Below are 144,179 nucleotides of genomic sequence, written 5' to 3' on the forward strand. Positions count from 1 at the left end.
GCATGGCTTAGGAAACAGGGGACATGGACTATGGGGACAGAAAAGCATGGCTCAAGGGTAACAGAGGTGATGACTACAAAGCCATTTTGGGTGAAGAAGGATGCTTCAGGATAGGTGTGACTGCAGGTGTAGACTGTGTGGGTACCAGCAGTGGTACCTGCATGCTTTAGGACAGGGTCAGCAGGGCACTAGATCCCGCAGGGTGGTGAAAGGAGTGGGGGGTTGGCAGAGGACCATATTTGCTTCCAGTAGCTTCTACAGGGGGCCACATGGTGCTGGGTAGCTCTCAGGGAATTCTGGCAATGGCAAATAATGGCTTAGTATAAAAATGTTGATAGCAAAGTCTGGGGATTGACCAGGCAGGGAAGCAGTGGAAGGACCCTGAGAAAAGGTCTCTATTTGTGGTTGTTGCTGGTCTGATTTCCCTCCCTGCAGGAAGGCTTGGCTTTCCCTCTGAGCCTGAGGTTTTCTTGGATGTTAAGACTTTGGCACTTAGGGTTAACTCAGGACCAGGAAAGCAGACACTGGCTGCTAGTGATCAGTGGGATAATCTGATCTTGTGCATCTCTTTGTTCAGTCAGGAGGGGACAGTAACATTTTGCCCAATAGAACTTTAATCATGGGCAAGCTATTTTCCATGGAAGATTTTTTCTTTAGGATCTTTCTAGCCCATAGGATCTTGAGAAGAGCTCTGTAAAGGGACTAGGGATCCCACCTACTGGACTCACTTTTCTTCCTTGAACCCTTTGGGAGCAGGGAGACTTCTTAAGTCCTCCCACGAGAAACACCCTTAAAAAATGAAGGCGTCTCTTCTACCTCATCCCTACCAGTGTGAACTCCTTGTCGCCAAGTTCTCTCAGTGAAAGAAAAAGAGAGAGAGAGGGTGGAGGAGAGGATTTAGCTATTCTGGGCAGCATCCAGGAAGAAGCAATTCCACCGATGTTGCCCAACACTGCTCTCCAAGTGAGAATCAAGGGCCAACTCGGCAGACCCCTGGCCATCTTGAGCCTTTCCAAACATCCTGTTTATGCAGAGAGGGGTTTGGAAAAGTAAAAGCAGTCAGGACCAGTTCCATCCAATAGGCAAGGAGGGGAGATTCTTAAGGGAGCTGCCAAAGTGCCTGAGGGAGGGTGGCTGTGATTGGGTTGAGCCTCTTTGGGCAAATAGACCAGTTGGCTGGTCCCTCCCAGAATGCAACATGTTAGAATAAACAGGCAACAGTTCTGAAATCCCACTTGCTCTGGCCCTAGGCAGGAGTGGTCTGGCAAATCCAGTAGTGGAGAGACATCACCCCAGACAGGCTTTGAATAAGCGCACCCAGTCAAAAGTTTGCAAGAGTCTTGTCTGTCTCCAACCCATTCTTAGATCATTCGGGCTCCAGACAAGATCAAAAGGTTCCTGCTCTTCTTGGCCAAAAGCCTGAGCAAGAGAGAGAGAGAGAGGGAGAGAAATTTGTAGGAATCTTTTCATTATGGGCTCCTGGTTACTGGAATTTGAAAATCTGGCTGAGAACACTTATTCCAGGCCAACTGTTGGCACTAATGTTATAACAAGGATCAACTTCTACCCCCACTCCCTGCCCCCTTTCAAGTCAAATATAGGAAAACTCCATTTGGCAGTTATTTTCCCTGAAATAGCAACAAGAAGAGAAACAAATATCCCAAGTTTTCTTTTTATTTATTTATTTATTTAGATTTTACTTATTTATTTGAGAGAGATCACAAGCAGGCAGAGAGGCAGGCAGAGAGAGAGAAGGGGAAGCAGGCTCCCTGCCGAGCAGAGAGCCCTATGCGGGGCTCGATCCCAGGACCCCGAGATCATGACCTGAGCTGAAGGCAGAGGCTTTGACCCACTGAGCCATCCAGGCGCCCCCTTATTTTAAAGAAAATTTATAGCGAATCAGGCATTCCTTTACAATGTTATTTTAATAAGTAATAACTTTGATTCTGCCATCACACTACTGGTGTTGGTGATTATAAATGCCAACTTCTAGACTGAGCGTGCAGGTCAGTTCTAAGCCACAGTTGGGAATTAAAAAACAACAACAACAACAGCGTATTAGAGGACAGCCAGAGAGAGAGAGAGAGTTTAAGTACATCTGTGAGTCAGAGACTAGAAAGCCAAATTAAATAAGCTCCCTGCAGGGATGGCTCCGGGGGCAGGGTTTGGTTTACCTTGAGACTGGGTGTTTCTTCTCTCCCATCATGAGGGCACCTTATAATACAGTGTTTTTCTTTGGAGAGTGAGTGTCCTCATAGAAGGCAAACCTTTGTTTCTTCTCTTTCAGATACACATTGTCCTGCCTCCTACTGCAGGGGTCAGAAAAAAGGGAGAAAGGTCAATTTGAATCCCTTTCTGTTGTTGCCTTTTGGGACTTTGTATTCTCATGCATGACCTAGACATACCAAGGGTATGTAAACGACAATGCCTTTTTTGAGTTTTATGTTTTTTTCCATTTTACCTGTCTTTCAGTCCTAACTTTCATTTCCATGTATCTGATACTTGACTGTATAAACTTGAATGGCACAGAAAGGGGAGCAGAAGCTCAGGAATCAGGGACAGGCTAATAGGTATGGACAGGGTATGTGGAGAAGGTGCTCAGTTCATGCCTCACGATTAGGAGTCTTCCTCACAAGTGTGGGATTTGAGGAGGTGAGTGAAGTGGACTCTCACTGGTTGAGAAGCCAGAGACTGTCTGAAGGACATGACCACAGGCAAACAAAGGACTGGGAGCAAAGGGAGCCAACAATGAGTTTGCTTGAATGAAATGAAAGAACAAGGAGATGAGGCAAGACCTGGGAGAGAGCTGGGCCTTCAGGGAGCACAGGGGCTGACAGACATATCTTTCCTGCCATCTTCTCCCTAAGGAATATATGGAGAAACAAATGAATAACTAATACTCATGTTTTATTTTTCATTGTAAATGTTCCAAAGCACATAAAGACATAAATAATAAACAAATAGTGTGTATCATCTCACCACATTTTGAGGTGATAATTATAAATTTGTCTTTATTTCCTTTTCATCTTTCTTCTTTGGATCTGTATGTCTGAACACTTTTATACATTTTAGAAAACAAGAACCATATCTGATATACAGCTGGGGCTTGATTTTTTTAATTTAATATTCTACAGAATATTTTTTGTGCTCAAGAGCAATTTATAATTTAGTAATGACTATGAAAATTACAGTGATAATGTGGGAGAGCTTTTACTTACAATGTAAGCATGTTGTTTATTGGGTTCCAAAGTACTCCAAAGGTATTTTGATATATTCCTGTCTGGGGTTAACAGTCTGCTTTCTGATCAGACACCACACAAGGATTGCACATTTCTTGCCAACAGTCTTCAGGTGGTATGTAAATATGACTGGTCTCCTTTTTCTCTTAAGCTTAGTGTGATACTTCTGGCTTCATTCATTTGGCTTTCTCGCAGCCTCCCCATGTCAGCTTTGCCACGTGGTCAAACTTCTGTTTGGGAGGCTTTATAAATCCTAAAAGTTCTAGTTCAGAAAAAGCTCTAATAAACCACGCATTGTTAACTTCATTGCTTTCTTCTGAGGTTATAGAATTTGCATCCATTTTTTTTCAGCAGCTGTCAAAACTGTTGCAAAAGCTTCTGACCAGTCCACTACGCTGATTAGCCTGCTACACTGTAGGGGCAGTTTATATGCCAAGCAGATGTCTGGGGCAACATTTGGAATGCAGGCTTCTTCATTTTTCAGTGCCTCATTCTTGAGATAATAATAAGGATGGTTGAGCTCAGCATGGAGGGTGGTTCTTGGAGCAGCGTTCAGATGTTCACGCAGGGTGTGGGCAGTGCTGAAGTACACCACCTTGTGCAGAGGCTGAGTCTCTGGAGGCAGAAGGCATTCTCTCTTTCTGTATACAGACATCTAACATTTTTCATGGATTTAGAGAAGTCATCAGCTGAGAGGAAGAAGTTTCTAGCACAGGCTTTAGGAGATAACTCTAAAATAATGGTGTCAGTGAATCTCTTTCAGGTTCAGGTTTTGTGTGGAGCAGAGCACTCCCTCAGCTTACTAGCCCAGTGGAGGGGGCTGCTGCTCTAAGAAGGAAAAGGGCAGAGGGAGGACTATTGGAAGGAAGAGTTCTGTTCTCCCAGGTGCATTGGGAGGGAGCCTGCAAATCTGGAGCAGTCCTGTAGTGCACCAGCCAGTACTTCCCAACCTAGGGGAATGCTCATTACAGTTATCACTTATTGAGCATCTACTATGTGTGGGGCAATGGAACTGTGCAAATGCTATCTGTCATCCTCCAAACAATCGGACAAAATCGTTATTACACATACTTTCCATGAGAGGAAACTAAGTCTCTCAGAATTTGATTTATCTATCCATGGTCACAAGACAGCTAACTGAGCAAATGAGGGCTCTGACTTGGGTTTCCAAGAGGGTAGAAGAATAGAAAATTATAGACTTTGAAATATGCAGAAAACATGGATTTGAATCACTTTTGTTAATATAAAACTTTCTCTTAGACTAAAAAAAGTAATGCATATTTATTGAAGAAAACTTGCTATGAATCTCTCTCTTTTCTCTAGTACCTTGATTTGGTAAGTCTCTGTTATCTGATTTCTCCTGCCAGGATTTTACATTAATTCATCCAACAAACAGTTTCTTTTCAGTGGCCATGTATTAGTCACTGTTAAGGGGAGTGAAAAAAAGATTGGGTAAGTTTTAGCCTCTGCCTTTAGGAAATAGTGCAATGGGACTAGGCAACCACATGTAGCCTAACTGGGACATCTGTAATGATGATTACCATAGAGACCTGACACAAGGGCTCGGGAAATTCAGCTGTGAAAGAGGATTAAACCTGCCTGGTGAGGGTAAGACGAGGCTTCAGAATGAAGGTGGTTATTCTCTCCCTGAGCCTTATTTCATCTGTTAAATTGGGCAAGAGTGACTTCTGGTCCTGGCATTCTGTAATTCTCATCTCCTTTTCCTAGGTGGATTTGTCACCAAGGACAGCTCTTTTCCATATGTAAGAATCTCTAGTTTCCCAGGGCGGCCTGATCTGGAGCCCAAAGTGAACGGCTGCCTTCAGAGGTCTCTTCTGGAGTGTGGCAAGTGGCCTCCTTCAGTACATACAGTTCCTTATGCTTGTTTGGCTCAGCTACAAATTCGGGTTCTATTTCCTTCCTACTTTTAGCTCCCTCCCTCTTTCAATGCCTTCTAGTCTTTTAGAGGCAGGTTGTGATGTGTTCCCCCTTTCTCCACCCTCAAATTTCCTGGAAGGGGAGACCCAAAGTCAGAATTTGTTCTGATTCAGCTCTGCATCCCTCTAGGACTTAATGCTTTGCCCAGAGAAGACGTTCAATTAATGTGCATGAATGCGTAACAGTCTTTTCTTTTGGAAGTTTTTTGCCTTCAGGTTAAGAGTACCTGTATTTATCTTCTCCAGTTTGTGGAACAAATTACCACAAACAGTGGCTTAAAACAACAAAAAAATGTTATCGTACAGTTCTGGAGATCATAACTTGGGTTTCACTGGGTTATACTCAAGGTATTGGCAGGGCTGTGATTCTTTCTGAAAGTTCTAGAGCAAATCTATTCTTGTTTGTTCATTTGGTTTATTTTGTTTCCATTTTTGTCTTTCCCAGCTTCTAGGGTCTGCCCTGTATTCCTTGGCTTGTGGCCCTCTTCCATCTTGAAAGTCAGTGGTGGCTAGTCAAACTCCGCTCACATCCCATCGCTTGGACACTGACAGTTCTTCACCCCTTTTCTAACTTTTAAGGGGGTGCTGTGATTACATTGGGCCCATCTGGCTAACCCAGGATCATCTCCTATCTTGAGGTCTGTTGATTAGCAACCTCAATACCTCTTTACCATGTAAGGTAACATAGTCACAGGCCACAGGGATTAGGATGGGGAGACCTTTGGGGGGATCATCACTCTGTTTACTATGGTGCCAAGTGACTTTTTTCCCCCCCCAAGATTCTGCTTATTTAATCATCAACCCATGCACTTACCTACTTAGTGTTTGTTGAGCTCTTACTATGTCCCATGTGTTTTGCTAGGTGCTGGGAAGTCAAAGGTGCATAGTACATAGTCAAAAGTTGGAGGCAGGAATGAACAATTGATGCAGGTATGCAAAAAGGACTGGGGTACAGAGGAGGGGTATTAATCTCAGAGTGGATAAAGAGATGACACCTGACCTTTTTTTTATGATTTTATTTATTTATTTGAAAAAGCGAGAGAGAGGGAGAGACAGAGAGAGAACACAGCAGGTGGGAGGGGCAGAGGGCAAGAAAGAGGAGAATCAGACACCACACTGAGCTGGAAGCCCAACATGGGACTTGATCCCAGGACCCAGAGATCATGACCTGAGCCGAAGGCAGATGCTTAACCGGCTGAGACACCCAGGTGCCCTGGTTTTCCTTTTTCTAATGTGAATTTAATGCATTCATTTTCTACTTTTGTTGTCAGACTTCCTAGGCTAACCTTATAGCCTTCTGTTGGCTAAGGCTGTTTTGAGGTCCTCAAAGATGACTTTGCAGCATCTCTTCCTGTACTAGGCCCAGGACCTGGCCCTGAGTACCTCCATGCTTTTAGGCTCTTTCTCCTAGTCATCTGCATGAAGGTCCTAATTACGACAGCATCAGTGAATGCTGAATGCATTTGTAGAAAATGATCACTTGTCTCAGCAGATTTGTTGCTTCTTTGAAGGTAGTAGCAGAAGCAATTATGCAGCAGCTGTGGTACAGTGACAAAAGCACTGGTTTTAGTCAGAAAAGCTGACTATGAATGTCAGCTCTGCCATTTAACAGGCATTTGGCTTTGGAGAAGTCACATAAATTCATTATGTCTCAACTCCATAATCTACAGGATGGAGGATGTTTCAGTCAGGCTATAATTGATGTAACCAAAAGTTTGGCAGTTTAACCCAACACAGGCTATGCCTTACTTGTCCTACAGTCCAACATGGTTGTTCCTGCCCAGGTGGCTCTTCCCCATAGCTCTTCTCTAACTATTCCTCCATTTTATGGCTTCCTGAACCCCCTCCACCCAGCAGTCACAGAGTTCTCCCCTTTTGGGCCAAAAGATAGGGAATGGAGAGAGAGTATTAAGGTTTGTGCAGTCTTATGGTCCAGGCCCGGAAATGACCACATCTGCTTTGCCCACATTCCGTTGGGCAGAACCCAGTCACATGGCTGCATCCAATTAACAGCAGGGAAAGCTGGGAAATATAGTCCAGCTGTGTGTCTAGTAGTAAAAGGAAATGGTTTGGTTTACCAAATACCTGGTCAGCCTTTCTAACTCTACCACCATAACAGTACAGTTGTTTCTAGAATTGAGTTAGATTAAGTAAGTGCTGGTGCTGAGAGCATTACCACGTACAGGGTAAATATGGAATGCAGGTTTCATGCCCTGCAAAGGGTGCCTGGGAGAACAGACGCTTCAGGAAGGAAATGTAAATTGTGGGTTGTGAGAGCAGTCCTCCTTTGTGGTTTCCTTTAGAGTGTATCAGGAAACAATATTCAGTAAGAAATAGTCCATTAGAATCAGTAAAACAAAAAAAAAATACTTAAACAAAATAGTCCATTAGCTCTGGCATCCTTAGGAAAGAGCTCTTTGACAGACAGAGTGATACTTCCCGGCTTCTGAGAGAAGCAGTGTCCCTAGCCATCCTCATTTGCCTTTGTTGCTTCTTTTCCAACTAATTGTCCCCCTCCCACCATCCTCTCATTAAGGATTATAATGGGGGCCAAATCAGGAGTGATAGGCGGGGAGGAGGATTAAATCAGGCAAGATAATTTAGAGGAATACATAAGGCAATATAGGCCATCTAAAGTAGAATTAAATAGAATTTGGCCTGAAAGAGAGGTCCAGACTAATTCAAACATCTGTGCAACTAAGTGTGCAAATCAATTGAACAGAGAGTAGAGAGAATGTTGATGTAAATGTTTTGTAATGAAGTAAGACTTTGTTGACTCCTTATGTTAGCATCTTTATGCCTTTTCAATCCATTTCTCCTCCCCCATCTGGTGACGGAAACTTAATTAGGAATAGAAGAAATTCTACCTCCCTCCCTGCAGTTTTGTAGAACAAGTATTTTTTTTTTAAAGACATAATTAGAAGAGTATTCCTTCTCTCTTTCACCAGTTCAAGCCCTACCTTGGAAAAAAACAGCAAGAAGAAACTATTTACTGATGTGTGCTGCTTTTAGAGCCCTCCCAGGGGACAGATACATCTCCATTAAGTGTCCAGTTGTTGAGAGCTGCAGTAGGCTCAGTAATGAACTCTGAGATCTGCAGACTGGGAGCTGGCTGGGAGGGGGCTCTAATGGCAACTTGGAAAACAAGTCCCTCTATGAAGATGTCTAAGAATGGGTCATTAGAAGAAAGCTGCTGAGCCATGTGTGTGAGGACTGAGGGGCAAGCTGCAGAGGGTGATGAATAGGGATCATTTGAAAGAAAAGACGTGACAAGTTAAAGGGAAATAATGATTATGGCTCAGAACTCAGAGCTTTTATCCTGCTATGAGCTATTCTTGCTCTGCTTGGGGGAGGGAGGGCTGCAGGCTTCTTCTGCTTCAGGGAAGCATGAAAGGGAAGAAAGACCTGGTTTTAGGGTATAGGGGAGGACAAGAAGAGGGGAGGGAAGGGTTCAGCTCAAGAGGTAGAAAAAAGGTGGAAGAGGAGAGGTTGAAGAAGGAGCCCAGCAGGAAGTGTGGAGAACCAAAATTCAGGATTCTAGTCCTAGAGTCCTCAGGGTCCCTGTTTCAGAAAATAGAGGAATGAGGACCAATGCATAATGGTCTCACCATCAGAGTGGAGAAGAACTCCATGGTTGCCCTTCTCTTTAACTAGTTTTGTTTTTCTTTGTGGTGGGTTTCCTTATGAAAAGGGGTTGCAATGTGTGATTTTAAAAACCTGGGTTTGAATTCTCGCCCTACCATTTGTTAGCCAGGTGACCTTGGGGAAGTTTGTTAACTTCTCTGAGTTTCAGGGAAGGGTGAAGATTAAAAGAATAATACATATAAAATAAACACAGCATCTGGTACAGAATTTGTTTATCAAAAGTTGACTAATACTGTAAGAAATGCGTAGTTTGGTCAAGGAAATGACTGGAAATTTGGGAAGGCATTCCAGACAGTGTGATAGAGTTGTTCTCATGCAAACAAAAAACTGAAAGCTGTTTTCATAGGATTTGCGCCCATTTGGAGACAGAAGATGTGGTTTCCAGTCACAGTGCCACCATTAACAAGCTGTGGGCCTTGCAGGTAGCGTCAGGAAGCTGTTCAGGACTCGGGTTCTCATTTTATTTTATTTTACTTTTATTTATTTTTAATTTTTTAAAAGATTTTATTTATTTATTTGAGAACAAGAGAAAGAGAGAAAGAACAAGCAGGTGGAGGAGCAGAAGGAGAGGAAGAAGCAGACTCCCCTACTGAGGGAGGACCCTGATGCGGGACTCAATCCCAGGATTCTGGGATCATGACCTGAGCCGAAGGCAGATGCTTAATTGGCTGAGCCACCCAGGGGACCCTCAGGTTCTCAGTTTAAAAAATAGGGATACTACTAAGTGCTTGATCTGCCTCACAGGGGTCTCCTGGGGGTCTCTAAGGCAAACTGGAGCACCTCGTGCAAGGCAAAAATCTGGGCAAACACGAGGGGTCACTAAAGGTGAGTAACTGGTACACTGAGCAGGGTGGTGATCCCTGGACGTGGGAAGCTGGGATGATTAGGGAGAGAGAAGAGGAAGTGGTGAGGGAGGAGAGAGTAGAAGAGAAGGTGCTAAGAAGCTGACAGACAGTAGACAGAGGGACCAAGATTACCATCAGGCTGGTTAGAGGATCAGGGTTATAACCAGGAAGAACCAAATCCAGGTACAAGAAAAGGTAGGACTTCTGTGAAAGACTGTTTTGTATTAGGAATTAGGTACATGGGCTGAAAGCCATAGGGGTTGAAAGTGTAAAATAAAGATAATAAATTACATTATTGAGTTACTTATTATTTATTTGGCAAACCTTGAGTACCCACTATGTGCCAGGCAAGGTTTTAGATGCTGGGGATACAGACATCAGTGAACAAAATAGATGAGAATCCCTGTCTTCATGGAGCTGATTGGAGCTGATGACCTAAGCAGGAAAATAGATACATTTTTAAGAAAAAATATATAAACTGGGACAAGTGGATGTCCACAGTTAGACCCTAACCTCACATCACATGCAAACGTTAGTCAAAATGGATCAAGGACCAAAGTGCGAGAGCCAAAACTATAAACCCTTAGAAGAAAACATAGACATAATGTTTGGGATCTTGGACGTGGCATGGAGTCTTAGGTATAACACCAAAAGCAGAAGCAACAACAAGATAGATTAATTTGAATTATCAAATTAAAAACTTTCGCTTCAAATTACACCATCAAGAAAGCAAAAAGACAACTCATATATTTTTTGTAAGCCTGCTCTGAAAAAATAAAATCTATTCAATAATAGAAAAACTCACAAGAAGGGAGAAAATACTGCAAACCATATATCTGATTAGAGACTTGTATCTGGAATATATAAAGAATTCTTTAAAAGTGGACAAAGGATCTGAATAGACCTTTCTCCAAAGATGCTACACAAATGGCCAATATGCACATGAAAAGATGCTCAACGGGAGGGAAATGCAAATCAAAACCACAATGAGATACCACTTCACACTCACTTGGATGGCTACAGTTAAAAAACAAACAAGAAAGCCAAACAAAGAAAAACCTTAGAAAATACCCACCGTTGGTGAGGATATAGAGAAATTTGAATACTCACTTCCTGCTGGTGCAGGTGGGAATATAAAGTGGGGCAGCCATTTTGGAAAATAGTTGGGGGATTCCTCAGAAAGTTAAATACCGAGTTACCATGTGACCCAAAGATTCCACTGCTAGGTTTATACCCTAAGGAAATGAGAACATGTTCACAAAAAAAAAAAAAAAAAAATTTGCGTATGAATGTTCGTAGCATTATTCATAATAGCCAAAAGGTAGAAACAACCCAACTTTCCATCAGCTGGTGAATGGATAAACAGAGTGTGATATATCCTTGTGATGGTATCTTATTTGGCCACTAAAAGGACTGGAGTCCTAACACAGTCTGCGACATAGATGAACCTTGAATGCATTATGCTAAGGAAAAGAAACCAGTCATTAAAGGCCGTATATAATACGATTTCATTTATGGGAAATGTTTAGAACAAGCAAATATAAAGAAAGAAGGTGGGTTAGTGGTTGCTGTGAGCTGGTGGGAAATGAAGGGGGACTTTGGGGAAGGCTTTGGAGGTGATAACTAAAGGGGTTTCTTAAACGAAAAATGGATTGTGATGATGGTTTGCACAACTCTGCACAGACCATAACCCAATGAATTGTACATTCTAAATGGGTGAATTGTATGGCATGTGAACTATATTTCAATACAGCTGTTATAAAGAAACAAATGTATGTTGTGCCAGATGGCGATAAGCTCTCTGCAGAATACATGGGATGTGGTCAGGAAAGACCTTCTCCCAGAGAGAAATGAGGAAGGAGGAAGGAGGCTCTGCAAATATATCAGGGGAAGAATGTTTCAGGCTGAAGGAACAAATGCAAGACAGGAAGACACAGAGCTTGCCACGTTCCAAAACGGTGAGGAGCCTGTGTGGCTGAGGTTGAGTGAGGGAGAGGAGCTAAGTCTCAGAGGTAGGCACTAGCACCTTCCAGATGACATAGATCCTACACACTGAGGTTGGGAGTTCAGATTTTATACTTGGTGTGAATGAGAACCTATTGGAGTCTTTAAAGCAAGGAAAAGACACCCATGGATTTACATTTTTAAATTACTCTGGCTGGGGGTGGAGAACAGTCTGCAGGCTGGTTGGGGGTGAGTAGAACACCAGCTCTCTAGGGGGAAGAAAGGCCCTGGTTTGTTAATGTTTGCTAATTTCTCTGGTGTAAATGTTCCCACGGTGTCCCATTTTAAACTAGCATCAGTTTGACAACAGGCTGGAAAAATTCCTGAAAATACAGTAGTCAGCTCTGATGAGGCAGTTTGAGCTCCAGCACACCCCTGGCAGGAGGAGACCAATGGAGAGACTTCTAGAGCTGTAAAGTGGTGAGAAAAAGTAATCAGATTTGGAGCACATTTTTAAAGCTTCCTCCTATTATGAACAAGGGTAAGTGGCATTCTTGCTAGGTCTCCTTTGATTCTGATAGAAGCTCAGGGCCACCTTTAGCCCATAGAGGACATTTGTGCAGATTAGAAAAAGACACCCCTTCCTCTGTTCTTGGCAGCCACAGCAGGGTATGTGGTGTAGTGTGTAGAACGGAGGTTTGGCCTCAGCTGCTCTCATACCAGCTGCCCTGTGCAGGGCACAACCTTACAATTTATAACACAGCATCCCTTTTACAGTGTTGACAAAGATGTTATTACATGACTACCCCCCCCCTTTCAAAGACTCTATTTATTTTGAGAGAGAGAGAGAGAGAGAGCACAAGCAGAAGGAGAGGCAGAGGGAGAGGGAGAAGCAGGCTCCCTACTGAGCAGGGAGCCTGACACCACTGGGCTTGGGGCTCAATCCCAGGACTCAGGGATCATGATCTGAGCCAAAGGCAGACGCTTACCTGACTGAGCAGTTAGACAGACACCCCATGACTCCCTTTTTATAGATGAGAAATTGGTAGTTCAAGTTAGTTAAGTAACTTCCCTAAAAGTGGAAGAGATGGGATTTGCACCTAGGGTCTTAAAGTCTGACATTCCAAAGTGAATCAGTACACCTGGGCTGTCATGTAGCCAGATTATAAGGGCAAGGAGGTGAAAGGGAGAGAAAGAACAGAAAACCTAAGGTTGTAGATTTCTCTGGCAAAATTTTATCCCTGGAGTTATAGCAACCCAAGGTAAAGAGAAAGGAATCACAGTTACTAAATTTCAACTTTATGTATAAAGTACTCCAGTTATCTTAACATTAATTTGGAAAGAGGAGAGATTTTGGCTTCATTTTAAAAAGGAGAACAGAAAACACTGAGGCTCAGAGAGGTTAAGAAATATGCTTAGGATAACACAGTTGGTGAATGGCATCTGGGGCAATGGCTTGTGCTCTTTCCATATCCTCTTTCAGGAGCTTGAGCTCTACCAGCAAGCAAAGGAGCCCTATGCTTTCAGTGTATCCACCCTTCCTCTGAAGATAATAGGCACATCTCTGGATAGGGAGCAAGTTGGTCACTTCCTAAAATATTTTAGGAACCTGGTATCAAGCCAGTATGGAGATCAGATTTTCATTCATTCAACACATGGTGAATGTCTGTTATTTACTAGCCATTGCAGTTGGGTACTGGGACTGCAGTGATGAATAAACATTGTCGCTGACCTTGTACATTCTTCTGCCCTCCTCTCTATGTTCTCATTTACAATTTGAGGCACCAATCCCCTTTATGTACTCCCATTCTATCCATGACTGGAAGGGAAACCAGGATGCTCACATGGTTTGACATTTCTCTGAGCAGCTGTGGAAAATGGAGTTTGGACACATGGCAGCTGTCAAAAATTGAAACTCTCTTTCCTTTGCCTAAAATGTCACTTTGCCCCTTCCTCTGCCAATTCCTGAGCTGACAAAATTGGGAATGCCAACTGAAGAATTTCTAGATAGCATCGGGCCAGCCCTCCATTTGCACCCACTTATCTACTCTCCATCTCCCTATGCTTGACAAGAGAACAAGGACCTGTTTTGTCAGGATGCAGGCACTTCCCTAGAGCAGGGCCCCTTCCTGGCTTTGGGAAGGACCAGAGGATTAGGCTGGAAGGTTTTTTCCATGGAGATGGAATTCAAATTGGAACCTTATGTCTAGTTTCTCCATGCTGCAGAGAACATGGCTAAAGCATGGCCCACATCAGCCTGATATGGCATTCCGTATGCGGACTCTGATGGGCTAAGCTTCTGCTTGCTCTCTAAGTGAAAGGCTGCATGCATATTCTTTTCATGAAAGAACTCACTTCTGGGGATAAGACCGTGAAATACAATGCCTAGGTTTGTGTGTGCGTCCGCTCGTGCGTGTGTGTGTATGTGTGTAAAAAGGAAGCCACAGAGGGTTACTTCTGCATTCAGGAAAGCAGATGACTAAGTTGAGCCCTGGGCCCCCCTGAGCTCCAACATCTGACTTCCCAGGACAGAATCCATCCTAGCAGCTCAGCTGAATGACTTTCTACAGGTTACTTGACTTACAGTTAGCTATTTCTGCATAACTAAGTACCCAGATCCTAGTGATTAAAAACAAGGACTGTCATTATTATATGCCACAGTTTTCTGACTTGGGAATTCAGACGAGTCAAAGTCATACCTGCTCTATGGTGTTTGGGGTCTCAGCTGGAATGATTTGAATGACTGAGTGCTGAAACAGCTAGGGGCTGGTTGGACAGAGACAGAGAGAGAGAGCACGCGCGTGCGCGTGTGTGTATGTATATGCTTGGCTCTCTATTAGATAGGCTGTCCTTGGGGCCAGGACTCATGATTATTTTGTTCAACATTGTATATACAGAGCCTAATGCAGTACCTGGTACACAGAAGATGTCTGATAATTACTTGTGGAATAAATACACAAATACCTCTGAAGTCTCCAGCATGCGTGGCAAAAGACAGCAGGCAATGAAAAGAAATAATCAACAAAGAGCACTCTCAAGGGGCCTTCTTTTTATTCTCTCTCCATATAGAAATACTGTCCAATTCACATTAAAATAAGTGGAGAATTCTATTTATTTTGTGGTTAATACAGCTTGGGGAGTTCAGGGATCCCAGATTCTTACCTCCACTATTGTCTGGGATAATAGAAAATGCCTGCATTAATTAATTTGGGTTTTTCAGATTAATAGGTTCTGGAACTAGATGGGAGACACGGAGTACTTTGAGATTTTTAGATGACAAATCTGTTAGAAATGTCCTTTACTGTAATTTTCACCTCTCTGTATTTTGGCTGTTAGTATAATATCCTTCAGCTTCTGCCATTCATCTTTCCCTTAGATGAACACTTCCCAATATAGAATGGTACAGGAATACTTGTGAATCTGAGGGAAAATGGCACCTGGAGGGGTGAGTGTCTGCATCCTCTCCCTCCCTACCTCCCTCTCTCTCTCTCTCTCTCTGAGTCTGTGGCTGTAGATGCTGCAGCCGGTAACACATGTCCTGATCTGCATCGCCTCCAAAAAAATCAGATCCTGGGCCTGCTGGGAGGGGTGCATAAAGCCCCCTGCTCCCCCAGTGAGAAGGGTCTGGTCGGTGATGTCTGGGGTCCCAGCGGAAGACCAGAACTGGGAGAATGCACATCAAGGTGTTGTTGCTATTTGTTGTTCTTGAGGAGAATGTCGTTCTTTCCACCAGTCAGTGGGCAGAGACCCTGTGAAACAGAATTGGGAGCACATTTCCAGAATCTGAGAGTTATAGAATTAAGATTATAATTTACCTTACAATCCAGAGTCTTCCCATGCAAGAGGGGAAACTGAGGCCCAGGAAAGTGTTAGGACACAGCCTGAATGGTGAGCGTGTGGGCCCAGAAGTCAGACTCTCTGACCTCAGCTTTAGGGTTCAGGGGTCTAGATGTGACTGTCCTTTGAAGAGGGTGAATCTCCATGAAAAAGTAAGGTCATTGTTAATGTTATGGTCACATATCCTGTGGTCATCTGAAGGGGAAGCGTGAATGGAGAGGAGACAGAGTTCTTTCCAGAGCAGTGATCACTTCCCCCATCTCTCTCTTGTTCCCCTTCCCACTCCACCCTCCACACGGTGGTCTTCCTGTTCTCTAGTCTCTGGTCCCCTGCTGTTGTCCTGGCTCCAGGCCTGGGTGGAAACAATACAAATTTCAGGAAAAAAGGTGCAGAGAAGGAAGGGTGTGGGGGGCCGGTTGGAGGTGGGAGAGGCTTCGACCTGTTCAGAAGGCACGGATGGGGTGTGAGCGTTCCCCTGCCCTCCCCTCCCCTTATATCCTCTTTGGCCCCTCATTCCCGGGCTCCTGACAGTCCAGATCTCCAGGAGGAGAATGCTGGAATCCTCTCTCTCAGCCCCATCAGGCACCTTCACACGCTGTGCTCAGAGCCTGGCTGGCCTCTGTAACTTATGTCTGGGAGGAAATGAGGTCCTCCTTATACTGGGCCATTTCCAGGCTTCTTGAACCACCAAGCACTGGGAGGGAGAATGAATATTTTATAAAAGGCCATAAAACATAATCTGTTACTTTGAGTGAATTAGAGTCTGTAGTTAAAAAAAGAGAGAAGTTGCCATCAGTGGACCAGGAGCTCTGCATTATTTAGCCCCCACTATTCCATCACAGCAGCAAAGAAGGAGAACCAGAACATTAAAATCACACCCTTTGCTCCCGAGGAAGGGAAGCAGCATCCTGGAGCCCCACTCCCTACATCTTAGACTTACTTGGTAGGGGACAGTGTCCCTCTGCCTGGAGTGTGCTCAGGAGGAGGGGGCATAAATCCACCTCCCCATACGGTATCTTGCAGAGAACATTTCTAAGATCGTGGCTTCCCACCTATTTTGGGGACCTGTCTTACTCAACAGACAGCCTTCTCTAATTTCCTCTCTTACAGTAGTAGGCTTTTCCAAATTCCTGATCCTAGGGGAAAACCAAAAGTCATTTTACTTTTGTTTGGATGCACAGTGATTTAACGCCCTTTGCCTTAAGTACTCCATCACAAACTACAGCCTGGCCTCACCGTTCCTAACCATAAAATCCTCTAACCTGTTTTTAGAACTAATGGAACGAACATGCTACCCCCACGGACTCCACAGTCAGCAAAGTAAACCATAGACATACACTTTGGAACTACAATTTCTTTAACTGCATCAAAGATTCCAGATCAGCCTCTTCATGATCACATTCAAAGAATTTACACTTCACTCCAGTGGCAGACGAAGCAGGAAAATATTTTCTGTATCTTTCCAGAACATACCCTGACAGTGATGGCTTTTTGTTGTTGGTGGTGGTCTTTCATTACTGGGCTGGCTTCTGGTACTCCTTTCTCTCATGCTTGTTACTTGGGGTGTCTTGGCCAGCTCACCTACCCTCTGCCATCCAACCCCTTACCTTCCACACACACATACACACCCTCATGTTCACATATGCACTTATACAGGATCTGTCTTTATTCCATCAGTGCCCTGAGAAGGACAGCATTAGTGCAGATGAAGGAAGGTGCCCTGGACCTTGTTGCATTCCTTGTATTACCTGCTTAGCAACCAACCCTCTCTGCGAACGTTGCATGCTCGCTTCATCTCTTCTTTCTGATTGTTTTCTCCTCCTTCTGTTCCTTATTATCGCTCATCAACTAACACGATGATCACCTGCGACATGAAGGCTATTGTTCTAGGCCAGGGGCAAAAGATGACAGGGCTTTGTCCTTAAAGAATTGGAAACTATGAGAACATATGCACCTCTTTGATCTTCTGCTTCATCCTAAGAGAGTTGTGATGTAACCCATGGGGTAGGGAAATCCCAATGAATGGGGAATTCAGAGATCTGGATTCCAACCATGGTAGCTGTAAGACCACAGAAAAGTCATGGAGTCCTTCTAAGGTTCAATTCTGTCATTAGTAAATTAAGGCTCTTGAGTGAGATGAGGTTCACTGTCATTCCTAAAGCTTGGTTCCTATGATTTAATTTTCTCAAATCATGCTCTACAGTACACGAGTCTCTCAAAATGTAGGGTTTGGTAAAAAATGAGGTTCTACGGCTGAATCTATTTGAAACACACTAAATAATGTTAAGGAATGTATCAGAGGCTTCAATATTCCATGTCTATTGTGAACCTCTCTGAGATGGTTAAAGTATCAGATTCCCAAACTCATTTAACTGGGAGGTGTGAGTGTATATAAATATCTATTAACATGATGCAAAAGTAGAATTGTATAGAACACAGTTTGGGAATGAAAAGTGGGATGCCTACAATATGAGCTCTGGACCCGAGGCTGCTTACACATGCAGCCTGCTCTAGTACCCACTAATCCTGCCACCTGGGGGATTATTTAACTTCTCCATGCTCCAGTTTTCTTGTTTGTCTAAGAAAATTAGGGAAAGCTCCTACCTCATGGCCCTTAGAAAAGTGGTTGGAAAATAGTAAGCATTCAGCAAGTGCTTATAATTAGCTATGGCTCTCTACTGAATCTTTATTAAAAAGCTGATCAGCAAAGAGTGCTTACATTTTATTGTGAAGACTGACTCAGCCACAGTCTGTGGTCCTGTTTGAGATGTCGGTTAGGATGCCAGAACTAGACAGCATGCTGCTACCTCAGGGATGTAGAGTGGGGTCAGGAAATGGGCAAGGAAAAGCAAAAATTCAGAGGAACTCAATACAAACACTGGGGAAAATCCCTACAGAATGATATGGCAGGGGTAGAAGTACGCAGCAATAAGAACAAAAACGTTAACCAGAGTGATGCTTTGGTAATGAATTTCATGATTCATGTTGGATTTTGTTTCTGTTAGCCATAGAAAACGGAACATTGATTACCTTCGTTGTATGTATGTTCCAAGCAGGAAAGCAAGGAGGTATATAGGTGAGGAGAGGTTATGCTGTGGTGACAAACATCTCGTAAGTCTCAGTGGATTATGATAAAGTGTTACTTATTGCTCAGACTGGGGTGCTTGAGTTGTGCTCTATTCCTTCTGGATCATGAGCTTGTGGAGCAGCTGCCTTCTCGTGTGCTCTGGATCCTCAGGGTGAGGAGAGCCCCTCCGGCGAGTAAGTGCTGCAGGCCAGATGGAACACATCTCCTAAGTAAGTCATCAGCTGGACTTTGGCACATGACCCCAGCACCTCATTACATGAGCCAGGAAGGACACAATCCTACTGTGCACTGGAAATATTTGGTAAACAGTAACAATGATGCCCATCAATGGCCCTTCTGATCATGAAATGTCCAGCTACCATAGGCAAAATGGCTTACTCATTCCCTAAGGGAGATGACCCAAAAGTCACCCAAAGCCTTATCTATTCCCATCATGAACCTGCAATTTTAAGATCTCTAGTGGGATGTAGTCCTTTTCATGTTAGGGAGTGACGTGTTCTGGTTTCTACATCAGTTAGCGTTGTGGCTCCTCCTAATTCAGAGACTTAGGGAACCCAAAAGACAAGTTATGTTTCCCTCTTTCACAATACAATAGACAATAGTTAATCTGAAACAGGATAACTTGAATAAATAGTCCCATTCAGAAAGGGACAGAGAGGAGAAGCTGAGAAATCTCTGCTTTGTAGTGATTCTGAAACCCTGCTAAGTACAATGAGGTCCTTGTTTGGCTGCTGTTCTCTGCCTCTGAACTGCTTCTTGGGAACGTTCCTTGTTCTCTGTTATCTTTGTTGGTCATATCTGAGATGGCATTGCTGCTGATACTTTCCTTGGTGACTCAGTAGCTTTGTTAGCCAGCTTCTTGACCATAAAAATTTAGGGGCAAAAGGTCGTTTCAGGTCTTGAATAGTAATGAATGGTTTAGTCCTGGTCATGGTGCCTTTGAGTATGACTATCTTAAAATTATCTTGGGTTTTTCCCTATCTGTTCCAGGCAGCTCTGTCTGTCAATAGCCAATAACCACACCCATGGTTCTTCTTCTTCTTCTTCTTTTTTAAAATATTTTATTTACTTTTTAAAAAAACATTTTATTTATTTATATGACAGACAGAGATCACAAGTAGGCAGAGAGAGGGGGAAGCAGGTTCCCTGCTGAGCAGAGAGCCCGATGCGGGGCTCGATCCCAGGACCCCGAGATCATAACCTGAGCCGAAGGCAGAGGCTTAACCCATTAACCCAGGCACCCCACCCATGGTTCTTCTTGAGAAGAACCTAACTGGATAATTTGAGTTTATCAGCTTTCTGTAGGAAGTTACACTTCTAGTCTCTCTCTCTCTCTCTCTCTCTCTCTCTGTCTCTCCTCTGCCCTCCCTTTCTAAGCCACTTTGTCCAATTAAAATGATTTTTTGTGGTGGCCGTAGGGAAGTCACAGCTATAATTAGTTTTCCTCTAAAATACCTTATTCCATTCAGAGGCATTAACAATGGGCATGACTGCCCTTTGCTTGATTTGTTCCATAAAGCAAACCTGAGCCCTAATGAGCCTTTTTTGCACAGAGGTCTTTCAAGTTTTGTTTACTTTCCTGGGGGAGATGAAAAGCAGTGCCCTCTGCCAGTCCTCAAAATCCCCACATTTCTGGACGGTCTCTGGTCCATTCCGCCTCTGCTTTCTAAAAGGCCAATTCTTTTCTGAGCTCATCAGTACCTTGTGCTATGTTGTCGATGTAGCTTGCACTAGTCATTATACAATATTAACAATCCGTTTTCAAATTTCCTCCTAGACAGGCAAATTTTTAGGTACTTTATCTGCCTTCTAAACTGCCGCAGGCAACAATTTTCAAATATTTTGCCATTTGTACCATGAGCTGCCTGTGAAATTTCTTTACTGTCCATCATCTGGCCCCAGTCCAATGCCACAAATTTCAGGGTTTGGGTTATAGCAGCTCTTCATTTCTGGGTTGTACTGTTGAACTGGTTTGGACAGACTAGCTTCTGCCATGGTAACAGATCCAACCCCATGCATCAGAAGATTCGAACAACAAAGGATTGTTCCTCACTCACACTACATTTCTATGGCTTTGGTGGACTCAGTGTCCCCTCACTCTGGAGCCCACATCAGTCTGTCAGAACAGCCACCATCTTGAGCACTGGCTATTATGGCTGAGGTAAAGAGGGTTCTGGAGGCTTTCTTTACATTCAATGTAATGTTTTAGTCTAGAAGTGACACATATCACTTCTGTATACAAATCCTTCCTCAAAACTATTGTCTGGTCTAACCACAAGGGAGCTGGAGAGCACGACCTCCCATTCCTGGAAGGTAGAGAACTGGAGACATCTGGAAAACAACACTGGTGATTTATCTCAGTAGTGGACTGGCACAAAGAAGCAGGCTGCAAACGTGTGATCCTAACAAGCTCTCTCGGGATCCTCTCTGAACGATAAGGAGTTCTTTATAGATTTATTTCTTGGCATGGGTAGTCATTTCCTAAGGCTGTCGATTTGCATGGCACAGATGTCTAATGCATTCCTTTTCCCATACACAGCTTCACTCAAGCAAAAGCTGTTAGATTGTCCTCTAGTGGGTTCTGAAGTGTCATCATCACCATCACCATTTTATAGTCATTATCACTATCACCATAGTCATCATCGTCATCAAAATTCTAAGTAGCTAAATATAAATGATGCTTGTCTGCAGAATACGTATTTGTATGTGTCCCTCCCATAGTCCGCTCTGGTCCCAGAGAATGCCTGGGAGGTGCAAAATGGCAATGATGCTTTCAAAGACTAAATTAATAGAAGGGGACTTTAGGTCTAAGAGTTGATAACTCTGTCAAGTGTGAAAAGGGGGCACAAAACAGTTTGTAAGACTAGTGGGTGCTACTGGCAGGAAATTAAGCCTCAAATATCAAGATAAGTGACTCCTTCCTTCCTTCTTTCCTCCCTCCCTCTCTCCCTCCCTCCCTCCTCTCTCTCTCTTCTTCTTTCTTTCTATCTTTCTTTCTTTCTTTCTTTCTTTTCTTTTCTTTTTCCTCTTTCTTTCTCTCTCTTTCCTTCTTCCTTTTCTTTCTTAGATTTTATTTATTTACCTGACAGAGAGAGAGAGAGAGAGCAGGAACACAAACAAGGGGAGTGGGAGAGGGAGAAGCAGGCTTCCCACAAAGCCCAGAGCCTGATGTGGGGCTTGATTCCAGGACCCCAGGACCATGACCTGAGCTGAAGGGAGATGCTTAATGACTGAGCCATGCAGGCGCCCAGTGATTTCTTTTTAAGTCTTAGATGACCAAATTTGTGTGTGCTTGTGTGTGTGTGTGTGTGTGTGTGTGTGTGTGTGTGTGTGTGTGTAGAGGGAAGGGAACAAAAGGAATGTAGCAAAGATTGTCTGCAAAGTATAGAATTATCCAATCATCTATTATTCTCCCCATTTCCCCCAAAATTCAAAGCTTCCTTCCTTCATCTTCCCAGCGGGAAAATTAGGGGAAGGTTAAGAGGAGTAAAATTGACCCAGGAAGGAGGCAGTGTCGTATGGGACATTGTTTTCTGGCCAGAGGCACTTCCACAATAGCCATCCTGAGGAATGGAAGGATTGGGGCTGTGAGCCTTGTCCAGAGGTGAGAGAGTAAGATGAGAGACACCGTGTCTAATGCATCACACCCCTGCCCCCAACCGTCTCCATATGGTTTGTCTTCCACAGTGAAAATCCAAAGAAAGGCGTGATTCTTCTCAGAGAGGGTGTGTGTATACTTGTGCACTCAAGTAGGAACTGAGGGTATTGGCCACTTACCATTCTTTCCTCCCACCGGAGCCTGTGGGTGATATGATAAGGCAGATAAAAAGCCCATCCTGAGATTATTCAGAGAAACAGGGCCCAGTCTATGCCCCCTGTCCTTTCTCCAGAGGAACACTACAAGGATCCTACTGCTGGGGTGATGACAAGCACACACATACATATGCGTGTGCACACACACACATACAAAGTAAAATATGTAATAAAAGAAGCCTGGAAAATAGAAGAGAATGCTAATTTACATACCAGGGATGAGTACATTTTAACTCTAGGCGGAGATATTAATATAAATGGTTGTCAAATTATGTGGCTTATTGTTATGTACTCATCTTGGTTAGTACATACACCCATTTTCAGGTGGTTCCTCCCTACTGACCCTTTTCTTCCCACTCTGTGCTTCTGATCTGCTGTAGATATTGTGCTCATTTGGAAGACAGGTGTGAGTCCTGAGGTCTCATCACAGTTGTTGGCTTCTGGAACAACCCTTTCTCCTGGTTCTCCTTTGACCCCACTGACTCCTCCTTGGTCTTCGTGGGGTCCTCTTCCTCCTGAACTTGAACTGTGAATTGCACTGTGCAGGACTTGGTCTTGCTTATGTTTCTCTTCATTGTCCCTATCCTGTCTCTCTAGAAGATGTTAATGCTATGAGCTTACATATTTCTAAATATTTTACATTCACAAATCACTCATTTCTTTTCCATATTCCAGGCCTGAATAAATAATCACTTCTCAATGTCTTTATTTGCATGTCTAATTTGCCTCTCCAATTTAACATTTCTAAACATGAGGTCTTGATTGATCCTAAACTGTTTATTCATTTTTTTAAAGATTTTATTTGAGAGAGAGCGAACATGAGAAAGAGAGAGAGAGGGAGAGGGAGAGGGAGCACAGGTGCGAGGAGGGGGAGAGGGAGAGGGAGAAGCAGACTCCCCACTGAGCAGGAAGCCCAACATGGGACTTGATCTAGGACTCTGGGATCATGACTGAGCAGAAGGAAGATGCTCAACCAAATGAGCAACCCAGGCACCTCTGAACCTAACCTATTTAATTCCTTATATTCCTTTCTTAATAAATGCCCCCCCCCCGCCCAAATCCCAAACCTGGCATTCCTTCATTGTTTCTCATGCTCTATCCATCACCAGTTCCTGCCGATTCTATCTCCTAAATACTGCTCCCCTCACCCTCACCTCATCCCCACACTATCCCTACTTGCTTTACTTTTGGTCCAGTCCCAGTCACTATCAACCTTTTCTCAGACTACTGCAATTTCCTGGCCCATTTTCTTCCTGCCCCCTTGTAATGCATTCTCCTCACAGCCTCTGTACAAATCACATCTCCTCTCTGCTTGAGAAGCATCCAAATATTATGTCTTCTGGGACATCTTTTCCAGCCACCCTGTTCAAAGTTGAATCAAAATCAGGTCGATTTCTGACATAGCATCCCATTTATTTTCCTCAAAGCATTTACTATAATATATAAATTTCTTCTTTATTGTTTATTTTTTAAATTTCCTGTCTAGAATGTAATGTATTTACTGCACGGACATGTAAACAGATATTTTGTCTGGATCACTTCTAAACCCCTAGCACCTGCCACTATGATGGGCATCCAGCTGCTTCTCCATAAATGCTTGTTAATTACAGGAATGGTCCCAACCATCATTGCAAATATCTGAATTTAGACACAGAAACGATCTGTGCTGTCACGAAGTCGGTGCTTAGTGAATGTTGGGGGAATGTTCACCTGTCACTGGAAGTGGTGTTGCAGTGTACGGACGGGTTTGCGCCTTTTGTCTTTCTTTACCTGGGAACTGGCACTTCTGAAACTGCAATTTTACTCGCTCTTCATATATACTAGGGAAAAATGCTCTAAGTATACGGCTTTTCTAAAGCTAAGAAATGAATCTCTTTCACAAAAGAACTAAAAACAGAACTCTAATTCATGAATTTGCTAATGACTTTTCTCTCCGGGGGAAACTCCTCATGCACAGTGAGACGTCTCCTGGGGCACAGCCTCATGCATGATGTGAAGGTAACCAGGAATGTCAGCTCTGATATAGGCTGGCAGGCAGCACCAGCTAGACTTAACCCAGGGGTACTCAAATGGTAGTTCCTTTCACCATGTTAGACTGTGCACCCTTCTGGCAGAATGCAGGTTTTTTTTTTTTTTTTCCTCCATGCTTCCTGAACATTTGTTTTGAAGAGTTACTGACCTAGTTGACAGCCTTATGAATAAAAACAACAATGAAGAAAACAAACATGCAAATGAATAATTCATTATAAATTTTGAAAACAAGGACAAAAAGAATCACAAGTAAATCAATTTATAATCCAGAAAATAATTGCAGATATTTTGACAATGGCGAAAGACTATCTTCTATATTGTATCTGTTGTTGTTTCCCTTCCTTTTTACTTTTTTTTTTTGGAATGGAGCGACCTGTGTGAAGTCTAAATTGGCATAATTACACAGCCTGTAAATAGGCAAACTATGGACTGGGGACTGGGTGCACTAGCTTCCTCGCTTTTCACTGAAACATGCAAGGTGAGGGAGGGAGTGGAAACCAACAGCACAGGCAAAGAGAGGAAGCAGAAGCTGTTGCCTGGTAAGACCTCCTGAGGCAACAGCCCAGATAATGAAGATGCAGTGAGATGCTAGCCTCTTTCCCATGCATTCACTCCCCGACCCCTACCCTACACGTCTAGAAGACTTCATTTCAGCTCCCCAGCCCCTCTGGCAGTGAATGCTGCTGTGAACCACTGTGGTTTTAAAACACCCTGTGCAATACAAAGAATTCTTGCCTGTATTTTGTGGTTTGAGATTACCTTTATGTCATTATCAGCAATGAATGCTTACCAGTGAAATAAAATAAGTAAGAAGCTACACAAAACAACTTGTAGTTGTAAGCCAATTAATTCTGGCCACAGACAACCAAGAAGGGAGGAACTGGGGCACAGAGAAGCAATGTCAACCCTACCTGGAAGTGGGAGGCTGAAAAGATCAGCGCAATCCTCTTCCACCGAACTCTAACCTGTTTGATCTAATAAAGAAAAACTATATGGTTTCCAGTGAAAATGGATAGAAAACCATTCTTACCACTTCCCTCCTGGAGAGTTAGGGAAAGAGTCCCTAACAACAAACTTTGGTCCCGACGCAAATACTGCAGGTGAGTCTTCACTGTAACATTACCTAGGGGCAGAGGCCATCTTTCTCATACGGTTATGAGCTAAACAGGGCTGTGAGGGACACAACACAGGTGCAGCATCTGGAATGTGGCCAGCACATATTAGATGCTCAGTAAATGCACCCATTATTTTTCTCAACATTCTTACATACCACTTTCCACTCACCCCCTCCTCTCTTTTCTTGTCTGTGCAATAAGAAGGCATTCCTGATGAGTTCCCAGGGAGGCTGGGAGCAAAAGAACTCCAGGGTGTGCTTCCCCGCCCTATGATACCTCTGAGACACCACCATCTTCTGGTTCTTTCTTCACTGGAAGTGCTGCCTAAGTTCCCAGAACTTCCCTGGAAAACTTCTGATGGGAAAGGCAATGGGAGAGTTCCCAACCCCTTCTCTGCTATAGCTTTGCTGCTCTAGGACAGTTGCAGCCTTGCCCGCCCAGGTTCCGAAAGGGAGGTATGGATTATCTGGGGACTTACATTGGAATACTATGTAAATTGGAAGCTCTGAAAACTTCTACAAATGTTTTCTGTATTTTTTTTTTAAGTACATTAAGGAAGCTGGCAAATGGATCTTCATAAACACAGACGGACAAAATATGATTCGATATTTTCATTAGATTTCTGGATGAGTGGAGGTACAGTGCTCCGTGTTATGTGTTCCACGGTGGGGCGGGGTGTGTTTTCTCAACGGTGAAATGCCCTGCGCAGATCACCACCCATAAGCTGAAATGAGGAAAGCTGATTGCAGAGGTGGAGGGGGTGTGATATTAGGGTGCTGGTGCTTGTTTAGGGGGCCACGATTGTGAATGCGAGCAAGGGAGAGGCGTGCCAGGCGAGCGCGGGAAAGATTACTGGTGAGGCAAGTGTGTGTCTATTTCCACAGAGCCCTGGCTCGCGGCAGCCCCTGGCTGGGCGAGGGGTGTGATGTGAGAGTGGGGTGGGAGGGGGCAGCAGGCGGGGCCTGCCACGTCACTTGAGGAGTGAGTGTTGGGAAGGAAGGGCAGAGCGGAGAGCCGAGCGGCTGCAGCTGCAGCGGCTGCAGTGAAGGCTAGAGCGGTGGGGAGGTGGGTCCCCGCGCCCCGGCGCCGGGGCAGCCGCAGGGCCCTCTGCGAGGCCTGCGGCGCGACTCCCAGGGAGGAGGTGGCGGCTGTGGCGGCGGGAACGGCGACCTTGGCCAGACGGAGCTCGCGGTGCACGTAGGGCGGAGGCTGAGCCCCGCCAGGAGTCCCTGCCGAGCCGGAGGGAGGCGCATCTGGCGCTTCGCTCCCAGCGGCAGCCGGGGGGGCTTGAGCGGCCGGAGAAACGCAGTGGGAGCTGGGAAGAGCTAGCCCGTCCGGAGGGCGGACCCCCGCGTCCTGGAGCCCAGTCTCAGACACGACAGGGGGCGAAGCCACGCGTCCTTTCGGGCAGCCCGTTTCACACGCGCCAGTTTGCGGTTCCAGGTATCCCAGTAAGCTGTGGCACCCAAGCGCGGATATCTGGAGGCGCGGAGCGAAATCCTCTGCGTCCGGGTCCCCTCCCCAGACCTAGCCTTGCAGAGGCCAGGGCTCCGGGGCTCCCAGACCCAGCGGCCAGGCCAGACCGCGAGCTCGGAGGAGCGCGAGCCCCACCCTGCACCGAAGGCGCCGCTGAGAGCCGGGAAGAGGTGCCGCGCTCCAGACAGAGGTTGTGTCGTGGGCGCCGTCCTAGTGGCAGGGAGCGCACCGCGGAGGGGACATGAGGTCGGAGAAATCCCTGACGCTGGCGGCGCCGGGGGAGGTCCGTGGGCCCGAGGGGGAGCAACAGGATGCGGGAGATTTCCCGGAGGCCGGCGGGGGCGGGGGCTGCTGTAGTAGCGAGCGCCTGGTGATCAATATCTCCGGGCTGCGCTTCGAGACGCAACTGCGCACCCTGTCGCTGTTTCCCGACACGCTGCTGGGAGACCCCGGTCGCAGAGTCCGCTTCTTCGACCCCCTGAGGAACGAGTACTTCTTCGACCGCAACCGGCCCAGCTTCGACGCCATCCTCTATTACTACCAGTCCGGGGGCCGCCTGCGGAGGCCGGTCAACGTGCCCCTGGACATCTTCCTAGAGGAGATCCGCTTCTATCAGCTGGGGGATGAGGCCCTGGCGGCCTTCCGGGAGGACGAGGGCTGCCTGCCGGAAGGTGGAGAGGACGAGAAGCCACTGCCCTCCCAGCCCTTTCAGCGCCAGGTCTGGCTTCTCTTCGAGTACCCTGAGAGCTCAGGCCCCGCCAGGGGCATCGCCATCGTCTCCGTGTTGGTCATTCTTATCTCCATCGTCATCTTTTGCTTGGAGACCTTGCCCCAGTTCCGTGCAGATGGTCGAGGTGGAAGCAATGGTGTGAGCAGAGACTCCCCAATTTCCAGGGGTAGTCAAGAGGAAGATGAGGATGAAGATGATTCCTATACCTTTCATCCTGGCATACCCCCAGGGGGCATGGTGGCAGGGGGCTCCTCCTCACTAAGTACTCTTGGGGGCTCCTTCTTTACTGACCCGTTCTTTCTGGTGGAGACCCTGTGCATAGTTTGGTTCACTTTTGAGCTCCTGGTTCGCTTTTCTGCCTGTCCCAGCAAGCCAGCCTTCTTCCGCAACATCATGAACATCATTGACTTGGTGGCCATCTTCCCCTACTTCATCACCTTGGGCACTGAGCTGGTGCAGCAGCAGGAGCAGCAGTCAGCTAGTGGAGGGGGCGGCCAGAATGGACAGCAGGCCATGTCCCTGGCCATCCTCAGAGTGATCCGCCTGGTCCGGGTGTTCCGCATCTTCAAGCTGTCCCGCCACTCCAAGGGGCTACAGATCCTGGGCAAGACCTTGCAGGCCTCCATGCGGGAGCTGGGGCTGCTCATCTTCTTCCTCTTCATTGGAGTCATCCTCTTCTCCAGTGCCGTCTACTTTGCAGAGGCTGATGATGATGATTCACTCTTTCCCAGCATCCCAGATGCCTTCTGGTGGGCAGTGGTTACAATGACCACGGTAGGTTATGGAGACATGTACCCCATGACGGTGGGGGGCAAGATCGTGGGCTCGCTGTGTGCCATCGCTGGGGTCCTCACCATTGCCCTGCCTGTGCCCGTCATTGTCTCCAACTTCAACTACTTCTACCACAGGGAGACAGAGCAGGAGGAGCAAGGCCAGTATACCCATGTCACTTGTGGGCAGCCTACACCAGACCTGAAGGCAGCCGACAGTGGACTTGGCAAGCCTGAATTCTCCGAGACCACTCGGGAACGGAGACCCAGTTACCTTCCCCCTCCACATCGGGCATATGCAGAGAAAAGGATGCTCACTGAGGTCTGACTGATGCAGTCAGGGTGTGAATGGAAAGGAAGACACTGAGCAGTCTCAGGCTTCCTTCTCATTCTCCACCCCCTCACCTGAGCTCCAGCTGAATTCCTGACTCCCTCCCCTGCACCGGTCCAGATATCTGGACTGTCAACCTTGTTGCTTGATCTCTACAGCATTCAAGGTTTAACCATCTAAATGTCATTCTTGAAATTCTAACGGTGCCACCCATTCATGCCCATCTTCTGTCAAGTGGATGAGATTTCCGTCTGACCTTCCCTCATGACTCTAAACTTTCACGTCTGGGGCTGGTAATAACTCTAGGAACAGAGATGTCAGCAGGATGGAAGCCAGGCTTACCTGGGTCCTATTTCTCTCCTTGGTGTCCTTTGCTTTGGGGCATGCACCTGTCAGCTTTGGGCTACATGGTAACTAGCAGAAGCTGGAGGACAGACACAGTGTTCATCTTTCTGTTTTATTCCCGTGCCCTGTAACACCTGCTGCTCATCCTGCAGAGGACCCTTGATAAAGCCTTTAGCTGCACAGCCTCCAAATCTGTTATTTGTCTCGAATCTTGGAAGGAATTAGAGAAACTGCAATTAAACTTGGCCATTTGGAGGACATTAGAGTCAGTCCCAGACCAAAGGGGCGAGTGGATTCCTCCAGGTGTGTCCTGGCACAGTGGATATGTCAGCCTTGGGTCTACATTCAGTTCTTCCCTCCCTGACTGTCTAACTTCCAGGAAGGTTCCTTCTCAGAGCCAAATACTCTTTTTGTGCAAGTGCCTTCCTGTGCAGAGGAACTGGAAAGAGGGAACCACAAAGCCAAGAGAAATGGCTGAACAGAGTCAAGCAATTTGCCTGACCACATTATCTAAAGAGAGGTATCACTTGAGCAGACATTGTCATCTGGGGGGCGTGCAAAGAGGACCTTGTTGCAGACGGGAAATTTCTCCCCCACGCTTTCCCCCAACCCTCTCGAGCCCCCCACTCTGCTTCCTGGGAATTTGACTTAGGATTGCTGTTGAAGGTTTTCCAAAGCAAACTCTAGCTTAAACCTGCAGACAGGTAAAAGCATGCATTGGATGCTAGCGTGGGGTTCTTCCCATTTTAGAGGCAATGAAATAGGTTCAGAGTAAAGAAGAAACATCATTCCTTTGTTGACAGTCTTACTGTTAGAGGTGTTTTTTTTTTCTTTTTTTTTTTTTTTTTTTTTTTTTTTTTTTGCTGAGTCAAGCAAACATTCACCTGCTCTGCCCCTTGGAGCTGCAGCTGACCTGCTCTAACTGGTAAGGTAATGTGGCCGCGTCACCACCAGACAAGTCACCCTCTTCCAGCATGAAACTGCTGCCTTCATCCCACCTTCCCACTTCCCTTCATTTCTCTCCTGGTAACATTGTCATTTGTTTGTTGCCTTGAAAAACTGTGATGTACTGTTCTGAGCTCTTCTGGGTGCAGTTCAGAAACTGAAAGGACTGTTAACATGTTTTTAATTTTATATCTATGCTTTAAGACTCTTTGATGAAAAATTTTTTTAAATTATTTTCTCAAAGAGCAACTTAATGAGGGATGGCCTTTTGAGGGTTTTCTTGAGAGGCACCGTGGCTCCTGTGAGTGCCAGATCTAAATCTGGATTTTGCCACAGCCTGACAGGGTAACTTGGGTGCCACAGTGCCTCTTTGTGCCTCAATTTCCCAACCCATTAAATGGGAACATTAATGTCTTCCCCTCCCTACCTCATGGGGAATGTCGATGAACTCATCTGGGAAGCTGGGGATGATGCTATGCAAATGTGTGAATTTTAGTAAAGGACTTGAGTTTTTAGTTCATTAGCCTGTTTTCCCATTACCCAGAGGCAAAACCTCCCTGCAGAGTTCCTATCTTGGATCCAAAGCCCAAGAGTAGGCTATAGTGGGTGATTAGCTCCCTAAATCCCTGCTTAACCTCTTGGCCTGGGCCTCAGTCTCTCTTCTTACCCTTCAGCAAGGAGAATGCTCTTTAGACAGGTTCAGTGGGATCCTTCCAGGGCCAGAGGCAGCCTTGACTGGGAGCTTGGCTTCTCCAAACCTGAAATACAGATAAGAGGAGTCCCCGATTCGGAAATCCGTTCCGAGGCCATGAAGTTCTGGTTTTCCAAATTCCTTCCGTTACTTCTGGCTTTGGGGGGCGAAAGGAGAAGGGCCTACTCCAGAGGCAGCGGGTTGCTTTCTGCGAGGGTAAATGTTGGAACATGTACGCATGTTCATCTCTATATGTATGTATGTTCATCCTCATCACCATCCCTAATAAAACATTTCCTTTTCAAGTCAGAGCATGCCTGAAAGTAAAGGGTTTGTGGAGAGCCGGGCTCTCCAGGGACTCTGGTTGCCATAGCAACCTTCCAGACTGTTCTCTCTATCTTCTGATTTGGGCATCAAGGGAGAACAGGAGACTACATATTCCCAGCTTCTGAAATGGGAACACCTCCTACATAGAGCTTGAGGGGCTGGTGATGACCAGCCGGCTGTGTGACCTTCGGAAAATGAGGGGGAAGCAGTTCCTCAAACTTTCTCCCTAGACCTCTCTTCCCGGTTTCCCCATCCAGTCATCGAAGCTGCCTCATCTCACCCCCGAGTCTTCAGAAATTTGAATGCCAAACAACTGCCAGTTAAACCAATGTCAATATTATCTTTTGCAAAATGACAAGGGGAGACTTGGAGGGGACGGGCTCCTCAAGAGGCGGCCAGGCGAGGCCCTCCGAGAGTCCTGACAGTCACAGTCCATGAGAGTATCATGGAACTGCCATCTCCTCAGAGAGGCTCCTCCCTGCTCTCAGAGAGACTGAAAGAAATGACACTTCTTCCTCCTGGGGATTATCTAGCTCTGTTCCCAGCAATCTCATAGGTGGCTCTTCTCAAGACATCGAAGAAGCATGGAGAGGCTGTGACCTGACCTAGTTTCTGTGAAGGATTTTGCCAAGCAGTCCCTCTGACTCTGAGCCTCTTTGTGTGGAATCTGTGCCCCGAGCGTTGAGCACCCTGTGCCGCTGAGACAGCTGGAGTGGTGATTTCCCAGCTGCCAGCAAAGGCGAGGGTCAGGCCTCTGCTACACCTGATCGCCAGTAGGAGCTCCCAAATGCCTTCCTGGATCTGTCAGGCTCAGCTGAGACGTGGGATAGTCCTCCTGCCGGATCATCCCTAAGGAGAGAGGGGGACAGCTGGCCGCCTTTGCATCAGAGGTAGGTTCTGCTGTTGGGAAACTATGATCCTGGCTCAGTGCTCCAGGCCAGATTACAAGTCAGGGAGGGGAGCACATGCATCCCGGAGACCCAGGGCTTTGACGTCCTGGTCCTCAGGGACCACCTTCCTCTCCTGCGTATTTTCTGTGACTCCATGTACTTTAGTCTCCTTCCTCCGTTTCCGCTCCCTCACTGCTGGGTCCCCCACCCTTTCTAGTCACCTCCTTTTCTCTGCATGCCCCTCCCCTTCTCCTAGGTATGCTCATTTTCACTGCATTTCCCCCCTTTCTTGTCACATTTCTGGCTTTTGCCCTTCTGTTGTTTTAATCTCTTCTTCCTTCTCTATGTGTCTTTTTTTCTATCTTTCTCCCTCACTCCACCTTTTTAGTGGCAGGGAGCAGCTGTGGCACTTCTCTTGCTATCACAACTTGAACTCTAGGACAGCAGTGATCTCAAGTGTTTGTTAAGAAGGCTGTTCTCCAGCTGGAGGACACCCCTGCCCCCCGACACTTCCCTGCCAGTTCAGTGTCCTGTCCTTTCTTGCCAAGCTTGCCCCTGTGATCACAAGTTCTGAGCTTACAGAGCAAGATGAGATTGCGCTGCCTTTAGAAAAAATCTCTGCAGAAACTTCCTAATCTTCAAAAATAAAAAATAGAAGGAAACAGAAAAGTGGGGGGAGGAGGGAGGGAGAGAAAGAGAGAGAGAAAACCTCTAAGTTCCCCAACTTAAAGCTTACACAAAGGTTCAAAACAAAACAAAAGAACAATAGGAACAGTAAGCTAAACACAAAGACAAGGACTTAGGAGGGAGTAGAATTAGGAGTGGAATTAGCCTGGAAAAAGCCTTAACTCAGAAGTGGCCCTCAAGCTGCCCTTATTTCACTTGAAGCCCCTCATAGCCTCCAGCTGTCTCTCTGGCATACTGAAGGCAGGACAAAGCAAGGGCGTATCTCTCAGGGGTGCAAGGTGCCAGAACGCTCCTTGACAAGATGGATTAAAATTCTCGACCCAGTTTTTAAGGGGAATTGTGCACTCCCCTTGCTAGCGGTAATCCCTCCAGCATCAGGACAGGGGTGGGTGGGGTGGAGGGTAATGGACATTTTCTAACACATTGTGGTGATAGTTGTATAACTCTATAAATTAACCAAAAAAGTCCCTGGATTGTTGGGGGGGGGGTGGGGAGAAGTGGCATGGGGTTGATAACCTAAGTTTCACACCTCGGCTGGGAGAATAGTTTGGTTTTATAAATCTAAAAGGTTAGCATCTCTAAAGATGGACCAGTCTAAATATCCAGGATGGGATGACAGTTTTTTCCTTCTGCCACTGGGGGACACTAGAGCTTTCATGCACTTGCTCCTTGCTACTCAAATACGGTGCCAAGAACTGCCTTTTTTTTTTTTTTTTTTAATTTTGACAATCAAATCATTGTGGGATTTTTCCTCTTTGCTCAAGCAAAACAAAGGTCAAAGCCATTTTTGGTAACTGCAGAGTGTGATTAGCATGTATTGCGCTAGGGTGAGTATGCTGGACGCTATTCATTACGTAGGACGAAGGCAGTGAACTTGCCCGAGGGGTTCATACTTTGCTGGCAAAACAAAAACAAAGAGGAAAAATGTCAAAATCCCCACAAACCAACCAAAAAACCCTACCTAGGCTCTGCACCTGTAAACTCAGAATTCCTAAAGAAATTGTGCTGGAGTCAAGGTTTTATTCTGCTTTCCTCCTTCCCACCTCCTCCCTGCAGTAGCCATTAACCCTTTACAGCCTCTGTGGGGTCCGCTGTCTTTGGTGCTTTGGGCAAACAGAAGTCAGCTCACCTGGCTCAGGGTCTGTTCATCAGACAATGCTCTTTTACTCTCACTTGCCTTTTGCTCATTGGGACCCATGCTTCCCTCCCCTTGGTACTTCTCCTCACATGACACTTTCCAGTCCCGCTATTTATCATTCCTTTTCTCCCCTGCTGAGACCTTGTTTTTGGCAGTATTTCTGTCACCCGGCATCTCCACGCAAATGCCAAGATAGATTCCCAGAGAATATTGTCCTCCCGGGACAATCTGGCTGCTATGCCAGCTCTGATCGTTTTTGACTGTGTGTTACTGCCCTGGGAAGCAAAGTGGGGTCTGATTCTAGCTTGTCAAGGTCACTTAGGGAAGAAAAAGAAACCTTTCATTCTTTAAACCGTAGGATTTCCTCTCTCCGTTCTGCTTTATATGGGGCTGCCTCTGGTGGCACAGATTAGCTTCTGGCAGACCAAGGCCTAGAGCTTGGGGCTTTAGTGGGAGAGGGAACTTGCCAGATGTGGGCCACTGGGAATACAAGACAGATGGGCTCTCAGTCCTCATGTTACTGTGTCTCCCAATGAAACCCTTTCCTGTTCTGGGCTTGAGGTCCCTGTGGGATTGGAGACTGTCATGTCATGTCCCTTTGCTCTGAACCCCTAGAGAGAGGAGCTCACTCTGCCTCCCCTGCCCCTTCTCTATTCTCACCCCCTTGACACCCTAAAGAGGGGGTGAAAATCTATTTGTGACCACTTCTGAAGGACAAACAAGGTGCTGACTCCCTCATTCTCAGAACAGAGCAAAAGGGACTGTAAATAGCCTTAAGAGTACTGGTCTCATCTTGGCTGTCAACTTAACCTACTTAGGGCCCAGCCTGCGTGAGGGTTTGTAACAATTTTTTTTTTTTTTTTAAACACAACTCTAATGTCATCGTTTTTACTATGAAGAGGTTTTCCCCTGCGTCTGCCTTGGGCCTCCGCAGACGTGCTTTGCTCGCCCCTGGAAAACATCTCAGATCCTCAGGCAGCCCCCGCTGGAGGTTGCAGGGAGCACAGACAGACCCCCACTCTCTGGTGAGCGCCAAACCAACATTTCAAAAGGAAATCGCAGCCGCGCAGTCTGCTTGTGCTGCTATTTTTGACGTGCTCACTGTTCTCTCAGGGCGTGACAACCTCTGTCTCCAGGAGACAGACAAACCAGATCTTGGCAACCGAGACGCTTTGCTTTGAAAAAGGACATAGGAAGATAGTCCTGCGGCTGGGAGGGGCCGGGAACATGAGCCCTTCTTTCCCTTTCTTCCAGGAGGCTCAGCACCTGGCCGGCGGGGGCTGCAGGTCTAAGGCAGGGCACTGTCCTTGCCCAGTGAATCCTTCCTCTGCTTTGGTCCTCCCCAATGGGAGTGGTCCTAGCAAGAATGAGGACGGCACCATTCATTTAAAAAAGCCTTTAAAATGCCTTCAATGCTGTCAAACATCATGTCATCTAACAAAAAGGCTAGGAGCAACAAAAAAGACTCTGGAGCTAAGTTTCCGGGGTTCAAATCTCACCTTGGCCACTTGCCTGCTAGGTGACACGGAGCAAGTTCTAACGCTGCTCTGTGCTTCAGTTTCCCTTTCTGTAAAGAGGAGGATAATAATAGTACCAATGTCAGGGAGCTGTTTTGACGATTACATGAACTAAGATATGTACAGTGTTTATGTAACATGTAATAATAGACACGTGGTATAATATGTAACAATATATAAAAGCACTACACAAAGATTGGCTGTTATTACTATTATCCTACAACAACAAAATGAGGCTGGTGGGCTAGGCATTGTTTTCCCCTGCCAGATAAGATGGTTGAGGCTCACGGGGCATATTCAAGGGCACACAACTGATGTGTGACCCATCGTCTTCAGGGGAGACGTAATTTATAGAACTCAGTGAGGGTCCGATTAATACTAAACAAGAAGAGAGAGTGGATTTGTGGTTCCTAGATGTGTATAAGGGCTTTTATTTATATGCCAATTTGTCTCTTTGAGGGAAAACCAGCAGGTGACCTGTCTCTCCCCACCCCGCCCACCCTGTATATTGTGATGTATCTCACATAGCCATACTCTCACATAGCTATCATCTCACATAGCTATAATCTCACATAACCATACACACACACACACACACACACACACACACACACAGATTTATACACACACACACACACATACATATACACAGGTTTCCCCAGCTATCCAAAAGTAGAACATTCCTGTGAAACCTTTCATAAATCAAATGAAGTAAAGCAAAGAATTACCATTTCACAAAAGCAAAAATCCTCTTCGGATTCCTCTGGGTTTTTGAGAGCAGGTACTAACACAGGTCTTTAGTAAAAGCAAAGTGGTATTTAAAAAAAAAAATGTGTGTGGGGCACCTGGGTGGCTCAGTCATTGAGCACCTGGCTCTTGATTTTGGCTCAGGTCATGATCTCGGGGTTGTGGGATCAAGCCCTGTGTGGGACCCTGTGCTCAGTGGATTCTCTCTCTCCCTCTCCCTCTGTCCCCACCATGTGCTCTCTCTCTCCCCTCACCAAAAGAAATAAATAAGCCTTTTTAAAAAGTGGCATAAAGAGAAAACCTGTACATCTTTCTATAGACCCTTCCTTACTACCACCACTGTTCTCTTCCCTCCACATTTTAACATTCCCAGGGGATGGCACTCCTCTAGAGGCTTCCTCTCATACTTCCTCCAGTCTTCCTCCTTGGGACAAATGCAGGGTCCCATAGTTAGCCCTGAGGATAGAACACCTAAGTCAGACTCCAGGTCAGTTTCCTTATACTGCTCCAGTGGCCTTCAAAATCCCATCTCCCCTGGTCCTCGTCCTCTGTTCCTGGGCCATCTTCACTACCCACTGCCCCCACTCCCCTCCCTTTGCAGATGGTGACACCTCCCCTCACTTTGCAGGTGGTTACACCCTGTAATACATAGGAGAGCTCCAGCTTCCCTTTGCTCTTTTCAGGGGGAGGAGCCAGGAGGTCCTGGAGCTGGAAGAAGCTAGCCCCTCCTACTCCTGTGGGTCCCCATTTGCTTCCACTGTAGCTCTCACTGGAGGTCCCAAATCCCGCCCCAACGTTCTACTCACCCTGTGCTCATTCCCACAACCACTCCAGCGTGCACAGAAGACCTGGCCCAGGGCAGGGCAATGGGACTGCCTCCCCCTTCTGACTCCTTGGCTTGCTTTCCTTTGGAGGTAGCAGACTTGCACTAGAATCCCCGTTCTTAGCTGCACCTCATTCAGTCTCTCCAGTTTTGTCGTCTGCAAAGTAAGGGAGCTAATTCCGCTTGCCTCACACAGTTGTTGGGAGGCTCAAACAAACAGACACATTAAAGAGGTTAGCAGAAAATAAACTCTCAGCAGAGCAGGGCCCAGGGAGCCTCAGTGACACTGAACAGCCAGCCATGGTGGAGTGGGGCTGGAAACACCTGTCCTCACAGAGAGAGGCAGGATCCCAGCTGACTTCAGTTCTGTTCTCTGAAACAAACATTTAAATGAAATATGATATAAAAAAATAGACTCATGGTAGCTAGCTATTTTATCCAGGAGGTTCTTTGCCTGAAGGATTCACAGCAGAATCTGTTTAAATAATGGCACCTAAGATGTGATTTAATACATAGACACGTAATCTGAACATATCTTGTGAAAATAGAATGGATATACTGGTGATATTTTTTTCAACCAAGATAGAAAACTCCTCCCAGGAGCACCAGAGCATTGGGAAGGACAGTACTGAGGGTCACAGGGACAGAATGGGTAGGGGAGCCGGGAGGGGTCCTAAATGCTGCTCTTTATGAAGGAGAAGGCTGGTGCAGACAAGTGGAAAGATTAGCCTGTGATTCCAGTTAATTCAGGGCAAAGCTGGGTCTAGGACTCACAATTTCTAACTTCACCACCTGTATATATTTTTTTTTATGAAAAACAGAAACCTAAGGATTAAACTTACCAATTTCATTCATTTCCTATCCAGCCAAACTCATTAGCACAGCTTTCTAAGGGAAGTGGAATTAAGTGCTTTGTAATTTCATCTCTCTCTTCCCTGACTTTCAAAGGTACAGAGACAGCGGGCCTAGCTAGAGAAATTCTTCATCAGATAGCCAGCTCCTGGATTTGTAAGGAACAACTAAAAATTGTTACTCTAGTAGGTACCAAAGCTATTTTCACACTGGGCAAAGACAGGCTCATGTACAGGCTCTGGCCCGGGAGGCCAAGCCCTTTGCTTTTAATCTTACTAACTAAGATGTTCTATAAACTTTTAGGGTTATAGTTTTTCTGGTAAATTTAGTGACTGGGCTACAGGAAACTGCCACAAATTGGAAGTCAGGAAAGCAGGTTATTTGAGACTTCTGTATTTTAAAAAGGATAGGAGGGATGCTGAAAGTTAGCATCTTACCCAGGACTGCTGATTTCTGACACCCTGGGAAACAGAAATCAGCTTCTAGATTCTTCTCTGTACTTTGTCGTCCTGGGAGAGAAAGAAAAATCGCTGTTGGTTACAGATTCCTTTTATAAATCACAGGGCTAGTGTCAGGAAGAACAAAGTTTCTAAAAGCCATGGTGGCTGAACCGTAAATCAGGCAGTCCCCAGCTGCTTTAAGGCAAGTTGGCATTGGTGGGAAGAGGGAGAAGTCTGGCATGATGGGGAAAAGAGTTTGTGTCTCCTGTAGGACTGCTCTCAGTGTTTCAGGGTGGGGGTCACATTTACCCAGGAGCAGTGCACAGGACAACTCATGGGGGCCCCAGGCTCTCACCCACCCATACCCAGCCACACTCCAGACCTGGTACTTCCCTTCTCCTTTGGAGGTGTGTTCAGGTTTTTTTTTTTTTTTTTCTTTTGCTTAATTCTTTTTTTCTGCGCTGCAATCCTCTGGCAGATGGTTTCATATCCCTGCAGAATTCTAGATAGACACCCCAGAGCACCTAAACCAAAAACTGTGCAGGTTATTCCTGATAATAGGTCCTAAATCAGTGTCTTGTAGGTCAGCTACGATGCCGTGTTAAGAAATATTGGATATGAAAATTTTATCTCAACAAAACTGGGGAAAGACACTAGAAATACTGGGAGATTTCACATGCAGAGCTTGAGTTTTGTTTTCTTTTGAAAAATGGAAGATCTGGTGTTGTTACTACGTTTCAGCTTTTCGTCTTCAGTCGGCAGTAGCTGAGTGAGCTGCCCCCTTCCTAAGGTGTAGTGGGCTCTCTTTTGCCCAGTGTCCACTGAGGCTGGGGCTGTCATTTTTCTTGTGCCTCCAGCATTGTTTTCCTCCTAGGTGGGAAATATGACCTATGTGTGCATTTCTACCAAAGGCACTGTGCCCAGACCACTTCATCTGGTGACTCCGTGGACACTGGTGCATGGGACCTCCCTCAAAGCCTTCCTTGAATGATCTCACGGAACCTCAGTGGACTGTTGGATGGGACGGCGGTAGGTGTGGTTGTTAGGAACAGAGTGAAAGCAGAAGCGAGGGCTGGCAGCCTGTGCAGGAGGCAGTCACAACTCCAGGCGAGAGACAGAACTGGGCTGCTGCTTGGAGGGAAGGGACCTTGTAGAAATCAAGAACAGGCTAAGTTATGTTCTCTGTCCAATTAAGTGGGCAAGGAAATGTGTGATGCAGTTAAGGATTTCCATCTAAAATTATTAAAATGCAAAAAAAAAAAAAAAGCAAACCCCAGTGTTTGGGTATTTCTGACTCGAGGCCAGCTGCCTACTTTTTTTTTTTTTTTAAGATTTTATTTATTTATTTGACAGAGAGAGATCACAAGCAGGCAGAGAGGCAGGCAGAGAGAGAGGAGGAAGCAGGCTCCCCGCTGAGCAGAGAGCCCGATGCGGGGCTCGATCCCAGGACCCTGAGATCATGACCCGAGCCGAAGGCAGCGGCTTAACCCACTGAGCCACCCAGGCGCCCCCAGCCGCCTACTTCTGTGATGTCAGATAATGAGACATCACTCTGTTCGTGCAGGCTGGGACTCAGCGTTGTGAGTTGGGGGGCTCGCCGTGGGATCCTGTAGCTCTCCTGGGGGATGGTTGGCCACCAGCCAGGGGCTCTGCATCTGTGCGACACTCGAAGCCCATGGTCGTCCCCACACTCTTTCTTCCCTCTCTTCCTAGATTCTTCCCTGTCAGTTTCAGCCCTCAGTCAGACTCTGCTGGTGATGGGCTTATTGGCCAAAAGTGAGCTGACCGCAGAGCTGGAAGTGTGTCCAGGATTGGGTCCCAAGAGAAGAGCAGATTTCATGTTGGTAATCTCTTACTGGGGACACACTTCCCTTCTGAAAACCCAAATTTAAAAGGATTCCATGACCCTTCCCCTGCTCATCCCACTGACCCCCATACTTGATCTTTCTAGGAGGGCAGAAAATATTAAATCAGGTTGGGTTAAAGGAAATCCATCACGGGTCTTCCATCTTAATGACCATCTGCCTCACTTTTCCCCATAGATGTTCTGGAAAGTTCTGAAAAGGTGTTTTTGACATGCGTGCATGTGTATAAAAGTAAGAAAATCATTTTTCTGTTAAAAAAAAAACAGGTGATTTTTAACAGGCAGGGGCCCTTTCACGTTTAAATGAAATCACAGGATGTAGCTAAACTTAAAAGAAAGCATATAGTCTGTAGAAAAATGAACTTAAATTCACTTATGGCATACTTCATACAATTGTAATTCCTTTGTCCAGTGGGAGGAGAAGGTATTATGAACCAGATTGCAGGATTACCGACCAGATTTGAGAAAGAGCCTTTTTACTCACTGGAGGAACTGGGGGATATTTTTCAAATGTATATTCAAAAGTGGGAACTCTAACGAACTCTATTACAATTTTCTCTTTTTCTTGCTGTATTCAGACTGTCTCGATCATGAATTCCCACGGGTGCAGCATGGTATCTCCCACGCCTATAGCCATGTCAGGTGAGGTAGGATGGGAGAAATGAGGTCCCGGTCCTAAGTCCCTTGTGTCTCGCTATGAACTGTGCAGGAAGGGGTGATGTGCTAACCCAGGATTCAGGACCCAGTGCTACCACCCTGTCTGTGTAACTGTGTGGCCTTGGGAACACTGGGAACCTCTCTGAGCCGTGGTTCTCTCCTCTGTAAAACCATATCATTGGTAGAACATCCCTCATGGTGGCCAGTGGGGTTAAAGGAGGCAAAGCTAATTAGGAGCCTCGCAGGTCCTGACACACAGTAAGGATTCAATAAAAATGGGTTATTTTTTCTGTGATCTCTTTTTTTGGCCCATTCTAGCAGGGCACTGAGACATAGGCAGGGCCTCTAAAAATTGCCCAACCTTTAAAAACAATTAGAACCACTCAAAGCTCATGTAAATCAAGGCCTTTAGGAAATACATGTGCGATAGTTTCTCTTTCTTTGTAGATCTGGGTTTCCTGGCCTACCACTGGTCATGGTTCAGTCATGTAATTACCCAACACTTGGTTGGATGACAGGTGACTCATAGAAAGGGCCTTAATACCCTCTTAGGCAGAAAACCACCTCCCTGCTAAAACAGGCAGCAGAAGGGAAAACCCAGCAGTTCTGATAATCCATTTAGAAAGAGCATAAGCAATGAAGTGACTTATCCATGCAAAATTCTGGGAAGCAGTGACAATTTCCAACACACTTAGGAATTAACTGGGACATCGAATAATTGAGTGTGGACAGCCAGCATTTACTTGCCTGGCTTCTGGGCTTGCCTTGAGTGGGAGAAGTTGCTGTAAAGAGTCTGCACAAGGACCCAGGAAGAAGCCGAAAGGCTCAGAAATGTCATGATTATATTTGGGGTCAACATTCTTCGGAATTATAACACAAGCCAGTGGAAAATAGGACTCGGTTTACGGAGAGTGTATTTCTTAAATACAGCCTTTCAGGAATATATTTCATCTGTAAGGAAGTCAGCTGAACTCAATGATGTATAAGTAAGTAGAGAATAAGACAAAATGACATACAAAAATTGAGCAGGCAGTGGCTTCCAAAAGACAAAAAATCCATTACTCTGCCCTGCATCTGGAAAAGTCCCTCATTAGCCCAGGCCTGTTCTGAGACATCCCCATAACCAGGGGATGAGAGGGAGAGATATTCCAAAATGCAGTCTCCCTGCTATTTGTGTTGTAGGCATGTCTTCCTCCTACCTCAGTTATACATCTGCTGCTGTACTTTTAACTTCCTTTCTGCCATTTTGTACCAACTGAGAGGGATATTCAACTGACCATATTATCTAGATAACTCTTTATGCCAGAGGTCCTCAAATATGATCTGCAGGGTCCTAGTCCTACACAGCATTCCTATGGAAATGTTCCCAGCCACTACATTTCTGCTTCGTGGAGATACATGATGCATGGGAACATGAAATTAAAGGCCGTGAGAAGTCCTGCAGCAAATAAACCTATTTCACTTCTTAAACCTATTGTTAAAATTATTTTTACCATAGTATCTCCATCCCATTTGAGGGGTAACTTCTAATAACATCCCACAAAAACTATACCCCAAGGAATAAATTTTAAGAAACTCAAAGACCTCTGAAACTTCTTATGATGAATTTGAGTCCATGGAATCTCAGTCCTTAAAGGTTTTCTCCAATGGACCATTTTGTGGCCTCTTATCAACCTTCTGAAAATTCTCCACACTCTTGTTTAGTCGCACAGAGCCATACATAATCAATGTTTTGTTAAGGATCTGAATAATGTGAAAGAAGATAGCCCCTCCCCTGCTGACTTTCCAAGCCTTTTGAAATAGAAGTCTTTGAGAAAAGTAACTGTAAATTGGGTCTTATTGGTTGACTTTAGAGTTTCTATTCTATTTCTTGCAAACATCCACCCTTGAGATGCACTTCTCCAGACTGATAGCCTCCTGATGGCATTCCCTTGTGGTGTAACAGACCAAGTTCTGTGCATCTCATTAACAAAGTCAAAGATTACAATGTGCATCTCTACTTACTTTTCTAACTAAAATAGACCTTTTTGGAGCCAACATGGGGTTTGAACTCATGACCCTGAGGATCAAGACCTGAGTTGAGATCAAGAGTCAGACACCTACCCCAACTAGACCTTTTAATGAAAATATTCAAGCATGCCTTTACTAAATACCATATTTTAAAAATCTTATTCACAAGACTCAAAGAAATACTAGCAGCGAGCTCTAAGTAACCAGGATCTTCAGTCTTCTTTCCCATGCTCCTAAATATTGTTTTCAAGATATTCTCCAATGGTACTTCAGGAACTGGTACCTCCCAGTTGGACCCAGTTCCTCCAGTGCTGGGACTTAAGTCCGCTGGGCAGCTCTTTCTGGTAAGTGTTCTTTGTGCTACTAAGGGCTCTTACCTTTGACTCTGCTCACCTTAGGAAAGGCATGATGCTCGTTGTCTACTCCTCCACCCCAGCTGGCCCAGGACTAGGTTCTTTCTTCCATGGTTTCCTTTCTGTGTTTAGAGGTAAAAGGAGAGAGGATGTGGTGACTCTTAACAGCCGTTGCCTTTGTACCTGTTGCTCCTTTTCAGGACATCTTGGGCTGTGAGGAGTTCCTCCTGTGAGGATAGCCAGTTCTTTCTTTCATCTTTAAATCTTTAAATCCACCAGGAGTTTGAATAAGTGGACTGGGAAGATGGTGGTCATCACACCTAATTCTGGGTCTATCACTGACTTGCTGTGTGACCTTGAGCAGGTCACCTGCTTGGCGCTCAGCAGATGGTAGCTCTTGGTATTATTCCCTGGCCCAGTGTTTCCATCTGTAACATGAGATGGTTGGACTAGACAATTTTTGAGTTTCTGCTTGAAAATTCTGTGGATGCTTCGCTTACTCATTGAATGTACAGCTGGTTCCCTTGATAACTTGGCAAACTTTACTGCTTGGCTTTTGCCACCAGAATGATCTTTTAAAAAGAGAGCCAGAGTTACTAAATTTCAACTTAATATAGAATCATTGGATTTCCGGGCTCACCCACTCTAGTCTCTTATTTTACAGACAAAGATCAGAACTTACCACTTACAAATATATGGAGCAGGTTATAGCAAAATTTTGAAAGAGATATAATAATTTTTATGTAATACCAAGGGGGATAAATTGCTTCTCTCTGCTTTTCTCTTGCTTTTCCTCCTTCCTTTCTTCCTGCCTTCCTATTTTTCTTAGATGAGCTCTTAGTTATTAAGTGCTTCCAGATCTTTTTTATTTCACAGTTGCAAAATAAACATTTCTCGGTTTTGGCTGTGTCAAGTACCTTGGCATTATGATTGGAAAAATGCTGGGCATGGAAAGGCACTTCTATATTAAGGAGAAGCAGAGGAATGCAGACTAGCAGGGGTGTTAACTAGAATTCTCTGGGTCTCTGGATCCCCATTTGCAGAGGGAACCTGTAGAAAAGATAGAGGAAAGAAAAGGTGGTACAATTCTTTGATATCCTCAGACCAAGTAGAAGATGACTTTTTCCATTTCTGGGAAAGTGGTAGTGACCCAAGGGCAGGTGTAGGGTTCTATGTTGGCCCTACTGTGCTATGTGGTGACTGTGGATAGAAGGGTCTTGGTTGGATGGAAAGTGTTCAGCTTTGCTCTTCCAGCCCAGTCTTGAGAGCTGGAGCTGCATGTCCAGACCAAGGCTCCCACTGTGCTGGTTCCCAGTCCTGCATGGCTATACTGGTCTTGGTGCTTTTTGGTGTCTGTTCATCATCCTTATCCCATTTAGCTTCCCTCCCTATTGTTAGTGTGCCTGATGAAGCAGCAGAACCCTGGACAGGGATAGAAAGCTTATGTGGGCTCCTAATGCACTGTCTGACTTTGAACAAATTGCCTGACACATTTTATTTTCTGGCTTTTCTGCTTACTAAGGAAAATCGTACAACTCAGAAAAATATAAGGAAAAAAATAAAAGACCCCATAATCCCACAGCCAGAGACATTCCATGTTGGTCTATTTTGGGTTTTTCTTTTAGACTAGCTCTGTTTGTGTATCTATATCTCTATAGATGTCATAATTGCATTTCATTAAAGAAACTTCATGTACCTCTAATATTCTCATGCTATTATTACATAACTACCATTACATACACCATGATTTGCTAACCTACCCCCTACTGTTGGACATTCAGTTTTCTGTTCTTCTGAATGATGCTATGGTGACTATTTTTAGTATGGATATCTGTCCATATTTTAAGCATTTCCTTAGGCTTTATTCCTACAAGAGTCAAGAAGTATGAACAAACGAGCAGCTTATGTTCTAGACTCCAACTTTCTCACCTACAATAAAGCCCAGCAGAAACCCCAATAATAGCAGGAAACACTTCCCCAGCATACCATGTGCCGGCCCTGTTTCTAAGAGCTTTACATGTCCTAACTCATTTAATCTCCCTGGTGGCCCTGTGGGTAGCTTCCTGTCAGAGAAGTAGCTTGCCCAAAGTGGCGCAGCTGGTCAGGAGGGGGTAGGACTCAATCCAGGGGGTCTGGCTCACAGTCCTTGCTCTGAAATCCTCTGCTCATATGGCCTCCAAGGAAAGAACTAAACCCAGGGATCCCTGGGTCTCCTTTCCTCCTCACATTAACTGCACTATTTTATCCTACACTAGCCATGTGCCCAGGTAACGTGGCTGCCTGGTAGGAGTTCCCCAGTTCCTTGAATCTTCTTCATCTGCCCATTTGTGTGCATGATGAGGTGGGGGTCTCTGTGTGAGCGGGTGTGAGTGGGTACGTGTGTAGTGTATGTGCCTGTAGAGTTTGGGAATGGAACAGAGCCAATAGAGAAGTGTGTGAAACGGGAAAGCATGAACAATCTATTGACAAAACAATAAAACGCAGGCTATCTCTGCTATCAGTTATAGATAACATCATGGTTTCCTTTTTATCTTAAGGTTCTCAGGCTCTTTGGCTGGGAAATTTGTCATTTTATAATGGGATTGTCACCTCGGTGCAGCAGAGATGGGACTGGCTGTGGCTGTCTAGCACAAGCTCCATCCCAGGAGCACATGTCTGCACCTATTATCTGAAGGGTCCCTCCCCTCCCTGAGCTGCTACGTCTGCACTGTCCAGAGCATTGCTGCGTATGGCCATCCATCCCATAGGGAAAGAGATCATCGACAGACTCATCCCTGGAATGACATGTCCACGCTGCTTCTAGTGTTTGCTCAAGAGAGAGACTGCTGAGCCTCCTTGGGATTCTGACCTAGCAGATCTGGGAGAAGCCAGGAATCTGCCTTTATAAGATGTGTGCTCCAAGCAGTTACCTTCAGGAAGTTTGTGAAACCTTAGGCAGTGAGTCTCAACCTTCATAGGGCATCAGAACCACGGAGAAGTTTAAAAAAAAAAATACCACTTTCTGCCCCCTTGGCTGTCTTGTCCCCTCTCCCTCCCCAATTTGAATAATTGCTCTAAGATGGGGTCCAGGTGCAGCATTTTTTTTTTTAAAGCCTCTCAAGAGACTTCCATGTGCAGCTGGTGTTGGGAACTACTAGTCTAAGAAATTCTGGTGAGAATAACTTCACACTTTTACATTTAAGTGCACTTCACATTATAGACCTCTTTCACAATTGCACATCACAACAATCCACTAATGTCAGGAGAGCAGGCATTTTTATGATTGACCCTGGCCCAGAGACGTTGACCAAATGGCTGAAGGTTTCACAGCTTCTCCCTAAGTCAGCAGCAGTGCCCGGGCCAGTCCTGCCAGGCCCTCTGGGAGGAGGCAGCCTATCCTCCCCTTAAGATCTTCTAGGATCAGGTCATCTTAGCTTCCATCAGCTGCCTCCTCTAGTGTGGATGATGGGCTCTTTCTGTTCCTTCTCACCCACATCCCTCCTCTTGCAGCCGCTGCTCCGTCTCTGAGAGCATCCTTGTGAAATGTGCAGTTATGCTTTCCTTCCCTCCCAAGCTGCATCCCGCTTTATGGTTAGATAATGGCTCTGAGGGACACAAGCCCGAGGAACCTGGACAGGGCACATCACCCACAGCAGTCTGACCTCAGCCTCCAATCTAGCCCTTCCCTGCTGGTCCTCTGCAGTGAGTGCAGTGCAGGACAGGAGCAGGGAAGTCACATCCCCCAGCAGCTGCCTGGGTGTCAGTGGGATACACTCCCTTCTCCCCAGCTGGAACCTCACGTCCTGAATTCTCACAGTCACCCCCAAAGCTTCTCCCCCCTGCACCTACCCACCGTTCCATTCCACCTCCCCACCCCACCCCGACAGCCTTAAAGCCCACCTGAGTCCTTCCCGTGAGACTGCTCTGGGGGCCGGAGGCCCTTGCAGTGTTGAGTCCCCACTCCGGACATCAGGCTGGTTGGAGCTGAACAAGGTGGAGCAGGGAGAGAGGAACGTAACCAGGTAACTGCACGCTCCCCTCCACCGACCTCCACCCCGCAGCCATCTCTGGGCTCAAACTCTCCCGACTCAAACCAACCACGCTGGCTGCCCTTTCCTCTCCCTCTCCTTGTTCAAAGCTTTACCCTCGCACAGGCTGTGTCCTGGAGCGGCTCCCAGCGACTGCGGACTCTCGGTGTCAGGCTCCTGCAGCCTCCTTCCCCGAGGCTGGGTGCGGGGGCGGGGAGGAGGCGGGGCCTTGCCTCCGCGGCAGTGCGGGCCTCAGAACTGCGTGTCAGTGCCCTGGGCAGAATTCCCCTTCACCTACCTATTCAGCAGCCTTGTGACTGAGAAGCTGCCATAGTCCGCAGATTCCTGCAGCAGTCTTGTTTTTCCCACGGTTCGGGCCTGCCCACTGCGGGTTGTTGGCTGATTTGGGGGGTTGGTGTGGAAGGTCAGTCAGGGTCCTCAATGACGTTTGTACCCCCAGGACTGAAGTTCAGGAAAGGCACATGCTTTGCTGGCAGGGCTGGCCCCCTCCTCTTATTCAACAACTCTATGTGGCTTTTCTGCCCCATCGGAGGATTTGGAAGGAGGCGAGTAGGGATGGGATGGACAAGCCCTCCTTTCTCAAAGCAAGGGAAGCAGTGAAGTTTCCCATGGTAGAGAGTGACTGGTTTGGTGAATCTTCACTGCTCCTGTTGGATGTCATCAGATAGACCAGTTCTAAGAGGGTCCAAGAACCTTTCACAGTTGTCCCAGCCACCCGCAAGGCTTGAACTGCCCTGTCATCCACAAGGCTGAGCCTCCAACAGCTAAGTCAGGACCCTTGGACCCCTGGCTTTGGTGGATTGGAGGAGGGTTGAATCTGAACCAATCTGAGCCTCTTTCCCAGAAACTCTCAGTTGGGACAGATCAGTCTGGGCTAGTCTCTCTTGGAAGAGATGGAAAACCTCCCAGCCTCAGGAGCTGGAGGGGGTGTCATCTATTATACAGATTCACTTTCTTATTTTATAAATGGAAAAAATTGAGGTCCCAAGAAATCACACAATTGGGCCAAGGCCACATGGCTGTTATGGTTACTTTATTACAGAGCTGGTTTGAAGTCCAAATTGTTAACTCGCTTACTCTCTTGACTAAGTGATGCCTCTACAACTAATCTCCTATGAAAATCTGTGTTCCATTCAGATTTTGAAGAAATCCTAGTAGCCAGGCCCTGCAGGGGAGCCTTATGGGGTGCCCACAGACTTCAGCATCAGATTAACCTAGATTCGAATCCTGCCTTTCCCACTCACTAACACTGAGACTGTGGGCACAGTTCTTATTCTCTCTCTCTCTTTTTAAATAATTTTTCTTTTAGAATTTATTTATTTATATATTTGAGAGAGACAGAGAGAAAGAATGAGCAGGGGAAGAGGCAGAGGAGCAGGGAGAAGCAGATTCCTTGTTGAATAGGGAGACCCTGGCGGGGCTGTATCCCAGAACCCTGGGATCATGATCTCAGCTGAAGGCAGCCACTTAACTGAGTCACCTAGCTGTCCCCATTTCTCACTCTCTTGAGGCTGGTATTCCTCAACTGTAAAATGGGAATCATTATACTTATTTCAGAGAAATATCACGAAAGTTTTCTCATGTGGATAAGATGTGCTTAGCACGTAATCATTGTTCAATAAAAGAAAGAAGGCTTCTTGGCCAAAATACATAATAGTTCTCTCTTTCGCTATGTTCTAAATTCTGTAGCTGGCTTGTTTTCAGAATTATTTAGCACCTTCCCACTTGTATTTGGGAGAACAGGGGGCTTCCTTGTGCCTTTTCTCCAACTCCAAGGGAGGTGACTTTGCACAGAACCTGGGTATCAACCTGCTAGGCCTTGATCATTCCTCTCAGACTTGGGGCAACTTAGATGTAGAGAGAGAGAGATGGTAGACTCTGGTGATTTGAAAGAAACAGGTTCCTCTCTGTTACTTTTTTTTTTTTTTTTTAGGTTTGTGAAATCCATTCAACCTGTGATCTGATCATTATTAAAGGACTACTCTGTGACCCCCTTCCCCCACCCCAGGCTGGCAGGTGGCTCGCTGAGTAAGAGCATATGAAGAGTACAGGGCATAACTGGTAGAAAGAGACTCTTCACACCCGGTCATTTCTGAGGCCATGGGCATTGGCCTGTGGACCTCTGAGACAATGTGCCTTTTGAAACTCTTTTGAGAGTGGCTAGGGTGAACACTGGCTTATACCTCCTGACAGCTGTGCCTTGTGGCCTCACAGAAGGAACGTTTGCTGGACTTGCAATGAGAAAGCTTTCTTTCCTCCTTGTGTCATTTAAACCTTTAATCACCACATCTGAGCTTGACTCCTAGTCATCACCTCTTCCTAGAACAAATCCCATGGAACGCCCATCTCACCAGGGCCAGAGAGGATCTCACCTCCCTCCACCTCCTCTTGGATTCCCATCTCTCTGAATCCTGAATCTCCTTCAAACACCACCCAGCTCATATCCAGCTTCCTTCATGAAGTCTTCATATGGACTGACCTGCTCATTTTGTACTTAATGGAAGTTACCTTGTGTTGATATGTACATTTTCAGATTCTAATCCTTTCTACAGATACTTACAGCACCAGTCCTCAGCCCTGAAAGGGTTGACAGCCTCCTTAAAAAATATGTGTCTTGGAGCACCTAGGTGGCTCAGTTGTTTAAGCATCTGACCCTTGTTTTTGGCTCAGGTTATGATCTCAGGGTTATGAGACTGAGTCCCAGATTGGGCTCCACGCTGGGCATGGAGCCTGCTTAAGATTCTCTCTGCCCCTCCCCCCAATCATTCTCTCTCTCTCTCTATATATATATATAGATATAGATATAGATAGACATATCTATCTATATATTTGCGTATGTGTGTCTGTCTCTGTCTATCTTAAGTGCAGTTGGACTATCATTTCCTTGAAGGCAGGAGATCAATCTCATCTTTTCTTAACTCAGCAACTCCGTATCAGGGAGATATTGACTGCATCTAACCGTAGTGTTTAAAAACAAAGGGCAAAATACCAAAAGATCATTTATTATCTCTTATAACTTGGAGTCTTGAGGAGGGACAGTTCCAGGATTTTTAAGTGATTTAAGTATTGCTATGTAACAAACCACTTCAAAACTTAGGGGTTTGAAGCACCCATTATTTCTTAGCTCCCAATTCAGCAGATCAGAAATTTGAGCTGAGCCTAGCCTGGCAGTTCTTTTAGTCTTATCTGACCGATGCTTTCTTATGCCTCTGTGATCAGCTTTGTGTTGATCAGATGGTACTCCTTCTGGGGATTGGCTGGCTCTTGTCCAGGAAGCCTTACCTCCTGTCATTGGAGCTGACAGTCCTCTAGCAGGTGGCCTGGGGTCTTTCTAATGGTGGATGCAGGAGCCCAAGAGCAAGCAGACGTGTCAAAGCCACTTGAGACTAAGAGTTAGAATGGGTGCAGACATTTCTGCTGTATACTATTGGCTAAAACAATTCACTAGGCAAGTCCAGACTCAAGTAATGAAGAAATAGACTTTGCCTTTTGGTGGAAGGAACTTCAAAATCATATTGCAAAGGGAACATGAAGAGTTTGAACCATTTTTGCAATCAGCTGCCATAGCCATAGTTAGGGCTCAGAGGATTCTATTCCTTGGGACTCGCTTGTCTTTCATGTCTTTCTTACAAATGGCAGCATTTCCAAGTACCATCCCTTCACACCACAACGTCCAAAAGCAGGAAAGGACAAGCTTTTCTAAACATGAGGAAACCTCCATGTGTTTCCCACCAACCTCTCTTAGGCCACAAGCCCATCCTAATCAATTTTATTAGTGGTGGGTAAGATTACTGTTCAACATATTGTTGGGGGGGCCCAACGTCTTTGAGGCGCTTCCCTTCCAGACTCCTGAACAAAAAAGGGGCTCTGAGAGCAAAGAAGCATGGGAGAGGGGTGGCAGCTGGGCCAGGAATCAGTAGGGGGTAGAGGAAGCAAGTTACACAGTATCTTGTGCCATAGATGTTTTTCTTTCTTTCTTATTTTGGGATCTAGTTTCTTTAAACCAGCAGACCAAAACACACCCAGGACCTAGTTTTTGTTTTGTTTCTGTTGTTGTTGTTATTGTTATTTTTTCTTTTTCTTTCTTCTTTTCTTTTCTGGACAAAATGACAAGATGGAGAAACTCACCCCAAAACAAGGACTAGGGGGAAGTACTCACACCCAGGGATTGGATTTAATCAATATGGTTATAAGTAAGATGTCTGAACTAGAAATTTATTTTATTTTATTTTATTTTAAAGATTTTATTTATTTATTTGACAGACAGGCAGATCACAAGCAGGCAGAGAGGCAAGTGGTGGGAGTGGAGGTGGGGGTGGGGGCAGAGGGCTCCCCGCTGAGTAGAGAGCCCAATGCATGGCTCTATCCCAGGACCCTGAGACCATGACCTGAGCCGAAGGCAGAGGCTTAACCCACTGAGCCACCCACGTGCCCCTGAACTAGAATTTTAAAAGAATGACTATAAAGATACTAGCTGGGCTTGGGGGGGGGGGACAAAAAGCATAGACAAAATTACAGAATCCCTTATTGTAGAGATAACAAAAACAAAACTAAAATCTAGTCAGTCTGAAATAAAAATGCCATTACCGAGATGCAGTCCAGAGTGGAGGCTATAAAAAAACAGATGAACAAGTCAGAAGAGAGAATCAGTGACACAGAAGATAAAATGACGGAAAACAAGGAAGCTGAAAAGAAGAGGGATTAGATCATGAAGGTAGACTTAGGGAACTCAGCGATTCCACAAAGTGAAGTAATATCCATATTATAGGAGTCCCAGAAGATGAAGAGTGGGGAAAAAGGACAGAAGGCTTATTTGAACAAATTATAGCTGAGAACTTTCCTAATCTGGAGAAGGAAACAGGCATTCAAGTCCAGAAGGCACAGAGAACTCCCCTCAAAATCAACAAAAATAGGTCAACACCTCAACATATTATAGTGAAAATTGCAAATTACAAAGATAAAGAGAAAATCTTGAAAGCAGCATCAGATAACAGGTCCTTAATCTACAAGAATAGACACATACAGCTGGCAGCAGACCTGTCCACAGAGACCTGGCAGGACAGAAAGGGCTGGCATGACGTATTCAAGATGTTAAATGGGACAAATATGCAGCCAAGAATACTTAATACATTCGTATTAAGCCTGCATGTGTCAAGCCCTGGAGAATCAGAGGTGGGCAGCACATTAATGTTTTTAAAAAGGAAGGAGATTGTAAGAGATGGCAGACACATGTAAGCAGCTGACTGTGATAGTATGGTGAATGGCAGACACTGGGGGACAGGCTTTCTTGGTGTCCCTTACTCAACACCACTGCTTTCTGACTGAGGGAGTGAAGTGCAAAGACGAGTGTAGGAATCAAGGCACAACTTTATTATGTATCCAGAGTAGCACCCAGTTGTGTGCAAAACTCAGGGCTCTGGAGTGTCAGGCTGAATTAAAACATAGCTGAAAAAAAAAATAAAATAAAACACAACTGAAACTGCAGACAAATGATGTGGGGGAGGGTGCTCTTTATTCCTGTCTACCTTGTAACCGGAATCTGTGGCCAGCTCTCTCAGCAGTGACTTGTAGGAGGAAGGGAGAGAGCAAGACTCCAAGGTGGCCGTAAGCCCAATTTCCCAGCTGCTTTCACAGAGTGAGGGTCACATGGGTGGAGAGGAAAGTAGCCTGCTGTGACCTAAGGAGTCAGGAAGTGAAAGGTGGGCTGGTTATGAAGACTGATTTAAGGCAAAGCAACTCTGTTAACTAGTAAAATGCAGCCCAACACATGTTTTGGGCTCTAGTCTTGTAATGAGGAATGTAACCTTTCTGGGAAGCCATATGGGGAAAACCATATAGGTGCTGCTGTAGAGTCATGTAGCAGGTACTCAGGGTAAGATAGGAAGAGTAATGAATTCTTCCTGGGGAAGGTGTCCCAGGGAAGTGGACACGTCAGCGAGCCTTGTAGGAGGAGTCGGCGTTTTCGAGATCAAAGAGAAAATTCTTAATAGAAGGAATGGCTTGCTAGAGGCACAGACTCTGAGAAAGGGACGATGTGTTCAAGGAACTGGGAGTGTGGGTCACATGGGGTAAAAGGGCACAGGGGAGGCTGGAAGATAGGTTGGACTCAGACTGTGAAGAACCACGAACCTGCTAGAAGTTGGATTCATTCTGAAGGGAACGAAGGGGAGCAAGCAAGAGTTTTAAATCAGAAGCATGACACTCTCCGATCCCATTTTGAAGGGATCCCTTTGGCTGAACTGGGGGCAAGAGCAGGAAAGAGACTAGGGGTGGGGACCCAAGTCCACTCTAGCCACGACAGCCTGACACAGGTGAAATAAAAAGTAGTCGGTAAAGTGTTTGTGGCATGGAAGAAAATGTGATAAACTTTGCCCTGAAAGTGCTACTGGTAATACACACCTAATTTTTTGGGAATACATGGACACTTTTGCAGGATTTCATAGCAGAGATGCCATAACTAAAATCCGATTTTACAAATGAAAAAAAAAAAAAAAAAAAAAAAAAAAGGCAGCTTGACTTTTGGTCAATTTTATTACTGCTTTTAAATCCTCTGCCTTTAGGGGGCAGCAAACCTCTCTCAAGGACCAAACTTTGGTGTACCTTGAACGGAAGGCTCCTACAGGAATCCAGGTAGAAGAGATTATAGTCGCTTACTGAGCGTGTGTAGGGAGCTCATGGGTGGGTGGCTGAGTGTGGGCTCTGCAGTTCAGAGGTGGATTTGAAAAGAACCTTTGTATTTGGGGCTTCAGAAAATTGTGCGAGGCTTCAGAAAATTGTCCTCTGAGAGTTTCTTATTAGTGGAAAATGTGCACACATACTGGGAAGGCAAGGAACAGAAGTGGGATGGGAGTGGTTGTCATCATCCCACTGACCTCATGGGGCAGAATGTCACAAATTCCATCTCTTCTGGGCCACTGCTCTCCGCCTGACCCACTCCAGGAGCCTGAGAAGCTCTCTCCAGCCTGCTGGGAGGGGATGGTAAGGAACAGCGTCTCTTTTGTTCCTGAAACTTCCCCCGTAAAATCGTCAAGGTTGCTGGGAACTAGTCAAGGGGAGATGTTTGACAAATAGGCGTTTCCCACTTTTCAGACTCACTTGGACCATCATTATCACATTTATTGGGGCTGTACTTGAAAAGCCATCAGAGGTCCAGGAAGCAATGCAGCTGTCCTCACTTTCTGCCCCCCAAGTCTAGTGTCTACAATACTCATTGGCAACCTTGCTGTGTGATTGCCACAATGCTACTGCTTTCCCTGGGCAGCAAAGGCAGGGGCAGAGGCTCCTATGGAAGCCTGGAGGAGTGGAGGCTAGCAGACAAAGAGTTTTGGTTTGTTTCTAATTAAACCTATTTGTCAAAAGCTTTGCTAATTCTATAACCTTAAAAATCTGAAGCAAGGGGTCCAGGTGTAGATTCAGGAATTCCTTACCTGAAGTCATAGACATGTTCCTCATCATATTTTAGTGTTAATTTATCTAAGCTGGGACATCCTTCTCTTGCTAAAAGAGCCAGAGAAACACCTGGATGTAGTAGATACTTGTGATTTTTCTTCATTTGTTTGTTTGGGGTCTTAATCTGTTTGCGGTTGACCTGCTACTTGACTTTGAATAGAGCACATCACCTCTCTGTTCTACCTTCATTTCAGAATTACTATGAAAGTCACAAAACCATGATGAATTGCACACAGAATGTCACATCACAGGTAAACGTGCAGGAGTCATTTTATTTTTATGTATTTTTATGTATTTTCAGGAAACTGAAACGAGGTTTTGGAAACCTGGTGATTCCTCTGTCTCAGGCCTGCCTTTATGTAGTTCATGTCCAGCTTATACAGTTTTAGGCAGTGTCCATAAACAGTGGAAAATTTTGCAGATATTTGGTTAATTTCAACAATGGGACTGACCTTGATTAACTTGACATGACTCAAGTGAGCCAAAAACTTGCTTTCAGATCATAATCCTTGCTTGGAAATTGGAGAAAACAGTAGTAAGGCGGGGGCTTCCTGTACTCACTTTAAACTGAGGCTCTGTTTGGGCACTTTTTATATGCTTGGCTTCAAATCAGAGCTATTTGTGGGAAGTTAGGCTTTCTGGTGGTTATTTTATTCCAACCGGTAGTGAACCAATGGAAGAATTCTCTCTGTGGCATGAAACTGGAACTGAGAATTCCAAGTGAGCACTGGAAGGTTTAGTGGAAGGGCGCAGACTCAGTGTCTCAGTATACTGGCCCCATGCACCTAGCTGTGTGATTTGGGGTGCATTACTTAACCTCATAAAGACTCGGTTCCCTCATCTGTGAAATATAGAAAAGACTGTCCAGCTCAAAGGATGGGTAGTCTTATTCGTGAGATAATGTATTTTAGCTTCTCCTGAACATACTCAGTGATTAATGTAAAATATATCGATTAGTATAATTAGGCTGTAGAGCTTAGATGCTGGTGGTTCTGCAATTAATTGGGTTCAGTTAGTTTTCTTTTGGTTACAAGAGACCAAAAATCTGGCTCAAACCATCTTAATCCAAAAAAAAAAAAAAAATAGTTCGGGACCCCTGGTTCCCTGGTTGGCTCAGTTGGTTTAGCATCTGCCTGCAACTCAGGTCATGGTCCTGGTGTCCTTGGATGGAATCCTACATTGAGCTCCTTGCTCAGAGGGGAGCCTGCTTCTTCCTCTTCCTGCTACTCCCCGGCTTGTGCTCTCTCTCTCTCTCTCTCTGACAAATAAATGAATAAAATCTTAAGAAAAAATTTATCAACTCTTATAACTTCAGCTAAAATTGGGCATCAGTAGGCAGAGCTATAATAGAGCAGGTGAGGGACGCCTGGGTGGCTCAGTTGGTTAAGCGGCTGCCTTCAGCTCAGGTCATGATCCCGGCGTCCTGAGATCGAGTCCCACATCAGGCTCCTTGCTCGGCAGGAAGCCTGCTTCTCCCTCTGCCTCTGCCTACCACTCTGTCTACCTGTGCTTGCTTTCTCCCTCTCTCTCTCTGACAAAAAAAAAAAAAAAAAAAAAAAAAAAAAAAACCTATTAAAAAAAAAATAGAGCAGGTGAAACATAGCAGGGTGTAGGGGGGTAAATGATCCCTCAGTAGGACCACCAAATTTAGCAAATAAAAATACCCACATCCAGATAAATTTCATAAAAACTTCAACTGCTGAAATTATGTAATTTATTGAAAAATGCTGAATACAGGCCATTTAGGATGCCCTGAGAAAGTCAATACAGGAAGCAGGACAAAAATAATTATATAGGGGACATATTCCTCTACAGGATGCCTGGCAACCCTTCTCCTTGGGGTATTAACACCAATGAAATTCTACTCAGACCTGTAAACTGTGCCAGTAGATTCAATTCATATCAATCAAATTAACCAGACCTTTTTCTGGAAAATGCACAATAAATCTAAGGTCCATACTATGTTACTTGAAAAATGATAAAATTCCTCTAAAGAATTTGGCTTAAAAATAATAAAACCGAGCTTTAGGTACCATATAACCCAAGAATTAAGTTTTTAATCTCTCTTGATGTAATTTTGCTGTCCATGTTGGTTTCAGATGGCAGTAAGATGACTAGTAACTCCAGGCACATATTCTTCTGGGTTCTAGTCCAATAAAAAGAGTATTTCTCTTGACCTGACAAAATCCTATAATCGGATTTTCATTGGTCAGAATTCTATCTCATTCCCTTATCTGGGCAAATTATTAGGCCAAGGGAATGGCATGCTCTGATTGGACATATAAATGGACCACATGCACGCCCTTGGAGCCAAATCAATTTTATCCAAAGTATGTGGACTGAGCCTGGGGGCTGGGGATGGTTCTCTGAAGGAAAAGTGCTGCTCTGTAGCAAGAAGAAGGGATAAAATGATGTTAGGTAGAGAAAAAAGTAACTCCTTCAACCCCAAACAAAACGAACAAAAATAGCAAATATCTACCATATCCAGGTATTACTGTGGTTCTTTTAGCAAGAGAAAGATGTCATAGCTTAGATAAATCGACACTAAAATATGACAAGGTTCACGCCCATGACTTAAGGTAAGGAATTACTGAATCCACACATGAATTCTTTGCTTCAACTTTTAAAAATCCTATAATTATCAGTGCTTTTGCATACTTCTTTTTAAGAAAGCTACAAGTACATTTTAAAAATTATAATAGAATCATTGTATCATTCTGATTATTAAGATAATGTAACATGAAGAGATACGGAGCAAAGTAAATTACTAGTAACCCCACAATCCAGAGGTAACTCCCGTCAATATTTTGGTATAATTATTCCAGATGTTTTTCATGAATGTGTGGGTGAGGGATGGTGTCTTGCTACAAATATTTAAAAATAAAATCAGGGGCACCTGGGTGGCTCAGTGGGTTAAGCCTCTGCCTTCGGCTTAAGTCATGATCCCAGGGTCCTGAGATCGAGCCCCACATCAGGCTCTCTGCTCAGCAGGAAGCCTGCTTCCTCCCTCTTTCTCTGCCTGCTTCTCTGCCTACTTGTGATTTCTGTCTGTCAAAAAAATAAATAAAATCTTAAAAAAAATAAATAAAATCAAACTTAGAATTACTTAATTACTCTTTTAAATTTAACAATATGTCTGGACATCTTTTCATACTGATACAGATTTAAAAAATTACAAGTTTAAGGTCGCATACATTTGAACAAAAATACAACCGTTTAACCACCCTTACCTTAATTCCATTTTTGTGATTATGAGTAATACACTGGAGAAATATCCTTACCTGTATATTTATTATCTAGTAATTTCTTGTGACTAAATTCCTAGAAGTGGAATTGCTGTGCCGATAATTAGGTTTAAAGATTTGACATGAATTAGTAAAATACCCTCCAGAAAATCATGCCTGTACTGGTTAGGGTTGTCAGATAAAATAACTGATTTCCCAATTAATAAAATAAATAAAATAATTGATTTGCCCAATTAATTTGAATTTCAAATAAGCAGTAAATTTTTTTTAAAGATTTTATTTATTTATTTGACAGAGAGAGAGAGAGAGAGAGAGAGAGAGATATCACGTAGGCAGAGAGGCAGGCAGAGAGAGAAGGGGAAGCAGGCTCCCCGCTGAGTAGAGAGCCCAGTGCAGAGCTTGATCCCAGGACCCTGAGATCATGAACTGAGCTGAAGGCAGAGGCTTAACCCACTGAGCCACCCAGGCACCCCATCAGTGAATAATTTTTTTATATAAGAATGTCCCCAATGGGTAAACTGGGTTTTTTGCTTGTTGGTTTGTTTTCTTTTTAGCTTAAAAAAAAAATTCGAAGAGAAAAAAAAAAGAAGAATGTTCCAAATATTGCAAAATCATCTGAAATTTAAATTTAACTGTGGATCCTGTAATTTTTTTTTTAACATTTAGGGGCTATTTTAATTAAACAGCATTGCTGAGTCTACTAAAGTTCTAGGCAGTATATTAAACACTGGTAATACAAAGAAAAGCACAATAGATTTCCTTTCCTTGGAGGAGGAAAGGAGCCTGTATTTTTATTTGCTCAATCTGTCAACTCTAAGACTGGGTATAAATCTCAGTTCACAAATCCATTAGTGGCTCTGCAACCTCATTGGTAGGCTAGGAGTCCCGGGCCTCAGGTCTGGCCTTGGTGCACTCAACAGCCATTCCCTGCAAGGTCTGGCCATCTCCACGGATGCAACCATCTAGTCGTGTGTGGGTCCCTGCTTTCATTGTCAACCTCTGAGCTCAGACCTGGATGTAAAGGAGTGATCTCTGCTTCTCATATTGAATTGGCTGCTAGGGATGCTGTAAGGAAATGTCACATACTGGGTGGCTCAAACAACAGGAATTCATTTTCTTACAGTTCTGGAAGCTAGAATTCCATGACCAGGGTCCAGCAGGTTTGTTTGTGGGGAGATCTCTCTTCTGGTTTGGAGACCATGGCTTGGAGACCACTGTGCTCTCATATGACCTTTCCTCTGTTCACACACACACACAGAGTCAGCGTCTACTCCTTTTTCTAGGACACCAATCCTATGGGACCTGGGTCCCACCACTATGACCTCATTTAAGCTTACATTAATTACTTCCTTAGGAAGCCCCATCTCCAAATATAGCTATACTGGGCATTAGGGCTTCAGCATATGGGGACTGGGAGGACACAAATATTCAGTCCAAACACGTATCCTTAAAGGTGTTCTCCTCTTACTATTGCTTTCAAAGACTCTTGAGGAATTCAGACTTTGGAAAAACAAAACTGGCAACTTCTGCTTATAAATAGAATAACAAAATTTGTCATTTGGATTAAAAAACTTGAGGAAGAACTCCATTGAAAGATGTGTAACCTTTATAAATTGAATATAATTTGTCAAAGCAACATATCTTCTTCTTCCTTTTTTTAAAAAGATTTTATTTATTTATTTGACAGAGACAGAGAGCACAAGTAGGCAGAGAGGCAGGCAGAGAGAGAGGGGAAGCAGAAGCAGGTTCCCTGCTGAGCAGATAGCCCAATGCAGGGCTCTATCCCAGGACCCTGAGATCATGACCTGAGCCGAAGGCAGAGGTTTAACCCACAGAGGTTTAACCCACTGAGGTTTAACCACCCAGGCACCCCAGCAACATATCTTCTAAATACTGTTTTTTTGGCACACAAAGCCATCTTGTAGAAACATAAAAAGTGCACTCTATCTTTATCTATCTCTGTACCTATCTATCTCCTGGAAATATATTGACAACAGTAATGGTCTTAGCTTCCAGCTACTAGTTACTATGCCTTATACAACAATATTATCTTAAATCCTCACAGTGTGAGGCAGCTTCAATCCTTGTTTTCAATTATTAGATGAACAAGAGTAACTGGGCTTAGATCAGCTCTGTGGCACTCAAAAAGCAGTGTGTGTGTGTGTGTGTGTGTGTGTGTGTGTGCGCGCGCGCACACGCGCATCTTCTGTGTAGAAGGGATATGTGTGATTTTCAGTTTCTCTTTTATAGTTTTCTGCAGGCCCTTATTGCTGGAACAAGGTGAATGAGTGTCTATTTTCTAGGATCAGAGAGTTATTTCTATCTTGAAAAACTATAAGCGGTGGTTATTGAAATTAAGAGAGAAACAGAAGAAATCAGCAGCTCTGTATGAGAGTGTTCATGGCATCCAAACAGCTCTGAATATTCTAGGTGGGCTGTTGACATGATGGGTATTAAATGGTACCTTGTTTGTTGGTTTGTTTATTTTAAGATTTTATTTATTTATTTGACAGTGACAGAGATCACAAGTAGGCAGAGAGGCAGGCAGAGAGAGGAGGGGGGAGGCAGGCTCCCCGCTGAGCAGAGAACCCGATGCGGAGCTCGATCCCAGGACTCTGAGATCATGACCTGAGCTGAAGGCAGAGGCTTAACCCACTGAGCCACCCAGGCTCCTCTTAAATGGTACCTTGTTTAGTCAGCATTTCATTGGTGATTATAATGGACGCACATGCTCTTAAAGGTAATGGTGAACACCAAGCCGTGAGAGTGTCCTGACAGTTTCACTATCGTTGTCTGAAGCACAAACCCCAGCCCTCAACTCACTGCATGCTACTTTTCCACCTTTCTAGGAAGGTGTAGGGCTTTGGTGATACACCCAGAGGAGCAAGAAATTTTATCAAGCTCAAGTTTTCAAAGAATGCCAAATTCTACATCACTCACAGAAATGGCAGAAAACTTGGGGAAGAGCTGTTGAGCCAAACTTTGAAAGCAGTAATGAAGGAAGCGAGTGTGGATACAAGACTGAGACAGTTGGTGGTTCACACTGGGTCCACCAAGAAGCAGGATCATCCAAATTTCTGGTCCCAGCCTTCTCCTTCTCGTGTGGCATGGCCAAGCCCTGGGGAAGGCAGTCCATTTGGAGAGTGACCCCTGCTAGCTATTTCCAGAGACTGATTTTGGGGGCAAAGGAAGGTGTCCTTAAAAATACCTGCATGGGGGGAGCACCTGGGTGGCTCAGTTGGTTAAGCACTTACCTGGTTTCGGCTCAGGTCATGATCTTGTGGTCGTGGAATCGAGCCCCACACAAGGATCTATGCTCAGTGCAGAGTGTGCTTCAGATTCTCTCTCCCTCTCCCTCCCGCTCTCTCTCTCTCTCATAAATAAATAAAATCTTTAAAAAAAAAAAAAGAAAAAAAAATACCTGCATGGGGAAGTCTTGAGTTTAGTATTGTTCAATGATATTACATTGTAGACATGAGAAATTTAGGATTCACCATGACTATTTTAGCTTGTGTCTGATAGGAAGTCTTATTCTCTAGAAGGAACTTTAAAGAATATTTGACTTCTCATTCAATTCTGAATATGTCAAAAGAAAACAGTTGATTAATTTATACTTGTTTTAGCCAGCAAAGGGTTAAGTTAATGTTGGGTTAGCAGATAGTCTCTACTTGCACAGGAATCATAAACAAGAGGTGCTCAACATTAGATGTTCAAATTTAGACCCCCCTCCAAGTGCCCTGTCTTACGCTGGACTCGGAATTTTGTGCACTAGCTAACAATTGGTCATTTTCATGGGCCCTATCAACTGGTCAGTGTCCCCTATCTTCCCTGTGCAGTAAAGAACGTGTAATAATTTGGCTAAAGCACAAAACTTAAGTGTTAAACTTCACTGAACTGAAACAAGATAAAAATCATTAGGTTTGCCTAAAGTGCTGAATCTTTAGCTTTAATCAGATGTTTACTAGAATTCAGACAACTGAATGTGTATTGGATTGTGAAGGAAGAGAATATATTTATAGATCATAGTGAAGTGCTAGAAATGTATTATGGATGACAATATCTAAAAGCTAGGTATAAGGAAAGATTTTATAATATGTAAGCTCTCCAGGATAGACACCCATACAACACATAATCTTCTGCTCATATTACATCAATGCCCGTTTCTAGAAATTATGTGTGCAGATGAGAATTGGAAGTATAGAGAAGAGTGAGTAGCAGGACTTCAAGAAAAAAAAAAAAGTATGCAGTCTCCAAGTCCTAGTATTTTAGGATAGCGATGAGACTGATGAATAACTGTTATTCAAACCCAAGCAATGCATAGTGGTTTTTTCAGTAGTAAAAGGTGATGTTTCTATAGATTAGTACATAGGTATTGAATTCCTACCATATACTGGGGAGTGGGGATATAATGATAAAAAAAATGATTTCTTGCTTTAGTGAAGAGATTGTAAGTATGTGTGCATGCATATGTGTGTGTGTGTGTGAGGGTGTGTGTGTGTTTATGTGTGTGTGTGTGTGTTGATGGTGAGGGTGGATGCAGATACTAATCCAGTAAGCCCACATGTAAAACTGCAACTGTGACAAATGTGGCCAAGTACAGATATCCACATCCCTGTGCTCTAAGAGCTTAAAATAGGGAGATTTGACTTAATAATATTGTAGCTGATATTTGAATGATGAGCAGAATGGAAGTAGGCAAATGTTCTAGAAACAGCATTCCACGCAGGGATAACAGCATTCCAGGCAGGGATAACAGCATGTGCAAAAGTCCTGTGGTGGAAAAAAAGAAGATGAGCATGAGAGACTGGGGTGGCAAGGGAAAGGGCAAGCAAGTAAGGCAGGGGATTAAGAGCTTCATCTTAGTGGAGGAGCAGTATGACACCATGAGCATATTTAAAGCAAGTTCCAGTGGAGTGATGTGATCAGATTTGTACTTGAAAGTATCAGTCTGGCCATGGTGTAATAGGCTGGATAGACTGAATGGATATAGGGGGCTATTAAAAAATTTATGCAACATCTAGGAGGAAGATGGAGCTAGGGCAGTAGTTTTGGAGGTAGAAGGTGAATGAATTGGAGGGTCATGAAGGAGATGAGAGCTTCGGGACATGGAGATGGATTAGAGAGGAAGAGGTGGAGGAGAGGAAGAGGATGGCTTCTAGGATTAATAATATAAAAGTGTAAGGAATCCCATAGTCACTTCCTTTTGGTATCAAAATGAAATATGATTCAGGAGTGTGTAGGGGGTGAAAACAGTGAGCATATTTAGAAATCATTTGATTTTTATTCAAGTAATACATGTACATGGTTTAAAAAGCCAGATAATGCTATAAGGCTTCTGAGGAAAACCAGCGGGCCCTGAGTCCTCAGAGGTAATCACGTTCAAAGATTTTAACAGTTTGTTTCTGGTATTTACTTTTATTTTTCTCTGTAAATGCTTATATTGCTCTGTCTTGAATTCTTTTTTTTTTTTTTTATTTAACAAATATTTGTAAAGCTCCTGCTATGTGCCAATCACTGTTCCAGGCATGGATACATTAGTGAACAAATCACGGACACATGTAGTGAACAAAACACCCTGCTTTTGTAGGGCTTTCACTGCAGTGGAGAGAATAAGCAAACATTTAAATAAAATACCAGTCTAACTATCTCATTATTTAGAGGTGGTGCTCTACATAGAATGGTTATGAATAATATGGAGAAAAATAAGGATCCATGGGGGTGATGTTGGGAATGCTGAGGAAGGGAGTGTTAAATGCGAAAGGAGGAAGGGAGGACCTTACAGAGAAGACAGCATCTGAGCAAAGACCTGAAGGATGGGAGGGAGAAGCCCTGAGGATGTATAGGAAAAGGATGGTCCCAGCAAAGGGAAAACAAATGCAAAGGCCCTGAGGTAGAAGGACATACAGTGTACCTGAGGATTAGAATGGCAAAGACAACCTTTTTGCTGGAGGAAGGTGAATGAGAGGAGAACAATAGGGGTAAGATTAGAGAGGTAACATGGGCAACAGATTGTGTAGGGCCTTGTAGGCTACTCTCAGGACTTCGATTTTTTTTTCTCAGAGTGATAGGACATTTCCTCTTGCCTTTTGACACCATATGCCCACTTTCTCTGCCTCCAGCATAATTTTTTGGTTAAAGCAGTGTTTTGCATTTATATCATTATCACTCTCAAGTATTATTTTCTGCATTGCCAAGCAGTATATGATGATAATGTTCATTTAATCTCCTGTAAGCATTTTGTTAATAGCATTTTCTTCACCTGCTTAATTTTCTGTGTATCTATTTATAATTCTCTCCAAACTCCCCAACAGACGTGGAAAAACCTGTCCACTGACCATTTTCCATGTAACCAAACACATCCGGCTCTCCATCAGTTCCTTTTTTAACACTGGAGTCTTCCATTCTAGAGCCTTCCATTCTCCCATTCCAATCTTGCCTGCGGTCTCTCTGCCCAGCACAGTTTTTGTCCTGGGAATTCATTTCCCTTCTCTCTTACCATTGGGTCTCCATCTTCCTGTAGTGCATACTTTCTTCCTTCTTGCCTTGTTTCTTTTTTGTGGGGCAAATCCTCTTGTAGTGGTGGGCAGAGTTTTGAACATTTGCATACCTAGAAATGCCTTCATTCAACTCTCAGACTTGGTTAATGATCGTATGGATATAAGATTCCAGGATGTACATTATTTTTCTTCAGAATTTTGAAGACGTAGTTCCATGGTTTCAACTTTCCAATCTTGCCGTGAGAAGTCAGCGCTTTTCTGATGTCTTTGCATGTGACATTTTTCCCCTCTGGAAGTTGTTAACATCTCCCTTTTATCCCCAGTGTTTTATAGTGTCATGCTATGTACCTCATATGTGTAATTTGGGCCTCTGGTTCCTCAATAAAATAGAGGACACATTACATTTGAATTTTAGATAAGTTATGAGTTAATGTTGCAATATTTGAGGCATACTTTTGCTAAAAGTTTACTCACTGTTTATCTGAAATTCAAATTTAACTGAGTGTCCATCTTTTTTGTTTGTTTCTGTTATATCTGACAAAACTGGAACTTGGGTTTTTCAATCTAGAAACTTGTGTCTTTCAGGTTAAGGAAATTTTCATGAATTATTTATTTTTCTCTAAATTAAAATATTAGTCTAGGCTTAAAAGGGTAAGCTATTTCAACAAGTCTTAGAATCAAAATTAACAGTCTCTGCCCCCACTCCTCGCCATCCCTATGTTTTACTTTCCAGAAAAAAAATCTCTTTTTTTCTTTCTTTTTAGCTCTTTATTCTAGATTTGCATCTCTAGACTATATTTCTCAATAATGCGCTTACATTCCTTCCCTCCTTCGCACCCCCAATTTTTTAAGTCTTGGAAAAACTCGCTTCCTATTATGGATGACAAGGATTTTTCTTTATTACACCACCTATACTACTCTACACAATGTAGACACACACCTTCTCAACCTACTATGGGCATGATGTTTATCAGCTGAGTATGCTCTTTTACTTTATTAGGACAGTAAATATTATTTCTTGTTGAGCCAAGTAGTGTACTATGGTATTTCCTTTCTTCTAATTTTTATTTTCCTCCAGAGCTACTAAGTATCTTCTTTTTTCTTGCTTAATTTTCTATATACCTGTCACTATTTGATGGATACCTGTCACTATTCTCCCAAAAGGAGAATGGGGCTTACCAAACTTCTCACTAGCCATACAGACATCCTCCTATCCTCATGGAATAATATAGCATTTTAAGTTGAAAATCATCTCCATTGTCTTCTAGCTTCTAGTTTTGCTTTTGGTAGAATCTGATGCTGGCCCAGTTCCTAAATTTCATCATGCTCTGCCTTGATGTAGGTATATTTTTATCCCTTTTCATGAGTGTTTAGTGGATATTCTTGGTCTGGAAATGCCCATTTTTCGGTTCTTGAACAATTTCTTGAATTATTTCTTTGGTTATTTTCTTCTATTCTGGTTTTGTCTAGTCTGTTTTTTCAGAATTCCTATTAACTGACTTCGGATCTCCTGGCTAGTTCTTAAATTTCTTTATTCTAAGGAAGATCACTCCTGTGTGTCCTCTACTCTTACACTATACTCACAGCACTAGTGGCCACAAAATGTGTGTGTGTGTTTGTTTGGGAGGGGGAGTGGTTTAAAACCAAGCATTTAAAACCAAGATTCTGTGGTCACCCACTGAGTGTTCTGCAATTCAACTCAATTCTGACACTATCTACTTGGAGACAGATCAGATCCCATATGTAAAGTTTCAGTCCCACAAGACTGCCCTCTTCCCCACTTTACACATCAAAAGAAAGTCCAGGTTGTCACCTGTGCTTCTAAGACTTGCTATAAATTGGAGAGTCCTATAATCCCCTCTTCTGGTCAATTAACTTGGTAGAGCAGGTAACAGAACTCAGGAAAACCCTTTACTTACTAGATTACTAGCTATTTATAAAAAGATGTAACTCAGGATAGTCAGATGGAAGAGATGCACAAGGCAAGGTTGGGGAAAGGGCACAGAGCTTCATTGTCCTCTCTGAGGGTGCCATTTTCCCAGCACCTCTAAATGTTCACCAATCTGCAAGTTCTCTGGACCATGTTCTTTTGGGGTTTTGTGGAGGCTTCTTTGCATAGGCTGTGATGGATTGGCGATTGATGACCCATTTAACCTCCAGCCATTCTCTCTCCCAGGAGGTCTGTGGGTGGTGTAGAGGGAGGGGGAGGTTGGATGCAAAGTTCCAACTCTCTAATCCTGGTTGGTTCCCTTGGCAACCAGCCTCTATCCTTAGGGGCTTCCCAAAAGTTGCTGTATTCACTTAAACTCAGGTGTGGTTCAAAGGGGCTTGCTTGTAAAGGACACCCAATTTCACCTGTATGGTTCTGAAGCTATTTCAGAAACTGAGGACAAAACCCAAATATAGGGGCACCTGGGTGGCTCAGTGGTTTAAGCCTCTGCCTTCGGCTCAGGTCATGATCTCAGGGTTCTGGGATCGAGCCCCGCATTAGGCTCTCTGCTCAGCAGGGAGCCTGCTTCCCTCTCTCTCTCTGCCTGCCTCTCTGCCTACTTATGATCTCTCTCTGTCAAATAAATAAATTCTTTTTATTTTATTTTATTTTTTATAAACATATATTTTTATCCCCAGGGGTACAGGTCTGCGAATCGCCAGGTTTACACACTTCACAGCACTCACCATAGCACATACCCTCCCCAATATCCATAACCCCACCCCCCCTCTCCCAACCCTCCTCCCCCCATCAACCCTCAGTTTGTTTTGTGAGATTAAGAGTCACTTATGTTTTGTCTCCTTCCCAATCCCATCTTGTTACCAAATAAATAAATTCTTAAAAAAAACCCCAAATATAACAATATGCCCTTATTGCTCTAATCATTAAGGAAATTACATGGGATTTGGCAGCTGTAAACCAGAAACCATTGACAAAGACCAACATATATATTTATTTTTTTTTCCTTTTTAAAGATTTTACTTATTCATTTGAGAGAGAGAGAGAGAGCGAGCAAAACCAGGGGGAAAGACAGAGAGAGGGGGAGAAGCAGACTCCCTGCTGAGGTAGGACTGCCCCCCCCTGCCCCCACAACATGGGGCTCCATCCCAGGACCTGGGAATCATGACCTGAGCTGAAGGAAGATGCTTAGTCATCTTAGCCATCCAGGCACCCCCAGAATATATATTTCTTATAAATCACAGTATCACACTTACTTTACTCTTTGTCTTTGTACTTTTTCCCCTATTTTCTGAGAAATTTCCTCAACTTTATTTTCTAGACCTATTTAAGTTTTATTTCAGTTATATTAAAAAGAAATTCAGGTCAGAGGTGGAGTCACTTGCCCTTGGAACAACCTCTCCAAGAGTGGAATGCTAAACCAATCAATCTGGAATTTTCTGGTCAGCACCAAGGAGGCAATTTGTCACCTGGGTCCTCTCCATCTCCCAAAGGAAGATAAGGTAATCTGCATGAAAAGACCCCCAGCCCTTCTCCCCAGGGAAGGGACCTTGCCTGAAACAATCCTCTCCTCTCCTCTCCTCTCCTCTCCTCTCCTCTCCTCTCCTCTCCTCTCCTCTCCTCTCCTCTCCTTTCCTCTCCTCTCCTCTCCTCTCCTCTTCTTCTCTCCTCTCCTCTCTTCTCTTCTTTCCTCTCTTCTCTCTCTCCTCTTTCTTCCTCCCTTCTTCTCTCCCTCTCTCCTTTCCTTCCTTCCTTCCTTCCTTCCTTTTTTTTTTCTGATAACGTTCTTACCCCACCCCTTCATTATAAGAGCTTCGATTTTGTACTACTCAGAGCTCCCTTTCCTGCTAGGTGGGATGGTGTCTGATTCATGAATCACTTAACAAAGCCAATTAGATCTTTACATTTACTGTTTTGAATTTTTTTAAACAGCTATTATACTTTCAATTTCCTAGAATTATTTTCTCTTCTTGGATGGTTCCTCCTTTATAGCAACCTGTTCTTGTTTTGCAAATAAAATATTTATCTGAGGATTTCCAAAATTTTTGAAAAATTTTTTCTTTTTTGATTCTGGCATTTTCTGTATTCTCTGAATTTGTCTATTTTGGCCTGTTCAAGTCTTCCCTCAGGTACTTGTAATTTGAGGATAACTTTATTTTCAAGAGTGAGGTGGTAAAGGGCTATGGAGGCTCTGTGTCTGTGGGGCTTGTTGAGTGGAGAGCTCATGGCACAGTGATGTAGTGGAGACTAAGCCATTTTGTTGGGGACCTCTAGATGTCTAGAGGCATTTCCTCTTGGATTCCTTGGTTTCTCCAAGAAGAAGTTCTCCAGTTACCTTCCTGATTTTCTGGGAACAAGGCAGGAGAGGTGGCAAACTTCATAATGAGCATGTAGACACTCATGCCACATGTACTTCCTCCTACTTTCAGTATATGCCTTCTGCCTTACTTGGTACCAGCTGACCTTGAATCCCGGCCTTTCTGGTTTAGTTTCTTCTCAAGCTTCTCTTTGATGAGTATCAGGTGGGTAAGTGGCTTCATGGAACTGAGGAGGAGACCTAGATAGGTATGCCCAACTGCAACCAATTTTTAGACCTCCGCCTTGATTCTGTTTCTAAGGTATTGGGTGTTGCCAGGTCCAGAGCCTCCATGGGTTCCCGGGGATCAAATCTCCACATTTCCTTGACCCTTATCGTCAGGCACCCCCGTTTCAAATCTTGTCCCTCTCCTAAATCCAGTATTCTTCCTCCAGTGGTTTCCTGTCATTACACATTGGCTTTCACTTAGATTTGATCTGCTATCCTGACCTATCTGTCTTTGTAACTTTACCTCCCTGCCCCTTGAAAATTTCCCTCACAGTTATTTTAGTAGGGTTTCAGAAGGGGGAAAAAAAATCCCATGTTTTTAATCTGCCACTTCTAACTCAAGGTCAGATGCTTTCTCAATGATTTTTTTTAAATATATATATTAAAGCATCTTATATATATTAAAGCATCTTATGTATAAGATGCTTAGTCATCTTAGCCAATCCCAGGAACCCCCATTTTATATATATTTCTTATAAATCACAGTATATTTCTTATAAATCATAGTATCACACTCACTTGACTCTCTGTCTTTGTACTTTTTTCCTACTTTCTGTGAAATTTCCTCAATTTTATTTTCTAGAGCTATTTAAGTTTTATTTCAGTTATGTTAAAAAGAAATTCAGGTCAGAGGTGGAGTCACTTGCCCTTGGGACAACCTCTCCAAGAGTGGAATGTATATATATATATACATATATATATATATATATATATATGTATATATATATATATATATATATATATATAAACTTTATTTATTTATTTATTATTTTTACCACTTATTAGACTGTTTCTTTCACTTGGTAGCCAATCGAATTTCACAAAGAAACAGACTGTTGGCAGAGGTTTCCACACAGGCGGCACTGCTGGAAAGCATGTGGGTGCTGGTTTTGTGAGTCTGATGCCATGAGGTCAGTGACACTTAGTCATGAGATGAGTTGCTGCCCCCAGAACATCAGGCTTTCGGTATCTTTTTGCATCATGTTTGAGCTTTACTAAAATTACAGTAACTCTGTAATTATAAATAAGCTTTGGGCTTATTCCCAAATAATTGAAATTTTAAATTTTAAATCTTTTCCTTCTGCAGAAGGCTACTACACAGGCCCCATAACACCTACTGGCATGTTGGTAAGGCTTACCTTTTCCAAAACAGTTTCACCAGGTCCCTGCAGTAGCTCTCAAGCAGCTTGGGGCTGACTTGTCTGGTCGTAGTCTGTCCATGGTCACCCTTGTTCTATACATGCAGAGATAGACGTTGCAAGAAGTTGTTAGTTTGTTGGTGTTTAGCCAAAGTCTGGCCTGCTCTTGACGTGATCACAAAGATCACAGACACATGCACCTCACATTGTGAGTAGTCAGGGGACTAGTTTTCTCTGTCCAGGGCTTGGTAGAGGCAGGCCTTGAACATAGGACTGTGGGCCATGGATCTCACACGTTCCAATAGAAAACTACGTGCATGTGTGGTATAGGGCAGGCCACAAAGGCAGCAGGAAATCAGGGAAGAGAGCGATCAATCATGTTAGGATGGCCAGAGAAGCTCATGAAGATGGTGGGGCCGGGCTGGGAAGGTGGGACTGAAGAATGTGGGCAGGAGACATAAGAGCATCCCGTGGGCTGGGCAAGGGAGGAGGGAAGCAGAGGCCAGAACTCTTTCATGGAGGGAGGGCTTTGCCTGGTATAAACTGAGGGTCCAAGATAGGCCTCTGGGACCAAGGTAGATGGTGAGGGCATTAGATAGAGAGAAGGGAGCCCAGCTAAATAGATTAAATGAAGCTTCACTTTACAGGGCCTCTGAGTTGAGCATGTTGCTTGGACTTGATTCCATTCAAGTTAGAGAATTAGTGACATGGTATTTAAAGATAACTTTTGCAGGAGTGGCTTCAGGGCGGTATGCTCAGCAGTGGCTGATGGGTGGGAGGGACCCTTGTTGGGTCTCTGGGGTAGAAGGTATGGTCTGAGTGAACCAGAGAGCCCAGAAGTAGGGGCCAGGTCAGGGACCACCACTGCTATATCAGAGGTGCTGACAAAACACTAGAGAGCCGGTCCAGGTTTCTTGGTGTCATGGCTCAGGCAGCTCACTCTCATACAGCTAACTGCACTTCCTTTTGTTCTGATTCTCCTGGCAGGGAAAACACTGGCACAGTAAGGAGACTTGCACATACATTTCTGGTAGCAGCTGGACACAGAGGGCCTGGACCCCCAACTTCTCAGGAAGACGAGACCCCTCCTTGGATCATGCGGCCTGACATCTCTCCAGTGGCCTCCCACAAGCAGTCACCAGACTAAAAAATGCTGAGACCAGACCTGCCAACATTAAAGATGGGGCCCAGGATGTTGGGGTGAGGCTGTGGGGTGAAGTTGAAAGGTGGGGGTGTGCGCAAAAGAGACCAGGTATGGGGAGGTCAAGGTCAAGGGATGCCAGAAAGTGCATGGCTGTGCTACAGACCCACCCAGGAAAAGGGTGGCCATGAAGACTAACCAATAAATATATGGCAAAGTCCCAGAGGCTGTGTGTTTTGCTGAGTGAAGAAATCAACAGCTAAGTTAAGCTGACAAGTCAGGTACTCATGACAAAAGCAGGTGGGTATCCAGGATGCCAGAGCACCTGGGCAGCTTCCTGGGTGCCACCTGCAGATGATCAGAGAAGGTGCTCGAATACCTTCTGCATCCCCTGCACCCCACTGTGGACAGGGAGATGTTCTCCAAGAAGGCAACCTGTGCTCTAGGAGTTGTTAGCCTCTTCTATATACATGCCTGTGGGCAAATGTCATGGTCAGAGTTCTATTTCCCATGGTTTTCCCAGGACCCAGATAATGCTGTGTGCATGGTCTCCCAGGAGCCAGAAAGACTTCTTCCTGGTGTGTGACCCACCTTGCTCTTGTCATGGACAGTTCTTCACTCCTGGCCTTTCTCTGAGGAAGAAGAGAAAGATTACTTTGTAGAGGTGCCTCCTTTCTGCCCACTTACCTCTCTCCAGCTTCCTTCCAGGTGCTCTAGAACAGGAAATTCTACCTGGTTGTCACTCTTCTAAGTGATGAGGCTGATTTCCCCTCCCCGACTTTGCTTTCCTAATTAAGTGTGTCTGGGGTTACAGTTTGCTGTAATGCCTGGAGCCTCCCAGATATGTGCTGACTGTGGGGCTTCATTCACACTGTGGAAGTCTCTATGTCAGGGACCATATTCTTAGCCATGTGCCCACTGAATATCTAGCAGAGCACATGACACAGCATTGTCACTCATAAGATGTCTGCTGAATGAGTGAGTGAGGACATGAATGAATGAGGTGTTGACTCTGGTTAATGTATAACATTAAAACACTAACATACGAGTCATCAAGAACTCACACATTGTTTATTACAAGTGAAGAGATTGTCAAGCCGTCCTGCAGCACACACACACACACGCACACAAACACATGCACACATGTACACGTATACATCCTTTTCCTTCCTAGGCATCTCTTCTTACTAGAGAAGCCCCATAACTCTGACATTTCCTATTTACCAGAGAAGCCCCATAACTCTGACATTTCCTATTTACCAAAATACTAAAGGTCTATTTACCAACTTGTGTCTAACATCTGTTCCTTCAACCAGCAAGTGTTCCTTGAGTATCTGTGTGCCAGGACAATGAATAAAATGAGCAAGAATCCACATCCTTATGGAGGTTAGGTTCTGGTGCAGGGACGCAGGCAATGAGTATGATAAATAATTGAAATATATTGTTTGCTAGATGAGTGTAAAGGCGATGGAGGAAAATAAAGAAATGGGACTATGGAATATGGTGGGGGATGGGGGTGGAGGTCAGCTTAAAGTAGGGGAGACGGGGAAAGACTGGCCTAGAAAGTAATGTTAAGTAAAGAGTGGAGGAGGTCAAGGGGTGAACCATGAGGGTACATGGGGGAAATATTCTAGATAGAGGGGACAGCAAGTACAAAGACCCTGAGGTCAGAGCATCCCTGGCATGCTCTAGGAACATTAGGGAGGACAATGTGTCTTCCACTATGGCTGGAGGACAGTGAGCAAACAAGAGAGGAATAGGACGTGAAGCCTGAAATCGATGGGTGGCCAACTAGTCAGGGCCTCTGAGGCTCCTGGAAAGACTTTGCTTATACTTTGAGTTGGAAGGAAGTCCTTCCTCCAGGGTCCTGAGTAAAGAAGTAATAAAATTTAACGGAGTTTACAAGTTAGGAGATTGTTGGTATAGTCTGGGGGAGACCTGGTAGCAGGTTGGATCACTGTCAGTAGTGGGGGTGATGACAGAAGGAATTGGAGGGGGGGGTGGGTGTGAGAGGAAGAGAGAATCATGACTTTAGTGTTGGGGGTTTGAAGGTGTGTGGAAGAAAGGGAAGATGTGGAGGCTGTACTACCCTTTTTGGCTGTGGCTGGAGGCCCAGTGGCCCCTTCCCAGAAACTGGCTGGTAGGATGACCCTCATCTACAGAAGCAGGCTGTACACCTGTCCCCACTTCAGCTCTTCTCCAGGAAGCCAATGGGAGAGTTGCAGCTGTTGTCATTCCCGCCAGGCTCTCTTCCTTGAACCCATGTCTGGGATGAGCTGTATCTGAGCTTCCGTGAGACATTCTCAGTCTCTCAGTCCCCTCACTCCACACACCCACCCCCTGATTTTATTCATTACTTTCTGCACGTTCCTCACTCTCCCCACTCAAACAAGAGTAGAGCAGCCTACTTCTCAGCCAAATCACAGAATACTCATAGCAGACTGCCCTGGGACCAGGAGACTGCCTTGAAGTCTATGGCCACAGAGCAGTAAAGAGAGGTTGCCTACAAGGTTCTCTTTCAACTCAGACCACTCCTTGGAAAGTTGGGGACATGACTGACACTGGTCCCAGCCGAGAAATGACAGGCAAGGTGTGGTCACATCCTGGTGGAAGTCAAACCTAAATAAGAAGCAAGAGATCAAAATTCCCCGAGGCAGAGATAACGGGGAAGGAGAAGTTGGGGTGCATAAGATAGACCAGCAGAACCCCAAATCAGTCTGAAAAAAGAAGAAAAGTCATCAGGAGGCTGAGAAGACCACTATCATGGCTCCTAAGGAGGGGTCATGGAGGCCTTGCCCAGAGTAGATGGATGAAGGAGGATGGGCTTCCCTCATGTCATGAGCAGGAGGCCTAATCTCAGAGGCTACCCTCAGACTGTCCCTGTTCTGTGCCATCTGACTGTCTGTGGAACACTCCATTCTAGGGCGACCATTGTCTTTGTTTTAGGTGAGTTACTAGGCCACTTTGGGGTGCCTTTGGCCACTCTCAGGAGGATTTTGCTTGAGCTCAGAATGGCTAGCTATAGATGAGGGACCTTGGTGGGCCACAGAAGGAATGGGGTTGGATGGATCTCTGCTCATCTGCTCAAGCATGATGGTTACAAGATAGTAGAGTGGAAAGAGTTTTGGACTGAGACTCCAGGGCCCTGGAGCCAGTCCTGGCCCTGCCACTAAACTCACTATGCGATGTACATTAAGACCTTTCACCTTTTTATCCCCGAGTCCTTGGTTTCATCTGAAAAATGGAGAACTGGACCAAATAATCTCCAATATCTCATTCCACTTAGTAATTCTGAGATCTTTAACTCCATCATGTGCATGATTCTGATTCCATTTACAATGTGTGGAGGTTTTTCCCATATCACCAAGCAATTCTTCGACATCAGTGGGGAATCCTACAATTCAACTCGTTCTGGCACTACCTGGGAGGAGGCCTCATGTCCCTCAAGCTGAGGGCTCAGTCCCACATTACTGCTGCCTCTACCTCACTTGAGACCCCAGGCACAAGTCCAGGTAGTGCTTCTGACTGACCAGTTCCCACAACCCCTGCCTTGGGTTCCAGTAATTGGCTAGAGCATCTTAGGGAAGTTAGATTTACTTACCAACTCATTGGATTATTATGAAGGGATTTAACTCAGGAACAGCCAGATGAAGAGCTGTATTAGGCAAGATATGGGGTGAGGGGCATGGAGCTTCCATGCTTGCTATGGGTGGGCCACTCTGCCCAATCTCATGTGTTCGCCAACCCAGAAGCTGACTGTACGCTGTCCTTTGGGGGTTTTATGGAGGCTTTATTCCATAGGCATAATTCATTAAATCATTGGCCAATGGCAGTTGATTGAACCTCCAGCTCCTCTCTTCTCCCCAGAGGTTAGAGGGGAGGGACTAGAAGTTCCAACTTTCTAATAACATGGTTGGTTCTCCTGGCTGATAACCTCTCTCCTTAGCTGAGGTCCAGAAGTTACCTCATTAACAAAGCAGGAGACACCTTGATGCACGAGAAACAGGACGAAGATCACATATATATTTCTTATTGGAAATCATCATATGATAATGTGGACAATTGAAGGCAAACTAATTTCCAGGTACATGATAAAAAATGAAAGCCCTCTCCCCTTGCTTAGGGAGATTCATATTGATTCAATTTGCATCTATACTCAGTGGCAGTGTTACAATAGCCAGGTGACTTTGACTCTTAGTAAAATTATTCTGGTATCTGCAAGAATGTCAGGCTTATGGATCACCTATGGCATAGGGTGTTGTGAGGATGGAGTGAATTAAGATTTAAGCAGTGCCTAGAACTGTGCCTGGCCCACAGGATGCATGTCAAAGTGTTCACCATTATCATTATTATCATTCCTACTATGGGATGGGTCACACAGACATTCTTCTCCTGCTAAAGAAGAATGTGACTTGTCAATCTCATTTTCATAGAGCTCCAAACTCAAGCCAGCGAGCCTGATGGAACTCTTGGCCATGAATCTGGTTCTGTGGGCTACATGGGAGGATCCTCCATCTCTCAGCTCAGTCTCAGAACACCCAGACAGCCTGGTGGTTGCAGCAGAGTCAGTGAGATCAGGATAAGGTTGTGTCAGGTGGCCATTCTGAGAGCACAATGAGTGATGTTCATGAAAGTGCTTCGTGACCATCAGTCTCCCTCCAAACATAGGAGGTTATGAGCAATCCCGTGTCTTCCTCCTGGATGAACAATAGCCTATGAGCTCAACTCAGTCATAGAGCACCTCAGAGCCATCTCTGGCTGACCTGCACCCCACCACCCCCAGAAAGCCCCAGAGAAGTGAAAGGGGTTTGTCAATGGTGTGGCAGTGGTTGCTGGAATTCCTGCGTAAGAGGTTAGAGCTCCTGGCACTCTGGCTTCTGGAATGTTGCTGACCCTGAGGCCTATAAGCCAGAGATCAAGAGTGCTTGTCCCTGAAGCCACAGTCTCCCATGCTGGAGGTGATTAAAAACAAAACAAAATAACTTCCTCCAAAAACTGTATTTAAATAGAGTTGACATACCTGATAATCTGGCCCACACTCATCAGCTGTGAATCTCCTGCAGGTGACTTCCCCAGTTAAGATTCACAGCCAAGGGGCGCCTGGGTGGCTCAGTGGGTTAAAGCCTCTGCCTTTGGCTCAGGTCATGATCCCAGGGTCCTGGGATCAAGCCCCGCATCGGGCTCTCTGCTCTGTGGGGAGCCTGCTTCCTCCTCTCTCTCTCTGCCTGCCTCTCTGCTGACTTGTAATCTCTGTCAAATAAATAAATAAGAAGGGAGTTTTCTCCTTAAAAAAAAAAAAAAAATTCACAATTTCCATTTCTGACAACTCCACTAGAGGGAGCCACCAACCCTTTATTTCTCCCACAGGCTGAATGGGGGTGTGGGGGGTAAAGACACCCAGAGCTGTTCTTGGGTACTCATGGCACCTCCTGGTTGGAAGAGTTCATGAGGCAATATTTAGGTCATTCCACAGGGTCCCTGCATGATTAACCAAACCTGCTGTGTGAATCCGTGTAGGGCTGAGAGTCTGCATTGCCTTTCCTTGGGGGCTGCCTGGCTCTCTGCCTAGCAGTCCTGAGGAGCTCATAGTCCAGTGAAATGGGTGATGACCTGCCCCCCACCCCTCATGCTTGAGTAAGAGGAGGTGCCATGTGCAACGGTAAACATAGCTGCTCAGAGATCCTGGGCCCATGTGGTTGGAACCAGGGCTTCCAAGGCTCTCTGATCATATGGCCTTCGAAATCAAGTGGGCCTCTTCAGGGGCCCTTCGCTGGGGGTGGGAGGGGGTGGGCAAACCTCCTGGAAAAGGCAACAGAGCAAGGGGAGCAGCAGGAAATTGCTCTGGAAACTCCACACAGAGGCCTGGCATCCTGGGGACTTCTGTCCAATTTGCTCTCTGTGGAGGGAAATTAGCCATAGGGGTTAGGCAATAACATTGCAAAGAAATCAAGTGTCTTTTGAAAAAAATGATTTTTCAGTACAAATACCACTTAGTTGCAGAGATTTTCTGGAATCTCACCAGGTCAGAAATCAGGCTGAGTTATTTTGAGCTCCTACCCGGATAGGGGCCAATGTGGGCACAACCTTCCTCTTTTGGAGTCAGTTTTCAGTTCTGACCCTCAGTTCCCTCCTCTGCCAAGCAGGGGCTTGATGATATTCAAGATCTCCCCTGTAACAGACCAATGCTCAGTTTGTCTTCTTTTTTTAAAAAAAAATTATATTTATTAACATATAATATATTATTTGCCCCTGGGGTACAGGTCTTTGACTCATCAGGCTTACACATTTCACAGCACTCACCATAGCATATATTTCCCCCAATGTCCATAACCAAATCACCCTATCCCTCCCCCGCCACCCTCCAGCAACCCTCAGTTTGTTTTGTGAGATTAAGAGTTTCTTATGGTTTGTCTCGCTCCCAATCCCATCTTGTTTCATTATTTCCTTCCCTAACCTCCCCCACAACTCCTTACCCTGCCTCTCAAATTCCTCATATCAGAGAGATCATATGATAATTGTCTTTCTCTGGTTGATTTATTTTGCTCAGCATAATACCCTCTAGTTCCATCCACATCGTTGCAAATGGTAAGATTTCATTTCTTTTTGATGGCTGCATAGTATTCCTGTGTGTGTGTGTGTGTGTGTGTGTGTGTGTGTGTGTGTGTGTATCATCTGTTGATGGACACCTAGGTTCTTTCCATAGTTTGGCTATTGTGGACATTGATGCTATAAACATTCGGGTGCACGTGCTCAGTTTGTCCTCTTGCATATTTGTCACCAACTCTCTGTCTCTGTAGGTTAAACGGTGTTAAAAGTGGTTTCCCTCTTCCACAGAAGCATCTTTTATTTATTTTTATTTATTTAACTATTTTTTAGAGGGAGAGAGAGCATGCAGATTTGAGCGGAGATGGAGTGGGGGTGAGGGGCAGAGGGAGAAGGAGAAAGAGAATCTTAAGCAGGCTCCAGGCTGAGTGCAGAGCTGGACACAGGGTTACATCTCACGACCCTGAGATCATGACCTGAGCAGAAATCAAGAGTCAGATGCTCAACTGACTGAGCCACCCAGGCGCCCCTACATAAGCATCTTTAAAAAATATCAGTAACAATAACATTAGGTTGACCTCTTGGAACTAGCCAACTAATCAAAAGTGATTCTGAGCTCCTCTGTGCTTAGCAGGATCACAGCAGTAGGCTGGAGAAGTGCAAAAGCAGGGCTCAGGTTTGCATTCTCTATGTCAACAATGACTTGCTTATTTTCTGGTTTGTTTTGGTTCACCTGACTTTTAACAGGCTAGTGTCAGTTCCTCAGGGGCTCTGTGAGGTTGCCCCACATCCTAGGGCCTGGGTCCACATTCCTCTTAATTTCCAAGCACTAGTCAGTCTCTCAAAGCTGCCTCAATGGTGCAGACTTGGTTCCAAGTTGGGTTTTGGTGAAAAAGGAAGTAGATGACAGGGAAAGTGGGGGGGGTTCCTTAGAGGCAAACCTGGGAAGGGGCATTCTTTTTTTTTTTTTTTTTAAAGATTTTATTTATTTATTTGACAGAGAGAGACATCACAAGTAGGCAGAGAGGCAGGCAGAGAGAGAGAGGAGGAAGCAGGCTCCCTGCCAAGCAGAGAGTTTGATGCGGGGCTCGATCCCAGGACCCTGAGACCATGACCTGAGCCGAAGGCAGAGGCTTAACCCACTAAGTCACCCAGGTGCCCCGGAAAGGGCATTCTTTATGCCAATCAATACATCATTTCAGTCAATACAGTGTTGGAATAAGAAAAAAGTGCTTTTCAGTTTTGCTCTTGCCCAGTGCCTTAATAGTCAAGAAAGGCTTCTGGACATTAATAGGAGCAGAATACCAGGGCACGTTTGGTCTAGGTCAGTCCTCATTCTTCACTGTGGATCAGAATCACCTGGAGAACTTTTTAAAATGTGATTTCTGGGCTGCAACCCCAGGAGTTCCTGATTCAGGTCTGAGAAGGGTCCCAGGCATGCACATTTCTATTAAGCTCCCATTAATGCCAATTCTGCAGGTCTGGACACCACACTTCGAGTATCATTGGCCAGGAGCTCAGTGAGGACTCTCATTGTCATCTACATCTAGTGCAGCGAGCACAGTGCAAATAATAAGCTGGGGACTGTCGAGCTTATAGGGAGCAGTCCACGAAATAGAAGCGTGAGTAGCTACATCTCCAAGGAAACCAGGACAATCCCTTCTCCCGCTGTTAGTCAATGAGCTGCCTACTGGCTAATTACCGTGTTTGAGGGAAGCATCCAGGTTCCTGCGGGGAGCTTCTGGCCAGCAGGAGGCGCCAGGACCGCTTCTTCCCTCGCCTGAAGGTCTGAGAAGAGGAAAAGTACTGAGGACAGGGAGCAAAACCGGAGGCGCGGCACTCGTGCGAGGACACCAAAGGGGACTCGGGCTTGGCGGGAGGGGATGGGGGCGGGGATTGTTTGCTTTTCAAGTTGTTTGGTTTGCCTCCCGTTGTCTCAAAGCGCACTCACCATGACCCCGGTAGGCAAGAGGGGGCAGGTGACAGGAGATGATCACTACCCCTATTTTGTAGCCAGAGAAGAGAAGAGAAGAGACAGAAAGGGGCTTGAGCAAGGTGACAGTGTGGGAGCACCGGGCTGACTGGAGCAAAATATTTCCCACCCAGGTGTGCTGTGGAAGGGGTGCAGGTCTGAGGTGGGCTGGCCAACTCTGAGGTCCCAGTCTACCCCAGCCAAGAGCCATGGTGCTGTTCAGACTGCTCCTTGGGGTGGGGAAGGCAAAGGAATTCTTTAGGGGGAAAGAGACCAAGTAAGGCAGTACTCAAGATGAACACACAAAATGACAAATAGGATATCTACCTGCCCCGCTCTTGCAAAGACATGTGTCCAGGAGCTCTTAATATGCCCCCTCTTTGTGCCCTGTGAGCCAGTGTCATCTGGGGACTCCTGGGCTCTGAGCAGCACCGCAGGCAGGCAGGCAGCAAAGCAGACACAGTGCTCGCAGTCCAGGAGCTTGCCACAGGATGTTTCCATGGCATCCTGCCTCTGCCTCACTCAAGAAGCCCTTTTCTCCCCACTGGGTGGGTGACATTGGAGAGAGCTGAATCTCCCACAGATTATTTGGAAGGGATTATATTTCAGCCACCAAGAGCCCCTTTCTTTCCTTTCTTGGCATGAAAGTGGTTGTGTTGTGACTTTGGAGATAGATATGAGGCCAGGTAACATCAAAACAGGTAGGATCATTGGTGTACTGCATATGTATTCTGAACCCTAATTCATTTGAGGTACAAGTTTCAGTATGTGTGTAAGTGTGTACCTTTGTGTGCACATGGGACTACAAGCTCTATGGCAAATTAAGGTATCAAAACACAGGCAGTAAAATTTTAGTTTGGGAAGTTGGTGCATTATTTCCTGGATCCACCATACTTCTCCTAAGTGATCCTTCCCTTGCCTCCAGTAATTCTCTAATTAGTTTCTGAACCTTCTTCTGTCCCTGTGACCAAAACATGCAAATCCCATGTTCAGATAGAACCCCTATCCCTAGAGCTAAATGGAGAGACCAGAAACCTTTCTCCTCAGGCTGTTGCCTGATTTTTCTCCAGCTCACTGTGATGGCTTTTGGCATGAGCAAAAGAGCAGAGTCCTTCTTTTATAGGTCTACATGGAAAGCGACGTGCACGTGTGTGCGTGTGTGTAGTTCCCACCTTGACCGCACTTCCTAAAGCGTTTTGAGTAAGCAAATCCATGTCTCTATTCTGTTCTGTCCCACACAGCTCTCCTTCCTGCCAGCCACTGAAAGGGATCTTAAACAAGAGCCTATGGGGATCCTCCTCTCCCCTCCCCCACCAAATGATGTCCTGATATAAATTCTGACTTTTCTAGTGAAAATTTCCAAAAAAGGCTCTGTCCCTTGTTGGGTGCAAAAGCAGTAGCTCTTCAAGACCAAGCGTCCGCCTCAACCTTTAGCCGTTCCACAGCTCTTCGGAAGGCAGGAATTTTCAACATCAGATCCTAGCCTGGTGTACTTCTCTCCTGGAGCTTGTGGGGCAAGGTCTGCCCCCAAGTCCTCTGCACTACTCCGCACAGCCCCGCTGCTAACTGCAGCTTCCTTCTGCAGTCTTGAAGGCTGCCTGGTTGCTGGGACCAGGAAGGAGTCCAAGAACCAAAAGTCAGGGGCTGCAGAGCAGTGTGTGCTATAGATTGGCGTGCTAATCCTTTCCCTGTCCTTGTAGGACCCCCATCTTCCTTCCCTCCCTCCCTCCCTCGCAGCCTTCTCCACTGCTGTAACTGACCTGGAACATCAGAGGTAGGAAAGTCACTGCTCCAGTTGAATTTTGCTGCAGTTCCTTTTTTTCCTCCCCTAGATGCTGAGAGCTATTTTTAGCCAGGGATTTTTTTTTTCTCTTTTTTTCTTTCTTTCTTTCTTTTCTTTTCTTTCTTTCTTTTTTTTTTTTTCCAGGGGATCCACAGTCTATTTTTAAAACCCTTACGGAGGCCAAATCATTGTATGTCTCATAGGGACTTTGGTGTTAGGTGGGAGAGGCCATAGCAATGGGGGCCAGGGGTCTTCTTGAACAGAAGAGGGTGATCAGGAAAGGCCCAAGGAAGGTTGGCAAAAGCTGGATCCCAGACAAGGGGAGAAGGGCTACATTTTTGTGCTGGGGACTCACCCATGAAGACCCACTCTGCTCCTCCCTCCAATAACCCAGGGCTTTGGGCCAGAGCAGCCTGACTTGCATCCCAGCAGCTGCAATGACATTGCCCTCAAATGTGGTGTCAGTTGGTTTAATTTACCACATTTTTTTTCTCTTCTTTTGCCACATTTCTACACTCAGATCTCTCCCCCACCTCCCCTCTAGCAGCACCACCTTGTAGAGAAGGTTTTGGACAATGGATTGGGCACAATGTCAGCCTTGGGAGAGGAGGTGGGGGGCCCCGGTATGTCACAGACAGTTTGTGTGTGTACACAGACAGCTCTGTATGTGGCAGGAAGGTAGGCGGGCAGAGCCCTGGGAGTCACAGGCTCTGCAGGAGGGAGAGAAGAAAGAGGTAACTGAGGACTCACAGGTCAGAGCTGCTTCTGGGAAAGCTTGAGAGTTGGTTGGTGTTGACTTGGGCAGAGATGCTAATGAGATATGCTTTGTGTCCTTCAGAGGCTCCCGTAGACCCTGTCTTTCCTCCTTGCATTCCTGGCACTTAGCCATTTGCTCCAGGGCCCCCAGCAGGTAGGTGAAGGGGCCAGAGCTCAGAGTGCCCCTGAGAAGACCTCCATGCTCCCCACCCTCATATCTTCCCACCACTGCCTGACTGAGACAGCCGATCCCACGGTAGTCTCTTTACTTGTTATGTCGGGCTCCAGGTGAGCATGGGGTTCTGGGATGCCCCTCTTTCTGGACTCTCATTCCGTGACACTCAGGAGGCCTTTCCCTGCCACTCTATCTAAAATTGGCGTCTCCCCTCCTGGTACTCTCTAGTGCACCCTTCCCTGACTTGCTTAATTTGTAGTTTTTCACTGTGTGACTGTATATTATTGTCTCTGGTTTATTATCCATTGCCTAAGTTCCATAGGGATAGGGATATCACACTTCTTTTGTTCACAAAAAAATTCTTCGGTCCCTAGACCAATGTTGGCACATTTTAAGCACTGAATATATATTTGCTGAATGAATTAATAAGAAGAGCAAAATGTGCTGTGGGAAAATCATCCATGGGAGGGTTTCTCTCAGACCCTCCCAGTTTGCTCTCTAGGTCAGGAGAGTGTACAGGGAGGGGATGGAGAAAAATAGTGGTTCCCACCCCCAACACACAGACACACACACACACACGCACCAGTGTAGGCCCCAGAATAATAAGCCATTCAGAACCTTAGCAGGAAGAGGCCAAAGACATCATTAGATCTAAACCTCTTATTTGTGCAGAAGAGTTAACTAAAACCCAGAGAGGTGCAGTAACCTGCCTAGAGTCACACAGCCAACTAGTGGCAGAGAGTGGAACCTGGGTTCCCTATTCCCAGGTTAGAATTTCAGCAGTTTCAGTGGCCACTGACCACTCTTCACCTAGAAATGTGGGGTAAAATTTCATTCCTTCCCAGGCCAAGCAAGTAAGTGCTCTTCTGATCATGGGGAAGAATTTCCCTCAAACTTGGGGCAAACCAATCAGCAAACCAGAGTCCATGGGCTCTCAGCCAGCTGGAGGGCTCAGGCAGGCTGTGGAAAAATCTGCCTGGGATGTCGTTGCTCTTAGCAGGACCCAAACTATGAGCTGTAAAGAAACCACGTCAGCAAAGACAGATACTGTGCTTCTAGGAGGTGATCAAGAGCTGTGTCAGACTTGTCCCCAGTGGAGTCCGAGTCCCCACCAAGGGGAGTTTGTAGGGCATCAGGTAGGGGCCTGCAAAATCCATGCTTTTCACACCCGCAGTGGCCGATGTGGATGTCACCAAGCCATCAGCAGAGCAGCTGTGTGAGGACAAGTCAGTGAAGTACCTCTGATTCCAGGACAACAGTCTGTCAGTCAGCCCACTCATCAGTAACACTGATTCCCTCCTGGCCTGGAATCCCACTACCATGGAGAGACAGAGGTGTATCCCTGAGCTCAAGGACTCTGTGTCTTATGGAGAGGCAGGAAATATTTCTTCTTGTCCAACCCTCAAACCCAGGAACTATAACATATGCGAATCTGCAGGTACAGATTGAAATGATGACAACCATGTAACCAGAAAATGAGGAAACCAGGTCATAAAGCAATGGTATGAATCAGAAATACAAGTGTGTTTGTGTGTGTGTATGTGTGAGCTCTGAATATTTGCCAGTACAAGTTACACCAAAACAGACTTAGGGCAACTGAATTCATTACGTTATCATGTTTACGATGTGCCAAGTACTTTTCACACCCCTTTATGTTGCATGTCTTCATAATATGCCTCTGAGACCAGCAGGTCAAGGATTTATTGTCTGTCTATGGTTAAGAAAACAGAGGGGCAGAGAAGTTAAGTCCCAGGTCCAAAGTCTCTCCCATAGGGAAGTAGCAGAGCTGGAACTTGAAACCAACACTACCAGATGACAAATGCCGGTGGGGGGGAGCGGTTAATCAGGGCTGGCTTCAGGGAGGTGGCTCCAAGCCCGGTTTAGAGGGAGGGAACTGCCTTTCTGTCCATGGAGCATGCCAGCCTGGCCAGGGCCCACCTTTGAGGCTGGTAAGAACCCTGACACTCCAAGGAGAGTCCCGTGCAGCTGGGCTGCTCCATGGAGCCCTCCCTTGAGGCCCACTCTCTGGGACTACCTGTCTGCTCGTCCCCACCAGCACATGCGTGTTAGGGGGAATTGGGGAGACAACAGTGCTGCTGGCAGCATGAGGTGTGCAGTGAGTTCAAAGACCCTGAGAGGTGAGAGGGCTCCACAGTCAACACGGGTGTCTTAAGCTCAGAGTCCCAGAGCACCTGTGGGAGAACGGAAAACAACCCATCTTCCTGGCCACTGTCCCCCTCACTCAAGCTACTCCACTGTGCAGGGGGCTGAATAGTAGCCTCCTGAGGTATGTCTACATCCTAACCCTTGGAATCTGCGAGTGTAACTTGTTTGTGAAAAGGGTCTTTGCATATGTAATTAAGTTAAAGATCTCATGATGCAGTCATCCTGGATTATCTGCATGGGCCCTAAATCTGATGGTAAATATTCTTACCAGAGACACACAAAGGAGAGAGGAGAGGAGGAGAAATCCACGTGAAGCTGGAGGCAGAGTTGGGAGGCACCAGAAGCTGGAAGAGGCAAGAAAGGTCTCACCCTTATGGCCTTTGTAGGGATCACAGCCTTGTCAATACTTTGAGTTCAGACATCGGGCCTCCAGAAACAGGACAGGGTAAGTTTCTGTAGTTTAGCTCCTCCCCCTTCCAGACTCAGCACAGGGGCTTGATTCTCCAGACACTCTCCTTGTTAGGATCTCCTCTCTGCGTCAATCCCTGAGCTTATTCCTGTGGTGACATTTGGCATTTGGATCAAATGTCCCCTCATCTCTTTGTCTCCCCCTGGATCTCAGTCTGAGGGCAGGGACCTTTCCAATTTAAGACCTTGTTCCTCATGTCTTCATGGGTTCCAGTCCCAAGCATGTGCCTGGACACCCGGCGTGTGTCAGTGTGTGTGAGCACTTTAGGCCAGAGGTCAGACACGGCAGGTTCACTGTGGGAGAGAGACTTATTGGACGATGTGGGGTTGAGTCACGCCCTAAAAAACAAAAGGGGAAAGGAGAGTATTCCACACGGTGGGGGGGCATTGTGCGCTAATACACTGCAGCAAGGCTGACAGTTTTCCCATGTGGTGCTGGGTTGCCGGGGGTAGGAGACCTCTGCAAGACGACCAGACTGAACACCAGCTCTTAGTTTGGACCCTGGACCCTTGAATCCCTGGCACAGCCCTGAGGCATGGACGTCAGGATTGCCCTCACTCAGAGAAGAGGAAACAGAGACATGTTCCCCAGCGGTTTACCATTAATAAGAGGGGAGGGTCTGGAATGCCGACCCTGACAATCTGGGTCCAGGACTACTATGCCATTCTGTTTCCTTTGGGTGAAGGTGATGATGGTGGTGGTAGAGAGGCGGCAACATTTACAGAGCCCATTCGGTGTGCCAGATGCTACTCAAAGCTCTCCACATGTACGGACTGGATCAATCCTCACAACTGCCCTAGAGGTGGAAACGGGGGTGCATATCGTTCAGGGGAAGTGCTCAGGCAAACTGCCCTCTGTTCGTAAGTGGTGGGGTGGGTTATGGGAATAAGCACAGTCCTACTTTCCTAGGGCTGGAGACCACCCTCCATATACATCAGGTCATGGTTGGAGTCAAAAGCTTGCATTTCCCGGCCCTGCTTCCATGGGTTCTAGGAGGACACTCAGGTCCACCAAGATTCCTCCCATGTTGTTGAGCATATCCGAAGTACCTCCTGTTCTACAGAATTTGTCCTGGCAGCAAGAGCTTCGTTCCCATGGGTTTCCGTTCTTGCTATCAGTGCCCCGATCATGAGGGCCCCTCCTGATGATTTCTTCATCCTTCTCCAGCTTCTAGTGCAGCTCCATCCCTTCCTTTAAAGGGTTGCCAAAGTGACCTGCATAGCAGAGAAGACTTCACCAGCCCAGGGTGCTCTGTGCTGCCCTGCCACGGAGATTTTACTGAAACAGCTTTCACTCTTCTCCGTCTTCTCAGTCCCATTCCTACCCCCCATCCCCACCCCCTACCCCCTACCCCGGACCCTCCACCAGCCAGGATCCAGTGCTGGCCCCAGGCCTGGGAGATCTGAGGGACACACACAGGACTGTCTTCTCCCTGGTCCCCCCGGTGGAAAGTGTCCATCTAGATGGAAAGTGCCCAGTCTGTGGAGTCCCCTCATTCCCAGCACGCACGGGTTTCTTAGGACAATTGCCTGCTCTGTTAGATTCTCTTCAATAGTCCTTCAGATATGTGCACATGGGTTTGAGTATATGATGAACAAGTTTCTGTTCTCTAGCTGATGTTTTGAGATGAGTCATACGGGGAGGGACCAGCAAGCTCAGGAGTTTGAACACTATGTGCCAGGCCACAGGGGTCATTAAAGGCTATAGTACCATCGCATTAGAACACAGAGAGCATTTTCTAACTGTTCCAAGACATTCATTCTTCCTGGGTCATCCTTGCCCCCTTCAAATCTCCAGTGACAAACTGCCAGATCTCCAAGGTGCTTCTGCTGCTTTGGCAAGTTCTGGAGCGAAACTGCCCCAGCGCCCAGCTTCTGGGGGGAAGATGCACCAGCTTCCAGAAGGAGGTGCTGTCAGCAAAATGCTCTGGCTGGGCTGATAGGAGCTGTGCAGGGTGGAGAGCCCAGGCCAAGTCTCCTTTGTAAAAAATGACGCACCCTGTCTCTGTGGGTTTTCTTCTTTGTCTGCGAGGTTGTTTATCTGACCATAGTGTTGGGTTTTAAAAGGCACTGGGAAAGTCAGGACTGCTAACTCAGTCCTAGGAGTTTTCAGCGCCTGTCCTTGTCAGTATGGCAGAGATGGGGTGGAGGGCACTGACTTGTGTCCTGAGATTCTCTTGATCCAAAGAACGTCCAACTGAGGACAGAAGAACACAGAGGAATGCATGGGCAGAGACTTACTTGAAGTCCAAGATGTTGCCTGTGGGGTTAATAATGGTGATAAAAGTGATCTGATGATGATGTGTGGTGACAGTGATGATGATGATGCTATCAGCTAATGCTCCCTGAATGTGAACTCTGTATCTGGCACTGTGCTCAGCCTTTGATATGCAATGGCCCATTTAATCCTCACAGCAACCCTATGACATAGGTACTGCTATTATTCTCATTTTGCAGATGAGGAAGCTAAGTCTCAGCAAGGTTAAGTAATTTGCTTGAGGTCATGCAGCAGGTTAGTGGTGGAATTGAGCCTCCTGTGCAGGAAAGCCTGCCTCCAGAGCCCCATCTTTGAGGTAATGTCTTCTATCATGTCTTTTTAGTCCCTGGTTGCCCCACGTGCGTTCCAGATCTTTAACCCATGTAATGGGCTCCACTCTTCCCCCAAAGGTGAAGGTGCTCTTACCCAATAAAGGGGCATAGTAGAGAATAACCTGCAGAAAACAGCCAGAGTTTGTAGCCGGGGGTGGGGATGTGGGCTGGAGTGGGAGGAGAGGAACCCAGAGAGGTAGATTGGATAAGATAATCAAGGTTTTGATTATTTCTGGGAGGCAACAGGGAATCATCAAAGTTTTTGAACAGAGAAACGGCAAGATCAAATTTGAATTTTGCAGTGATTAGGGTTTGGGTGGGGCCATCTTATCCATATTCCTACAAACAACACCACCAGGAAGGCCCTTGGTTCCACCCACTTTGAGCCTGCGCCTGCCAAGAAGGTAGGAGGCAAGGGTCTTTTGCGCCATTTTTCGGAGAAAGAAGCTGAGTGTTGTAAATTCTGTACCCTTTTGGCTACTCTTAGGGCTCAGAGGTGAGGGAACATGCCATGCAACCAGTGGGTGTGGGTAAGTTTTCAACAACTGACCCTTTAAGGGGAAAACACCCTTATTTGGAGCATGTGAGTTCCCTTGGTATAAATACCCCACTGTAGCTGACTTCAGCCTACCTAGCAGTGTGTTATTAAGTGGGTTGCAGAATTCCTGAAAATGCAACAATTGGTTCTAGCAAGCTAACAGTTGAAGCTGTTGAAGCTGACTCCAACATACCTCTCATGCAACCCAGTGCCCTGCCCGGCCCGTATTCACTGAGACAAGGAGGGAACTCCATGCCAGGGCTGTTAAGAGAGGCAAAGTAACTTGGCCAGGCCAACTTGGAGACTCAGAAATGCAGCGAGGGATAGACACTGGCATCTTAGCTCCCAGGCCACGTGTTTGTGCAGACTCTGTTTAGGAGGACAACAGTTGATCTCTGCCTAGATCCCTTTCAGAAGAGATTTTACATGCAGTGGTGGCAGTTTTCCTCTGTCTTCCAGGACATGTGTCACAACCTCCTACCGGAACTGGAAAAATAATGTCATGGAGTATTTTTAACAGTGAGTACATATCCCATACAGTGATGGATGACGTTTGAGAACTCAATTCCATAAACTGTTTTCCAGTTTCCTTAGGGCCTCTATGGCCCTAGCATTCATCTGATCATTTGTTTGTCTGATATAAACTGAGGGCTCAAGCATGAAGATTATGGAAAACAGACGAGAAGCGTTGCTGGTGGGGTATTGATAAGACAGAGGTCAGAGGTCAGAGGCAGGAGCAGGCATCAGATCATGAGTCCTGGCATCCAAGATGAAAGTTAAGAAGTAATCTGTCTCTAGGGTTTTGAGACCCAACAGGAGAGACTCTCAAGTCCAGTAGGTAGGAGGGAGGTGCTCAGTGCCAGTGATCAGAGAACATGGCTCACAGAAACCTGACCTTGAAGCATGAGACTGACCCAGCCATTGGGTCTTACTCATTTCTTATTGGGACAAGAAATAATGCCAGGTAGGAAATTTCCCTAAGGTGAGGGAAGAGGAAAGAAATTAACATTTGTTGAGAGATCTTGGGATATGTCAAGGTTTGTGTGTATGAGCATGTATTTTCTCAAGTCCTAGTGGCAAGGAGAGACCTTCATGTGATAAGTGCTATTATTTCATTATCTGTTTGAGAAAACAAATGCTCAGAGAGGTTAAGTGATTTGCCCATGTTCACACAGCTGGTAAATGGCTTAGCCAGGGGGGTGGCGGGATGAGAGGGTAGCAGCTGAATACAGATTCAGAAAAATTGGCAGGCAGTTAGGATTTGATAGAAATCGACTCAGCTGGGTGTCTGCCTGCCTTTGTGGGGCAGTATGGCAGTGGATGGCTGGGGTAGCTGGGTAGAGGGCTGGGAGAAGGAGAGTGATGGTTCTGCTTTCCTCATGCCACTGGGAGAAAGGAGTTCACTGCCCTGTCCATGCGTCCTCCCTGGAGGAAGTACGCAGAATGTTTACACAAGGGCACATTTCTGGCACGCCGAGGGAGCCAAACTCTAAACGGAGACCATACCCCCAGCTTGGCAGATGCCTGAGAGTAAGGCTCTCGCTGACATGTTGATGGAGAACAGGGACTTCTTGTTTACCCAGCTCACCATCTGGATGAGCAAGGCAATGTCCAAGGAAATAGCTGTAACTAAAAGCTCAGAGACTGCCTCCCTGGCTTCCCTTGTGTGTGCTCCAGAGCGCTTTGGCCGCTTCTTGGCCAGATACGCAGTGTGGACGGTGTGCCAGGGCAGGGCAGGGGCTTGGAACCACCAGCAGATGCAGGGGTGGTGCGAAGAGGAGGTCGCAGGAGCTGGGGAAGGGGGTGACTGCAAATGTTTGGAGCAGAGAGGTTGAGATCCATTCTCCCCAGGGGATAGAAGAATGAAAAAGGCTTTTCTGTCAAAAGAGGGATTGGGATCAGATAGATGGGAGACCTTCCTAACTGGTAAGAAAAGGTGCATGGGTTAAGAAGGTCATCTGGTGAAATTCTTTTGAAATGGTAGCAGGGAAGGTTGGGGTGGAACTGGTGCTGGGTCAGGGGATGAGTAGCTGCAGACTATACCTTAGAGTTTGAGAGGCTGGTCCATCCCACTCAATGCAGCTAGGAAAACTGGGAAGATTTGAATCCTTGAACCCTTTGAGGGGTTGTAAGTATGAAAATAGTTGAACTCTTCCCTTGACCCATTCTTGCTCACAAAGGAACACAGTCCTCTAGAAGATCCAGAACTGCGAGCAAACCCCACATTGTATTCATTGGACATGGGGATACCTTTCTTATTACTTCGGCAGAGGTTAATTTGAAAAATTCCTTGCATTGGTCAAGATAGACCTATACCAAACAACAACCAAAAAACCTCAGTGGCTTGGGCATCTGGTTGGCTTGGTTGGTTGATATTCTGATTCTTGATTTCAGCTCAGATCATGATCGCAGGGTCGTGACATCAGGCCCCAGATCGAGCTCCATGCTGGGCATGGAGCCTGCTTAAGATTCTCTTTCTCCCTTGGGATGCCTGGATGGCTCAGTCAGTTAAGTGTCTGCCTTCAGCTTAGGTCGTGGTCCCAGAGCTCTGGGATTGAGTCCCACATCAGGCTCCCTGCTCAGGAGAAAGTCTGTTTCTCCCTCTGCCTGCTACTCTCCCTGTTTGTGCTTTCTCTCTCTCTCTCTTTCTTTATCTCTATCTCTATCTCTATTTCTATCTCTATCTCTGGCAAATAAATAAATAAAATCTTTTTTAAAAAAAGATTATCTCTCTCCCTCTCCCTCTGCCCGTCCCCCCACTCCTTCTCTCTCTCTCTCAGGAAAAAAAAAAAAACAAAACAAAAACCCGAAAATCTTCAGTAGCTTAGCACAATAAAGAACACAGCTCACTCACATCACAGTTCCAAATGAGTTGGTGAAAAAGGAGGGCAAGTGGGAGGAGGCTCTGTTCCATGTCATCCAGGGTCCCAAGCCCTGCCATTCCCTAGACCTTATGGTTCTCCACTGCTTGTGGCTGGAAAGCAAGGGACGGAGGGAAGAAAGAGGGAGTGGGATTACCCAGGAGATTTTTAGAGGCCTGTCCTAGCAGTGGCATACATCACACTTGTCAGTATTCCATTGCCCAGAATGAGACACATGGCCCCATCTGCCTGCAAGCAAGACTGGGAAAGGAAGTACCCAGGAGGACAGGGAAACTAGATTTGGATTTGGTGAACTCACAGCAGTGTCTCTGGCACACATTTCCCGAGATTTCTGGGAGCATCCTACGTGTTAAGAGAGTTAGTTGCAATGAGCGGTCTTTATGATTTCTCTTACAGATACTGGCTGAAATAATCACCATTTGACTAGCTCAGAACTGCTCTAAAAAAGTGGCAACGTGCCTGCGAGGGGGTTTCTCAAGCCCTGAAGCTAAGAACTCAGCCCTGCATTGCAGAGCCGCCTGTTGCTGGTGGCAGCTCTGTGCTCAGCTGTCAGAAATGGTTGCAAATCTGGGACTGCGCAGGAACTGAGCCTTTGCAGGGGGCTCCACCATGGTTCACTTCTATTTTGCTTGTTTTAGTGATGTAGGCACCAGAACTGGTGACTTTCAGGACCTGAACTGCAAGGATATATGAGTTTTGTTGGCTTCCTAGGACATTTCAGTTGGTTGGTATTTTGCAAGGTCAAGTCTAAAATTGGGGGGTTTAAGGCAACAGATCTCAATAGGCTTTGCTTCTCAATACTCCAAATTATCCAGGACATTCTGGTTTATCTAACATGGATTTTCAACACTTCTACCAAACTCTACATAGAGAAGTTTATAGATGTGAAAGAAAAATGCCTCTAGCTGCTTCTTCCATTTATGGACAGAGTGACCACTATCTTATTTTGCCCAGGACAGCTCTGGTTTGCACCTACTGTCCAGGCATAATTATTACTTGCTTTTGCTCTCTAGTGTCCCAATAAATCAAATGGTCACCTGGCTTAGAGGAGGCTCTGTCCTGATTCTGATCAGATATTTCCTTGCCAGCCAGCCTATGCCCAAGGCCTGACATCTGATGATGATGCAAGATTTGGGCTTAGTTAATAATACCTTTGTCATAGTCTTTGTTCATTTTATTAACCCTGTGACTTCCTGATATCCTTCCTGTCAGGCTTCAGAATCGTGGGCCTGTGTTAAGAGTTATTCAGTTAACAGTCAATAAAACAAAAAAATCAACATGCTTAGGAGGTTAGTAAAGCATGGATTATAAGTTACATTTTGCAGATGTGCAGTTTAGGACCATGGAGGTTAATGACATTTCCAAGGTCATATGGAAACCAAACTCTAGTTCTGACCCAAGCATCCTTATTCTAGGGCACTCTTCTTTCCTCTGTGTCAGGTATGAGGTCTCAGATGCCCTGTACCTAATGGGTGGTGCAGGCAAAATTCTACAGGAGAGCCAAAAATCAAACCCAAGAAGAATCTATGCCATCATTAATTTCTAGATATCACTATGGCTTTCTGAATGTTCTCTTCGTATGATTCGTTATCACCAAAAAGCCTTGTTTGCATGGAGTAATGTGTCTATGCCCTCACAGGCACATATCTTCCCAGCTCTAAAGGTGACCAGTCAACAAAGGCCCCCAGAGCACCTCTCTGAAGGTGAGGAATGGTATCTGTGCTGCAGGAAGGAAGCATAAGACATGAGCTCTTAATTAGTCAGAAATCGATGAGTCCAGGGCTAGTACCATTTGTTTGGAGGAATGTGACAGCAATAGTGTGTAATCTGGTAATGATTAAGGTGGACTCCAAATCTACATGTTAATCACATTGAACAATCAGGCACCAGGCTCCTGTCTCGGTTATGGTGTTCTGTTTAGTTTGGATGAGCTGTCTGTAAACTTGCAGATGTGAGCTTGGATCTGAGGCTATGCTTCCTTCAATGAGGGCCTTCTTACAAAGTTCCTAGGGAACAAACACAGAGGAGGAACTGGAGAAGCTAAAGACAGTCTAGATCCTGGGCCCAGCAATCGATATTCCTCTGGTTCTCCTGCCTGAGTTCTTTGGGGTCTTAGCGATATGGGTTTAAGCTGATTTCATGGAAACATAGACCTCTTAGAATGGTAAGGGACCTTAGAGATCATTCAACATCTTTCAAGCATGATATATATTGATGTATTTTATTTTATTATTTTTTTCTTTTAATGATTTTTATTTATCTATTTGTGAGTGTGTGTTTATGTGTGTGTGTGTGTGAGAGAGAGAGAGAGAGAGGACAAGCAGGGGCAGGGAGAGCCGCAGGCAGAGGGTGAAGCATATTTTATAACTGATGGTATAAAAGGAGATTTCAGGGAATACATGGACTTCAAAAGATGTTTATTTACTACTTGCATATTTAATTAAATGTGTCTTAGAAATAAAATAACTGTCATATCCAACCCATTAGCCCATAAATAGTATTTATTATAACAAAGTGGGTAGTAAAGAAAACAAAGTCATTGTGAAGAGAAATGTCAGTAATAAAGTGGGCATACAAATGTGTCAAAAAATGTCAAAGTGATTGCAAATGAATGAAATTTGGAAAAATCTGATCTGGTATACTCTTGTTTTATTGATTAAACTGAGACCCAAATAGAAGAAGTTGCTGATGCAGAATCAGAATCAGGAGTGTCCACAACTCCCTCCATGGATGCCACTTGCCTTGGAATGCTTCCCAGGGCCACTTCCTCCTTCCCAGGGCCACTTCCTTCACCAGTTCCACACTGGAGGCTGGTGTCTGCTCAGCATCCCCAGTCGCTAATGGGCAGAGCTCATGCAGGAGAGCTGAGCCTCTGTTCCCTCCTCCCACCAAAGGGCAGGCACTCCTCTTCCCCATTCTTCCAGAGGCACATTTCCCATCTTGTGGAGTAGGTTCCCCTCCCCCCTTTTGTGAATCTGAAGCAGGAAGACAGAATTTCCTTGGAGCCTCAGGACCCTCAGTGTTGCCTGGATGTTTTGGGAAAAACAAATCAAATTCATTCTGCCTGCTCACTTAATGAGGAACAGTGTGTGGAGGCAGAACTAACTCACTAGAGAGAGTTAACTAACTTTTAAGAGTAAATCTCCAGCTTCAGCAGGGCTTGGGGGCAAGCCCGTTGTTTCATGAGATCCTCTGCCTTAATCCTGGTCACCAGGAATTAAGGCCTGGGTGACAATCTCTCAAGCATCCGCTGGAGGAAGGCACTTATCAGTCACGCAGTGGTTTACATTGTTTCCCTGGGCTTAGACCTTCTCTTTCTGTTCTGAGGAGCAGCAACCCCACCTACATGGAGCTATAAATATCAGGAGGCGGAAGAACTGTGTGCTCCCCAGCTTTAGATCCAGGCCACTACGCACTGACGGCACTTGTACTCCCTAGGCTGGCAGGAGCCTGCAGAGCTCATGCTGTCCACTCTCTGTCTCCAGATGCAAACCAGGGGGCTCCAACTTACTTTCATGAACATCCAGACTTCTCTTTAATACTACTTGTTTCCATCTGGATATTTGGATATATGTGTTATGTGGACAGACTAGCATTCCAGAACTCAAGACCATGGAAGACCTTGGTGAAGGAGAATGAACCAGGGAAAGAACAGACCGATGTGATGGCAAGAATACTAAAATTTAATGATAGACCAAGGTTGCAAATAAAAGGGATGGAAGAGAAAGCCAGGGTGGCCATATTAATGGCAGCCAAAAAAGACCTCAGAGGAAGGTATTTTTGGAGATAAAGAGTCATTCTTTAATTACTAAAGGAATAATTCATGAGGAATATATAATAACTCTGAGCTGAATTACACCTAACAATTCAAATTCAAACTATACAATGCAACCATTGTCAGAATTATAAGGAAGGACTGGCAAATACATTTATAGTGGGAGATCTTAATGCCTTTATAAAAACTAACAGATCAAGTGGGTAAAAAAAAATGACATACAGAAGGTTTGAGCAACATGATTGGCAACCTTCGCCCAATGTACATAACTAAAATCTTATACTCCAAATTGGAAAATTCAGTCCTTTCAAACATAAGATAATGGACAACTTTACTACTATTTTCACTTTCATTTAAATAGAATGACTTTGTCTTTTTTTTAGAAAGAAAGAGAGCAGATAGTATGAGCAGGGGGTGGAGGGGAAGGGGCAAAGGGAGAGGGCGAGAGAGAGTCTTAAGCAGGCTCCACACCCAGCTTGAAGTCACAACCCTGAGATCAGGACCTGAGCCAAAATCAAGAGTCAGATGCTTAACTGACTGAACCACCCAGATACCCCTGACTTTGTCTCTTAACTTACTACTTCCTTATAGTAAACAACATTCATACCCAAACCAAACTACTGTCAAGTTTGAGGTGGTAGTTATTACATTTTTTTAAAGATTTTATTTATTTATTTGACAGACAGAGATCACAAGCAGGCAGAGAGGCAGGCAGAGAGAGAGAGGAGGAAGCAGGCTCCCCGCTGGGCAGAGAGCCCGATGCGGGGCTCGATCCCAGGACCCTGGGATCATGACCTGAGCCGAAGGCAGCGGCTTTAACCCACTGAGCCACCCAGGTGCCCTAGTTATTACATTTTTAAAGACACATTTTATTAGGTATCTAAGTAGTACACATTATTTATTTATTTCTTTTTATTTTTTATTTTTTTTAAGATTTTACTTATTTATTTGACAGAGAGAGATCATAAGTAGACAGAGAGGCAGGCAGAGAGAGAGGGAGGGAAGCAGGCTCCCTGCTGAGCAGAGAGCCCAGGACCCTGAGATCATGATCTGAGCCGAAGGCAGTGGCTTAACCCACTGAGCCACCCAGGCGCCTGATTTATTTATTATTTTTAAAAATTATTTTATTTATTTATTTGAGAGAAAGAAAGCATGAGATGGGGGAGGGTCAGAGGGAGAAGCAGACTCCCCAACGAGCAGGGATTCCCCATGTGGGACTCTAGGATCATGACTTGAGGCTAAAGCAAATGCTTAGCCGACTGAGCCACCCAGGTACCCAGTAGTACATATTTTTTTAAAACTCATGTACCCCACAATCTCCTTGTGCACTACTAGTGATGTATGGAAGACATAAAGAAAGATAAAATTTATGAAGTAAGAGTCTAACTCAAGTTATGAAAGAGGAGTGGGATAATCTCATGGAAATAGAAAAAAGAAAACAAAGAGAAGAGTAAAATGAATGAAATAAAAAAAATAGAAAGAATCAACTAAAAAAGCTGATTCTTAGGAAAAAGTAACAAAACCAATCCTTAGGCAATATTGATCAAATAGAAGAATACACAAAAACAAAATAATAAAAATTAAGGTGGAGAAGGAATCACATTTAGGGTATAGGTTTTAAAATCATGACCTAGGGGCGCCTGGGTGGCTCAGTGGGTTAAAGCCGCTGCCTTCGGCTCAGGTCATGATCCCAGGTCCTGGGTTCGAGCCCCACATCGGGCTTTCTGCTCAGCAGGGAGCCTGCTTCCTCCTCTCTCTCTGCCTGCCTCTCTGCTTACTTGTGATTTCTCTCTGTCAAATAAATAAATAAAATCTTTAAAAAAATAAAAAAAATAAAATCATGACCTAACTATAATGAATTTTATGCTGATATATTTGGAAACTTAGACAAAATATAGCTTATCAAAGCTGAGTGGATAGAAAAGTAAGTAACAAGAATAGGTTTAAAGTCATTAAGGAAATTGCATCAGTATTTTGAAAGCTACTTACAATACAGATAAAGAGAACGATGTGAAAAGATGGTTTTACTTTGAGTCCCACTGAATGCTCAAGGAAGAAACAATCCTTTTTTTCACATAAACTGCAACAGGGGATAAAGAGGGAAAACTGTGTGAGTTTGATATGAAATTCAGGTAAGCTGGAAGACAGGCAAATTTGGGGCCAATCTCACCTATAATAGACAGAAGAAGTCTAACTAATGGATACATAAACCGAATCCATCAATGCATTAAAAAATACATTGGGATTTAGTCAAATTCGTCAACTTAATTTCAGAAATTTTTAATAATAGTTAATTTAAAACATTGTTAATGTAACTGACCACATTAGCAAAAATGAATCATACCTGTTATCTCATAGACATAGAAATAGTATTTCAAAAATTCAACACTCATTTTGATTAAAAAAAAACTTAGCAAAATAAGAATCAAGTGGAATTTCCTTAACCTGATAAAGAATGCCCACTGAAAATCCATAGTAAAACTTATTTTTTTAAAGATTTTATTTATTTATTTGACAGACAGAGATCACAAGTAGGCAGAGAGGCAGGCAGAGAGAGAGAGAGAAGCAGGCTCCCTGCCGAGCAGAGAGTCCAATGTGGGGCTTAATCCCAGGACCCTGGGATCATGACCTGAGCTGAAGGCAGAGACTTTAACCCACTGAGCCACCCAGGTGCCCCCACAGCAAAATCTTTTTTAATGGTCCAATCTAAGAAGCATCACCTTAAAAGTCACAGACAAGATAGGATGCCTGAATTAGCATCTGTACTCAAAGTGGTACTTACAAGGAAAAGAAATAGAAAGAATAAGAATAGGAAAGGAAGAAAAAGTCCGTCATTATAACAGACGAAATAATTGTCAAATAAAATATAAAAATAATCCATAGAATAACTATTAAGGGCAATGAGTTCATTGAAGCTATTGGATACAAGTTCACTATGCCTAAACCACCAACATTTATATACAAGTTCACTATGCCTAAACCACCAACATTTATATACATCCAACACAAATGATTATTCATGAAATGGAATACTACAGAGCAATTGAAAAATATGAATGAGATTAGCCTATATCAACATTGATGAATCTCAGTAAATAAAACATGTTGAATTCAGAAAAGCAAGTTGCAAATGGACATGTATGATGTGACACCATAAATGCAGCAAAAGCATCAAATGCACTTTGGAATGATAGACACTTTTCAGGTTAGCGGTACCTCTGGGGACACAGGGACATGAAGGGGAAAATTTAGCAGAACTATATAACATTCTTTTAAAAGGAGTCTGAAGTAAATGTGGCAAAATGTTAATATCTGTTTAATTTCATTGTCAATTATATAATTTATTTACCTTTTTGCACATTTTAACGTTTTATTATAAACTTTTAAAAAAGATCAGAACCTCTAAGGCCAAGACTTAAGACATGGTGGCAGGTGGGGTTGGGGATAGGCTTGCTGTCAAGTCTTCCCAGGTGGGTAGCTACCACTGACATCCTTTAGGCAGCTCATTTCTTGGGTGTTTCCTGGAAGGGGGCAGGGCCTTATTGAAAACTTCAATTGGACTTCCTGGCAGTCTTTGCCACAGGGTCTGAGCCAGATGAACTTAACTGAATTGGAGCAGGATTGCTTCCTGATACTACAACCCACACTGCCCCTGCACTGGTGCTCACGTTGAAGAGATAAATGGCTACAACCTGTATTCTGTAGTGGGTGCCCTCGGTGAATCTGTTCAAGATCTGGGTAGGTGCTGTAAAACAGTCTCAGAGGACTGAGTACAGACTGAGGCCACTGAGGACAGAGAACACAGAGCCTTCATTAAGGGAAAATTCAGGGAAGAAGCAAAGAAAATAATTTTGTGTACTTTTCCATTTTCATGTTACAAGTTTTGGATTGAAAGGGATAATACATAATACCTAGACTGGCAGGTGGAGAGGAAAGAATGATTTGGAGGTATGTCTTTTGGAATCCCTTCCTTGTATATCTCCCTTGAAACATCCTTCTCACAATAAAACACAACCAGAAGAAGATAAATGAGCTGGTGTCTTGTGGGTGGTGCAGTAAGGCTCTGAGAAGAAAAGACCAATATAAAGAAAATGCAGTGTTGCAGTCTGGGCGATCTGACGAGGCAGCACACTCCCTCCGTACTCCGGATTCTTGATGAGGTTTGTTCATTTGGGAGAACTTTTTCTTTTTTCTTAAAGGTGATTAATCGTTCTCTTTTTCTGCTTTGTTGGAACATCATGCTCTGATGATTGCTTGCTGCAACCTTAGAATCTCAAGAGAGGAGGGAATGTCCACAGTTCTTTTGATCTAGCTGCACAAACTGTGGACTGAGCTAGACCTGTTTTCTTTGTAAAAGTCATATCAAAAGGAACATTACTTATGGAACACTCATTCCAGGTCTGAAAAACACCTTCTTCTCTGAAGCATGCATCTTTCTATATAGCTTAATTTCTTCCCATTGCGGTTCTATTGGTTCCAAAATGGGATTGAATGGAGTGGAAATTGGCATGAAGGGTCAGTCTTCCTATAACACATATGGCTGATGCCATGTAGGATCACTTTGAAACTTTGGTTGTTTTGAGATAACTTGGTGGTGGAAGTGGAGAAGAGTACCAAGACTAAGTAGATCATATGTGGAGGACAGTGTGTGTCTGGCTCTGTGTAGCACTTTGAAATGTGCAGAGAAGATCAACCACACTTAACATGGGTACTGATGGGAACCACAAAACAGGTTGCTGGTGAACTGATTTGGTCCAGAGAAGAAAAGGCTCAAAGGCAGAGGAGACTTATGGACAGGATGGATGGTTTGGCTGCACGGATGGCAAGTAGGACTGACATGTGGACAAGAAGAAAGACTGGAGAAGAAGGGGAAGGATCAACCGGACATGCACACCTTCCCATCATTAGCTCCCTGGAGTCTGGGATCAGAGCTGAGTCTGGGATGCTCTGTGCATCAGTGGAACTTCCTTCCCAGCTGCTCAGTACGACACTCCTTCCCTATCTTCCTTCCCCACCTCCACTGGTGATCTTTCGGAATGCCTCCCAATACTTTTAGGGGAGGAGGGAAAGACAGGGAGGGAAGACCATGAACTACTGTGAATAGGGAACTGGGCTCTAGTCTGGAGACATGCTGGCATCTCAGGCCTGCCTCTGACTAGCCGAAGGGCTCTGTGCTTTCCTAACTATCAGTAGAGAAGTAAAATCCAAGTATAGGACCCAGTGAACTCAAAGCTTTCACTAGTTCTAGATTTCATTGTTTCTTTTTCTTTCTTTCTTTTTTTCTCTTGTATTCTGGGGATTTGTATTCTGACTTATTGCAATCCAGGTGCATTCTTTATTTAAAATACCTTGACTCCATATGGTTTCACTTATTTGTGGAGCATAAGAAATAGCATGGAGGACATGGGGAGATGGAGAGGAGGAAGGGAGTTGGGGGAAATTGGAGGGGAAGATGAACCATGAGACACTATGGACTCTGAAAAACAATCTGAGGGATTTGAAGGGGTGGGGGGTGGGAGGTTGGGTGAGCCTGGTGGTGGGTATTAAGGAGGGCACGTATTGCATGGAACACTGGATGTGGTGCATAAACAATGAATTCTGGAACACTGAAAAGAAATTAAAAAAATAAAGAAATAAATACCCTGACTCCCAACGGACACACAATATGAATGCTTTTGGCTTTATGTCAAAATACAAGATTTTTCATGTGAGCATTCCCACAAAACTTGTCAGTACCAGTGTGCACCATTAGAAGCATTAAAATACAAGTTCACAGGACCCTCAACTTCATTAGGACACAACACATATCCGGGCCATCTTCGTATTCCGGAGGTCAAGAACTTGGCCTAGCACATGATAAGTGTTCTCTCTCTCTCTCTCTTTTTTGTTTTGTTTATTGCTATTTTTAATAGCAAATGAAGATCTAGACATTATTGATTTAAAGTGCTTTATTTTGGGCCCAGAAGACATTTTTCTGATGGTGTTGTCAAAGACCTTCTTATGGACAAGAGAACTATCTTAGTGCTATGAGTTTTTTATATGCATGCATGCACTGACTCTTGGTCCTTAGTAGTGTGTTTGAACTTTAAGCCCTTTCTATTCTTGGGTAAGGGCAATTCCTAGGGAAACAGGTAAATAACTCTTCTCTGAGCACCAGTGCTAGGGGCTATCATGAGTGGACTCACGATGTATTAGCCTTATCTTTTATTTTTTATATTCTGATGCTTTGTCATCTGGGGACATGCAGACTCTAGAGAGACTACCTCTTCCAAGATCGGCTTATTCCTAGAGATAATAACTGACTCACCCACAAGTGTACTTTTCAAACATAGACCAGCTAATCCAGAGCCCACACCCCAACCTGGCTCTCCTGGTCACTTTTCCCTTGCCCTAATCATCCCAGGGCCAGGTACCAGCAAACTAGAGATAGCACCTCTGTCCCACAGCTCACTGAAATTATTCAAACTAGCCAAACCTAACCCTTCTGACCCTGCCTCCTCACCCGTTTTCTTCCCACAGAAACCGTAGTAAAGTCTCTCGTCACAGTTTCTCTGCCTCCCCATCCTGGCTGACCCCAGTACTTCCCCATGTGTCCAGGATAGTGTGATGTGCAATGTCCTTTAGGACACTCTGAGTAGTGAAAGATCTTTTCAATGGCAATAGCCTCTTGATCTGTTGGGTTGCCATGCCTAAATAATAGTATTAACCTGTATTTTAACACACATAGACTCCCCACAACATCCTAGGAAGTAGGAAGTAGGTATTTTACAAATAAGGGAAGAGCTCAGGCAGGTTAAGCGCCAAAAATCAAACAGTAAATAAGCGGTGGAGCTTGAATTGGAATCCAAATCTGGAACCCTTAAGCTCACAGTTCCTTCTGCCACCTCACGTAATAATGGTCGTTTTATGGAAAGTGCTCACAGTAAGTTTTGTAGGCATATACAGGTGAGTATGAATAGACAGAGCTAGCATTCTCTATGCAGTGGTTTTCTTTTTTCTTTTTTAAGATCGTATTTATTTATTTGATGGAGAGAGCGTGAGAAAGCAAGTGCACGAGCAGGGGAGAGGGGCAGAAGGAATGGGAATAGCAGACTCTCTACTGAGCAAAGAGCCTGATGTGGGGCTTGATCCCAGGACCCTGGGATCATGACCTGAGCTGAAGGCAGAGGCTTACCTGACTGAGCCACCCAGGCACCCCCACAGTGCAGTGCTTTTCATCATGCTTCCTTTTCCTCAAACCATCAATCTTAGATTTCTTTGTTTTTACCAAAATTTTCCCCCCATAAAATGGGAAGAATACACTAGTAGTGTACATTTTTTCCAGTCCTACTCTTAATCAAATAATTTACATTTGAAGCCAGGATAAGTATAATCTGGAAAATAATGTTCCTGTAGCTAAGACTTAGAAATAATAATAATAATAATAATAATAATAATAATAATAATAGTTGTTATTATTATTATCTCACTTACAGAGACTATATTGTGCCAGGCACCATGCTAAGTACTTCATATACATTTTCTTATTTACTTCCTCAACAATACTGTGAGGGATATGCAATTATCATTCCCACCCTGAAGATGAGAAAACTCAGGAACCTGCCCAAGGTCACACACAAGAAAGTAGAGGGGTCTGGGACCCCAGTTCCAGCCATCTGATGCTAGAATGCATGCACGGGGCTGGTGCAGGTATATGACCCCCACCACGGGAATGTTCCTAAAATGCAGACATATTCTGATTTGGGAGGTCTGAGGTGAGGCTGAGATTCCGCATTCCCAAGCTCCCAGGAGATGCACATGCTAATGGTCTGAAGACCAAACATGGTGTAGCAAGTCTTGCCCCACACGTGGTCCTGCCTGAGGTGAAGGGATGTGAGTAGCAGCCATTACTCTACCTTCCAAAGAATGTGTCATTTGGGCTCCTTCACTGCTCATTTCCAAACTTCAGCAGCTCCCCAGCTGCTGCGTGAAAGCACAACAGCCACTGGGGATGATGTGGGCTTTGGGAGAAGAAACACATCTCATCTTTCCCTCTGTAATTGGCAGCAATGAGGGAAAGATGAGAAGTGAAGGAGGAAAACATCTGACTAAAGAAGGCAGAAATTCCTTTATTCCAAGAGGGACCAGACTCTGCGTTTTGACAAATGAAACTTCAATAAAACAAGTTTTCTCCAGGGCATATTTGAGCCCCACTTGGTTTGATGAAAGATTTGATATAGAATATTGTAGGAAAACCTGGAAAAGTAAAAGCTATCCTCAAAACTAATCCCTTGATGATCTGGGAGGGAGGAAGGTGCTCTGCTCTGTCGTAATGTACAAGATGCTTTTGCAACTGGCCGAAGAATTCTTAATGTGGATCAATGATTTGCAAAGATCTTTTCCCTTGTGTATTATCTCATGCTACTTCACAAGTAATTAGAGGAACAATGCTACATTTTAATTCCTTTCCTAAAAGAAAATAAAAAATGTGTGTATAACAAATGCAAAAATCCATGGTTTCCATCTCAAGACAAATGCTTTGTGTTTCAATGAATATTTCTTCCTAATTTGTAATTATCCTTCAACTTCCTTAAGGAAAGCTCCATGGAAAGAGAAGGGCTGGGATTATGACAAGACTTTTATTGAGCAAATACCCATCTTCCTAACTCTGGGGATGCAAAGCCACCAGACATGTCTCAGCCCTTGTTCACAGACCAAATGGCCACAGCTCCTCCTTCCTGGTTCAGCTGAAAAAAATTCTCCAGGGCACACCCAAAGAACTTTCTCTTCCTCTCTTTTCCAAGTGTCTGGGGAAAGCATTCATTCATTCTATAATGTATATGTGTATGATATGAGGTGACATCCCTTTTTGCATAATTTATTGTTCCCCAACTGATTTGAAACCCCATCACCATCACACAAGCAGTGTTTCCCTTAGCAGAACAAGACCACTTAAAGGAAACCCACTGCAACAAGGGCTCAAAATCTCAGCGAAATTAATGGAGGAAATATTGAGGCTGGGACTTTATCTTGAAATTTGAGACTAATAACTTGGAAGATATATTTACTTAATATTCTATTTAATAATACTCAGGGAATAATTAATACTACACACTTAGAATAAATAAAAAGTAGATCTAGTGCTTAGTGTTTTTTTATTATTTTGATATTTTGATAGCACAACATGCCATCCTTCATTTTATATTTGACTTTCTTAGCAAGATCATAAGAGATATAATTCTTACAAAAGTGATAGAATTTTTATTAATTTCACCAATAGTTCCTCTGAAGCTGTGGACAATTATATCTTTCTACTTTTGATGACCATCCTTTAGCATCTTTGTAGAGTTTAAATTTTTCCATTGGTAGCTGGTCTTACACTGCAATTATTAATGGTTGGTGTAGATCACTATAGGTCATGTATACATGAGCTATATATACACTATATATGTACTTAATCATAAATTTTAATTTTTTACCTTCACAAGTGACAAAATCTCAGGCTCTTGCCAGTTTTCCCCTTTCTCACCTGTATCCATGTCCCACTTCGGGCCATTGTCAAGAGTTCAAGTTGCAACTCGGGAGAACTCTTTGTCCGTCACTACTTCAGTCATACAGTCAAGGGTCTATGTGAATATTTCCTGCTAGCAAGCTGGAAGTATGGATGTTGGATTCAGCAATTCTTCTGATTCAGAACTTAGCAGCAGGTTCCAAGTAGACACTTGGTTGATTTTTAAAATCATAATACTCAGAATTCACGGGGATGCAGAATGTCTCCTATCTCTTGCACATTCTATTTCTACTTTTATCAATTTCAATCCTGACTCTATCACTAATGAATTATAAGCATTGCACATGTTACTTAACTCTTCTTTTTTTTTGTAAATTCGTTTTTTAAGTAGGCTCCACACCACCATGGGGCTAGAACTCATGACCCTGAGATCAAGCTTTACGTTCTTTACCAACTGAACCTGCTAAGCACCCCATTACTTAACTCTTTGAACTTAAGTTTACTCCTATGTGAAGTAGAGATAATAATTAATAATTAAACTGGATAGCACACATGCCTGGCACATGGATATATCTCAATATGTCTTAGTTATCCTCTAATCTCATTTCCTAATTCTTTCCCTTTTTTTTCTGGGAAAATGATTTATTGCATGTCAAGAAATTTTGTAAATAAATACTGCAGAAACATTACTGCTCCCATTATGTGACATTCATGGTATAATTTTTCCCTTCAACACATGTTTTCTAATATAATATTTTTAAATATATTTTTAAAATTTTTATTTATTTTTTAATTTCTTTTCAGTGTTCCAGATTTCATTGTTTATCCACCATACCCAGTGCTCCGTGCAATACACGCCCTCCATAATACCCACCACCAGGCTCACCCAACTCCCAAACCCCCCTCCCCTTCAAAACTCTCAATTAGTTCCTCAGAGTCCACAGTCTCTCATGGTTCATCTCCCCCTCCCATTTCCCCCAACTCCCTTCTCTTCTCCATCTCCCAATGTCCTCTGTGTTATTCCATATGCTCCACAAGTAAGTGAAATCATGTGATAATTGACTTTCTCTGCCTGACTTATTTCACTCAGCATAATCTCTTGCAGTCCCGTCCATGTTGATATAAAAGTTGGTTATTCATCCTTTCTGATGGAGACATAATATTCCATTGCATATATGGACCATATCTTCTTTATCCATTCATCTGTTGAAAAGCATCATGGTTCTTTTCACAGTATGTCGACTATGGCCATTGCTGCTATGAACATTGTGGTACAGATGGCCCTTCTTTTCACTACATCTGTATTTTTTTTTTCCAGTTTCAAAGGAATTTAATATTTGCACTTCTGATTGTAGCATTTGGCAGAACTGAAAGGAAAGGAAGTTGTGCTACATGTTGAAGGGATTGTGGGCAACAGAAAGAAGACACCAGGAGAAGAGAAAATGTCACATGAAGTCTTCATAGTCTTGTACATATCCTCCATCATAGCCACCGTAATCTGCCAGATCGTCTTTCATGGTAGCCTTTAATCCCCCTCCAGGGACCACACCTTTCTTCTTCTTTTTGGCTTTGCTTTGCTTTTCTTGCTTTTGTTTTTCACTGCAAAGCACAGTCAGTGAATTGGTAATCTTTTTCAAGTCATCAATTTCCAATGAAATACACACATCTCGAATTAAAGCTTCCAAAAAACTGGCATAATATAGTGACTTTTCATATTGTGTAATTTTATCTTTTAGTAACTTTCCAAACTCTGTGAAGTCATCTCTTGAAGATGGGTTCATTGCATCTATTCCATAAACAGTATTATTAACACCAAAAGTTTCTTTTGCTAATTCAAGGTCTGATTCTTCCTGTAATTTCTTTAGTCGCAGTTTATCTGCTAATTGTTCTTCTGGTGTTAGCACTTCAGGTTCTTCAGGTTCTTCTAACCTCTTTTTAATTTCTTCTTGCCTTTTCTTCTGTTGCCGTTCTTTCTCTTTTATTTTCTCTGCTATTTTTTTCTTTTCTGAAACTTTTACTTCTGGTTTTACTTCTGCTTCCTCTTTTTTTTCATCATCATCATCATCCCAGTTATCCTTGACGTCCTCGTCCTCGTCCTCGCCTTCCCAGCGGTCCCCGCCGGCAGTGCCGCCGCCCCCCACCTTCCGCACCGGGTCTTCCACGGAGAACGTGTCCGCGTCCCAAGAATCAGAGTCCCCCGCCGCTGCCGCCGCCGCCATCTCGAACCGGGTGTGAGCGTGTGTGAGGGGAGAGCTACCGAGGAGTTAGCGCGGCGGAGGTGGGTCACTACATCTGTGTTTTTGGGGTAAATACCAGTAGTGCAGTTGCAGGGTCATAGGGTAGTTCTATATTTAATTTCTTAAGGAATCTCCACACTGTTTTCCAAAGTGGCTGCACTGACTTGCATTCCTACCAGCAGTGGGAATTTCTCCACATCCTCTCCAACACTTGTTGTTTACTGTCTTGTTAATTTTGGCCATTCTAACTGGTGTAAGGTGGTATCTCAATGTGGTTTTGATTTGAATCTCCCTGATGGCTAGTGATGATGAACATTTTTTCATGTGTCTGTTAGCCATTTGTATGTCTTCTTTGGAGAAGTGTCTATTCATGTTTTCTGCCCATTTTTTGACATGATTATTTGTTTTGTGTGTGTTGATTTTGAGGAGTTCTTTATAGATCTTGGACATCAGCCATTTGTCTGTAGTGTCATTTGCAAATATCTTCTCCCATTCTGTGGGTTGCCTCTTTGTTCTGATGACTGTTTCCTTTGCTGTGCAGAAGGTTTTGATCTTGATGAAGTCCCAAAAGTTCATTTTCACTTTTGTTTCCTTTGCCTTTGGAGACATATCTTGAAATAAGTTGCTGTGGCCGATGTCAAAGAGGTTACTGCTTATGTTCTTCTCTGGGATTCTGATGGATTCCTGCTTCACACCAAGGTCTTTTATCCATTTTGAGTTTATCTTTTTGTATGGTATAAGAGAATGGTCGAGTTTCATTCTTCTATGCATAGCTGTCCAATTTCCCCAGCACCATTTATTGAAGAGACTTTTTTCCACTGTATATTTTTTCCATTATTACATATAATGATGGCCAAACGTCCTGAACCTTAGTTCACCTATCTTTAGGATGGGAATAGAAATACATATTAATACATATTAATGTTATAAACATTCAATAAAGTCACATTTGTTAAGTATCGACAGAGTACTTGACACACAGTAGGGGCTCAGTTGATGGCAGTTATTTTTATTATTTTATAACCATTTATAGGCCTATGTGCATTTCACTAGTTGCTCTCTTTACTTCTTCGTTACCTGTACTCCTTATCCTCCTCCCTCCAGTCAAAAATATGATCAGGGGATGACGAAACCTAGGATATTATGATGCACTGAAAATAGTTTGGAGTGCTCTTATTAAATTATAACACAAGGGATGAGAAATTTTTGGTTTTCTGGGTCCAGTACACAAAGTAGACTGTTTATGTAACCACCCACTGATGAGTGGTTCTAATGTTCATAGATGCTATGCCCTTTCCTAAAGACAACAAACATGCAAACAAAGAACTGTTCCTATTCTCCTATTCTCTGAGGCTCTGAATGCTCCAACACTCATAATCTCATGTGAATTTATATGCAAACTGGGTAATTTTTACCATTCCTATCTTACAATGAGTCAGCAGACCCTGTTATCAAAGAGTAGGAAAGGCTCAGCGTTCCAATGCTCAGATGCCAGTCAGGGTCCCAGGATCCATATGTCAGGGATTGGAATATCTGCTCAAAACCCTGCCAGATGTTCTTTCCAGCAGGTGTCTCTACCACCTCTATTTGTAAGTAACTGTGAAGCTACAGGTGTCTGTGAATCAAACCTGAACAGCAAAAGAGGAAGAAAGAAAGGTGCATTGCAACCTTCAGCTTAGAGGTGCTTGGTTTCTTCCATCACTACTCCACCCCCTGCCTAACTAACTAACCCCCTTTGCAGACACCTTGCACAGCAACTGGGCTTGAGTGGATAAACACGGAACTGGAACTCAACCATTAGCCATTTACGATCAATAGCTCCCCATCGCATGCTGCAGGGAGCACATGGGACTAGGGAGATGATAGAGAGAAAGGAGACCCACTAACAAGATACTAATACAGCCTAATTGGAAAAAATGACTATTACTACACTTTATAACTTGCATCTATTTAACATCATTTTCAGTCCAACTTCTGCCTCGCTGCCGGAAGAATCTTCCACAAGTATCCCCTCATATCTGAGCGCATCCTTACACAAATAGCTTCAATTGTGCTACACGGCTTCTCAAATAAAGCCTAAATTATGAAATCCAGCATTTACCCATCTGTTGCAAACCCATACATCTGGACTTATCTTCGCTCCTCTTCTTTACAAACCCTTGTACTTCAGCCATACTAAACCACATGCCACTTGGGATCTTGCACAATACTCCCTCTACCAGCCTGGTCATTTGCTTGTGATGTTCCTGCTGCAAATATTGCCTTTCCTTCTCCCCCACCACCCCAAAAGTCCAAGTCACACTTGTTTCTCACTGTCTAGCTCCTGTGCCGTCTATTTCATGATACTGTCCCTGAGCTTCCCAGTAAGAATTTATTCCTCCCTCCTCGAAGCTTTCACAACATCCTTCATGGTCTTGTGTTGGTGTTTTCTCCCAAACTATATGGTAAGTCTTTTAAAAAAGGATTTTATGTATTTATTTGAGAGAGAGAGAAAGAGGGAGAGACAGGCATAAGTGGTGAGTAGAGGGCGAGGGAGAAGCAGACTCTGTTGAGCAGGGAGCCCAACATGGGGCTTGCTCCCAGGACCGAAGATCATGACTTGAGCCGAAGGCAGATGCTCAACTGACTGAGCCACCCAGGCACCCCTATTGTAAGCCTTCAACAGCACAGCTTTATATCCTATCTAGATTAGTGGTTTACATTAATGGAAACTATAAATATTAAACCAATGAGTGGGTACTGTCCTCTCTACTTTTCCATTGCCATCTACATCCACGAGTTTATGTGTCAATCAGGCACTTTTTTATCATCCCCATTTTCCAATGGGTGAAACTGAGATTCAGAAGGTTTAAGTGATTGGCCTAAGGATTACACAGATAGAGAGTGATAGAATTAAGAAGACAACCTGAAAAAACTCCATGGCTGAGTTCTTTTACTCAGCATCAAAATGAAAATTGTGCCACCTGTAATCAAAAGTGACAGGTCTGCTGGGAATGGAGTGGCCTGAATTGGTAGGAGACGTAAGCAGGAAAGAGCTTCACAGAGAAGGTTGCTTTTGAACAATGTGGTAATAGAATGAAAGGAATGGATTAACACAAAGGAGGGAAATGGGCATTTCAGGCGTAGTGACAAAAGTAGAAATGAGCATATTGTAGTATCCAGATGGAAAGTAGTGTTCATTATGATATCCTCATGGCCCAGCCCAGTGCTGGCACAGAGTAGGTGCTCAGTGTATGTTAGCTGGGGAAGGGAAAAGAGGGAGGAAATTTTGGAGCAGGAAAATTGCATCTAACTGAATAACAAAGCACAGTAATTGCCAGCTCAGTGGTAGAAACACACCAGGTTGTCATTGCATCTTTGTTGCATTGAAGAGTTCTCACTCCCATGCAAAAAAGGAAGCATGTGTTCCACTTCAACAGGGGACGGAGTCATCTAAGGTCATGGGGACGGAGTCATCTAAGGTCATTATCATTGCTGTTCTCAATTTGTTCTGTAGTATGATTATCAGTAGTAAACGTTGCCTGATTTTGTCATGTAAGACTCCCAGTGAGCAAGCCAAAGAGAAATCTACTTTGACCCACTCTCCCCAGCTCATTTTCTTGAAGATCCTGATGGCTTTGAGCATAACACTGTTAACTTTGGTGTGAGAGGAAAAGTATGGCATAGAGAGCAAAAGCTTTGGGTTCTGGTTCTAGCTGCGCCACTGAGACTGTGTGGTCTTGAGTGAGTCACGTGGTTGCCATGTCACGTAGCCTTAGCTTCCCAGTTGTCAGATAGGGACCACAGGACCTCCTTACTTTATGGAATATGAAGCTCAGATGAGAGAAGAGATTTGAAGTACTTCAAAGTATGAAATGACACATGATGTTGGCAGCAAGGATACATCCTTGTCTCAGAAAAAATAATCAAAAAGCCTGTCCTCCAAGTCTTGCCTCTTGCAAGCATCATTACAGAATGAAGAAAACTAGGATCTCATCTTGGTGCCTGAAAAGGAAACCAAAGCCAAGGAGAGGAGGTGGGTCCTCAATACACCCAGTAAATTTATGATGCCACAGAAAACACCCACGGTCTTCCAAAAGCCCGTCAATGAAGTGCTGCCTGGGAGCCCCCCACTGAGATCTCTGGTCCGGCTCTCACACAGACCTGGGCTGACTTACCTTGCTTCTTTCTTTTGTTTGTTTGTTTCTTAGGAAATAATCAAGACTGGGATAACTCAGCCCTTTCTCCTTCTACTTCAGTCAAACTGCAGTCTGAGGTGTATTTAAGCAGAAGAGTCCATCGAGTGACCAGAACCAGAGTAAATATACTCCATCTGTGCTTGTTCTTTGCTTTTTCGTCCTGTTCATGCCAGCCTCCCAATGAAATGCAGCCCATAAAATTGCTTATTTGTACCAGTTTTCCCATTAATAATCAGTAATTTTAGTTTACTAGTTTAGCCACTACCCTAGTGGCTCTCCATCCCTCAGGAACACTCTGGCCAGAAATCTAAAAGCATGTACTGCAGTCTGTGAAATTCTTACTTGGTTGTTATCTTGGAGCTCTTGGAAGCAGCATGCTCAGATGGCTGATAGCGTCAGAATGGGAAATACCTGCTCCAGAGGGGACCAGCCAAACAATCTCGGTTGGTTTTATTGCTGCCATATCCACGAATCAGGTGTTTGGAAAAAACATGCGGACAGGATCAGACTGAGGAAGCTGTGATGCCATCTGGGGTCAGGAAGAGATTTTTGTCCAAATGCCAACTACGGGGGCTGAGGCAGTGTGGTGCTCTGCTGGCATGAGTCTGGAAAAACCCAGGAGGTACTGGGGAAAGCAAAGAGAAGAGCTGAACGGAATGTCATTGGGGAGAACTGGGGACTTGGGTGACAATGAAGAAGACACTGAGGCTCGAACCTTCTGCATTGGACATTTTGGAAAAATGTTTTATTTGGAAATTTTCAAACATACACAAACAGAGTGACTGATAGTATAATGAATCCCCATGTACTCATCACTCGGACTCAACAATTATCAACTCAAACCAAAATGGTTTCATCCATACCACTGTACCTTCCTATTCTCTAACACTCAACCTCATGGGTTTTAGTGAAACAAATCCTAGACATCGTATCATTGCATACCTAAATACTTCAAAAAGTATCTTCAAAAAGGGGAGACTCTTTTTAAAAATGCAACTATAGAATAATTATTATACCTAAAATCACAATCATTCTATTACTCCAATAAATATCTAGTATTCAAATTTTTCCCAGTTGCCCCCTAACAGCTTTTAATATTTTTATCAGTTTGAGATAGAATTTTAAAAAATTTTAAAAAGAAGGAAGGAGATAAAGAAGAAAAAGAGGGGGAAATGAATCAACATACATTTGCTGAATGTCAATGATACGCCACACCCTGTGTTGAGTTCTAGAGCACTGTGACCTCATTTTAGGAGATGAAAAATCAAAGGGCAGAAAAGTTAAGTCATTTGTCCAGTCTACCAGTAAGTTTAAAGATATATTTACAACTCAGATCTGCATGGTCCAAAGCCTGTCTCTTTGTTTTATACCACATTGCATCTTAAATAACCAACTTATATACCAGGGACTCTTGAAAAAAAGGAAAAGAAAAGGAGTAGAGAGGAGTAAAATCTCCTGTCAGATTGGATAAAAGAGAGTTGGGAGGTAGGGACAATTATATAGTAGATGTTACCAATCTTAAAGAAGGCCTCAAGGGGTAGATGTAGATTTTACAGGTTGTGCAAAATCTCTCAGGCCTAGAGATTTTCTAAGTCTATTTATAAATTGAAACTGTAACATGTTGGTAGTAAAGCCTTCTGGTCTCCAGAGAAAAGATGTTCTAGATGTCCAAAAACATTTATGCCCTTTTGCAGAGAGAACCCATTGATCAAAGCCAAAACCCTTCCCACCAACAATAGCAGACCCAAGAAGTGATGGATGAAGAAGAAGTTGCCAAAAGAAAAGGAAATCCCAGCAAAAATATGCAAAAGAGACACTATGTTATTACAATAAGGTAAACTCAAAGACCCAAAGAGCTCAGATAATCTCAGAATGAAGGCTGATTTTGGCTATTTGTTTAAATAGACACTTATTTTAAGACTCTTTAAAATGCCATTTTTGAGCAGCAGCCTTAGTGACAAAGCTCAATGAAATTTGAGCTTAAGACAATGTCAGGGGTTTCCTCCATTACCCATAGCTATTAAAAACGATCTCATAGCCTCTTAGGAAGATTTCCTTTTGATCCAAATTGAGGCTCAATGATTGATTTCCAAAGGGTTAGATTACTAGAATCATTAGGTTGTAATGAAATTGCAGGGGCATCCTGCCCATTCCTATTCTTCCTGTAGGAGAAGACTGATAGTAATATTTTATATATATGTGTATATATATTTATATATATGTGTATGTATATATATACATACATACACACACATATATATGCACATATATATGTATATGATATATATATACACACATATATATTATACATACATCATTTATACACACACACACACACAGAAGGAATTACAGAATCATAGAAAAGCTTAACTACCATCTGTGAAGGAGATTCCACCAAATGTTTGTGTAAGAATATTCATTTCCAGGAAATTCTTCCATCTATCTTGCCTGCATTCCATTGTTGTAATTTAAGTCAGTATTCTAGATTTGCAATCACATTTAATAAACTTTACATAAGCCCTTTACCAACATTTAGTCAGAGTACTGGGATAGAATCATGATATGATAGAGTCAAAATCTATATCATATGATATATGATACACATCACTTTCAAGCAAGAAATAATGGTGTAAGTCCACTGATAACTGGTTTTCTATCAGATTTTAAAGTGGTGATGAATATATCTATTTGTATCTATTTTTTCTGTTATTCTTTCCTCCCTTTGTTGCTCCCTCTCTGTTCTTTCAATGACACCTATTAACCACACATATTAGAAGGCTACATTCAAAATCAGAGACTTTTTCATTTATCTCTTATTTATTTGTTTTCCTTCCTCCTCTGGGAGAGATCTTCTCTACAGAATTGATTTTCAGGAGCAGTAACCTTTCTGAAGGGACATTTAAAAATTCATTTACTCTGTTCTTTGGGCAGTAGAGAAGAGATGGTGTTTAGTTCCAGTTCCTATAGCACATTAAGTTATTTGAACTAACCCTTCCATTAAACAGAATAAAAAATTGGCTACAATAAAAAAAGTGTCATTAAAAACAAAAATTATTGACAAGATAAATAATCACCACCAGGAAACCTCTAAGGGAAAGTGAGAAACAGAGAGATAAGCTGAGCTCCAAAGCTGCTTTGACATATTCTTGATCCTAGGCTTCAAGTTTGGCAGCCATAAAGGGTGAAGGGGAAGGAGTCAAGAACTTAGTCTCACTCCAGGTGGGAGGTCTGTCTACCAAGGAACCCTTCCTTCTATTTAACTAAGACCCAATCTAATAGGATATGACATCAGAGTAAGAAGAGCTAGAAGTAAGCCGAGCCACAAGTCCAACCCCAGGGAAAGTGGCATAGATGCCAAAGTGGGAAGAGGAACAGAGGTGAGGGAAACAAAAGATACCTGGGAGATTGTGGATACAAGACGAACTTGCCAGGTATTTGAGGCGACATTGATGCTGTCTAGGTGGTCTAGATGAACCTGAAACAGTGAGTTTGGTTGAAGTGGATCTTAGATGGTAGTGCTCCCAGATCCTTGAAAAACAAACAAAAATACTCTCTGGGTGAAGTTACACTTTATCCTAGGCCTCAAAGTTTCCCCCACTCCCAACTGCCTTTTGTAAGGCTAGTGAACAGTGCACAGTAAAACACAATTAGACACAAAAAAGGTACAAAGTAATATGAATGAGAATCAACAGAAAAATGACTGACAATAGGAACTGACCCACAAAGATTTTAGACATTAGAATTATTTGACACAGATTATAAAAGAACTATGCCTTATTTTGGCTAAAAAATATAAAAGCATGAAATTGCCTATAAGTGGCTAAAGTTATTTAAAAAGTAAGTTAGCAGATTGGAAGGAACTAATAAAACTCCTAGAATCAAAAACCGTAATCATTAGAAATAAAACTAAATAGGGGGGGACTTACAACAGAGAGGTAGGATGTGGGATTTACTCAGATAAAGGGGGAAACTGTAAGACACTAATTACTAAGTACTAAATTACTAAGATAAAGGGAGAAAATGGATTAAAATAAATTTAAATTGTATCAGAGAAAGACAAAAAGGTGGAAAACATGGAAAAGAGATGTAAAGAATAGAGTTCCAGAAGGAGCAGGGTATGAAAGGGTAATAGTATCTGAAGAGAAAAAGGCCAGTGAAGGACTTTAGTTCACATAATGAAAATACCTAATAACTTACACAAAGTGAATGAACAAATATAAATCCACACCTGGGCTCACCAGAGGGAAATTTCAGAGAGTTAAAGACAAAGAAAAAATTATAAATATCAAAAGAAAAAAAAGACATATTACCGTTATTATTTTTTTTAGATTTTATTTTTTGTTTCAAATTTTTATTTAAATTCTAATTAGTTAACATACAGTATAATATTGGTTTCAGGAGTAGAGTTTAGTGATTCACCACTTACAATGGGCTAAATGGGTGATGGGTATTAAGTAGGGCACTTATTCTGATGAAGACATATTACCTTTAAAGGAACAACAATAAGACCAACATTGGACTTCTCAGCAAACACAATAAGAGCCAAAAATAAATAAATAAATAAATAAACAAACAAATAAATAAATAAATAAATGGAAAACCAAAAGAAAATAACCTAGAATACATTCAGTAACAGGAGTAAAGACATTTTCTAACAGAAACTTTAAGTTCAATGACAGAGGACCTGTACTAACAAAGGTACTTCAGTAAGAAGAAAAATGACTTTAATGGAAAGTACAAGATGCCAAAAGGAATGAAGAACAGAAATTAATGGAAAAGAAAGGATACATACATAGAGTGGATTAACAAATGTAAAATTGGTTCTTTGGAAGGTCTAACAAAATTGACAAATCTGATGAGCAATTGGTCAAAGAGAAAGAAGGGGATAATAAACAATATTTGGAATAAAATGGGTATAATTCAAATTCATCATAATTAAAAACATAAACATAAGAAGTAGATACCATTCACAAATTCAGTCCAACAAATTTGAAAATCTAGATTTCTTAGTGTATATATAAATATTCTATAAACCAATTCAAGAAGAATAAGCACCATGAGTAATCCTATTACCTTATAGTAGTTATCAAATTAGTAGTTAAAATGTTTCCCTGAAGAAAACACCAGGTTTAGCTGATTTTGCCAATGAAACACCAAAATTTAATAAAATCTTCTTCGATCTCAAAACTATTCATAATACACCCACACAAAATAATAAAGACTCCCTAACTCATCATATGAGGCTGGCATAACCTTGATATCTAAGCCTACCAAGGACAAGTATGGGAAAGGAAAACTATAAGCCAATCTTATTTGATTTATAAATATAGATTAAAAATTCTAACTAATATAATAGCACAACAAAACTAACAAATGTGGGTTTATCTAAAGAATACCAGGGTTCTTTTTTTTTAAAGATTTTATTTATTTATTTGAAACAGAGAGAGAGAGATCACAAGTAGGCAGAGAAGCAGGCAGAGAGAAAGGAGGAAGTAAGGCTCCCTGCTGAGCAGAAAGCCCGATGCGGGGCTTGATCCCAGGACCCTGGGATCATGACCTGAGCCGAAGGCAGAGGCTTTAACCCACTGAGCCACCCAGGCACCCCAAGAATGCTAGGGTTCTTTAACAAGAAAAATTAGATTCACCAAATTAATGGATTAAAAGAGGAAAATATTGTAATTATCTCAAAAGATCCAAAAATTGATAGGTAAAATCCAACATCCACTCATTATAGAAATATTAAGAAACTAAATTAGAAAACTAATATTAGGAGTTTCTTTAACCTGATAAGGAATAATATACATATAAAGAGTAATGCATATATGTAACAAAATATAATCTTCGTGTTTTTATATATTTATATATATGCACACCCAGATTATACATATAATCATACATATATCAAAATGTATACTCTAAAAGATTATACAATTGTATATATGTACTCTAAAATAAAAATTACATATACATATGTATGATATTGTGCTTTATGGACTAATGTTAAAATCAATTCCAATCACCATTTCTAGTCAATATACTGGAAACCTAGATAGCATGATAAAGCAAGAAAAAGAAATAATGATATAAGGATGACACAGAAAGAATTAAAACTGTTCTTATTTGCAAATGCTATATTTCCAACCTGGAAAACTCAAATGAGAATTTAGCAAATTTGCTGAGTACAGATCAACATAAAAAATCAATTGCTTTTCTCTACTCCAGCAATATTTAGAAATTGTTTGTTTAAAAATTATATCATTAGGAATAGCATAAAAAGCTAAGTGGTTACAAATGAATCCAATAATGTTATTGAGGACTTTTATGATGAAAATTATACAATTTTAATTGAAAGATATTAATGAAAACCTAAATAAGGGGAGATGTTTACTTGTGTATGGATGAATAATCAAAATGTCCATTTCCCCAAAATTGATCTTTAGATTCAAACAAACCTCTTTAGATGCAAACAAAAGTTCTGTGAGTGTTTTTTTCTTGTTTTGTTTAGCTTTGTTATGTTTTGATGGCATTTGACATAATGTGTATGAAGAAGAAAAAGTCCAAGAAAATCTGAGACACTACTGAAAAAGAAAAGAGGTTAAGAATGGATATGAATCCATTAAATAATATTGTAGAATTGGACAAAGTATAGAAAAAATAAACCATAAAGCAGTCCTACAGAAGAGGAGCCCAGAAACAAATTCATATGTATATTTACATTTGATGCATAACAGAGTTTTAAAGTAGCACAGTGGGAGAAAATAAGGTCTTTTCAATAAGGATTGGTTGGACAATGTAATATCCATATGCATAAAAATGAGATTGAATCTCTACTTCACATCATAAACAAAATTCATTACAGATAAAGCAAAGATTCAGATGTGAAAATTAAAATTATAAAACTTTTTGAAGGTAATTTAAGATACTTTAAGATATGGGTTTTTTTTTTGGATCTTGGATAGGAAAGTTTTTCTAAACAATTCAGAACTACAATTTTGTAGTAAGAAAAATATTCATTTTTTAAAAATGAATAAGTTTTCATTTTTAAAATTCTTTAAAAAATTCTTTTTAAAATTAAGAATTTCTATCTATAAAATGTAGTGTAAGAAAAGTGAAATTAAGCTACAAGCTGAGAGAAGAAATTTATAGCAATAGAACTAGATTAATATCCAGCATAAAGAAAGAATTCCAAATCAATATAAATGGTATAATTTCCCTTTCTGTATTTTCATTGTCACTGTATAAGAAAGCCACTGATTTCTGTACATTGACTTTGTATCCTGCCACGTTACTGAATTGCTGTATGAGTTCTAGTAGTTTGGGGGTGGAGTCTTTTGGTTTTCCATATAAAGAATCATGTCATCTGCAAAGAGAGAGAGTTTGACTTCTTCATTGCCAATTTGGATACCTTTTATTTCTCTTTGTTGTCTGATTGCTGTTGCTAGGACTACTAATACTATGTTGAACAAGAGTGGTGAGAGTGGGCATCCTTGTCGTGTTCCTGATCTCAACGGGAAGGCTGCAAGCTTTTTCCCATTGAGGATGATATTTGCTGTGGGTTTTTCATAGATAGATTTGATGAAATTCAGGAATGTTCCCTCTATCCCTATACTTTGAAGCGTTTTAATCAGGAACGGATGCTGGATTCCATTTACTATAGCACCAAGAACCATAAGCTACCTGGGAATAAACCTAACCAAAGAGGTAAAGGATCTGTACTCGAGGAACTACAGAACACTCATGAAAGAAATCGAAGAAGACACAAAAAGATGGAAGACCATTCCATGCTCTTGGATCGGAAGAATAAACATTGTTAAAATGTCTATACTGCCTAGAGCAGTCCATACTTTTAATGCCATTCCAATCAAAATTCCACCGGTATTCTTCAAAGAGCTGGAGCAAATAATCCAAAAATTTGTATGGAACCAGAAGAGACCCTGAATTGCTAAGGAAATGTTGAAAAACAAAAATAAAACTGGGGGCATCACGTTACCTGATTTCAAGCTTTACTACAAAGCTGTGATCACCAAGACAGCATGGTACTGGCATAAAAACAGACACATGGACCAGTGGAACAGAGTAGAGAGCCCAGATATGGACCCTCAACTCTGTGGTCAAATAATCTTCGACAAGACAGGAAAAAATATACAGTGGAAAAAAGACAGTCTCTTCAACAAATGGTGCTGGGAAAACTGGGCAGCTATATGTAGAAGAATGAAACTCGACCATTCTCTTACACCGTACACAAAGATAAACTCAAAATGGATAAAAGACCTCAACGTGAGACAGGAATCCATCAGAATCCTAGAGGAGAACATAGGCAGTAATCTCTTCGATATCAGCCACAGCAACTTGGATGGGACTGGAAGAGATTATGCTGAGTGAAATAAGTCAAGCAGAGAGAGTCAATTATCATATGGTTTCACTTATTTGTGGAGCATAACAAATAGCATGGAGGACATGGGGAGTTAGGAGAAGGGAGTTGGGGGAAATGGAAGGGGAGTTGAACAATGAGAGACTATGGACTCTGAAAAACAATCTGAAGGGTTTGAAGAGGTGGGGGGTGGGAGGTTGGGGGAACCAGGTGGTGGGTATTAGAGAGGGCACGGACTGCATGGAGCACTGGGTGTGGTGCAAAAACAATGAATACTGTTATGCTGAAAATAAATTTAAAAAATGATTAAAAAAATATAAATGGTATAGCTGAAACTAAAAAGGGGCAAAGACTTGCAGTTATTCACTAAAAGAATGGTCATTATGGAAAGATTTTCAACTTTATTAATAATTAAAGAAATAAAAATTAAAATATGATGATATATCTCACCTCACATCCAATAAAATAACTACTCTAAAAACAAAACAAAAGAAAACCAAAACAGAAAATAACAAATGTTAGTAAGAATGTGGAAAAATAGAACCTTTGTGCATTGGTGGTGGGAATATAAAATGGTACAGCCAAATTGTATGTGGTTCATTTAAAAATTAAAAATTGAGTTATCATATAATCCAGCAACTCAACTTCTGGATATATCTCCAAAAGAATTGAAAGCGGGGTCCCAAGGAGATATTTGTATAACCATGTTTATAACAGCATTATTCACAATGGCCCAAAAGTGGAAGCAATCCAGTGTCCATCAAATGAATATATAAGCAAGATGTATATAAAAAAGGAAATTCTGACACACCCTACAACATGAATGAAGGACATTATGCTAAGTAAAATAAGCCAGTGACAAAAAGACAAATGGTGTATGATTCCATTTCTATGAAGCACCTAGTATAGTCAATTCATACAGAGAGTACAGTGATTGCCAGGGGCTAGAAGGAGGCAAGAATCAGGAGTTATTGCTTAATAGGTACAGAGCTTCAGTTTTGCAAGATAAAATGAGTTCTGGAAAGTTGAAAATAGAGCTATCCTACAACCCAGCAATTGCACTACTGGGTATTTACCCTAAAGATACAAATGCAGTGATCTGAAGGGACACCTGCACCTGAATGTTTATAGCAGCAATGTCCACAATAGCCAAACTATGGAAAGAACCTAGATGTCCATCAACAGATGAATAGATAAAGAAGATGTGGTATATATACACAATGGAATACTATGCAGCCATCAAAAGAAAGGAAATCTTGTCATTTGCAATGACACGGGTGGAACTAGAGGTTATTATGCTGAGCAAAATAAGTCAATCAGAGAAAGAGAATTATCCTATGAACTCCCTGATATGAGGAATTTGAGAGGCAGAGTGAGGGATCTGGGGGGTAGGGAAGGAAATAATGAAACAAGATGGGATTGGGAAGGAGACAAACCATAAGAGACTCTTAATCTCACAAAATTTACTGAGGGTTGCTGGGGGGAGAGGAGGTATGGAGAGGGTGGTTGAGTTACAGACACTGGGTAGGGTATGATATGGTAATACCTCTTTGAGAGATTTTATTTCCTTCAGATATATAGCAGAAGTGGAATTTATGGATCATTTGGTAGCAGTATTTTTAATATTTTGAGGAACCTCCATGCTGTTTTCTATAATGGCTGCACCATTTACATTCCCACCAACAGTGCACCAGGGATCCCTTTCATCCGTATGTTTGCCAGCACTTGTAATCTGTGTGTGTGTGTGTGTGTGTGTGTGTGTGCGTGTGTGTGTGTGAATAGCCATTCTAACAGGTGTGAGATGTTATCTCACTGTGATTTGGATTTGCTTTCCTCTGACAATTAGTGGTATTGAGCAACTTTTATGTATTTGTTCACCATTTGTATGTTTTCTTCAGAAAAATATCTATTCATATGCCCATTTAAAAATTGGATTATTTGTATTTTTTGCTATTGATTTATATGAGTTCCTTATATATTTTGGATATTAACCCCTAATCAGATATATGGTCTATGGACCTCTTCTCCCACACCATAGGCCACCTTTTCATTTTGTTAATTGTTTCTTTTGCTGTACAAAAGCTTTTTAGCTTGACATAGTCCTGCTTGTTTACTTTTGCTATTGTTGTTTGTGCTTTTGGTGCCATGATCAAGAAATCATTGCCAAGACCAATGTCAAGGGGCTTTCCCCCTAAGTTTTCTCCTAGGAGTTTTACAGTTTCAGGTTTTATATTTAAGTCTTCAATCCATTTTGAATTTTTGTGAGCGTGTAAGGTAAGTTTCATTTCATCCTTTTGCATGTGGTTACCCAGTTTTCCCAGCACCATTAACTGTAGAAACTATCTTTTCCCCATTGAGTATTCTTTGCTTCCTTATCCAACATTAGTTGGCTGCATATGTGTGGCCTTTTTTCTGGGCTCCTGCTTCTGTTCCATTGGTCTCTGTGTCTGTTTTTATATCAGTACAAAACTGTTTTAATTACTCTAACTCTGTAGTAGAGTTTGAAATCGGGAAGTGATTTCAAGCCTCCAGGTTTGTTTTTTCTCAAGATTGTTTTGGCAGTTTGGGGTCTTTTGTAGTTCCACAGGAATTTTAGATTTTTTTTTTCCTGTAAAATGTCACTGGAATTTTGATATGGATAAAGAAGATGTGGTATATATGTACAACAGAATATCATCCAGCCATAAAAAAGAATTAAATCTTGCCATTTGCAATGACATGTACAGAGCTAGAGAGTATAACGCTAAGTGAAATAAGTCAGTCAGAGAAAGATAAATACTATATGATTTCGCTTATATGTGTGATTTAATACACGAAACAAATGAGCAAAAGAAAATAGAGAGAGAGAGAGACAAACCAAGAAACAAACTCTTAACTCTGGAGAACAAACTGATGGTTACCAGAGGGGAGGTTGGAGGGTGAAATAGGTGAATGGGGACTAAGGAGGGCACTGGTCATGGTGAGTACTGGGAGATGTACGGAAATGTTGAATTACTATATTATGTGCCTGAAACTAATAAAACACTGTATGTTAACTCTGCTGGAATTAAACTTAAAGAAATTAGTTACAAAAAAAGAAATATAACCGATTTTTGTATGTTGATTTTGTAAGCTGCAAATTTACTGAATTTGTTTATTAGTTCTAACAATTTTTTGGTACAGTCTTAGGGTTTTTAATATATAAGATCATGACATCTGCAAACAGAGATATTTTTACTTCTTCCTTTCTGATTTGGATGCCTTTTATTTTTCTTGCCTGATTGCTCTAGCTAAGACTCCTAGTGCTATGTTGAATAGGAGTAGTGAGAGCAGATATAGAGTAGACCATCTTAACTTTCTGCTCATTATTCCTGGTCTCAAAACACTTCTGGCATCTGAGTCTGAGAGCATCATGGGTCAAAGTCTGAATAAGGGCTGGGACAACTCTAAGTGGTGATGGTATTGGTCAGTAAAGGTACCTTTAGAAATGGGGTCATAGTCCTATGGGTCATTGCTCCGAGGTGAGGAAGTGGTAACTGGACACTTCTCAGAGAGTAAAGGCAGATGGAAGCATAACAGCTCAGAAAGAATAAACAGATATGACTCAATCAGTTAGTTACTGAAATAGATGAGTTGCATAATTTATGAGGCTGCCAAGAGAAAAGATTTTTCCTAGGAACAACAGGTAAGGCTGCTCCCTAGAGTGCTGAGAAGATGCTAAGATTTTGGAGAAATGCAGATTTACATGAACACCACACTATGCTCAGTTATTTGCAAAATTATTTGCCCAATGCATAAGCTTCTTTGCAGTGGCTTTGAAGATGAAATTCATTTGTCCAAGAAATGGTATTTAATTCTGTTGTGCTGCAGTCCATAAAATATTTACATTGTTACTCCACATATACACATTACTTACATCCAGCTGCATTTCTCTCTGATGCACTTTAAATAAGAGATTTGGACTCCTGACAGTGTCATCCAAGCCAACTGTTAGAGGAAAGAATCACAGAATCATCACAGCTTACAATGCCCCCAGGATGTCAAGCAGCCTATCGTTTGTCTTTGGGCAAGATAGAATCCAAATTAGCCCAAATGAAGAGGCATGTCTTCTAAAGCTGAAAAATCCAGGAAGACAGAATAAATGATCAATCTTTCTTTTTTAAATTTTAATTTCAACATAGTTAACATACAATATTATATTAGTTACAGGTGTACAATATAGTGATTCAACAATCCTGTACATTACTCAGTGCTCATTATAAAAAGTGTACTTTTAATCTCCTTCACCTGTTTCACCCATCCCCCCCACTTACCTCCCCTCTGGTAACAATCAGTTTGTTCTCTAGAGCTGAGTCTGTTTTTTGTTTTTTTCTTCTTCTCTCCACCCCCCATCTCTTGCTCATTTGCTTTGTTTCTTAAATTCCACATATGAGTGAAATCATATGATATTTGTCTTTCTCTGGCTGACTTATTTCACTTAACATTATATGCACTAGATCCATCTATGTTGTTGCAAATTACAAGCTTTCATCCTTTTTTATGGCTGAATAATATCCCCCTGTATATAGGCCACATCTTTATCCATTCATCTACTGTTGGACACTTGGGCTGTTTCCACAAATTGGCTGTTATAAATAATGCTGCAATAAACATAGGGGTACACATATTCCTTTGAATTATTGTCTTCATATTCTTTGGATAAATACTCCGTAGAGCAATTACTGGATCATACATTAATTCTATTTTTAGCTTTTGTAGGAAACTCTATTCTGCTTTCCACAAACTGGTAGCTGCACACTTGGCATTCCTACCAACTGTGTGGAACCATTCCTTTGTCTCCAATTCCTGGCCAATACTTGCTTCTTGGTTTTTGATTTTAGACATTCTGACAGATGTGAGGTGACCTCTCACTGTGGTTTTGATTTGCATTTCCCCGATGCCGAGTGATGTTGAACATCTTTTCATGTGTCTGTTGGCCCTTCGTATGTCTTCTTTGGAGAAATATTTGTTCATATGACCAATCTTCATATGACCAATTATTCAGAAAGTTCTGAATAAACCATTCTCCTCCATAATTAGTGTGTTTCTTAGATGTGGTATTTAAAGAGGAAATCCCAAAGCTAATGACAATAGACCTAAGCTCAAAATGTATGAAGGTGAATTAGCAGCAATTCAAAACAGTGTGGTGCAAGGGGAAAATAATTAAGCTGGAAGTTTGAGCCTGTGTTTGCTCCTTTGGTCCACCACTGTCCATGTGAACATGGATAAGTCAAGACCACATGAATTCTTCCTACTCAGTGTTCTTATTATATTAAGATAATAAATACCTACCTTCCTTACCTCCAAGGATTTGTCTGAGGATTAAAAAATATGTATAAGACAGAATTTTGAAAAGTATTTAGTACAAAGATAAAGATTTAAAACAGTTCATTACCATGTATTAGATGGTAACTGCTGTCAAGGACCCGCCTTCTTTTACTATATCACTGAAAACTGCAACTGGCTCTTATTTTCCTTCTGAGCCTAAAAACAATTGATAGAGTATTGGTGACATTTGGTTGTTCAAGGGTGAATTATTGAGTGGGTAGGATTTTTTTTCCTTTTCTTTCTTTCTCTTTCTTTCTTTCTTTCTTTCTTTTTTTTTTGAGTGGGTAGGATTTTCACAGTCCTCTCGTTGGTCTTTAATTTTTTCATTACCCTCTTGCTTATTTTGTGATTCCACTGCTCATTAGCATCTCCACTTGAGTGTGCTTCTGCCAGCATGACCTGTTTCCACTGTCTCCTGAAACAGGACATTCCCATATCTGCCTCTTTGCTCTTGCCTTCCTTCTGTTGTGAATTGTACCCTACTCTTCTGCTTTGAGGATCCTTTGAAGACCATGGCTCCTGCAAACCTGCTCAGCTGGTTGTCTTGATCAACTCCTGTCTTTCCCCATCCTAAACACCTGATAGAATATGTTAGATTTCACCACTCACTTAATTGCCTTTGGAGGTTGTCATTTTACATTCATATAAGTCTTGTCTCCAACAAAGAAGATTATACATTCATTGAGGATAAGCACAACGCATTTTTTCTTGACTTTTCCATGGTAAAAAGACACATACCTAGTAAGTATTCAGTACTGCAAAGAGTTAATTGATATGAGAAATAAAAGGAAGAAAAGTGCAAATCATTCAGAATTTTTTCCTTAATGAGAAGGAGCAAAACTGGTTTGGAAATTCTGTTTTCAATCTTTCTATCATATCCCTATCCATATGCTGGATAATTGAACATAGTACTCATCTGTGCCTTAATGCAGCATGTGGGTAAAATGTATGTCACTTAATCAATGAGAGAGTTGAGAGTAGCATGTTAGAAGTTTCCATTGCGTGAAGTCAGAACAACAGTATTTTGCTTGTATATCACTGGAATTTTAAAAAATTGTATAGTATTCATTAAAACACTGCATTCACATTGGAAAACATTACAGTTACTACAATGCAGACTAGGTCCTTGCTGCCTATCACTACCAGCAACAGTTACATATCAATAGGAGAGGTGTTCAGAAACCCAATACTCTGATATAGGTTTAAAAACGTGTCTTATAATACTGACATGACACCTCATTTATGACTGATTTGTTATGTTTAACAGTGGAATAGGCCATTGTGCTAGGGAGGCTGAAAAAGATACTAGAAACAATGAATTAGGGTGCTTAAAGGGATAAGTTTAAGAGACTGTGTTTTTGCTAATGTTTTCAACCCAAGGACACGTACCTGAATTGTGAATGAAAGATAATCACATGCATGTAGGTGTATATGTATGCACATAATGGCTCTATTTACTTATATTTTACTTCCACGACAGGAAAAATTTAGGTAGTTTGAAATGTGTGTGCACTCAAGAAGTATAAAATAAATTGTGTAGGGAAATGAAGGCAGAACACACACACACGCACGTGCTCACACACACACACACACACACACCAACAGTCCTATTTGGTTGCTGAAGGAAGGCTGCAAATGTAGCTCTAAGTTTTGCCTGAAGACAATAAGGCAAATTAATCAACTGTAAGAATCACAATGTGGTGTGTAAGAGACTCCTAAGTCTGATACTGAAAATAAGATTTTTGGGGACCCTTATAAAAGAAGACCATATAGTATGGTGAATGAGACCCTTCACAAGGTTCTGACAATAGCTACCACACTGAATTTGTAGGATTTTTTTCTGAAAATGTTCCTCATTGTAAGCTAAAGGAATAAAAGCAATTATATGAGGGATACGAACCACACTGCCCTTTAGAGACCTCCCTGAAGGCCTAAATTGACCCAAGTATAGAAGCTCTAAAGTGATATTGACCAATGGAACTTTCTGCAATGGTAGAAATGTTCTGTATCTGCATTGTCCAGTATGGCAATCACCAGCCACAGGTGGCTATTTAGCAATGAATGTGTGGCCAGTGGACTGAAGAACTGAATCTTAACTATTATTTTAATTCATTTAAATATAGAAGCCACATGTGGTTAGTGGCTATCGTGTTGGGAGAGTGAGGCTCTAAAAAAAAGGTCTGTATTTTATGTCTTTCCAACTATGTTTCATGAATATTAAGTTTTGTGGCTGCAATTTGGTAAGTTACAGGATTAAAGGGATGTTTAGAGCAGGGGAAATTTTACCTCAGAAAGTATTTTTGGGTCTGCTGCAACACAGAGAAAAGGCAACAGAGGCCTTAAAGCTCTCTGCCATCAGGCAGATGCAGTCTTATCACAGAATGTTTTGAGAAATAAACATTCCCAGTATACGTATTTTTGGTTAGAAATTATAATTTTTGTTCTGATGCTCTAAGCTATTTGTACCTTATAGACAAACACATCATTTTAACAACTGTTTTTTCGGTACCATCAATACTGCCAACCTCCTTTTCTATTTAACATCCAAGATGCTGAAGCTTTTTTGAAGAAAACTCACAGAAACAAACAAATTAGCATTTCTTCAAATTCCTGGTTTCTGACCTCAATGGGGCCTCAATGCTTTCTTGTGACTCAGCTATAGGTGCACTTTTCATTCCTTCATCCTTCCCCATCTCATCTCTGGGGAGAGAGGACCTTTTCCAAAACAGCACATTTGGTTCAGTATGGGAGGTGATCAACATTAGTAAGACAGAAGTTGGCTTTTCTTGAGGTGACCTTTCTGAAGAAAGGTCTCACCATTGTCCTGTTGGGATACACATAAACATAGGTTCAGACACAAAAACATAGGTTCAGACACAAAAGACAAAATAGAAGAAATGCAAGATGGGTCCTGAAAGGTTGGCTTTTCTTGAGATGACCTTTCTGAAGAAAGGTCTCACCATTGTCCTGTTGGGATACACATAAACATAGGTTCAGACACAAAAACATAGGTTCAGACACAAAAGACAAAATAGAAGAAATGCAAGATGGGCCTGAAAGGTTGGCTTTTCTTGAGATGACCTTTCTGAAGAAAGGTCTCACCATTGTCCTGTTGGGATACACATAAACATTGGTTCAGACACAAAAAACATAGGTTCAGACACAAAAGACAAAATAGAAGAAATGCAAGATGGGTCCTGAAAGGAGGCCAGAAGAGTAAACAAGAAGGACAGGAACAACCAGAGGAAAAGTGAATTCTGAGATCCCAACTGAGGAGTCTGACTAAATTGAAAGTTATCTAATGGGCAATGATTAAGAAATATATTACTCCAGTCAGGATTCTGGTTATATTTATGATTAACCGTAAGAAGATTGGGTCTCTACGGTATTAGACTCTGGCACCTTCTAGATGACATGTGACAAAATGTGAGGGTTCCATATATTTTCCTAATACACTCTTCTTTGTGACTTTTACCTTCAAGGTCTCCTGTTATATGTCCATTAGTAAGTTAATATTTTTTACTTCACTGAGAACTAGAAAACTTCAGATGGAATATCCCTGAATTTGCTGAATTTACTCTCCCATCGCAGATGCAGTAATGCATTTCCATCAGTCCTCCCCTCTTCCCACTCTATCACAATGAAAAGAAATCCTTTACTCTCCTTTAAGGTTATTTTTTCTAGCTATACCCTGCATTGCCCTACTCATCATTCCTAGGAATCTTGTTCTATTAATTACCCCATTTCTAGCCTAGATCTTCAATCTTGTTCTTCCTTATAGTTTTTCTACTTGTCAACCAGCTTTTAATCATACTCAAATCTCTCCCATATTAAAGACAAAGGAAGTTTCCTCAATCTCACAGTCCCCTTTAACTGTTACCTCTATTTCTCTCTTGCTTTCTAGTTCCAAGATTCTTCAACAAATGCTTTCTTGTCCTAACATCACTTGCCCACTCCATTCATTCCTTGACTACTACATCTGGCATCTGTTTCCACTACTCCCTTGAAACTGCTTTTTTAAGAGAACCAATGACCTACATCTCGCTATATTGCTTATATTAACTGACCTTCCTGAAGCGTTCCCTTCTCTTTCCGAAGTGCGTTTGTCTCCCAGATGCCTAAGTCAAGAGACATGAGAGCCACCCTTAGCTCTCTTTATTACCTCCTTAGCAGGCAGTTCTCTCTTACCCTTTTCACCAGCACTCTAGAATTTCCCTCCACATAGTTTGGGTGAGATGAACCACATCCCATCTCTAGGGAAGAGCCCTGATTTCTTTCACCCAGTCAGTACATCCCAATTTCCTGGCTGCAGTGATTGGCTCAGAGATGAGTAAGCAATACCAGTGAGGACAAGCAGGGTCACTAAAGTTTAATTCCAAAGCTCTTATTTGAGCCATCGGAGAATTGGACTTATTTCCTACCAGACACAAAGTATACACTCTATGGAGTTACTGGTAGCCATGCGTGAGAGTAGAGTCTGCATTCATAAAAGGAAATGGAGAAATGGAGAAAGAAAAAAAATACATCCTAGCCATAAATGCTGAGTGCTGGATATAGCCTTTCCTGAAGTTCCAGATCTGTTTACAACATTCTCAGTTTTCTTAGCCAGTGAATTCTCTTTTTAAATGTAAGCCATTTGGGTTTAAGTTTTTACTTCTATTATCAGAAAGAGTTATAACTAACATGAGCCCCTGTATCTAAATCATATCTCCAAATATTTTCCATAATATTTTGCAAGTCTCTTTAAAATCCTTAATGAGAGATCCTTTAATGAGATTTAATGAAAAAGCTCAACTCAAAATAATTTAACAATAAGAAAACTATTGAATTTCATAATAGAGAGTTTCATGGTAGAAAGGCTTCATGGCTGGTCGATTTAGCAACTCTATGATGCCACCAGGATCTGGGTTCTTTTTCTCCTTCTGCTATGACATCTTCAGTGTTGGCTTAATCTTTCAGGCCAGTAACAGGGTGCATATAACAATGACTCATCCAGACATGACAGTAAGAGTATGAACAGAAAGTGTTTCTACAGCTCTTTCTTATCACTGAGAAAGTCTTTCCCTGAAGCCCTCACATCTCCTTGGCTAGGATTGGGTCATGGGCCAATTTCTCATGAGAGAGCCTGAAACAGTTGTTGTCTCTTCAGGCACATGACTATGGGTAAGAGAATTCCATTAAAGAGAACAAAGAAGATTGGAAGCTCAGAAGGAAACCAGTAGGGTCCACTACAATGAATACTTCATGACCTGGCTCCTGCCAACCAACTTCTCTGCCTTCATCTTTTGCCACCCACCTCTTTATACTTGACTTTCCGTGCAGATTTCTGGTGCTTTTTCTTTGTGTGTTACTTCCTCTTCAGTAATTTGTCTCATAGCTTTCAGCTCAGCCTCACTAGACTGTAGTCTCTGTCTCCTCAACTCAGGGAGTTCATCAGGTTCTGCTTAGGCTCCATCTTCTTGCAGAGCTTCTGGAAAATATTTCCAGGCAACAAGCTAAGATAGGCATAAAACTCACCTCATTTGTTTCTCTTTTCTATAACATATCAGTTCCATCTTGCCTACTCCTCAGTGCTGCCTCCTGTATTTTATCCAGTTTTTATTGTTTTTATTTTTAAATCAAAAATAAAAAATATTTTTATTTATTTTATTTTATTTTCATTTTGTTATTATATATTTTAATTTTTGCTAGTTGTTTATGGTGATAGGAAATGTCTAGCACCAGCTATTCTGCTATGGTTGAAAACTGAAGCCGGCTGTAAGGCTTCCCAATGGTAGGCATTACATTTGTTCTTTTTTCTTATTCTTGAGTTTCTAGGGGCTTCTCTGCCTTCAGTGAATGTTTATTAAAACTGTCTGATGCAATGATTCCTGACCTTTCTGGTGGCTTTCTCTTGAAGTTGGCATTTCATTGAACTTTATGCCAGACACTACTGATCAGTACTCGATTTATACTTTATCCTCACAACAGCCTATGATATAGACACTGCATTTTACAAATAAGGAGACAAAAATGTGAAATGACTGGAGTGACTTGTCTAAGATTTGAATGATTGAATTAGAAGTCATCTCTGACTTAAAAACAGGTTTCAACTCTTCCAGGATAATCTCCTTTTGAGATTTTTGACAAAAAAAATCAGTTATGGACGACCTGGTCCTTAGAAATAAGGTTATTTACATGTACCAAAAATGTGTATAAAATTTGAGAAGGTTCGCAGACCCTTGGAACCCATCCATAGATAAGCCCAAAGTCATCAAGAGGACCCCTGACTAATGGAGCCATCCACACCATTCATTGTCACCTTAAACCCTTGGTGAACTTCTGAACTTCCCTTCCTGCCTGCTAGTGGTTCTATTTTACTGTTTACAATTATACCTCATACCTTAAAGACCTCCACTCCTCTTCTTGTGACATTGTCCTCAGCAGAATCTAAGGTGAGTCCTCATGGGCATATCCTTGCCTGGTAAGACCACTTCTCATGTCATATCTTGCCTTATCAGTACCTAGTACTTAAGAGATCCATCCTAAGAAGGAGGTTATATTTAGAACTAGTTTCACATTTTTCCATGAAAGATCATCAGAACTAATTCTATAATGACTCACTTCCAGGTTTATCTCAAATACTCAAGGACTGAACCCTGAAATACATGGTTTGTCACCACAAGTGAGCTTGGTATTGTCAGGCTATCCTGCTACATTTCCTAATCCTTTCACTTTCCTATTCTTGTGGGTGGTTATTTCACATTTCCTGCCCCTCCCCACATCTTTCAAGACCTCCTTCCCATCTTCACTTTTAGTGGATGACTTTGCTTCCCTTTTCACTGAGAAAATTACTTCTGATTGCATAAGTAAAAGTCTACCAATTCTCACAACTGCATCTACTAAATTACTTGTGTCTGAACTCTGCTATCCCTCTTCTGTTTTCTTTAGACTCACTGTCCTTTTCCAAGGCCAACCCCTTCTTTTGGATCTTCAATCCCATTCTCCTCTTGCCTTCTCAAGAACATTGCTCCAATTTTTCTCTTTTTATTGCATCAACAATTTTTCCTTTTCTACTGAATCATTCCTATCAGCATACAAACATATTGTAATAGCTCTCATCTTTAAAAAAAAAAAAAAGACTTGCCCCTCTTTATCTTCCTTAAGCTTCAACTTCATTTTTCTTTTCCCCATTTACCCCCAAATTCCGAGAGTTGATTTTTCCCACTATAATCAGTTCTTCTCTCTCAATCTCTAACAAAGTCAAATTTTCTCAATCTTGTAGTCAATTGCAAGTTCCTCATTCTATTCATTCTATCAGCAGTATTTAACAAAATTGATCTGTCTTTCCTAAAAATACTACTCATTTTCTTTGACAGACCCTACATTATCTTGGTTTGCATACCTTACCAGTTATTCTTCACTGGCTCTTCCTTCTGGTTCTGGCTCCTAAAATTAGGATATCCTGACGTGGAATTCCTGAACATTTCCTCTTCTCTTTCTACCTTCATGTCCAAGTGTTCTAGTCCAGTGCTCTGGCTTTAACTACCATCGACCCCAGTACTTCCTAGTGGGAGTAATTTTGTCCCTCAGGGGACATTTGGCAGTGTCCATAGACATTTTTGGTTGTCACAACTGGGAGCAGGTGCTACTAGCAGCTAGTGAGTAGAGGCCAGGAATGCTTCAGAACATCTTAAACTTCAAAAACAAAAACACCCTCTACAACCAGAAGGATCCATTCCAAAGATGAATGTGTTAAGGTTGACAAATCCTGATCTACTCAGACCTTCTCTCTGAACTCTAGACTCACATACCCAACTTCCTACTCAACATCTTCATTTGGATATTTAACAGATAGCTCAAACTTAGCTGAAGTTTTGATTCCTTCTGCCTCAGCTCAGGTTCCCTATAAGACAGAACCCAAGGCAAGACTTATGGTTTAATGGAAGGTGTGATCCCCCATGCAATGAAATTAAGGAAAATGGGAAGCGAGATGAGGAAGTTAGGGTACAAATACAAGGTGGTGAGTTACCAAGCTGTCAAATGCTTCACGAGGCACAAAGAGATGCAGCCCTGTCACTAAACTATTTGGTTGTTCATCTCTGAAAAGATTAAAGGAAAAGGAATTTACCTATAGGCTCCATAATATTTCATATCTCCTACTGGGCAAGCTCCCACTGGTCCATTGAATTAATGCCTCCAAATGGCTGTGTTGTTCACCTGGACCTTCTTCCTGTCTTGAGAAACCCAAATCATCACAGTGTGGTCAACCTCAGGAGGCAGAACTCTGTTGCCCATGCACAGCTGGGTGTTCCAGCAGCAGCTGAGGTAGGGTGAGTGGCCGCAGGGCAAGAAGAATGGAAAGGCAGAAAGCATCTGAGGAGAGGCCTCAGTTGTCCACTACAGTAATAACTAAGACCCACAAGGTCTAACACTTCATGTAGCTCATATTCTGGTGAAAGAGAAGCTGTCCAATCCACTCCAGTAAATGACATCACCATCCACCTAGTTACTAAGACTACAAACCTAGGAGATGTTCTTGAAATGTTTCTTTCCCCCACATCCCTAATTCTGCCATCTCTATTTTCAAAATGTAATTCTATTCCAACCACTACTCACAAGCCTACTAGTAACTTGCTTGTTTAAGCCATCATTGCCTGTGCCACTTAATAACCTCCAATCTCATGCCTTATTTCCAGTAGCCAGAATAATCTTTAAAAGTGGCAAATCATATTATATTATGACATGGAACATATTATAATTCTAAATGAAATATTTGTACAGTGGCCCAAGAGGCTCTACATGGTTTGGTCCCAGCCTACTTTTCTGACCTACCTTCTACAACATTCCTTTCATTACTTCTTTCTAACCACATTGGTGTTCATTTGTTTCCCAAATATACTAAGCTTGCCTTGGGATCTTTGCCTTTGCTCCTACATCTATGCTTCTGTTTTCCTATTCCCTTTTCTCTCTCTTCTTGAATTTCTTTGTCCAAATGTTACTTCTGCAAAGGCCCTTCCTGTCCATGCAGATCTATAATTGTTACTCCAGATCCCCTTCTCTTAATTTTCTTTACCTAATGTTATAATGTGTGGTTTATTTATTTATTTTTTTTATTGTCTGTCTCTCACCAGAATGTGAGCTCCATGAGTTCTGGGACCTCACATGTCATAGTTATTACTGTCTGCAATGCTGGAATATGACTGACATATGACTGACAACAAAGGTTGGACTAAGCAAATATTTGAGTGAATACATATCTTTAGACCCCTACCAACTGTGGGCTACCTGAAAGAATGAAGAGTTCTGGGGCACCTGGGTGGCTAAGTCGGTTAAGCAGCTAACTTACTCTTGATTTTGGCTCAGGTCATGATCTCAGGGTTGTGAAATTGATCCTCTCTTGGGTTCTGGAGTCTGTTAAGATTCTTTCCCTCTTCCTCTGCCCTTGCCCCCAAAAGAAAGGAACCATGAGCTCCTAGCTCAATATCCTTCTTCCAGTTCCTTGGAGATACAGTCCTGCTCTAAATACACCTGCTAGGAATGGTGTAAACCTCCAGATTTTATTATGCCTCCTAATAAAACCCTGAGTTTAGGAACCTGGGATCCCATGCAGTCTGCAAATCATTTTTAGTAAGACAATCTCTAAATGCTGAATTGGGGCAAGTGCAATCCACATGATGCTAGGGAGATGACAGCCTTAGAGGCATTTAAAAGAAAGAAGGGTGCTATAGGCAGAGGGAGGCACAAAAGCAGGATAGGGAAGCCCAGTATTGCTGGACATGGTCAGAAAGTGTTCCTCAGGTCTAATAGCGTAAACTCCCATGGGGCTGTAACAGCAGCAACAGCAGCAGCAGAAACTGGGGACTTGACAGTGTTTCAGTCCACAGCTCCTTCTTTCTTTTCTCCCCTCCCCTTCCCTCCCCTCCCTTCCCTCCTTCTTGTAATAAAGCAGTACCGCAGAAAGGCAGGGGACCATGGAGTTTGTAGGATACAGGAATATTGTGTGTGAAAGGTGGGGAAAGGGCAGCGTTTAATATGGGACGGAGGAGTTTAGGAGAACTCATTGTTCGTAAAAGAAAAGTCGGGGTATGGATCCGGAGGTGTGGAGGGAACAAGTACTTTTCTTTTTCTGAAAGGAATGCTGGGGTCTGAATCTGGAGGAGGGATTTAACTAGTTCCGTACCCAGGATCTTTGCACTGCCTGGGCAACCCTGCACAGGCCTCTGCTTTCCACAAGCCACAATAGAGTGGGGAGGATACAATCATTGGCTTTGATTAAAGTGGTGGCTGGTGTAGGCGGGAAGCAACGCGATCCGCGGTGGTGAGAAGGGTGGTCCCAATGCAGCAGGGGAACCAATCAGCGGCGACTCCGGGTTCTTGCGTCCTCCTTGGAGACTCCGTAGCAGTCAAAGTACCAGAGCTGCAGGCTGCCTCCTGGTGCGCTGCGGTCGCCTAGGCGCAGCGCCTCTGGGGAAGCAGCTGTAGCGGCACTCCGAGAGCACCGCGGACGCCCCGGCTCGTGTTGCCCTGCGCCTCTGTGCGGACCCTTTCCGAAGAAGTTGCAAGCCTTGCAAGAGGCTTTGTGGAGGCACTAGGCCGAGAAAAGGGGCTGCGGGAGGAGGGACGTAGTTGGGAGGTGGGCAGGCGACTTGCTTCTCAGATTCGTTCCAATTAGCACCAAGTTGGCAGACAACCCCACAAACCCACGAAGCCTTTGGTTGCCCACAAATCGCATTCTCCGTATTTCAAAATAATCTGATCGTAAGAAAACTTCAACTCCCATCCTAGGTCAAGGGGGGACAGACTCAGCACCATTGCCTCGCAGTAACACTACACAGATAAACCCAGTTGATCAACTGCAGAGCTCTCCCCAAAGTGCGCATCTCTCCCAGTCCAGGGGAGACAAGCTGGGTCACCCCTGCAGAGAGACCCCAGCGGGAGGGGCGGGATGGCACGCAGAGCATGGCGGCAGAAGCCGATTACCGTGGGACTGCACAAACGCAAGCCCATCTGAGGAGTTTTGCCAGGAACACCGCTGCCTGCATTGCGTCGGACCTGACCATTTCCAACGTGCGATTCCTTGGGAAGGTCGCGGCCAGGGAGCGTGCGTGTGCGGGGCTGTGCACCATAAGGGAAGTAGATTGGTGGTCGGCTTTTCTGGCAGCAGGAGGAAAAAGCTGTGCTGGTAAGGGTGGGAACTGAATGACAACCCCCTTCTGCCAAGCCACCCCCTCATATTTTCCATCTACCTCCTCGCTCCTGCCCTCCCCCGCCCTCCCCAACCCACGCCCGAGTGGGCCAATCGCTGCTCCGCATTCCAGGCGCTTTCTCAGGTTTCTGCTGATCTTGCAGCGCCCAGAAATGGACCGAGCGGACCTGCCGCCGCACGCACCCTGCCCCACTCGGAGCTCCTAACCGCTCCCGGCACGCCGCGTAGCCTCGGCGAGGTCCACGCTGGGGTGCGGGAAGCGGAGGAGATCCGAGAGCCATGTAGATCCAGGCTCTTGCTCGCCCGCCTCCTTCGGGATTGAATCAAGGGCTCCCATAGTGTTAGGAGGGGGCGAGAGTGCTGTTTATCGTCATTTGCTTCCGAGCCTCGGGAGAGGGTGGCATTTTGCTTTTCCGCCCCGCATCCTCCGGAACTCCCTGCACCAGCGAGAGGACGGCGTCTCTAGGTTGCTGGCAACCGGTGAGAATGGGGGAAGGGAACGGACATTTCCGCCGTAGCGGCTCGCTCAATCGATTGTCCCACTGAAGGGGCGTAGGACGAGGGGGTGAGGGCGGCGACTTTGCCCCGGCGCCTCTCAGATGCTGCCGCGGCTCCGGCCGCCGCTCCCGCCCGGGTACTGCAAAGGCGACCTGCCGCATTCCTACTGGGGCTCTCCTCCGACTCAGCACCGCCCCTGCGCCAAGCCGGCCGGCCAGGTAGGGGGCTCCCCAGTCCGGGGCTGCAGAAGCGCGGGCAGGGGCGCCGGGTGGGGGAAGCAGAGGGTGTGGGGATGCTGCCCGGCACCTGGAACTCCCGCGGCGTCTCTCGGCGCTTTCCCGATCTTTAGTTTAACGGAGTTGTAAACAGATCGGTTGTCGGGCATTGGGGAAAGTGGGATGGAAGAGCCCAAACTTGGATTTCCGGGTGTCTGCGTGTGTCTGTCTGTGTGTATGTGCTAACCCTAGCAAAAGTCCAGTGCTTTTTAAAAAAGCTAGAGGTCTGTGCTCTTCGGTGTCTGTAGGTCCGTCCCATCTGAATGCTTCTGATTTTCTACCCCCGTATCACTTTCTATTTCTCTGCAGCGTCCATCGATCGCCCTGGTGGGAGCTTAGAAGGCGGCAGGCGAAGAGGGGTAGGAGGGGGGAGAGCCAAGGAGAAGCAGAGGGGGTGGCAGGCGAGGGGATCTGCTGAGCTGGCTCTGCACCCGGTCCTAGGAGGGCTCACGGAAGGGAGGGGAGGACAGGGTGACCCCCGAAGTGATGGCTCGGTCCGCTAGAACGGCACTGCGCTAAGGCACCTCGGAGCAGGAAGATACACCAATCCTCCCCCCACTCCACCCTCGGCAAAAAGCTACACCCAGGGCCGCAGGCGAGGGGGATTCCAAACTGAGTAAAAGGCAGGGTGGAGGGGAAGGTAAGGAGAAGTGAAGTCACAGATCTCTCCACCTGCTGGCTTTGAAGCCCTTTCCCCTGAGCGTGGGGAAGCTGCGCACTCCGGTGGGGGGGGCGCTTGGGTCCCCCCCACCCCTCCTCTCCCGCTGCTTCCCACCCCCGGCCTTCTCCTGGTCTCTCACCCCTGCGCCCTGCTTCCACAATGACGGTGATGTCTGGAGAGAACGTGGACGAGGCTTCGGCCGCCCCGGGCCACCCCCAGGATGGCAGCTACCCCCGGCCAGCGGAGCACGACGACCACGAGTGCTGCGAGCGCGTGGTGATCAACATCTCCGGGCTGCGCTTCGAAACGCAACTCAAGACCCTGGCGCAGTTTCCCAACACGCTGCTGGGCAACCCTAAGAAACGCATGCGCTACTTCGACCCTCTGAGGAACGAGTACTTCTTCGACCGCAATCGGCCCAGCTTCGACGCCATCCTCTACTACTACCAGTCCGGGGGCCGCCTGCGGAGGCCGGTCAACGTGCCCCTGGACATGTTCTCTGAGGAGATTAAATTTTACGAGCTGGGCGAGGAGGCCATGGAGAAGTTCCGGGAGGACGAGGGCTTCATCAAGGAAGAGGAGCGCCCCCTGCCCGAAAAGGAATACCAGCGCCAGGTGTGGCTGCTCTTCGAGTACCCTGAGAGCTCGGGGCCCGCCCGGGTCATCGCCATCGTCTCGGTCATGGTCATCCTCATCTCCATTGTCATCTTTTGCCTGGAGACTCTACCGGAGCTGAAGGATGACAAGGACTTCACAGGCACCGTGCACCGCATCGATAACACCACGGTTATCTACAATTCCAACATCTTCACGGACCCCTTCTTCATCGTGGAAACCCTGTGCATCATCTGGTTCTCCTTTGAGCTGGTGGTGCGCTTCTTCGCCTGCCCCAGCAAGACAGACTTCTTCAAAAACATCATGAACTTCATCGACATTGTGGCCATCATCCCCTATTTCATCACCCTAGGCACCGAGATAGCCGAGCAGGAGGGAAACCAGAAGGGCGAGCAGGCCACTTCGCTGGCCATCCTCAGGGTCATCCGGTTGGTAAGGGTTTTTAGAATCTTCAAACTCTCCCGCCACTCTAAGGGCCTCCAGATCCTGGGCCAGACCCTCAAAGCTAGTATGAGAGAGCTAGGGCTGCTCATCTTTTTCCTCTTCATTGGGGTAATCCTGTTTTCTAGTGCAGTGTACTTTGCCGAGGCGGAAGAAGCTGAGTCGCACTTCTCCAGTATCCCCGATGCTTTCTGGTGGGCGGTGGTGTCCATGACCACTGTAGGATACGGTGACATGTACCCTGTGACAATTGGAGGCAAGATCGTGGGCTCCTTGTGTGCCATCGCTGGTGTGCTGACAATTGCCCTGCCCGTACCTGTCATTGTGTCCAATTTCAACTATTTCTACCACCGAGAAACTGAGGGGGAAGAGCAGGCTCAGTTGCTCCACGTTAGTTCCCCTAATTTAGCCTCTGACAGTGACCTCAGTCGGCGCAGCTCCTCCACTATCAGCAAATCTGAGTACATGGAGATCGAAGAGGATATGAATAATAGCATAGCCCATTATAGACAGGCCAATATCAGAACTGGCAATTGTACCACAGCTAACCAAAACTGCGTTAATAAGAGCAAGCTACTGACCGATGTTTAAAAAGCCAAGCAAGCAAGCAAACAAACAAAAGCCCCACTTAGTAGCTTGAAAGACTTAAAAACAAAACAAAACAAAACAAAACAAAAAACCAAACAACAAAAACCCTAGTGACTGACATCACTGTTTGTAGATACTTTACTAATTAGTCTCTGAATGCTCTATTTAACTGTCAATGCATTGTTGCATTGCGGATTTTGGGGGATGACGAACCAGAAGCTTTCAAGATACAAGAAAAGAGAAGCTATTTTCATTTTATTAAAAAAATGGGAAAAGAAAGTGTATTTTCTAATACTGGTTTAAAACAATTCAGTCCATGAGCTAGTCTAGGTAAACTAAAATTCATATGCTTCCCCATACTGAGACTTTTTTAATCCTTCGGCTTCTTTAATTTTTTTTTCTTTTAACTAGAAACCAGATGATCATTTAGAAAAATAAAATTTCAGTTTGCATGGGACTCCATTATAAAACTTTTGCAAACTGCACAGCACATTTAAGACAGTGCATCTGATGTATTATATGTAACATGATATACCAGCCAAAATGGGCAATGAACAAATGTTGTTTTTATTTTGACCAACCTAACTGTATATGACAAGGTGAAAACACACACACACATGCAAAATTACTTAAGACTGGTTCATGAAGCACCTTATAAATCTGATACTGGTCCTGGTCTTTAGAGATATTCCCTCTGCCCCATTCCCCTTCTAATCCAAATTCTTCTCTAAGAAAAAGATAACTGAATTACATTAACTGATTCATCTGCAGTGCTGCTAAGTTCCTCAACTGCAGGTGAGCCAAACACAGGTCTTTTCTCACCAGTCCTGCACTCTGAACCCTGGCCTCCAGAACTGGATGTAAAACCTTAGCCTCCTTATTGCAAGAGAGCACAAATGGAACTAAATGTAAGCATGTTTGAATCTGATCATATTTATTTTATAATCGCATGCCAAGAACGTTAACTCAGACAATAAGGGATAAGCTTACGTTGGAATCAACTCTTCTAAAAATACATCCTTTTTCATTTGCATTCACCGAAAGTGCACTCCTTCATTTATCCACTATTTTATTAGCAAATAAAGTACTGTATTTAAGTGCATATGTTAGTCAGATGGGAACAATAACTTTTTGGAGCTCAAAGCATGTTCTCTTATTCAGCATTATGGCCTATTTGATTAAGGTGTACCTTGAATTAATTAATGCATGATTTCAGTAAAAAAAATTTAAATCATATAAATTACAAGTTTGTGGGATGAAGACCCAAAAGAAATAATGGGGGGTGGGGGGTGGGGGGCACTCAGTTGATTTTCCTGTCTTTGCTCAGGGAAATGTCAGGTTTCTGTGCAGGTGTAGGCAGAGAGAGGACCAATATGCCCATCCCTTAAAGGGAAGCTATGTGGAAAACTAAATAAGTCATCAAGGTATATATAGCAACACCTAAGAACAAGTATTCTTTCTAGCTGAAAATAAACACAAGCAAAACAAACAAACAAAAAAGGTGCAATACTGCATGTTTTTTGGTGCATTCTTAGGATGTAAGTGAACATGTTTATCTCTTGTATGCATCCAAAGCAGAGCTGATTTCTTTTTGCAGTCATGATTTGAAGTCTGTAGAGACTTCAGCCCTCCCCTTGAGGCTCCCTGAAGAAACTCAACCAATTGATTTAATAGTTGCTTAGTGCCTTTATCCTGTACCCACAGTGAACTGCAGAAAGTGCCTCCATTAATACAGCTGAGATGTTATGTAACAAAAGGGAGGAAGGGTTGAGGCACAGATATTTTGCTTTTGCTTTTTCCACCCTCCCTGTCTCACTTCACCACTGTGAGAAGACCACACCATCTGAAACCTGGGAGAGGAGAGATCCAGGAGGGTGCTGTCTCTCTGGCCATCCGCTGGACTTGGTCCCTTTGGCAGCCTGATCTGGGATGTAAACTGGGACCCGAGACCCATCTTCGAACTGGACATGAACCGGGAACTTGTTTTTTCCCCTCTCCTCCACCAGAAGCCAATATTCAGTTTTGGGGAATTTGTTTTCTGTCAAGGGCCGCTCTGGACTTGCAAGGCTTCCTCAGGTCCAGCATAGTGTTCCATGCAAAGCTCCTTATTTCTCCTCTGTTAGCAAGAGCACTCTGCAAATCTCTGATTGTCTGATCTTTTCAGGCATCAGTGTGGATGTGGGAACACTGAATTCATAATAACTTTTCCTGGGCCTTCCCTCCCGGCCCACTCCTTTTAGATATTTTCTATGATGCTCCTATGATCTTTCCGCCTGGCAGTCACTTCACAGGGTGAGCATCTAACTTCTGCTGCCCCAGGCACTCAGCCCAGAGAATGGTGGGGACCCTGAGTCTAGCTGAAAGAGAGTCACATAACATAGGCCTCTGGGGGCCCAGCAGCTGTCCACCAATGGAGAGGCACTCACAGCCTTTTAAGGACACCAAGGTGGGGAATCTTCATTCTGCACTTAGCATGTGGCTGCCTGCTGCTGCCCACCTTACATTCCTGCCCTGCTTCTTCTGGAAATCTTCCCTGTTACTTCCAGCCCTTCCCCCACCTTATCCTAGAACTAGCAGTGAGGCAATAAACCAAGAAGCTAGAGTAACACCCAGGCTGGCTGACTCAGTTGAAAGAAAGAACATGGATATTTTGTTTTCCTGTGTGGCTTTTGTGAATCTGTAAGACTGATGTAACATCACGGAAGACAAGGGGCCAAGGATTGCACAGCATCTGACCACAGGGCATTAAACCCTCCCCTGTGATGTTTCCTTCTCTTTTGAACCTTGACTCATCCTGGCTATTCCTCTCCTACCTGCTTAAAAGTCACCAGTTGGGGAAAAAAAAAAGCCAACCTCCCCCAAATTTCTGGGGATATCTTGATCTTTTAATTAGACTTTGAGGTCTAGGACACACAGAACTTGAAACGCTGCACTCTGTCAACAGCAATAATCCACTCAGTACTATGGGATGGATGGGTCAGAGGATGAGAAAAATGGGACCAAGACTGATGAGACTGGCTTTGGCTACCTGGTATACCTCTCATAGATTTGCTGGACTGGGGTTCTTCTGCATGTGTTACAAGAAAAAGCGCTGCATGCATGAGCCTGTCAGCCTGGGATCTGGGATGAGTTGTTATGAAGTTGGGTGGTAGGGGGGAAATGAATGCTGTTTATCCATCTGTAGCTCATTGCAACCAAGTCAGTAGGAATGGAGTACAGGGATTATCTGTGTAGCATAGGCATGCAAAGTTTGACAAAGCTCTTACTTACCCCTTGCACTGTAATGTGCTGAAATGTTTTTGTAGACCTGAAGGTGCACTTAACAAAACTGCCTATTAAGGAATGACTATCTTTTGGTTTACTTACTTCATTTTATTTTAGTGGGCTTTTTACCTTTGAATCCCCATCCTCGGTCTTGAGCTTTCATGGCTCATGTCCTGAATACTTGTTTTCTCCAGAAGGAGAGACTTCTGACATGCTAATAGCCATAGCTCAGCTCTTCCAGTGTTTCAGGGCCCTAGTTCAATAGGGTGGCAAGTGGAAGGGTTGGGTCCCACCAGGGCTGTTAGCCATCCCAGCATCTCTGAAGTGGTTAACTCACCTCAAGTGATCTGAATTCGAGAGACCAAAGACATTAATTCCCTCTGTCCTCAGATTTAGAGAAGTCAGATTGTAGCTAGGAAAGCTTTTTGTTTTTGCATCTCTCCTTCCCCATCTGTGCACAGCCCTCCCTTGCTCCCCCCTTGAGAACTGAGTACTGATTATCAGTTAAAGTTTCATTTGGAGTGTGTTAGTGAGTTAGCCTAGCAAAATCAAATGAACCAATGGCATATTCTTCTGGAATATGGCTGATGGACAGTTGTTTCTCCAAAATGAAATTGTACATCAGGTTTAGATTCCACTGTGGTAGAAACAAAGCACAGGTTATATCATAATCTTGACTCACTTGGGAATCAAAAAACAAAGAGGCAAACATGTAAATGGTAAGTGAGCAGATTTCTTTAAGTAGGAATTTGATTTAGTCCATAAAGGGCCTTCTTTATGTTGTATAGAGTTACAGGTTTTTCAAATTGGTTAACATCTGAAGAGTCAGTAAAAACAGTTTCTTAACCCTCCCATTTAGTATAGGAGACCTCAAAACACATGCTTTTTAACAATTTTATAATTAAATTCCTTGTTTGGTAGATTGCCTTGAACACAAAGGAGAAAGAGCACATCAGCTGAAGGCAGTTCCCCATTTTCTTCCAGGGACAATTCATTCCTGGGAGAGGTGAGAATTGGTGGGTGGTAACCATCCATAGTATAGAATTGTTAGAAAGAATATTAACTGCCAAACAGCCATTTTACTTTGCTGTTTTGTCAAGAAAAGATGGAATCTTTTGATGTTTTTGTTCATTTCAAGAAGACAAGTAAACAAATTAAAATTTTTAAACCAGACACAACCCAAGCTGAATTGCAATCTCTCATCCACTGTGTGGTGTCTTAATATTCGTATTTATATTATGGAATTTCAGGGTATATGCAAACATGTTCAGCATGACTCAGGTAAACCTCAGAAGAATGTATCTTACTTATCATTTTTGTAAAGAAGTGGGCAGGAGCTGAGTTGTTAACCAAAACTGTTGCATTACCTTGGGTCACTGTGCGAACTCATTCAGGGTATAGGTGTAAATCTCAAAAGTCTTGGGATCCAATGCCAGTCTCTTTGCTCAGGCAAATTGACCATGGGCTTTCTTGGGAAGTCCAATGTGTACATAAGGGGTGAGGCCCTGTTGACCTCAGGACCATTAGCTTTAAGGAGATTAGCCCTAGTCCCAGTGATTTTTATGAAGGAGCTAACTAGGAGTTTACTTTTTATGACATGAGACTTCACAAAGTTTAGAAGAGTTTTGTACCATAATCAGAGAAGAAGAAGAAATGGTGTGAGGAAAGAAAACAAAACAAAACACAAAAGACCCCCTGCAAAATATTCCAGGTCAAAAGTTGTCTCCTCTCCAAAACCTGTAGAAACACCTTTCTTCTCTTCAGTGCACAGTCTGGGAGCTGTTTACGCAGCAGCCATAAGCCAAGAGCATGGACTCTATATGACATACCTCCAGCATTAAAGATATGGTATTACCAAGGTTAAAAACTAAAAATTGAGTAGTATTAATTTAAAGTGCACCATCAGGACAACAAACCATTGAAGCTGAAAAAGCACTACTTTATTTCTTGAGTTTGCCAGTTGCTTAACCCTTGAGTTAAGGATGTGTCTCATTTTCACCTGCTGTGCGTTTCCCCTGCCCTGTTTAATATGTCAGGTAGAGGACATTGAATGTTATGAATTGAGAACCTAACTGAAGCGCATAGTTTCCATCTATGCAATTTTACTTGCTTCTGTCACTTTACGATCTGTTCATATTTGGCATCAATTAAAGATAATTTTTAAGGATCTTATCAAGGACTTTCTTGACTGGTTATTTGTCTCTTGTTTAACTGGTCTTTAGGGTGGTTTTTCCTGTGGGATATCTTTAAATAACATCATGA

At 43.6% G+C, this 144,179-nt stretch overlaps 3 protein-coding genes across 8 annotated transcripts; 2 read left to right on the forward strand and 1 right to left on the reverse strand.

The window, feature by feature from the left end:
• Positions 1-26,971: 26,971 nt before the first annotated feature.
• On the forward strand, positions 26,972-91,470 carry KCNA6 (potassium voltage-gated channel subfamily A member 6). Of its 6 annotated transcripts, none has more exons than XM_047743010.1 (3): positions 26,972-31,999; positions 67,611-67,756; positions 70,965-71,057. In XM_047743010.1, exon 1 carries the CDS (start codon positions 27,212-27,214, stop codon positions 28,796-28,798), a length of 1,587 nt encoding a protein of 528 aa, XP_047598966.1. In that variant the 5' UTR covers positions 26,972-27,211; the 3' UTR covers positions 28,799-31,999; positions 67,611-67,756; positions 70,965-71,057. The 6 variants fall into 6 exon arrangements, with proteins under 6 accessions (XP_047598966.1, XP_047598967.1, XP_047598969.1 ...); XM_047743011.1 differs by lacking the exon at positions 67,611-67,756 and adding an exon at positions 53,676-53,745 and having other exon boundaries at positions 70,965-71,046; XM_047743013.1 differs by lacking the exons at positions 67,611-67,756; positions 70,965-71,057 and adding an exon at positions 91,387-91,470.
• A 14,126-nt stretch (positions 91,471-105,596) lies between these two features.
• Positions 105,597-106,537, reverse strand: LOC125107909 (eukaryotic translation initiation factor 3 subunit J-like). The gene has a single exon (XM_047743398.1). It carries the CDS (start codon positions 106,472-106,474, stop codon positions 105,701-105,703), a length of 774 nt encoding a protein of 257 aa, XP_047599354.1. The 5' UTR covers positions 106,475-106,537; the 3' UTR covers positions 105,597-105,700.
• A 29,150-nt stretch (positions 106,538-135,687) lies between these two features.
• On the forward strand, positions 135,688-144,089 carry KCNA1 (potassium voltage-gated channel subfamily A member 1). The gene is made up of 2 exons (XM_047742913.1): positions 135,688-136,291; positions 136,658-144,089. Exon 2 carries the CDS (start codon positions 137,169-137,171, stop codon positions 138,654-138,656), a length of 1,488 nt encoding a protein of 495 aa, XP_047598869.1. The 5' UTR covers positions 135,688-136,291; positions 136,658-137,168; the 3' UTR covers positions 138,657-144,089.
• Positions 144,090-144,179: the final 90 nt, after the last annotated feature.

Source organism: Lutra lutra, chromosome 8 (genome assembly GCF_902655055.1).
Source record: "Lutra lutra chromosome 8, mLutLut1.2, whole genome shotgun sequence".
Taxonomy (NCBI): domain Eukaryota; kingdom Metazoa; phylum Chordata; class Mammalia; order Carnivora; family Mustelidae; genus Lutra; species Lutra lutra.

What these genes read in the sequence shown, in the direction of transcription:
- KCNA6 (XM_047743013.1), top strand. Translation starts at nt 27,212, where the DNA reads ATGAGGTCGGAGAAATCCCTGACGCTGGCGGCGCCGGGGGAGGTCCGT.
- LOC125107909 (XM_047743398.1), bottom strand. Translation starts at nt 106,474, where the DNA reads ATGGCGGCGGCGGCAGCGGCGGGGGACTCTGATTCTTGGGACGCGGAC.
- KCNA1 (XM_047742913.1), top strand. Translation starts at nt 137,169, where the DNA reads ATGACGGTGATGTCTGGAGAGAACGTGGACGAGGCTTCGGCCGCCCCG.